Consider the following 144,179-nt stretch of genomic DNA (forward strand, 5'->3'; position numbering starts at 1 on the left):
ATCATCGCAATCTTCAATTCGTGAGTTCTGCCAGACTTTTGACCCCTCGGCAATTACGCTGGATGCTTTCTTTTGCCGAATTTGATTTTGTAGTAACCTTCCGGCCTGGTAAAGATAATCGCAAGGCTAACGCCTTGTCCTGTCAAGAGTCTACCACGTTGCCTGCATTTCAAGACTCCAGAGCTATCATTGCTCCTGACAAGGTTCTATGTATCATAAAAACTGAAGATTTCTTAAAGAAATTTGCAACTCTTTCACTGTTGAAAAATGGCCCAAGCAGATCCCAAAAGGTCAATCAAGCAAGGTTTACCCTTTCATGACGCTTGTTTGTTCGTACCCACTACCAAACTTCGCAAGATAGTGTTTCATTGGTTGCATGTTATACCTACGGCAGGTCACCCAGGTACTCCTAAAACTCTTGAACTGATTCAACGCTATTTTTGGTGGCCTACCCTAACAAAAGATGTAAAAGCAATGGTAAACAACTGTGAAGTTTGTGCTCGCATTAAAACAAGTCATTCAAAACCAAAAGGGTTGTTACATCCACTTCCAACCCTGAGTCGTCCATGGAGCATATTTCTTTAGACTTTATTACCGGTCTGCCAGTGGTTCAACAGCATTCAGTAATTCTGGTGGTAGTAGATAGTCTCATGAAATATGGACATTTCATCGCCTGTAAAAAATTGCCCACTTCTAGTGAATTGGCAACTATTTTACTGAACAGAGTGGTTCGTTATCATGGACTGCCAAAAGTTATCCTCTCCGATAGGGGGTCACAATTTTCCTCCAATTTCTGGAAGACATGGTGTTAAACACTCCAAGTGACATCTACGCTATCTACTAGTCACCATCCTCAAACAGATGGTCAAACGGAGAGACTAAATCAGACTTTGAAACAATACCTATGTGCCTACGCTGAAAAGGCACTTCATTCTTGGACATCTATGCTCTGGTTAGCTGAGTTAGCTTACAATAACTCATTCCACACTTCTATTGGCGTTACACCCTTTTTTGGTTTATTTGGCTATCATCCTGACACCTTGCCCATCACAATTCCTCAAGAAAGTTCTCTTACTCCAGCTGTGTCAGAAACCATTCAGCATTTACATCAAACCCAGAAACTGATTCAACAGCATTTAGAGAAAACCAAACAAAAATATAAAAGGCATTATGACAAGAAACATTGTGAGGGACCGCAATATCAACCAGGTGACAAAGTGTGGCTTTCCACAAAACATATAGACTTCAAGAAGAAGCACATGTTTAACCCTAAATTTATAGGTCCTTATACTGTCCTTCAGCAAATCAATCCAGTGACCTATAAACTACAATTGCCCAGATCCTTACGGATTCATCCAGTGTTCCACACTTCCCTCTTGAAAAAGCAGTCCAAAAGGTCCACCCTCATCCAGCTCCTGTTCTAGTACAAGGGGAAGAAGAATACGAAGTCAAGAAAGTGTTGGATTCTAAACTGAGAGGGCGTAATCTATGGTACTTAATCTCATGGAAAGGTTATGGTCCTGAAAGTAACTCATGGGTTACCGCATCTGATGTTCATGCTCCAGTACTTGTGAGACACTTTCATTGTCTTAATCCAAGCAAACCAGGCCCTAGAGTGCGTCTGGGAGAGGGGAGTACTGTCAACACCAGAGCAATACGCGCTCTATTAGCGACACAAATACAAAAACCCATCACTCTCAAAACAAAGTAATTTATGCATTGTGCTGATATGTTGTGGTTTAACCTTTTGCATTGCAGAGTTCAATCCTAAAAACGTATTTTTAATATGCTTACAAATACTGTTCCTTTGCAATGTATTGCTGCAGGTTTTCAGAGTGTGTTAGGGTGTGGCCCCTTTCCAGGGCCTTCCAGACACTTTCCCTGCAACATGCCTGGGCGTGGTTCTGGGCTGGGCCAAGTCTCTATAAAAGAGACCCAGCCCAACTCCCAGTGCTCACTATTCAGAGGTCCTGGTGCAGAGCAACAGCTTCTTCCTGAGCTCCTGTCCAGGCGGCCTATTTGGATATTCCAGTCTTCTGCCCTAATCCTTCATTGGTGATCATTGTTCCAGGCGGTAAGACGGTGGTTGGACTGTCCCGACACCGTTATTTAGAATTTTCATATTCTTGGTTTAATTCTTAAATGAGTAACAGATTACTTGCGCGCTACCATTTCTTGACATTTATATGGTAGTTTACAAATAGGCAAGACGCGCGATTTATTTCATAAAGGTTTGACTTTGTTATTCATTGTGCGCTACCATTTCTTGATATTTACATGGTGGCTTAAGAATCGGCAAGACACGCGATTCGTTCTATGGTGTTTAAACATTGTTGTCCATTGCGCGCTACTATTTCTTAACATTTACATGATGTTTTACGAATTGGCAAGATGCACAACTCGTTTCATGAGCATTTAACTTTGTTGTTCATTGCACGCTACAATTTTTGGACATTTTACATGGTGGCTTAAGAATCGGCAAAAGAAGCGCGATTCGTTTCATTGTACTTTGATCTTGTTATTTATTGTGAGCTGTTATTCCTTGACATTTACATCGTGTTTTACGAATCGGCAAGACGCGCGATTCGATTAATGATGATTTGACTTTGATATTCATTGCGTGCTACCATTTCTTGGTATTTTTCATGGTAACACTCAAATTGGCAAGACGCACGATTCTCTCCTCGAGTTTAATTCATGTTGTTTATTGTATGCTACTATTCTAAGATATTTATTATGTAATATTCGAGTTGACAAGATTTGTGATTTGTTTCCTGAATCCATATTGTGTTATTCATGGTGCACAATCCTTTTACGGTGTTTACTATATATATATATCTGCAATATGCGCAATTTGTGTTGAAACATTTTAAGAGTACACAGAAGGCCAGAGTTTCAAGATGCAATATTGTATGGTCCTAGTATACATTCTCAAAACAGGATTTATATGACTGGTTTAAAATTTAGTCAGAATGTTTTTTTCTGATTCTCATATAAAGGAAAGTACTTGAATAAGAAAGTTTTCATTTAATTCATCTTGATTCCCCTTCAGCTATCCGGCCATCTTGAAACTTAGTCATTTTAAACTTAACTCTTAGATTGTTCATGTTTTCAGTGGACTAGGCTTAGAATCATAGTCTAGTATTGATTTCAGGAGATATAATTTTCATATTGTGTGTTCTAACCTTTTTCTTACTACAGGTCTCCTTCCCAGCTGTTCCCTTCCTAATCCCCTTTTCCCCTCTTGGACTCTCTCAGTCTCTGTGATTTATCTATCAGAGTCTTGGAGCTGTTCAGTGGTGGACGTGTTGGGAACGTGCACAGACCCCGAGGATCTGGTGACTCTGACAAGCCGTCAGCGCAGGCGGACATTCTGTACACCTGCGTCCATGGGCTGTTGTGCGGCCTCCCCCCTGCAAATCCAGTGGGTATGACACCCACCTGAGAGTCTGTGACCTTGCACTCCCCAAGATCTGCATCACAGGGCACGATGCCCCCTCCAGAAACAGTGGAGATGCAATGCACTCACCCCATCTTCCCCAGGATGAAGCTCACTGGGCACAATGGCCCCTCCAGAGCCAGTGGAGATGCCATCCACTCACTGCATCCTCCCCAGGATGAAGATCACAGGGCACGATGCCCCATCCAGAATCAGTGAGATGACATCCACTCCCCCCAACCGCCCCAGGATGAAGCTCACTGGGCACGATGCCCCCTCCAGAGCCAGTGGGCAAGTCACCCACTTGAGAGACTGTGGCCTTGCACTCCCAGGACCACGCCCAGGGCATGTTGCCATCCAGAGCATGTGGGCAAGTCACCCACTTGAGAGACTGTGGTCCTGCACTCCCCAGGACCAAGCACAGGGCATCTTGCCCCCTCCAGAGCATGTGGGCAAGTCACCCACTTGAGAGACTGTGGCCTTGTACTCCCCAGGACAGAGTAATGGGCATGTTGCCCCCTTCAGTGTTCTCTCCGTGTTGTTGCAGGAGCGAAGTGGGGCCTTGGACTTTGTAATGTGGCCCTGTGGCCCACGAACATTGAGGACTGGGCAGTGTCCCTACATTTGTAAATATGTATATACTTTTTTATTTGGATACATGTATTGCTACTATTTTATCTTATTACACTCACTTTGACCTATTGGAGTTGTCCTTGCATTATTCCTGAGGGGTACGGGATAAATATGTTATGTTACTGCATCTGCTTGTGTGTATGGTGTTGGGGGTGGGGGTGTTGCGTGTTGCGTGTGTGTGTCACTCTCTTTTTCCTCCCCTCCTCCCCTGTGTGCTAGGTGGCTGTCCTCACCATTGTCGTCTTCGCCGTTGTTGGTGTTCGTAGTGGAGCAGCACGTAGAAGATTATGGGGAAGACATGCAGCTCGGACTGCATGGCGGCGTGGTTCTTCCCTGAGTCTCCACAGGTGAGTCCTTTAACTTTTGAGATTTGTTTCCACCAGGCTTTTGATGTTGTTGGTACCGCCCCGGAAAAGGTGGCGGATTGGACTGTCTTAAACAGTTGGTGGAACATTGCCTTCCGCCTGGCTATAGACGGTTACCGCTGTGGTGCCTGTTGATTCCGCCCTGGCGGTCGATGTGTTAAAGTGGCTGTCAGTCTGAGCTGTTTCTGCTATGGTCATATTTTGGTGGTATTTACCGCCAGCCTGTTGGCGGTATTACCGCCACTTTATCACCAACCACCAGGGTTGTAATGGCCCCCATACTAGTTTGAGTTCCAAAATGTTGCCACCTCCTGAATCAGTGCTTTAACTGCTACTCTATAAGCATGCTGAATAATCCGCAACTGCTTCAGGCTTTAAAAGAATGTCTGAAATTAGTGCAGATCCATCTGCAGGGAGTGAGTAAGTTGATGATTATGTCTTGAATAACCAGATTGGTGCAGTGCACTAAACACAGGACCCTGAAATAGCCACCACCTGATGTGGCCTTTTCTATGTTACTGCCATTGTCTGTGGCAACAAATCAATTTCAGAGACCTCTGAGTCAAAGCCATTCAGACACCTTGGCATTAAATTTGTCCAAGATGTTTGAAACTATATGTGATTTCTCCATGGCGTACATGGCTACTGTTGCATGCCGCTGAACGCTCTTAAAAAATGTCTTCAGGGTCAACACCTGTAGATAGCTTTGCTTTACCCCCACAAAAGAGATCCAGAGTGCAGTGATGCACACGTAATCAGACGCCTGACAACCTATTCACATGTTGGTTGTCAGGTAAATAGTAGGAACAGCACTTTGCTGCAAAGCTTGTCCAACCAATTGCAGCACATCCTGATGCAGCACTGGAACAGCAAAATACGTCCGACTTGGAGCCTTACACCCTCTTCCTCCTCACCGTTCAACATGATTTGTCCAGTTGTAGCTGATGTTTCCCAGCTCTCCTCACCTTCAGCACTGCAACTACATTCAGCAATGTTTTTAAAGTGTTGCTCCCACCGGATTGCATGATATTTTTTCATATGGCTCATCTTGCCTCCAGTACCATAATGTGATTGAAAACATGTGTGGCAAATGGAGCATACTGCAATGTTCTGCTCCTGTTTGCTAATCGTAAAAAAGTCCCAAACTGGGGAGAAGTACTTTCCTACTGGACCAATGTCTGAAGAAGAACTGGAGGTAGATGGGTGTGTTGATTGCCTCTCAGCAGTACATTCTTCTACTTAGGTAGGGGTTGGTGCAGGTCTAAACTGGGACATTACAAATGTGGGAGCTGGAAGTGCTACCTGTGGCACATCCATCAGAGCAGGTTGAATAGTAATGCCAGACTCCTCTGTGCCAGCTTCCACAATGGCTCGCTCATCATTGTCATTCTCCTTATCATCCTCTTCCATGATTCTAAGGCATTCTGGAACTTTTCTTTTCCCTTGCCTCTAATGACGTCTCCTGGACTCTGCTGGGGTCCACTCCATACATCTATCATGGTCATCAGAAGTGGTGCTTGGAGAAGATGGTGGAGTAGTACCCTTCCTTTTTCTTGCTGGAGATCTGGACACCATTGATTCTAAAGGAGGTTCTTTGTCAGCAGGAAGCTCGACCTCCATTTCTGTTCCAACTTCAAACTGTTTCCTGAAATGATTGAGTACTACTTTGTGAAAAGGATAAATCAAATTCAGCGTCACTGCTCGTCGGCGTTGCCATGTTTGCAATGGCTGCCTCACTGACATGACCTTGGGCTTAGACTGGGGTGGTGCTGTTGTTAGTGAGGGAGTGATGCTCCCAGGTTCCTCCCCGGGGGCCAGTGTGGCAGGCACATGTCTCAAGGAAAAGGTTGCAGTAAGCACACCACTGGTGGAAAGCTGCTTCTTCTCACTGACCACTTTCTTGGAAGTAACTTTCTTTGGGACCCTTTAAATTTCTCAATTTGCAGTGGCACTGAGCTGCACAAGCAGAAGAGATTGGGGAGCTGAAAGCACTTTACAAGCCCTCTCTTTGGCAGTGCTGCACACTTGATGTGACGTCTCTTCTCTTGTGTACCTAGAAGCAACCAAGCACAAAAACATGTAGTTAGTGAAATGTGGCATGGAGCCACAAATGGCCACCAGTGACCTGGTCAAACAACAAGGAGCAAGGAGGTATGGGGAACAAAGAATACATGCAAGCCTACGGCAAAGGTACACTGGCTGGATGCGCAGAATGGGCACCAGCCACATGGTCAAACCACAACAACAACAAGGAGCAAAGAGGCATGGGGAACAAAGAACACATGCAAGCCTATGGCAAAATGACACTGGCTCGGTGCACAAAATGGCAGCCAGACACATGGTCAAACAACATCAGCAAGGCAAAATGAGGTGTGGGGAACAAAGAACACATGCAAGCCCATGGCAAAGGCACACTGCCTGGATGCAGAAAATGGCAACCAGCCACATGGTCAAACAACAACAACAAGGAGCAAGGTGCATGAGGAACAAAGAATGCATGCAAGTCTATGGCAAAATGACACTGGCTGGATGCTAAAAATGGCAGCTAGCCACATGGTCAAACAACATCAACAAGGAGCAATGAGGCATGGGAAACAAAGAACACATGCAAGCCTACAGCAAAGGCACACGGACTGCATGCACAAAAGGGCTGCGAGCCACATGGCCAAACAACAACAGCAAGGATAACAAAGAACACAAGCAAGCCTATGGCAAAGGCACACTATCTGGATGCACAAATGGCCACCAGCCACATGATTAACCAACAACTGTGAACATGGAGGCATTGTGAACAAAGAACACATGCAACCCTATGGACATAGACTACACAAAATGTCCCCTGGCCACACGGCATGGAGAACAATGACAAATGGTGGACGATGACAAACACACATACTGGCCTTAAGGAGGCATTGTGGTAACAATGAACAAAACACTAACAATAATTCAGCAGTGCAAAAAACACAAATTTACTGAGCTTTACAAATTTCACAGCAACACACATCCTCCCATGCCATCAAATATTACCACACAACTTATACACTTTTTGCAACAAAAAAAATGAAAAGCAAGTAGTAGCCAACATTTTCTATTTAATGCAATGCCATCCCTGCCCTAAATTAAGTTTTAAAAACATATACCTCTGAAACATTTATTTCATGCACTGATTACCGCCAGCACTGGACCTACTGGCTAGATGACCATTTGGAAATCTAGGCCACATAGTAAAATAATATTGCAAATGTTACAAACATGTAGAAAAGGTACTAAGCTGTCAACAATTTTCCTTTACAAAAGATTAAGGGCCAGATGTATCATCTGATTTTGCACTCGCAAACAGCGAAATCGGCTGTTTGCGAGTGCAAAATCGGGGTCTGCAATGCATCAAATGCATTCGCAGACCAAATACTGAAAATCGCAAAAATTGCGATTTTCTGCGTTGTGACCTGGATTTTGCGAATCGCAATTTGCGATTCACAAAATCCAGGTCGCAAAGCAATTCTGCAAAAAATCACAAATTGCGATTTTTCGCAGAATGGTATTTTGCAAGTGCAAAATACCATGTCCAGCAACCAGGTGGTAACCTGGTGCAAAATAAAAAAATGCAGTAAAACTGCATTTTTAAATTTGAAACGTAAAGCACACATGCCCTTTTGGCATGTGTGTCCTTTACATGTGTAAAAAAAAAGGGGTGCAGGAGAGGGGGCCTTAGGCCCCCAGCACCCTGCCCCTTTGATTTTCTCAAATTGCGATTTCTGTTTCAGAAATCGCAATTTGCGAAAATGCAAAAAATTTGCAGCTATGGGCCACCAGGCCCATAGCTGCGAATGGGGCCATGTATCACAATTTGCGATTCGGTAATTGCATTTGCGATTTTTAAGAAATCGCAATTACCGAATCTCAAATGTGATACATGGCCCTTTGCGATTCGGTAATTGCGATTTCTTAAAAATCGCAATTACCGAATCGCACTGGGCCAGATTCATACATCTGACCCTAAAAATCAATGAAATGCAAAATAAATAATAACGAGGCCCATACTTAGGGCCATATTTATACTTTTTGACGCAAAACTGCACCAACGCAGTTTTGCGCCCAAAAAATTAGCGCCGGCTAACGCCATTCTGAAGCGCCATGCGGGCGCGTATTTATTGAATGACGTTAGCCGGCGTTAGCCGCCGGCGCTGTCTGGTGTGCGTTAAAAAAAACGACGTACACCAGGCAGCACCGGCGTAGGGGTAAAATGGCGTATGGGCGTCCACAAATGGTGCAAGTCAGGCTGAGGCAAAAAAATCGCCTCAACCCGATTTGCGCCATTTTTTTTACGACGCCAAACCCCCATTGAAATGACTCCTGTCTTAGCAAAGACAGGAGTCATGCCCCCTTGCCCAATGGCCATGCCCAGGGGACTTCTGTCCCCTGGGCATGGTCATTGGGCATAATGGCATGTAGGGGGGCACAAATCAGGCCCCCCTATGCCACAAAAATTTTTTAACAAAATTACTTACCTGAACTTACCTTAATGTCCCTGGGGTGGGTCCCTCCATCCTTGGGTGTCCTCCTGGGGTGGGCAAGGGTGGCAGGGGGTGTCCCTGGGGGCAGGGGAGGGCACCTCTGGGCTCATTCTGAGCCCACAGGTCCCTTAACGCCTGCCCTGACCCAGGCGCTAAAATCCGGCGCTAATGCGGGTGTTTTAGACACGCCGACTCCCGGGCGTCATTTTTGCCCGGGAGTATAAATACGACGCATATGCATCGGAGTCATTTTTTAAGACGGGAACGCCTACCTTGCATATCATTAACGCAAGGAAGGTGTTCACGCAAAAAAATGACGCTAACTCCATGGACTTTGGCGCTAGACGCGTCTAACGCCAAAGTATAAATATGGAGTTAGTTTTGCGGCGAAAAAAACGACGCAAATTCGGCGCAAACGGAGTATAAATATGCCCCTTAAACTCCAGGCCAACCACCAATATGAAATGTAAAAATCAAATTAAAGTACAAAGAAACACTGGGCCATGCCAAAGCAAACAAACAACACCCTTATACAATAGTTTTTTAACTTACTTGTGTGATTTCACAAAAACAGAGTCCTTAAATCGAAAGGTATATCCAGGAGACAACGAGAATGATGTTTCCACCTCGAAATCTAAGAAAAAAGTAGCCAGGAGGTGAACAAGGCATTGGGAGGAGCCTGCTGGACAAGAATAGGAAGTTGGAGTCTGCGGGGCACATCCTTCTTGTTTGAAAAAAAAAAGGTTTCTTACAGTATAAAACTACTTGAAGGATCTATTTGAAAAGAAAATCCACTCAAAAACCTCTTTTTGACTAGATTTAAATGAATCTTGAGAAGAAAATCTACTCCGTGTTGATGTGCGCTCACTCACGGCACAGTTTTGGCCACTGTCACACCCAGAAGCAGCAGGGAGAACATAAATTCTTGCAGCCGTGGCCAGAAGCAGCACAATTGAACATGAAGTCTTGAATGCACGGCCAGAGAGTATTGTGGCATTTGCGAGTGAGCACCTAAACCAAATCTTGCGCATTTGAACGAACTACGCTCCATACCAGAAGGGTTAATTTGTTAACTCTGTGCTACTCGGTGTAGCGCTAAGTGCCCGAATTCTGAAAACTCTTTTGGTGAAGTGGAGTTCTGTGCCCAGGCCTAGTTGTTATTAAAACCATTTGTATTTAGTATCTTCTAGGATCTTCAAGGCTTTCTCGGTTTTCAGATAATGATTTGGGCTACTAGGTAGACTAAAAGTTCAAATGTAAAATAAAACTGCAACAAACAGCTCTAGGCTTTTAACTGACATGAACTGCCAAATCAATGTTTAATTATTTATTTAACAGATTTATATAACACATCTTTACCACATGGAATATTTTGGTGCTTTTCAAAGAATTTATTTGAAGAACGATATAGCAAACAGAAATAGCAAAGAGCAGGAGGTTGAGAGTATATTTTGTAAATGACATATACCATGCTGAAAAACAGTGACACAAACAGGTTTTTAGATGTTTTGTGAATGTGAGAATGCTGAGTTTAATTCTAATCTCAATGGGCAGAGTCCTCAGATTGAAGTGGCTGCTCAAGAGAAGGAATATTTCTGGGTATGAGAGGTTTTGAACCAAGGAACTTTCAGCTGTAGAAAGTGTCAGCTTCTAAGGTCCATACTGACCATAGGAGGTGAAACCTTTCTTCTTCATCCTCCTCATCAAATTACGGAGAGGTCAAGACCTGTCCTTCTCCTGACCATTCTGCATGCAATCATGATATCCAAGGGGAAAGCTGGCACCATCACTTCATTTCCCAGTGACTAGAACTGGTTGTGAAGGCTTGACCCTGCCCACAACTTCACCTGTGGTCATGACAGCCTGTCCCTCTTCTCTTAAACCTTTTAAAATGCTTGTACTGAAGGTACATCTGTGCTTTCTCCTTATAGGCTCCTATTGTCTTACACTAATGGTGAAGGCTTTTCTTTTCTCACCTCAGCTTCTTAATAAATTTTTCACTTGAGGTAAAGATTTGTCCCGCTCCTCATCATCTTCCTCCAATGCATGACAATGGAGGGATGCCCTATCCATTCCCCTTGTGAGCGTGGGAGATCCCTAAAATCTTACACCCCAAAAGACAGCCCAACAGCTCACTCATGGGTGGATAGCTAGGAGGACTGTGTTAAACCTCAATTTCATGATGCTATGTGTTCCTAGGTAAGGTACAACACAGCATATCCAAAATACAGTCAATTAATGAAGTTCAGACTCAGAAAGTGAGTTCTAGATCAGAATTTGAAAATTAAGTAAGATATATTACAAACATTCAAAAGATATGATGCAGAAATTGTAATGTAAAGGTGCATAGTTTCCATGAAGACACTCAGCAATAGGGCAATACAGAACTGCAGGCAAAATAAAAAATATTCTAAGCCCCAAGTGAGCAGCAAAATCGGGAAGAAATTAGACAGCATTTCTAGTAGCATTGGAAAAGTCACATGGCTCACTTCCAAATTCAAGAGTTTATATAGGAAATCTTCCCATGGATGTAATAGAAGTTAAAGATTTATCATGTTGTGAGAAAAATAATATTTTTTCAGCAAATCAGAACTGTTAGAAATTGGGTTTCTGGTTGGCACATGTATGCACACTGTCCAAGCGGGAACCACAAAACTAATCAGGGTAAGTAAGATACAAACCATAAATAAACCTGTGCCTACCCTCTGGTAGTTTGGCACGGAGCAGGCAGGTTTAACTTAAGAGGCAATGTGTAAATTATTTGTGCAATAATAAAACAGTGAAAACACCACTCAAAATAGGTTAAAAAAATAAAGCTTAAATTAATGAATACAACCAGAACAAAACTACAAAAACCCAATAAGTAGGGGTTGAGATATGAATTTTTTAAAGAATATCTGCAAATATAGGCCCTCATTATGACATTGGTGGTAAATCCTACTTACCACCACACTGAAAGCCACCAACTTACCGCCATAATATGACACACACACATCAATCTGTCAAAATTCAGCCACATACAAAAATCCGCCAGACAAAAAGGTCAGTGATAAACTGGTGGTATCAAAACCCACACCGTTACACCAACAGAAAAACGCCCACCACATTATGACTCACGAATCACCATGGCGGACATTTAACAGCGGTAAACCATTGGCGGTACATACCGCCACACTCACAATGACACCCATACACACACCACACCACTATAAAACACACACCCACATTACCCACAACCCCTTACGATTACAATACATTGGCACAAGACTGACACCAAGGCCACTTAGCCAACTAGAGCCATACACCACTCACACCCATACTCCACTCACGCACTCCACATCACACACCCCAAAGCATTACCCAACACACCCTCCCCAATACACCTCCCATAACACCCATGGCACCACAAAGACACCACCGTTTCACAGAGGAGGAGTTAAGGGTCATGGTGGAGGAAATTGTCAGGGTAGAGCCACAGCTATTTGGAGCACAGGAGCAGCAGATTTCCATTGCAAGGAAGATGGAGCTATGGCAGAGAATTGTGGACATGGTCAACGACATGGGACAGCACTGAGGAACAAGGGACGACATCAGGAAGAGGTGGAAGGACCTACAGGGGAAGGTACGTTCCATTGCAGCAAGGCACTAGCTCGCTATCCAGAGGACTGGCGGAGGATCCCCACCCCCTCCCCACAACTCACAGCATGGGAGGAGCAAGTCTTGGCAATACTGCATCCTGAGGGCCTGTTTAGAGTCGGAGGAGGACTGGACTCTGGTAAGTCAACTTTCAACAATGATCACCCCCCATACCTGCATGCCATCACATACCCTCACCCTCACTCCTATCACTCCACTCCATCCCACACACTCCATCATCACATCTCTTCAATCCCAATGCCAAGCCCTGCATACTATACCAGTGTATGGACACCCCTCACAGCTCTGCATGGACATTCTTCACTAAAAACAAACCCACCGTACACCAACATACACAAGTAAAAACTGTCAGGGCAACACCAACCATAGAGGGGAAACCAAAGATGTACAATATGTCATACACATAACCCATAACACATCATTTACATCCCCACAGGTACCCCAGCCAATGTCACCATAGAGGAGGTGCCAGCACTACCCAGTCCCCCAACAGAAGAGGCCCACAGTTATGACAGTAACTCTGGACTTCAGGATCTGGATGATCTACCTGGCCCATAAGGGACCACTGGACAGCCGGTTACCCAAGCCCAGTCACAGACCACCACAAAGCCTCCCCCATCAGAATCCAACACCACAGCACCCACCCAGCATGCCCACACCTCTGTCCCCAGGACACGTCAATCAGCAGTGTCCCCACCTGTACAGGGACCCCAAGCCACACCTCATACCTAAGACAATCAGGGACCTGGGGTTAGTGGCAGTGGGCACACTGTTCAGGGGTCAGAGGCAAAGGCCACAAGGGACACTGGTAGGCCTGCTGTGTGCCAGGGGGAGGACAGGTCCAGGGAACTGACTCTCCAGGAGGCACTCTCCGAGATCCTGGGAGCCTACCAACATTCCCAGGAAAATGATGGGCCAGATCCTGGACAACGTGCAGGAGAACAGGCGGCTGCCGGAGGGACAGTACCAGGGGATCAGGGAGGACTTGCAGGCCATCAACAACACCCTGATCTACATAGCAGGGGTGCTGGCAGACATGGCCAACATTAAAAGGGAGGCAGTCTCACACCAGCGGGCCCCTGCCACTACAGGACTCACAGGCCTCCAGCACCCCTCCCCCTGCAGAAGGTAAACCACCCTGCAAACATTCCCTGCGATCCAGACAGAAGCCAGAGACACTTGACAAGTCCACCACCAAGAAATGAGACTCTCCTGATTGTCCACCTTGTGTCCCACACAGTCACCCTGTCCACCTTGCTCTGTCATTGCTCCCCTTCCAATGTCCCCTTGGACACTGCACCTGTGCTACAAACAGACTGGAACAATACCCTGGACTTTCCTCCATCATCATCCCATCCTATTGCACTATTAACTTATGTTAGCACTTCAATAAACACCCTTTGCAAAAAATCGAATTTGAGTATGTCATGTATTCCAAATATGTATTGATTGAAACAGGTACAACCATTGCAAATGAACTGTACATAAAATGAGCATAGAATAATGACCTGTAGCTGGCTGTAGTAATCACACCAGGAGTATTTGTCATATCACCAACATCTGCAAAATGAACAGCCAGAGGGAACAGTAAGTGGGCATTGAATTGGGAAATACCAGCATGCCAATGCCACACAGAATACAACTAAAGTCATTGAAATGTAAAGATACACTGTCTCACCTGTGTGTCATTGGAAGTACTGATGGATTACAGTTGTTCTGTTGTCCTTATCCTCTGCCTCCTCATCCTCACTGTCCACAGGGTCAACTGCTGCCACAGGGGGATCTCCAGTTTCCTCCTCCTGCAGAAAAGGGACTTGGCATCTGTGGGCCAGGTTGTGCAACATGCAGCATGCGACTACTATCTGGCAGATCTTCTTGGGTGAGTAGCACAGGGATCCACCTGTTAGATGGAGGCACCGGAACGTGGCCTTCAGGAGGCCAAAGGTTCTCTCAATTATCCTTCTGGTTTTCCCATGCACCTCATTATGACATTCTTCTGCCCTTGTCCTGGCATTCCTCACAGAGGACAGCAGCCATGATAGGTTTGGGTAACCAGAGTCACCTGCAAATATTGAGGGACAACATTTAGCCACACACACTATCCTATGTGGCCCACACCATACCCACATGCCAACATATACTGAGTGGGAACCAGGGCTCACCTATTAGCCACACCCGGTGCCTCTGTAGTTGGCCCATCACATTTAGGATGCTGCTATTCCTCGGGACAAAGGCATCATGCACCGAGCCTGGATACTTAGCATTGACGTAGATGTACTGGTCCTCCAAGCACACCATCTGCACATTCATGGAGTGGAAACTCTTACGAATCCTGAACACATGTTCATTCTGGTGGGGGGTTCAAATGCAATTTGTGTTCCGTCAATCGCACCAATTATATTGGGGATATGTCCCATTGCATAAAACTGGGCCTTCACAGTGGCCAAAATCCTCAACCTGGGGCAATGCAATGGAGCTGCACATGTGTTTTATCAGGGCAGACAAGACTCTTGTCAGCACTATTGAGAACAGTGGCTGTGACATTCCTGCTGCCAAGCTCACTGTCACTTGGAAAGAACCAGTTGCAAGGAAATAGAGTACTGATAGCACTTGCACAAGAGGGGAGATCCCAGTGGGGTGACGGATAGCAGATATCAGGTCAGGCTCCAATTGGGCACACAGCTCTGTGATTGTGGCCCTGTTCAGTCTATAGGTGACTATTATGTGGCTGTCCTCCAGTGTAGCCAAGTCCACCAGGGGTCTGTACACAGGAGTATGTCTCCATCTCCTATTCATCCGCAGCCATAGCAATCTAAGGGACAAAAGAGTGAGGAGCCTGTCACAAACTGAACAATGGAGCCACAACAGTAGTTTGCAACCTGTAAACACTTAATGAGTCAGTGTGATTTGTTCAGTATGTGCCTATTTCTCCTGTGACACACCATTATTCCATAGGGCTGCCCCCCCTGAAATGGCGTCCCCCTGTCCTGTGTGGAGGGACAGGTGGAAATGAGGTAATTCCGCTGACGTGTGCCGTGGCGGGAGGCAGTCGTGAACCGCTGTGCAATTCCTCATTGGTTAATATTGGGCCCTTTGGAGTACAGTGGCCAATGGTGATCTATGCCGGTGGTGACAGTATGCACCGCCGTGGATGTGACTGCCATTTTCTATCATATTCCTCACTTGTTTCCTGACCTTCCATAGGAGAGGACCTACACTGCATGTGCTGCTGTGACCTGTTTCTGGAACCTACTATGGCCTGTGTGCCTGGGGAAAGGGCCCAATCCTTCACTTTAGAGGAGTTGGAGAGAACGGTGGATGGGGTCCTACCCCAATACGGACTGCTGTATGGGCCTCCAGACCAACAGGAGAGTATACTGTGGGCACAATGCATGTGGCATGCATGTATGGAGGTGTGTATGACAGCACCGTGTAAAGGGTGAGGGATGTCCTCCTGGCTGGGTACACATTGAGTGCTGGGCTATGCGTGTGCCAATAGTGCTGTAAACAGGTATGGTGGGCCATATGTGTAACTGGCTGGACTATTTGTCTAATGGTGTTCTCCTGTCTGTATTGCCTCTGAAGGTCAGCGCCCATCAAAAGAAGGGAAAATGGCGTGCCATCACCAAGGAGGGGCGGACCCTGGGGGTCGCAAACAGTGGGAGAACCTGAGACGCTGGGCACGGAAGTCCGCAAAGGCCCAGCTGAGGATGGCCTCCAAACAAGGAAGGGGTGCCCGTCGAACTCTGACCCCCCTGATGGCCCGCATACTGGTGGTGTCCTATCCAGAGCTGGATGGGCACTTGAGGGCAACACAGCACCCACAAGGGAGTGAGAACAGTGGCTATCATTACAACTTACGCCTGGTGGAGTGGTATTCGGGTAGTGGTTGAGTGTCAGTGGGTGCCCCTAGGCCAGGTCTGACTTAGCAGAGTAGGTCCTCTGGGGGATAAGGGTTTAAAGAGAAAATACTGCCTACCTGGCTTGTTAGCATTCACTACTAGCCAGGGCTGCGTAGGTCCCAGGTGTGCTGCAGTTGGCGGTGTGTGCTCCTCCTCATGCATTGGTGGCTAGCAATATCACTGATAGTGCAAGGCATAGTGCGTAGGCCTTTTCCCTGTGCGTGAGGGTGCTGTGTACGCCAAGGGTGGTGTTGGTGCAGTCACTGACCCAGTGTATCCTTTGTCTCTCTCTCTCCCTTTCTTGTTTTATCATCTTGTCCTTATGTGTATTAGCATCATCTGGCGGAGGAGCAGAGGCACCGGCGATGGAGGGAGCTGCATCCCACAGGACCCTGGAGGCAGAGTCCTCCGACGCTGAGGGCACCAGTGGGATGGAGGGCGAGGGGAGCACCATGGCAGAGACTGGAGGGGACAATACAGACTCTGATACCTCCTCCGATGGGAGCTCCCTGGTGGTGGTGGCACCTCTGTGACCACCCCAGCTATGGATACAGCCGCCACCCCCGTACCAGCACTGCCCTCTCAGCAGCCCCTCGGCGAGTTGTCTTTGCCCGCTCATCCAGGAGGGTGGGCATCTCCTTCGCCCCAGGCACCTCAGGCCCTGCCCCAGTGAGCCCTGCTGCCCTGAGTGAGGAGGCTATTGACCTCCTGAGATCCATCTCTGTAGGGCAATCAACCATTGTGAATGCCATCCAGGGGCTGGCAGCCCAGATGCAACAATCTAATGCATTCCTGGAGGGCATTCACACTGGAATGGTGGCCAACAGAGATCGATTCAGGCTCTGGCCTCCTCTCTGATGGCAGCCATTGTCCCTGTTTCTACCGTACCCCGCCAACTTCCACTTCCCAGTTCCAATTCTCCTCAACCCCAACCCATCCCAAGCACACAGCCAGATGAACATGCACACAGGACAACACCCAAGAATGGCACAGGCAAACACAAGCACCACACTTCATCTCACAGGCACTCACACAAATACCACCCAGTTGCAGATACAACAACACCCACTATTTCAACTGTCTCCCCCTCCTCCTCCACCTCCCACTCAGTTACGTCCACACTCACACCTTTATGCACTACATCATCATCCACTACCTGCATCATCACCACACCAAGCAGAACATACACCTCACTGGCAGACACGTCCACAACATCCATGCACACGTCCCCTGTGTCCTCACCCACTGTGCCTGTCCTCCCCTCCTAAGGTACACAAACGCAAGCACTCAGACACCCAACAACCATCCACCTCACAACAGCATACAACCGATGCACCTGTACCCAAATCCAGCAGACAAACACCTCCAAAAACCACTCCCTCATCCTCCACTCCCATTACTTCTCCCTCTTCCTGCCCCAATGTTTCTAAAATGCTTTACCTTTCCACAATTGATCCCTCCCCCCCCACCCCCCATCCCGCACGTATGGCCAGGGTATCAAGAACCCAGCCAAGCCCCTTAGCCAAACAGTCCATGGGCCCAGTTCCATTCATACCCACTCATGGCGGAAAGGATTCCAGGCCACAAATACTGAAGGGGAAGGAGCCTGCACCAGCCATTAAAAAAGGGAAGGAGTCTGAACCAGCCATCAAAAAGGGGAAGGAGTCTGCACCAGCCAGCAGAAAGGGGAAGGAGCCTGCACCAGCAAGCAAGAAGGGGAAGGAGCCTGCACCAGCCAGCAGAAAGGTGAAGGAGCCTACACTAGCAAGCAAGAAGGGGAAGGATACTGCACCAGCCAGCACAAAGGGGAAGGAGCCTGCACCAGCCAGCAGAAAGGGGAAGGAGCCTGCACCAGCTTCTGTCACAGAGCCCCCACCACCAACCGTGGTTGTGCAGCCATCAGTGAGTGCAGGGGCAGAGCAGGAGCCTCCCACCACCACCACCACCACAGTGCACCCATCGTAGGGTGCAGGGGCAGAGCAGGAGCCTCCCACTGCCACCACCACCCCACAGTGCAGCCATCGCAGGGTGCAGGAGCAGAGCAGGAGCCTCCCACTCCTACCACCACCACAGTGCAGCCACTGCAGGGTGCAGGGGCAGAGCAGGAGCCTCACACTACCACCACCACCACAGTGCAGCCATTGCAGGGTGCAAGGGCAGAGCAGGAGCCTCCCACTAGCATCACTACCACCACAGTGCAGCCATCGCAGGGTGCAGAGCAGGAGCCTCCCACTACCACAGTGCAGCCATTGCAGGGTGCAGGGGCAGAGCAGAAGCCTTCCACTACCACCACCACTACAGTGCAGCAATCGCAGGGGGAAGAGCAGGAGCTTCCCACTACCACCAGCACCACAGCACAGCCATCACTGGGTGCAGGGGCTGAGCAGGAGCCTCCCACTACCACCACCACCACCACAGTGCAGCCATCACCACCGCAGACGCCATGTGATCCAGCCTCCATGGGCTGCTGTGCGGCCTGTCCCCTCCAGAACCAGTGGGCAAGTCACCTACTCGAGAGACTGTGGCCTTGCACTCCCCAGGACAAAGCACAGGGCATGTTGCCCCCTCCAGAACCAGTGGGCAAGTCACCCACCTGAGAGACTGTGGCCTTGCACTCCCCAGGACAAAGAGCAATGGGCATGTTGCCCCCTCCAGAACCAGTAGGCAAGGCACCCACTTGAGAGAGTGTGGCCTTGCACTCCCCAGCACTGACAAATGGGCATGTTGCCCCCTCCAGAACCAGTGGGGAGGTCACCCACCTGAGAGACTGTTGCCTTGCACTCCCCAGGACCAAGCACAGGGCTTGTTGTCCCCTCCAGAAACAGTGGGCAAGGCGCCCACCTGAGAGACTTTGGCCGTGCACTCCCCAGGGCCAATCACAGGGCTTGTTGCCCCCTCCAGAACCAGAAGTCTTGTTCCCGCTTTCGGCTGAGGTGCGTGCCTATTTGCCAACTGATGCCCCTGCAGTGTTCTCTCCGTATTGGTGTAGGTAACGAGTGGGGCCTTGGACTTTGCCTTGTGGCCATGTAGCCCCTGTGAACCAAGAACTGGGCAGTGTCCCTTTTTTGTTCATTTGTACATAGCTGTTGCATTGGCAAATTTATTATTACTTTTGATGTTGATCTTATTACAATCATTTTAGTCAATTCCTGTTGTCCTTGCATTATTCAGCTGATTTACAGGGATAAATTGTTTTCTTGTGCAGCTGGTTGTGTGTATGTTGTGTGTGTTTGGGGTGTGTTTGGTGTGTGTGTGTGTCACTCACCGTCGCCGTCTTCACCGGCGTTGATGTTCGTGATGCAGCATAACGTAGAAGATCATTGGAAATACTTGCAGTTCTGATTCCATGGCGGCATGGATCTTCCCTGTGTCTCCAATGGTGAATCCGTTCACTTCTGTAATGTGTTTCCACCAGGCTTTTGATGGCGTTGGTAGTGTCATAATACGGTGGGCTGAACTTTGACTTCTGCCTGGCTGTAGGCGGCTACCGTTGTGGTGACTGTTGTTTCCACCCTGGCAGTCGGTGTGGTACATTGGCTGTCTTTCAGAGATATTATGCCATGGTCATAATTTGCCAGTAGTTACCGCCAGCCACTTTATCACCGATCGTAATGAGGGCCAGGGTCGTAATGAGGGCCATGGTGCTTAGAAGCATAACACGCCAACAGGAGCTATCTGTTTACGCTAGACCATATGCATTCTGAAGAGTCAGGCTGACCGCGATGGATAAAGGGACCAACCTTGTCCAGCTGAAAAAGTATCTTGTTGCAGTGCTACCGGGCCCTTTGTGAGGAGCAGAAGAGGCAATGCGTTGGTGTTGATGCTGCTGGATGTAGGCGAAGCATTGGTTCAGAGCCGCACAATCCGAGATGTGCTGTGGGTGGTTTCTTAGTGATATAGGCAGTGTCGTCAAAGAGGCACGCAGCTGGGGTCTTTGTCCTCAGTGACGATGCATCTGCATCGAGGGTAGATGCATTGGCTCCGACTGGTGCATTGACGGCGATGTGTGAATTTTGCAATTGCAACACTTTACACCCACTTCCAAAGGCCCAATACTGAATTGGCACTACTTGGCAGGGTAAGACTTGCAGGAAGCAAAGTCAAGGTGCTGTTGCAGGATGAAGTGAAGTCCTTGATGTCCCTTAGATTTCAGAACAGGAGACAATCCAGCAAGCCCTTGGAGTCACTTGGCTTCTGTGGGTATAGAGATGCAGGTCCAGTCCTTCTCACTCCAAGACAAGAACGGTAGAAGGCAGCAGGGCAGGAACAGCAGAGCAGTTGTCCAGCAAAGTCTAGCAGAGCCAAGCAGAGTGGTAGTACCTTCTGCAGCACAGCAGTCCTTCTTCCTGGCAGAATGTCTTCAGGTCCAGATGTGTACTGATTTGATGGGGTCAGAAGTCCAGTTCTTACACCCAGTGGTGCGTTTGAAGTGGGGAAGACTTCAAAGAGAAGCCTTTGCAGTGCAGAGTCCCTGCCCTTCCTGCCCTAGTACCTGACTCACTACAAGGGGTTATACAGCCCTTTGTGTGTGATCAGCACACAGCCCATTCAGATGTCACCTCCTCCCTACCATCCTGCCCAGGATGGGCCATCAGGATGTTGATAGTTCATCAGTCACACCCACGCTCCCTTTATGTGTGGCTGTCTAGAGGGAAAGCTCAAGAGCCCAGTTGCCACCCACAAACGTGTGTATTCAGAGACAGGTAGAAGGCACTAGATGATTTAAAGTAAGAAAATTCCAACTTTCTAGAAGTGGCAGTTTCAGAATTACAACTTAAGATCTGACTTCACCATGAGTTGTGATTTTACATTGTGATTCCAGAGACACCACACTTCCCAATTGGAAATTACACTTATAAAATGTAATAAGGTAACCCCAATGTTAACCTATGGAAGAGATAGGCCTTGCAGGAATGAAAAGCAAAATGAAGAGATTTCCACTACCTGGCCATGTAAAGCTTAAAAGTACATATCTACCTTTCTAAATACACTGCACCTTGCCCTTGAGTCCGTCAAGGGCCTACCTTATGGGTGACCTATATATATTAAAAAGGAAGGTTTGCACCTGGCAAAAGAGTTTACATGCCAGGCTGACATGGCAGTTTAAACCTGCACACACAGGCTCTGCAATGGCAGGCCTGAGTCATGTTTAAAGGGCTACTGAAGTGGGTGGCACAATCAGTCCCTCAGGCCCACCAGTAGCATGTAATTTGCAGGCCCTGGGCACAGGTAGTGCACTTTACTAAGGACTGAGAAGTAAATTAAAAGTGCCAATTGTGGATAAGCAAATGTTACCATGTTTTAATTAGAGAGCAGATGCACTTTAGCACTGGTAAGCTGTGGTTAAGTGATCCTAAAGCCAGTAAAAACGAGGTCAGCCAAACAGGTCATCAGAAGGCAAACAAGTAAGGGGAAACCATGCCAAGGGTGCCAGGTCTAACAAGAATATTGAAAATTGGGCTGTCATACTGCCTTACCACCTAAGCACTATCCCTTCACCTGAATATTGATTCAGCCCCCTCCATGCTAATGTCATTGAGAAGTGGTAGAATAAGCTAGTTACAAAACAATAGTGAACTTTTATTAATGAATGCAATGCAGTGAGCAGGCAGAAGAAACCTTGTAGGTGAAACTTTACTGCACCCATGTTGGAGAGTCTTCTTTGAGAACCACATAATTCAGAAATATACAAACATGACGTATGAATAGATGCAGCAAAAATATTAACAGTGAACAAGCACGGTGAGACATCTATTAGGAGCAAGATGATGTGAAGGCCTAGCTGATGCCTAGTTAGCTGAAGCCAATAAAAGTCACTTTAACAGGTCATAGCAAAATCATTTCAAAGGATATAACATCAGATAAATGGGCACATATACATTTGAGTGAAGAACCATGTTATGCTCATTGTCAATAATGCATAATTTTTTTAATGCACAAAAACCAGTACATCCTTATCATCTCTGTTCTTTTCCACTGGCTTTGCCATCACATTCTCAGCCTTACTTTACGTCTTTCACTTGAGGTAAAGGTCTGTCACTCTCTTCACCTTTCAATGCCTATCACCTGAGGGGGTGCCTGTCCCTTCTCCTCGTCCTCTCCCATTCGCTTACACTGGTGAAGGCTTTTCTTTCTTCTCCTTAGCCTATCTCGATGTTTTCCACTGGAGGTGAAAGCTCGTCCTTGTCCTTCTCTTCTTCATCCTCTTCCAATCCCTGTTCCTGGAAGGACGGCCTCTCCCTTCTCCTCGCCTTCCATCATTCCCTTGCTGTGGTGGTTAGGGCAAATCAACTCCTCATCCTCATTCAACGTCTTTGACTGGAGGTGATGTTCTGCTTCAAAAATTCAAGTACCTGATATACATTCTGGCCCCAATTAACCCTCTTGGATCTGAGGGAAAATGAAGTGTACTCATTCACTGCCACGGAAATGTTGAGAGGCTCGTGAATCTCTAGTTGTGTCTGCCAGGTATTGCCCTTGGACCTTTAACAAAACTTCCAAAAACCAAACTGGGAATAGAGTACAACCTACGGAAGTCAGGCTAAAAGGTGGCCTATTCATGCCTTCCTCCCTCCGACTCCCCTCCCTGTTCCTGCTCTTGTTGGCCTGTTACTTAGCAACCCTGAATCCATCGTGCAGTTGTTTGAGGTGAGATCCTCATTTGTCATAATTTGTTCTAATCAGAACTGAGCATAAATAAAACAGGAGTGGGAGAAACGCACTCTGTGTCTTAATGAGTGGTTGGCGCTGTATTGGAGTTATTAGCTCTGCTTGCATTTGGTACAGGGTCCTGCCCCTTTCATCAGCATATGTCTGATGAACTCAGACTACTGTTTCACTAACCCTTACTCTCTGCCTCACATAAGGGCAGATGTACCAACGTTAGGAATAGCGATTTCCTAACTGGGATTATCTTCGAATCGCAGTTATGAAATCGGAATTCCTATTTATTTGACCTTTTTATTTCCAAATCGCGATTCCTAGTAGGTCGCACTTTGAAACTCATTAGGAATCGCAACCATCAAAGGGACGATGGCATGTAGATTTCAGCAGACCATAATGACTATGATTGAATTTTTTTTTTTTTATGCAGCCCGTTTTCCTTAGAGTAAAACAGGATGCATTTCAATAACGAAAATGAAACGCTTATATTTAATTGTTTAAGCGCTGGCTGTGAGAGGTCTGTTGGACCAATGCCTGCTCTTAAAAAAATATTTTTTTACTTTCTCGAAGGGGATGGGGTCCCATGGTGACCCCTTCCCAATTGCAAATTAATTGTCAACAATTTGGAATTGGTGGTAAAGTATTCATGTTTTGCAACTGGAGTTTGGTCGATAAATAATAATACATACCATTCCAATTCAGTATTTGGAGGGTGTGCCCTAAACAGCCTCCTTTTAAATACTGAATTGCAAATGCAAATTACGATTCGTTAACAAGTTACTGAACTGCATTTTGCCTTTTTTACATTTGAAAAGCATTTTTGCGGGTGCAAAAATTCTTTGTACATCTGGCCCCTAGTTGCTACCCTGTAATACGCGGGCCAAAGAGACACAATACAATCGACATGAAGGTGGTAGGATATTGATTATAACTAGTCTGATAAGGCGTGGTAGTGAAAATGGATAAAGGAAAGACGACTGTCTAGTCAATGTTTTACAAGGGACGTGGCTTCTCTGGAGTTACGTCACTCCTTGGTTCGCTTATTTTTTTCTTGCGTTTTGTCCTCTGGGTGTCAGTCCCTCTCATGGTAGTGTAGTCCCTTGGGAAACAAAAGAGACCTTTAGCAAATTGAACTATCAGGTCTTACCCAACCACCAAGCACCAGTGAAAACAGAGTCCTTGTAACTGGGTAATAATCACTGTCTGACATTCCAGTGCCCAGTGAGACACCCCTTGCAATATTGGTGCCCTCACCTGCCTCTCTTAATAAACCATAAGGAGACCCACTACTGTGGTTCCCTTTACCATTTGACATGCAAAACCAAGACACCCACCTTGCGCTATGACTCGTCTCCTGAGCCATAGCGGTGTTGACCTCAGCGTCCTCTCCCTGAGGCCACTGGCTGAAAGTAAAATTGTAGGCAGTGTCGTCCACTCGCCCTCCACACAGACTCCCGACCAGGTCTTCTCCTCGCCGTTGGATGTTGTCCGCAGTCCTTGGTCCTTTGACTCTCCACGTTGTTCCTTGTCACTTGTTTCACTTTACTCCTCCTCAGCGTTCAATCCTGATTCTTCGTTCCCTTTTGAAACACCGCACTGAAGTTTCCGTTCCCATATAACGGCACCCGGGGATGCGGCTGCCAGAGTGCATGCAAGTGAGAGCAGGCGGACGACTAGACCCCCACCTGTTTCCTCCTTGTGGCAATTAGCGGCAGCCATTTTGGATTTCTTGTGATCTCATTCAGCAGCCCTTCCAAATACCCATCATGGATTAATTACTTTTGGGTCAGTGCCTTAGTAATCAATACAATAAAATTGCTTACGCTGATGTCTGTACGGATTCAGTAGAGGTAGTCATGGAGGGCACCTGAGCAGGCAAGTGCCTGTTTCAGATATCTGTGCAGTTTCCAATTTCAGCAGTGTAGACTTAACCATTCATCTTCTGTGAGCGATAAACTGAATCTCACTCAGTTTGCTAATAGCACCAGTTAATTGACCAAAGACAGTGCGAGTCTATCTCTCATCCCCACCTAAAAAATATTTCTCTATAGTGGGTTAGAGATTGCCTTCTTAGAGGAGGTACTGAAGGAAGGCACCTAAGGATTATTATCAGTACTGAAATGTAATACCGTGACCAGATGTGTTGGACCATTTTCAGTCCTTGGAGCCAAATTATGGAATGATCTGTTGTTAGAAATGGGGTCTTTGGTTGGCTTTCAGGTTACCCCCTGTCCATGCAAGCACCCTCACTCTAGTCAGGGTAAGTCACACACAATCCAAATTATCCTGTGCCCACCCTCTGGTAGCTTGGCACTGAGCTGTCAGGCTTAACTTGGAAGACAATGTGTAAAGTATTTGTGCAATAAATCATGCAATAACACAGTAGAACACCACAAAAATACCCCACACAGTGTTTAGAAAAATATAGAATATTTATCTGATAAGATGCAGGTCAAAATGATTAAGATGCAATAAGTATATGTTGAAATATCGCTGTAAAAATGATATAAAGTGTATCTAGTCTCTTAAAAGCAACAAATGTCTCATGCAAGCACAAACTACCTGGTTTGCATTCAAGTTCTCCACAAGGGACCGCAGAGGAGGAGATGCGTGGAGAATGGGGTGGTGTGCGTCGATTTTTCTGGCGCACACAGGTGATACGTTGTCGAATTTTCACACAGGGCAGGCTTTGCATCGATTTCCAGCACCTAGACTGGAATCCTCTTCGGGTTGCGGGGTTTTCGGAGGCCCTGGGGACGATGCGTCTAAATCTGGCACTTGTAGGACAAAGTCACAGGCGCTGCGTCGATCCGGTGGGCGTTGCGTGGAAATTTCGACCACACGGCAGGTGCTGTGTCGATTCCTCTCAGGAAGTTGGGCTGCGTCGTTCCGGCTCGGCTTTGCGTCGATTTAGTGGGCTGTGCATGGAATTTCCGGCTGCTACGCTTGTGCTGCGTCGATCTTCTCCTTGCGAAATTGGGCTGCGTCTTTCCGGTTCGGCGTGTGGTGATTTTCTCACTGTGATGCAGGCTGTGCGTTGTTTCTTGCAGGTTGTGCGTCGATTTTCATCGCAAAAGGAGTTCTTCTTGCAGGAATGAAGTCTTTTTGGTCCTGAGACTTCAGATAACAGGAGGCAAGCTCTATCCAGACCCTTGGAGAGCACTTCTCAGCACAGCCAGACAGCAGTAAGGCAGCAGGGCTACAGCAAGGCAGCAGTCCTTCTCAGAAAGCAGTCCGGTGAGTCCTTTGGGCAGCCAGGCATTTCTTCTTGGCAGATTGCAGGTTCTGGTTCAGGGTTCCTTCTCCAGGAAGTATCTTGATGTAGTAGAGTGTCCACCTCAGAAGTGTCTAAGTTGGTAGAGTCAGAGACCCTGCTTGAATACCCAAATGCACCTTTGAAGTGGGGGAGACTTCAAAGAGTGGCTTAGAAGTGCACAAGGTCCCCTTTCAGTTCCATCCTGTCTGCCAAGTTCCCAGTAGGGGGTGTGGCAGTCCTTTGTCTGAGGGCAGGTTACTGTCCTTTGACATGTAAGTGTCAAGCCCTCCACCCTCCCAGCTCAGGAAGACCCATTCAATATGCAGATGTGTGCAAGTGTGACTGAGCATCCTGTGTTTGGGGTTTGTCTGAGTGAATGCACAAGGGAGCTGTCAACTAAACCTAGCCAGACGTGGATTGGAAGGCACAGAAGGATTTACGTGTGGAGCAATGATCACTTTCTAAAAGTACCATTTCTAAAATATTAATATATAATCCAACTTCACCATTAAGCAGTATTTTGTATCAACATTCTGGCCATACTAAATATGACCTGGCTACTCCTTTTAGATCAGGATCTGCCACTCAAACAGTATATTAGGGTAGCCCTAATGCTATCCTATGAAAGGAGCAGGCCTCACAGCAGTGTAAAAACAAATTTAGGAGTTTTACACTACCAGGACATATAGAACACACATGTTCATGTCCTGCCTTTTACCTACATAGACCCCTGCCCTCTGGGCTACCTAGGGCCTACCTTAGGGGTGACTTATATGTAGAAAAGGGGGAGTTTAAGGCTTGGCAAGTACTGTTAAATGCCAAGTCGAAGTGGCAGTGAAACTGCACACACAGGCACTGCAGATGCAGGCCTGAGACATGGTTAGGTGGCTACTTACGTGGGTGGCACAACCAGTGCTGCAGCCCATTAGTAGCATTTAGTTTACAGGCCCTGGGCACATGTAGTGCACTTGACTAGGGACTTACAAGTAAATTAAATAAGCCAATTGGCTATGAACCAATGTCACCATGTTTTAAGGAGAGAGTATATGCACTTTAGCACTGATTAGCAGTGGTAAAGTGTACAGAGTTCTAAACCCAGTAAAAATGAGGTCAGAAAAAGAGAAGGAGGAAGGCAAAATGTTTCGGGGTGACCCTGCAGAAAGACCATTTCCAACATCTGCCAATTGATGTAAACAAGGAGTCTTGGTAGTGAAGGTATAACCATTTAATTTAAATGGGGATTAAGTGCATGGAATATTCTTTCAGCACATGGGGGCCACTGTTTATTTTCCCTTCCCTGGTCCATCGTATTCTCAATTTTGGGTAGGGAGGATGGTTTGAAATTGTGGACCACACATTGATGGTCAAGGAGGCGGGCCTGTGGTTGATGTGGTTGATGAAGCACCACCAATGAGTGTTAGCTGGTGAAACCAGCTGAGGCTTCACTGGCAGTCAAGCAATGGCTCCTTGATCTCTACATGAGGTGGCAGAGTTGGGGATTTAGAGGGGCAGGTCATCTGTTCCCCCAGTCCTAAATGAGAACCTAAGTTCTTGGCTACCAAATCCTGATTTAAACTCTAATTATACTGGTCAAATGAAAAAGAAACTTAACATATTTGGACTGGATATTGTTAGAAATGGGGTCTTTGGTTGACAGTCAGGTTACCCCCTGTTCAAGCAAGGACCCTCACTCTAGTCAGGGTAAAAGAGAATCACCCTCTGCTAACCCCTGCTTACCCCCTTGGTAGCTTGGCAGAACAGTAGGCTTAACTGCATCAGAGTGCTAGGTGTGAAATATTTGTACCAACATACACAGTAACTGAATGAAAACACTACAAAATGACACAACACCAGTTTAGAAAAATAGGAAATATTTATCTAAACAAAATAAGACCTAAATGACAAAAATCCGACATACACAAGTCAAGTTATGAATTTTTAAAGATTAAACTCAAAAACAATGCTTAGAAACACAAAATGCTTCGATGAGGTGTTAACACGGCGTTGTGACCGAGTCGTTCCCATCAAGCTGACACCAGTGGCACCGGACAGTTGGTGAAGAGTGAAAACAAGTCGATGTGCGAAGTCGGGGATCGCGGTGTCTGTGCGAAACGTTGAATCGGCGCACTTCGAGCGGCATCGGTCACAACATGGTGCAGTGACTTCCACGGAGTCATGGACTCAGCGGGGCTGCAGCGGCGTCGGACCTGCGAAGGTTGTCGCTTTCCATCCAAGATCACGGAGTCGGTTGCAGGCGGCGTCACCGGATTCAGCAGAGGTGCCGGTCCAAAGTCGTCTGAAGTCGATTTCCTTGGATTTCCACCAGCTTTCCTTTCAAGGGCCCAGGGACTGGATAGGGCACCACTTGTCCGAGCAGGGGTCTCTCCAGAGACTCCAGGTGCTGGCAGAGAGAAGTCTTTGCTGTCCCTGAGACTTCAAACAACAGGAGGCAAGCTCTAAATCAAGCAATTTCTTCACAAGATGGAAGGCACACAAAGTCCAGTCTTTGTCCTCTTACTCTGGCAGAAGCAGCAACTGCAGGATAGCTCCACAAAGCACAGTCACAGGCATGGCAGCACTTCTCTTCAGCTCTTCAGCTCTTCTCCAGGCAGAGGCTCCTCTTGTTTCCAGAAGTGTTCTAAAGTCGGTTTTGGGTGCCCTTCTTATACCCAATTTCTCCTTTGAAGTAGGCCTACTTCAAAGTAAAGTCTCTTTTGAATGTGAAATCCTGCCTTGCCCAGGCCAGGCCCCAGACACTCACTAGGAGGTCAGAGACTGTATTGTGTGAGGACAGGCACAGCCCTTCCAGGTGTAAATGACTACTCCTCCCCTCCCTCCTAGCACAGATGGCTCATCAGGAAATGCAGACTACACCCCAGCTCCCTTTGTGTCACTGTCTAGTGTGAGGTGCAACCAGCCCAACTGTCAAACTGACCCAGACAGGGAATCCACAAACAGGCAGAGTCACAGAAATGGTATAAGCAAGACAATGCTCACTTTCCAAAAGTGGCATTTTTAAACACACAATCTCAAAATCAACTTTACTAAAATATGTATTTGTAAATTGTGAGCTCAGAGACCCCAAATTCCACATGTCCATCTGCTCCCAAAGGGAATCTACACTTTAATCAGATTTAAAGGTAGCCCCCACGAGAGGGACAGGCCTTGCAACAGTGAAAAACAAATTTGGCACAACCTTTCACTGTCAGGACATATAAAACACATTACTATATGTCCTACCTTAACCATACACTGAACCCTGCCCTTGGGGCTACCTAGGGCTTACCTTCGGAGTGCCTTAAATGTAAGAAAAGGGAAGGTTTAGGCCTGGTAAGTGGGTACACTTGCCAAGTCGAATTTACAGTTAAAACTCCACACACAGACACTGCAGTGACAGGTGATTACAGAGCTACTTATGTGGGTGGCACAACCAGTACTGCTGGCCCACTAGTAGCATTTGAATTAAAGGCCCTGGCACCTCTAGTGCACTTTACTAGGGACTTACTAGTAAATCAAATATGCCAATCATGGATAAACCAATTACATACAATTTATACAGAGAGCATATGCACTTTAGCACTGGTTAGCAGTGGTAAAGTGCTCAGAGTTCAAAAGCCAACAGCAACAGGTCAATACCCTCGTACGTCCCTTGTTACGTTTTTAATCTTGGCCATCACCCTACACAGACAAATAAATTCAGTATTCAGAGGGTCTTGAGATAATTTTAGTTTTTCTGTTGTTCTCTCCGCTCTTTTTCCTTACTCACATTTGGGGTTTGTGGCATCATCGAGAAAAGATCTCCAACAAAGAGCCCCCATACAGGGGGTGCCCGTCAGACATTGCAGCGCCGGTCTGACGAGGAGCACGTCCAATGATGAAGCATGACACCCAATAGGGTGTGTGAGGACTCTTGCTCCTAACAATTAGGACTCCATAGTATTCACCCTGTCTGTCTTTCTTTTTGGAACAGTGCATTACATTATATAATAGTTTCCACAGGAGGGCATACACTGGACCAGCAATCTTCCGAATCCCCCTTCTATCTTTAAGCAATAAAAATAGGAGACAGGAGGCAAAAAGATTCGGGATGACCCTGCATAAGCAAAAAAGTCCAACAGACATCTTATGAGGATGCAATATTTGGACACCCTTTTGACTTCTGGTTGCTAAGCTGTGTAGAAATTGTAGAATACAAAAAAAAAAATCAGGACACTTTAGCTTCCAAAGGCACCCAAATATAGGCACCTTCTCTAATTACTGAATCAATACTCCTCCTTAAGAAACTCGTATTAATCTGTGGGAACAACAGACATGGGCTTTAAAAGTACACATTACATCAACCAGTGGCCCACACTTCCAGTTAGCAACGTATTGATCTACAAATTACCCAGACTGTTCACTCATCAATCCAAGCATCTGCGTACCGACAAAACATCAATGTATCCACTTATCCACACATACAATATGCATTTTTAAAACATTATTTTGATTATGGTCAAAATCTTTAAGGATATGTATAACAAGAAGCATCAAGGTACCTTTCAAATGGGTGAAAAATAAGCAGAAAATAAAAGAGCAAGAAAATGCATGTCTTAATAGCTAAGTTTTCAAAACTGTGAAGAAGAGACGCAGTTGAATGTCCGGCAGGTGCTAAGAGAGCAGGATTTAGTATCTATCAGCTGCCTTTGGCCAAAACTCCACTCCTGATTGGTGGTGAACATTTAGTCAAATTATATTTAACGAATGTAAGTCTCTACATGGAGTGCCAAAGAAAAGGTCTTCTAGACGCTTTGCAAACTTTTGTGTAGTGCTTGGTGAATGTGAGTGTGTTGAAATGGCAAGACATTAAGGGTTTTTATTGACCCGTTTCACGTAGTCGCATTTTCTACAGCAGTTCAATATTGGAGCCTTTGGTGTTCCTTAATTAGAGTGTAGCTTAGGTGCTCTGAAATATTCCAGTATTGTACGGTGCAGTGTTTGCGTAATTATTCTGAGTTAGGTTCTGGAAAGAAAATCTTTCACGTTGCGAACTTCTTTCAGCATGATTTTGCCTAGTGAAATTTGGGTGTTACTGGAGATGTATAGTAACTCAAAGCTTTTAATTTTTAGGTCTTGATATTGACAGTACAGCTTTTCGACAGATCTACTATCTGTAATACACTTTTAATAGGCTTTGGGTCTATCCCTTTTAGCCAGTGATTGCGTTTTGCCAGGTTCGTGCAACCATTGGTTGAGATTTGCATGCCAAATCTTGTCTCAGTACGAAACAGTGTTTCTCTTTCACCCGATGCTGTGAAAGTTCTCTCCTCAATGGAGTGCTTGGATTAAAGCTCATAAGGGAGCATGGACCAGTTGTACAAAGATTAGGAATAAGGATTTTCCTAATTGTGATTTCCAGCTCATCACAATTAGGAAATCACTGTTCCTAATATATGAAACTCTTCTGAGTTTCATTAGCAATTCCTAATATGTCACAAAAAGACCTACCTCATGCATGTTAATGAGGTAGATCGTGATTTGGGTATGGTGGCCTGCTGGTGTCAGCAAGACACCATGTATGTGATTGCTTTTAGGTAATGCATTTTTTTTTTTAATGCAGCCTGTTTTCCTTAAAGAAACAGGTGAAATGCTTAAAAAGGAAAAAAATGAAATGACTATGTTTAAGAGCAGGCAGTGGTCCGTGCGACCGGTGCCTGCTCTTAAAAATATGTTTTCAACATTCTTAAAGGGGAAATGGGTCCAAAGAGAACTCCTCCCATTTGCCAATGGGCTACCACCACTTTTAAAATCGTGGTAAAGCATGTGGAAAATTTGGTCACAAAACAGTAATACGTACCGTACTGATTGGGTATTTAGAAGGGACACCTAAACATGCCCCTGTTAAATATCGAATTGCAAATACAAATTGCGATTCAGTAACAAGTTACAAAATCACATTTTGCATTTTGTACATCAAGAAAAGCATTTTTCCAGATTATGAATCGGGCCATTTGCGATGGGAAAAATGCTTTGTAGACCTGGCCCTATTATACTACAGGTTTCTATGGCGAGCTCTTTAAACTAGGTCCAACCCCTTCCACTTTCTCCTCTTGTGTCTGCTCAATGTTTCTCCCTCTTACCCTTCGGTACTGGCCCACCCTGGTTCCCCCTGTGCGCTGCACCTGTTTCTCGCACTGCTGTTTTAGTTATGCTCAGTTCTGATTAGAACAAATTATGACAAATGAGGATCTCACCTCCAATTTATTCCTACCCCCTCCAGTCTCTCTGTTCACTCTCTCTCGTTTCCCTATGTGTCACTCATTATTTCACCCACACACCACTTACCCCTCATTCCTGCCCCTCCCACTTTTCCGTCCTCATTTTCCCTGTCGCTCACTTTTGTTCCCATTTTATCACACTTCATTCTCCTGCGCCTTCTCTCATCCCATTCCTCCCTCCGTCTTTATTTTGGTTTTGTCTCCTAAGAATTATTTTTCTCAAGACATATTTAAATAGCATCCTCTCCTAGTTGTACCTGCAATATGCAGATGTCAATGTTGTTCACCTTTGGAAACAAAACCAAAACAAAAGACTTAACAAAGATGATAGCCCCCATTATATCAGATCTCAACAGGACAATTTGTAATTTTGAACTTTCAGCTTTGAAGGTGGGACTCAAAAATCTGATAACTTGATTACATAGCCTACCGCTGATGTGAGCAGGATGTAAAATCCAGAAATCTAAGTCTGTGACATCGATGTGCGACTGTAGGAATGAGATTGTAGAAGGCCAAGGATGCAGGTAGCATCCAAAGTAGATTATCGTTGTAAGATCAAGAGTCTATTTACTCCCTCAAGCCTCAGTTTATACTTCATACCATCTTTCCATCGATCGAACCCCTCCTATCAAATCAATTTTCCAAGTTCTTGGTGACAAGAGGACTGAGCGTGGTGAGGTGTGCTTGATTCATTAAGGGAAATTAATACTCACTCCCCTACACGCATTTCAAGGATAAAATGTTGGCTTCTATTATCCAACATAAAGATCACCCCTGCATCCTAAAGACATGTATGCACGAAACCAAGGGTAGCTACCTTCAGAAGGAGCAAGAAGCATGCCAGTGAAGAAGGGCTGTGTGCAGAGTAAAGCAGAATCTAACATTTGACAAGAGGAGCTAAGCTATACTTGGAGAATTTTTACATACAGAAATTGTTGCTCTAGGTGTGTGGGCAGAACACTCAGAACGCAAAGCTGTTGGTCAGATATCTTCCCAGCTTCTTAGCAGGGACTGGAGGTAAGCAGACCTCTCTCATCTATTTCCTCGCTATATAAGGATCACTTTTACTGATTTCCGCTTGTGATTTATACACTGTAATTATACCTGTCGCCAGTTGCAACAAGAGCTGATATAAATAGAGCTGTGCTTTTTTCTCATTCTAAATTTGTTGTGTGGTTTCTTTGAACAAACAGGAAAGCATTGTGAAAAAGCTTTAACTTGCATGCATTACATCACTGGTCTTGAGAGATCCCAGCATGAGTCATGCATCATGCTAAATTACATTCCTCTGAAGGGTTGGATCAGCCTATGAGTCTATCTGGCAGTGACAGATGGGCTTGTCTGACAGGTCAGTATGTGGGCTGGTTTTGAGCCTATGTGTGGACCTGTTTTGTGGGGTGGTGAATTGCATTTGTGGCTGTGTCCAGGCTGGTGTTGTGAACATTTTTATATAATGATTAGTAGGCAATAACAAACAACACTGTGCTAGTGATGGTAGGTTGCTCTAGGCATACAGAGCAAAGCAGGGTGAATGGCAGATATAGTATCAGGGTTGGCTCCTCTGTAATAGTAGAGGAGCATCGCCCCGCCAGCAGCAGCAGCTGCAAAACCTTTACACTGAGGCCATGGGGCTGTGACAAGCACGAAGGCAGCCAAACACACATGTGCACTAGGCTCTCTCCAACCCAACAACACAGGCACTGCATTGCTGGGTTGGAGACAGCAGGCAGAGTTTTTCACTCTGCCTCGGAGGACCCTGGCTGGGTGTTCAGTCCAGTCCTAACACTGCTTTCATGCTGTGAGCAGAATAAAAGCAGTGTTAGGATTGGACACAGGGCAGGCAGGAAACCTGTTCCTGCAGTCGAGGATGCAGGAGCAGATCAGTGCAGCGCGGCGCGCATCTGCAATAAAGGTACGTTTTTAAAAATTATATTTTATTCTTTTCACCTTCCTGCCACATGCAGTGCCACCCTGTCTCTTTTCCCTCCCACGAGCTGCCATTGCATAGTATGCAAGAAGCTGCATCATTTCATATCTGGTGCGCCACAGAAGGTGTTGCAGTTCTAATTTGAAAATAAATCATCTGCCACCCAATCTACCCATTCAGCAGGACACATCCTCGACCCCGTCTTCTCCACCGGCAACATTTCTGTCTCGCACACCTCCAAACTCCACTGGACCGACCACCACTGCGTCCATTTCTTCTTTACGAAGACCACCGAACACCACTCTACCCATTGCCACCCCTGCAGAAACTGGAGCAAGTTATCCAAAGACCAACTCACCGCCGGAAACCACTAATGCCAATGCTTCAGCACTCTGGTCCCCCTCGGGAAACCCTTCAACAAACAACACCACAAGAAAACTGGCTGGCTCTCCTCTGACCTCCAAGAATACAAGTGCACTTGCTGATGACTCAAGAGAAAATGGAGAAGTAGCAGGAACACAGCAGACACCAAAGCCTTCAAAACTGCTGTCACCATGTACCACCACCTCATCAGAACACCGTCTCATCCTCGTGCTCCCAAACACTCCGCCTGCTCTGAAACATCTTCAAATGGATGCCCATTGAGGCAAGAAGAACAGTCACCCAGGCACTCTTCAGCAGCTAGATTGACTACAGCAATACACCCTATACCGGCACCACCAAGAAACTCCAAACAAGACTCCAGAAAATCCAAAACGCCAAGGCCAGACTCATCTTGGACAGTCCCCGACACAACCACGTCACCGCCCACCTGAGAGACCTCCACTGGCTCCCGGTCAACAAAAGAATCACATTCAAACTCCTCACTCATGCATACAAGGCCCTACACAACATTGAATCTGCCTACCTCAACCACTGCCTCTCCTCCTACACACCCTCTAGACTACTCTACTCTGCCCAGCTGGCCCTCACCTCCAACCCAATGATCCGCAAGAACTCGGCTGGAGGAAGATCCTTCTCACACCTTGCTGCACAGACCTGGAACACCCTTCCTCTCCATCTCAGGCAATCCCACTCGCTGATCCAGTTCAGGAAGGACCTCAAGACCTGGCTCTTCTACTGATCCACTACATCCTCACCCCCGGTGTCTTGAGACCCTCTGGGTGATCACCCGTGCTCTGTAATTACCCTGATTGATTTATTCTACCAAGAATACTGCATGCACACCTTCCCCACAGTCTCCACTTTCCAACACTAGCCTGCCCCTACTTGAGCAGGTACTGAATGAACCTTGTCTGGGCATCCCCTTGACCATGTAGGATGCTAGATCAAAATCCCATACAAAAGGTGATGACTGGAATGTTTGCAGTAAGTCTAACCATTGACAAACTCTTGGGGCAGCATTCTAACCCATCAATATTTTGCCCATTATCCCACCACAGTTTGGACGCAGCCATGTGCATATCAGTTGTGACCCTGCTCCAATAGGAACAGTCTATCTCAAACTGCAAGGTGGGGTTCTCCCTCAACACAAGCAGCCCAAGGCCAGTTCAGCCTGATTGGGGCTCTTATGTCGGATGTGGTTTGGTTCCAGTGGCACAATGAGCAAGGGACCCATATCTGGACATCGACTTGGACACTTAGGGCATTAAATCAAACACCCAAAAAGTGATGGGATGAATGCTTGCAGTAAATTTAACTACTCGCAAACACTCGGCTAGCATTCCAACGCATTATTCTTTTGTCTACAATGACACCTCAGCTTGGGCCCAGCCATATGCAAATCAATGTTGTCTCTGCTCTAGTAGGAACAATACAGCCTAGACTGACAGGTCAGGTCATCCCTGAACAAAAACACAAGCTTCCCAAGACCAGTTTCGTCTTGATTGGGATTCTTCAGTCAGGTATAGCATGGTTCCAGTGGCACACTGAGCAAGTGGCCCATGGCAGGGCATACCCTTAACCAAAAGGTGAACTGAGGAATGGCTGCAAAAAGTCTAAATAATGGCAAACGCTCAGAGTAGAATCCCAACACATCGTTCTTTTGGCCACTATGCCCCCTCAGTTTGGACCCAGCCATATGCAAATCAGTCTTGACCCTTCTCCAACAGGAAGAGTCAAGCCTCAGCTGCTAGACTCAGTCCTCCCTGAACATGAACACAAGCAACTAAAGACCAGTTTTGCTCTGATTGAGGTTCTTCAGTTGGGTGTAGCTTGGTTCCAGTGGGTAAGGGACCTATGTCTGGGCATCCCCTTGACCATGTAGGATGCTAGATCAAACACATAAAAGGTGATGGGAGGAGTACTCACAAATGCCAACAGTTTCCCAATCATCAAGGACCACACAGACAAACGTTCTGACATGAAGGAGTAGGTGATGTGGGAGCAGGGGCATTAGACCGCCCACCCTATTTAGAGCACAAGGACTGATGTACTTTTTGGGAAGCGTCCCGAACAATGAGTCCTAAACCACGAAGTCGTGGAAAATGAAAGCGGAACAACGCTTTCGTTTTCCACTACTTCCTTGTTCAGGGCCTTAACCATACCTGTGCTGAACCACGTACATGCATGGTTAAGGCACAGAAAAAAGAAGAAGGGAGTCGGCTGAGGAGGACGACGCGATCAAGGAGGAGGTAAGTTGGGCTGGGACTGGGGCTGTTTTAAGGGCAGGGGAGTCGGGGTATTTTTAGTTTTTGGGGCGGGGTGGGGAGTCAGGTTATTTTTAGTTTTTGGGGGTGGGGGCTCAGGGGGATTAAGGTTTGGGGCAGGGGGTCAGGGTTTAGGTTTTAGGGGTGGGGTGGGGTTTGGGCTGCTTTAGGTTTTAGGGGTGGGGTGGGGTGTTGGGGTATTTTTAGTTTTTGGGGGTGGGGTAGGGGGCTCGGGTGATTAAGGTTTAGGGGCGGGGAGGGGGGTCAGGGTTTAGGCTTTAAGGGTGGGGTGGGGTTTGGGGTGCTTTAGGTTTTAGGGGAGGGGGCTGGGGCTGGGGTGGTTTTAGGTTTTAGGGGCGGGGTGAGGGGTTGCAGTAATTTTGGGGGTGGGGGTTGGCGCAGGGGTGGAAAGTCGGGGTATTTTTAGTATTTGGGGTGGGGTGGGGTGGGGGCTTGGGGAGATTAAGGTTTAGGTGTGGGGGAGGGGGCGGTCAGGGTTTAGATTTTAGGGGTGGGGTGGGGTGGGGTGCTTTAGGTTTTAGGGGAGGTGGTTGGGGTTGCAGTAATTTTGGGGGTGGGAGGTTGGCTTGTTTGAGGGGGTGGGGGGCCACGGTAATTTTTAGGGGTGGGGTGGGGGTGGGAGGCCAGGGGGGACACATGCTGGAACCATGCATGCTGTTCACTAATGCCTTTACCAGGAATGCCTTTACACAAAAAAAAATCGTTGTTTAGGCATTCGTGGTAAAGGCATTAGTGGTAACAACGAGGTCGATGTTCCGACCTTGTTGTTCAGGCAGGGGTGGTTCGAGCATGCGTTGTTCCGACATATAACCGTCCTTTTTTGTCTGTCAAAAACAGAAAACAAAAATATTGACATTTACCCCCCAAAATACACACCCTGGGAAAAATGCAAAAAACCTAATGGCTCCTTACCATCGGGTTTTCTCACAGACTGTAGGGGACATTCGTTTTCATGTCATTCAGTACACAAACCTTTGCTTTTGTATTTATTTCTGAAAAACAAAAACTTTTGTGTGTGGCCATCAGAAATATGGCAGACCTGCACTAAATATTTTGTGGCTTCACTTGAGCTATCGCAGTGGCCACTCCAGTAAATGCACAGACATCACCACAGCGCTGGGGGTAATCTCTGTATATGATAAATGGGTATCTGGCCGGCTTCATCTCGCTGATTGATGGTATTCCACCTTCCATATCTTAAATCAGGACCTTAGCAGATATCACTGAACACCATCTAAGTGAATCCCACACAAATTAGCACTCCAAGACATGAGATTCCATATCCACTGAGACAGACTATGCACCAAGAAGTAAACCACACACTCATATAAGGAGACTGTACTTCAAGGTGTGAGAATAACATCAAATGAGTGAAATTTGCGCTAATATGTAAAACTCATATTTGAATTATGACATCATGCAAGAAGAGTACATCGCACACTCTATGATTACTTAAACACTTGCAAGGTATGAGATTTCACCCCAACTGTAAATGGCTTCTCTCCTGTGCATAAAGAGAATCGAATAGACAATTTTAGGCCACATTGTCCACATAAATTGTTTGAAAATCTAGGGGTGTGCCAGGCATGTCTCGCCCTTCCCAGGTGTGTTGAGGCTCAACGCAGTCAGGGAAACATTAACAAAAATGCAGGGAAACCTTCTGTGGATTATCCAGCATAATGTCCCATCACATGTTTCGCATGAGCTACTAGAGGTAGTTAAAAATATCCTCCTATCAGGTCACATGGCCTGTCATTTTCATATTTCATAATGTTTTCAGCATCTTCCTTTGCTTTGTTTTTCAATCCAGCCGCTTCATAGGAGATTCCCCGTCATGGAGACTAGATGAAATAGGTAGGATGAAGTAATAAATCGTTACAAATCGATATACAAACTTCATAATTACAACAGATCTATAAAAAAACATTCAGGATCACATAGCAATTACACCAAGTAAATATATATGACACGATCAGACAGGACACAGGTTAAATAATCTTATCTGCTCAAGGTGCAGACTGCATTATTGATAAAGTTATAATGGCCTCTACACAAGTCAAGCAGTAACCACCATAGACGTGCCCTCTGGCATCAAGTAACCAAAATTAGCAGTCTGCAAAACTCAAACATGAATTATCGTTCAAAACTCAGCTTTAAATATAATAAAGAAATACTGTGATTTTAAGTAAGACATAAGCTTGCCCGTTTCTGAAAATTCAGATATATTACTAAATATCATATTTTCACTTTGGCTAACCAGGCTTAATTTCCCAAAAACAGAAGCTTGACATTTTTGTGGAATAGTAGTATTCTTATCCTGAAATGCCAGATTCCTTTAGAAGCTATATTTAGGATATCCATATATCAGCATGGCATTTTTACCAGACATCAGATAGAACGCTTAGACCCGTGGACAGATTCTGCCTTTCATATTTATTTATCATCATCGTTACATATCAGTCTTGCTCAATAAAGGTCAATAATAGTAATCACTGGTATGCCAGGAATCATCAAACGTATGTTAAGAATACTAATAATATATCTTGGATAGGTCAGCATTACGCAGGGATAAGCAATTCTTTGCAAAAATGACGACAATTTGCCACAAATGAACCACACATATTTCACTGATGAGCCAGTATGATATATGGATATTCAGTAGCTCCCAAAGAAGCCATAAAGGCATGTCTCTGATCAGCCACTTTATTGGCATGGAAAGCCAGCATGTCCCCAAGAATGCCACAGTAGTTAATTGATGCCCCAGTATTATGCAGTGCTATGCAGAATACTTACATGGAAATCCACAAAATGATATAAAGTTGCCACTATAATTCATGGCCAGGCAGCAAATCACTAAGAATGCCCAGCTTTGATGGTCTCATAATGCAGGTGTTTGTTTTAAGACGTCAATAGACATGAATCCTTTGATTCAACACGGAATTTAATATTTTTGTGCAAATTTAATGTTACTACAGCTCTCCATTTATTCATTCTTTTTAATGATTTACGACCTCGTTAGAGGTCACTCAGCACTTTGGCACAAGGTATAAGGTATAAGAAAACTCAGGCTTTGTGCAATTGTTACCTCGAGGTACTCCAAATCATTGATTTAGGTTAAGAGCTTGTGTTTGTTTTTGAGAGGATGAGGAAAGGAAAGGCACAGACGCTCTTCACGATGTTCTGAAAGATTAACGTTTTAGCATATCATGGTTGGGTCACTCTAGTCATTTAACTCCTTTTACTTTCTCTAATTTCGCAAGATTTGTTGCTCCAGGTCAGACAGAAGACTGAGATTGTATACTCCAAGTAAGACACAAGTAGCTGTCCTTTTTCCATTCCTCTGTTTTACCCAAGTTCCTTGACCATGTGAATCCATGATTGGTAAAGAAAAAGACATTAGCAGAGCACCAGAACTCATGGAAAATGTCCATATAGAGCTGCTGGGTGTTGGGCATAAGATTTGAACAGTCTTTCTTATGTCCACAGAACATCCGTAATAACTTCAATTAGAGCTCTGTGGGAAATGAGAGGGCATTTTCTGTACCTCTCCACTTCAGCAGTCCTCTAGGATAAACGCTCGCCTACAGGTATGATCCTTGCTTAAAAAAAGAAATGTGTGCACTTTCTGGGCACATTCTCACCTAATGCAATGCTCTCTTAGATAAATGTATTTCTTACAATCATCACTGAAGCAAGTGTTTGTCCTTTCCCTGCGGTTCCTAGGACCCTGTGTTTGCTGAGTCACAGCATAGCAGAAATGTTTGTGAAAATCATTTTCATCCATCACGCATTGAACCCGGCCACACTTTCATCATTGTCCTTGGGTATCAGATAAAAAAATTGTGTGACTCCCAGTAGCTGAGTAGATCCTCACTTCCAATCAGGTTTTCTGATCAACCAAGAAAGTTTGGGATTGTTTTTTTTTTTCCTGATGCTTATGAACCCCCTATGCTAAACCCCACCAATACAAAACACATAGATTACAGTATCTGACGCCTGCTGTAAAGTGGTAGCTCAGTGAATGGAGAAGCCAACTGAATTATATGAAAAGGAGCATGTTTAGTTCACCACATCAGAGGAAGCCAAAGTGTTTTACTTTTACTTACTTAAAGCTCAGTTATCCAAACTTGTAGAGGACATCTGGCTTGGTGGGCATCACACAGATCAACTGCCCAACTGTACAATGCTGAGGCACCGAGGTTCTGACCCATGAGCTCTTAGCACATTACCATCTGTGAAACAAGGGCCCCAAAGACAAACCATTTAGTGAACGGTGAAAGGTGGTAAAGAATATGCACAAAGTAAAAAAGAGAGAGGAAAATCCACCCAAAGATTGGCACCTCCAGAATGTACTTCTCTGGTCTACCTATGTGTCGGACTGTGCCTGAATATCCAACCAGAGAAGGGTAAGGCTGGTGTCAATGGTTTGGGGCCACTGGAATTGGGAAGGTCCTGTTCTCTCTACTGCGGTAAACGTGGTTCCTAACCAGTGCCTAGAACCCATCCCAGGGTAGTCCACTTGCTGCTTATTCAGTGAATCAGAGAGTCTGGGGCCAGCATCTCCTCTAAGCAATCAACATCCTTGGTGTCTTGGTTGCCCTGCAGGTGTGAGCTGCTGATGCAGAGAGCTTTCGGGTACTCTGTGCTCAAGTGGCTTAGTGACGACTAGTGCCTGGCCATCGAACCCATACGTCATTGGGCCCAGCCCTTCACTGTAGGTAGAGGCTCTGAGTTGTCAGGCTCTGGCTTAGGATGACATTTATCCCTTGGCACCCATGGCAGGCTTGGTGGAGTGGGAGGGGAGGTTCGTACCTCCGCAGTACTGCTTTCATGCAGGATCCACAATTACAACTCCTCCCTTCTCAAAGACATCTCTCAGCCCTATCTTACTGATTTAAAAAATAGCATTCGTAGTAATCAACCATACATTCGAAGACAATCACAGGGAGCCAATTGCTCAACAGAAGCACTTTTCAATCATCCTCGACTCAGGTACATTCCACAGCTTAGATCATTCTTTCATTCTGAAGCGATACCAAGTCAGATTCCTGACTTTATTATTCCTCATTTCATTATTATTCATTGTTGATATATTAAAAAAAGGACAGAAAACAAAAAGGGCAGAGCCCTGGCACTCTTAAGGGCGAGCCACCGATGGACTTTTTTAATAGTGCACACTCTGCTTCGTTTGCCCAGACCCCCGAAGTTAGGGGCCACTTAGCAATATCGGAGTTAAGAGTGCATGTTCCCCTAGCTTACCTGTGTGTTAGTTACTTCTGAAAGGGAATGGTGGACCTCCGAAGCTCTCATCATTAGCAGTCGACGTATCTCATTGGAGGTCGTGTGCAGGTTGAGCCACTTACAGTTTAACATGGCCTTTTTCACATAAACATTACATCAAAATGATTGGTTACTGAAATTAATTAAAGATAAAATAATATCTTGCTGAACATATAAAATTACTTTACAGTAAAAGTTAGGGTGAGCATTGATCACCTTAGATATCTAAATTCATTGAAGGGGCATCGAGTAGCTTTAGGGTTAGGCCTTTGCTCCGCAGTTCAAAGAAAGGTTTAATTTCCTGATATATAGCTCATTTTGGCAAAAGGCCTCTTATTAGGGAAGAAGAAGTCAGTGTTATGATATAACAATTCAGTGACCATTGAGAGCTCAGGGGTTGTGCAAGGCATGGATTTTCTTTTTAACATGAAAGTCTATGGAGGAGTTCGGGTGGAGGAGGGTGCAGGGATGGATAGTTAGTCCGATAGTGTAAAGTCACAGGCAGCAAAGTCTGATCGTAACCATGGGAAATGCAAAACTGTATTATATTAGACTTCTAAACTCCTTATTAATATTTGTCTTGAAATAAAGAAATTCAGATCAACCATGTAAATAAAAGTTAATTGAGCCCACTTTCTACTGGTTATGTGCCATGGCTTAGTTTAGAGATCGATGGAGGCTACCAAGACAGATATGTTATATTCTACTACCATTTCTGATTGAAACACCCAGTGTCTCTAGTTTACAGAGGCATCAGACTAGCGACTCCAAAGATGTATGCCTTTATTTAGAGTTTGGTGGATGGAATGTACTCTGTCAAGGTAACGGAGTAAAATACTCCAGTTCCCTGATGGAGTATCAGCCAGCAGTGGCTCCTCTGCTATTGTTAAAGGGGCAGGGCACTGGGGGATGATGAGTGGGGGGGGGGGTGCACTGTGCACTCATCTCAGTGCGCATGTGTATTTGGTTGTCCATCTCGGGCTGGCTAAATACACATGCGCACTGTGCTGTCTCCAACTTGGCACTGTGTTGCCGGGCTGGAGAGAGCGGGCACAGGCTACCAGTTTCCCTGGAAGCACTCTGGCTAGGCACTCCAGCCTTTCTTAGCGCATCTCAGAACAGCGTCAGGATTGGCCGCAGGGCAGTCTAGCAGCCTGTGCCTGCCTGCAGTGACCAGGAAAGAGGAACGGCGGCAGACCAGTTCAGTTTCTATTTATTTATTTTTTTACTTAACTGTTTTTTGTACCCCACCACCCCTACCCGGCCATGCGCCGCCCACCCCTTTACCACGCAGCGAGCCGCAACTGGTATGCGCCTGTCAAATTTAGAGATCTTAGCCAGGCCAGCGGACATATCTTGCATTGCCAGGGACTGCCTTCACAACAATTCCTGTCAATGCACTGAAGTTTTGACAGATGGGTTTGTTAAAATGACAGAGCTGTAGCACAGATTTTGAATCTTTTTATTTTATTTTCAAAAACAAAATCCCAATCTCAATGCGGGATTTTTATTTTGAAAAGAAAAAAAACAATGATCCCCTCACTATAGGAATTTTCTACCATGGTGTGGCGGTCATTTTGCAGTTTTCATTGCCCCTTGCCACTAGGACTTATCTGGTAGTGACAGATAGTGAATGCTTGCCATTTGTTCACGCACTGTAAACAGGGCAGGTCAACAAGCGGCAAAATCTCCGACAGCCCTTACTCTGTCGGCCGTCAGAGGTGTATGTCGGGGGCAGAGACAGAGTAGTCTCAGCTGTCGACATACTGAAGGTCTGCCTGACTCTAAATGAGGTGTGTTGGACCTTCAGTTTGTCAGAGAGGGTACTCCTTCACCTTGAGATGGAGTACCCTCTCTGCCAAATCTAAATTGGGCCCTTAGTTAGACCATAACCAAAAACGTGATATTTTTAAATGGAGTTTGGAACGGGGACTGAATGTCTCAAAATTAGGGACTTTATCGACCTCAAGATTGTTGTAACTTCACCATATGCATTATTCACACACCAGTTTTCCTGGGTTCCTGGATCGTGATTGATCGTGAATCTTAGTAATATAAATAGTAAAATTTGCTTTTATTCTAAAACATGACATTTGTAATCTATATCTGAATGGAACACATTTTCAAACCTTGCTGCCCATTCTCTCCAGGAAGGGCGTTGCTTGATCTCAAAAGTAGCCGACTCCTTGGGCAAGGACAATAATCTCATTTTTATATTTGAATGGGTCCGTTGCAGAGTTTCTGAGGTCTCTGCTGTCAAACAGGTTAGCAGTGTGTTTGGAACTTACGTTCTGCTCTCACTGTGGGCAGATTCCTGCACTCCCAGAGCACCTTGCAGGCCAAATAATGTGTCACAGCTGCGCTCATTCCCTCGACTGCTTGATATAATTAGAGGGATTTGTATCGGCTGATTGCGTCCTCTCTGAGGCAGCACGATGTGCCCATCATTGCAATGTGCAGCCATTTTACCTCACCAGATGGCAACCGTAGAACAAGCACGGAAGGCACGCCTGCCCGTTTTTCATGTTTCTAAATCTCGGACTGTCGCTCTCCCTTCCTACAGCATCCTCTGGAGGATTTTCAATAGGTGTGCGCTTCCCAAATATAGTATGGTTTTGGGTAGAGACTTTAATATGTCAGATTCAACTTACATGCTACCTACTTGGCTCGAGGCCTACAGACTGCACAATTTTATTTCAACCCTCCCAAACAGTGTTATCTGAAGGATTTTTCAGGACACGAGCGATAAATATTTGGGGCACCCTTTTCGGAACAGTTTTGAATTATATTACCCATGTCATGCTAAATGCAGCTAACACAGTGTCCAATAAATATTAAACTATGTTAAACTTTCATGAAATAAATCATTATAAACAGCTGATAGACTTCTTGGTCGGGCCTCATCTTTAATATTACCCTACAGAGGCGGAGAGGTTCAGACAAATAGCCAGAGTTGATATACAGAGAGAGAGAAAGATCACGCTTTCACCAAGCCCCTTTAAAGCTATGGGCTCTGAGCAATTGCACACTTTTCCCATACCTCAAAATATCTCTGCTCCAATGAGAGATATTTCCCCAGTGCAGGCTTTGTGAGACATCAGCCTATGTCAGCATCTGGTGTCTCTGGTTCTGATACAAATATACACATCTTTTCTGTGAGGTGTTAAGAAACTTTGGAACTTGCAGAGTTTGATTAACTTCTACTATGAGGGGAGGGGACGGAGTTGGAAGGGGGGAAATAATAATTAAAAAAATGAATGAAATAAAATTAAGTTACCACACCACTGTCTTCGTCTCCTGCCGCATCACATTCCTGTTTCCTCCCTAGGGTGTCCCAACATTAACATTCACTGGGACACCAGCAGAGGCTCTCCAGCAATCCTGGTGCTGCTTTCGTGACAAACATAGAATGAAAGCAGCGTCAGGATTGGTCTGAGCGGCAGTCACTACAGCTTAGACAGTGCCCTGGGCTCTGTGCAGTTTCTCAGATGGTCGGTCAAACACACATGTGTGCTTAGGTGCACTCAGTACTCCTCCTTCCTCCCACCTCCTTTGTCCCAGCCCGCCCCTCCCTGTACTGCTGGCTGAGCCAGCAGATGAAAAATAAAACAATAGTGCAACTATTGTTTTATTTTTCATCTCCTGGCTCTTGGCCAGGGCGGTCATGCTCATTCGCGATAGTGAAGGAGCGGCCCCTGCCCTAAGGCTAACCACCAACTGCGCACAGCCTTTAGCCATGCACAGCAAAGGATTGGCTGCCTGCGGCCATCCCCCTACCATGGCCAAAGACTGTGCACAGCAAAAGGTTTGCTTTACGTACACTAATAAAACATTACTTTATGTTAAAAACAACCCTAGAAATTCGATGAAAAAACAAAGTTTAAAGTAACAATAAAGTTAGCTGAAATGTTCAGTAACAACATAATGTTTAAATTCTAAAAAAAATGCAAAAATTCACCAGTTACAGTTATAGTTATCTCAAGTAGTTGTAACTTGTGTTCTAGGGCACCTATAACTGGCACCCCCACCATGTTATATCAGTAATGACATCTTACCACATATTTTACATCAGTAATGACATATTGTATGACATGATTCATAATATCACTGCACTATTTGCAATACAATTAGTCATGGTAAAACTGTGCATGGCGGGGGCCCAGGTTATAGTTACCTTAGGGTATGAGTTATAGTTTCTTGAGATAACTATAACCATTGAACATCTATGGTTTTGTGCATGTAAAGTCTGAACCTAACTATAACGTATAATTAGTGAATTTCTAAAGTTGTGCAAAATATTCTATTTCCTAACTATAACATCCCTGTAGGCTCTAATTTTCAGTGAATTTCTATGTTTTTTTGATGTTAAGTAATATTTAACTACCTTATGTCAATCCAACCCCTGGCGCGCAAAGCCTATATAAATATATATATATATATATAGATGTATGTGTGTGTGTGTGTATTTACCCTAAAATATGTGGTAAAGGCATGCGTGGTAAAATATGTGTGGTAAAGAGAAGGCATGAATGTTTTTTTCCAAGTTGTAATGTCATACAACCGCTAGCCGGGGGCGCTGGGCACAGGGATTGCCTGTGGGGGAGTTGGCTGCAGACATAAGATGTTACTTATGTTAACAAAAAATAGAAATTCACTGAAAAATATTAAAGTGAAGCTATACATATGTAAGGTAATAAGATTTGACTGTATGTCAAAAACAATCTGTGAAATTCACTGAAAAAAATGACGGTTAAACACGTAGGTTTTCTTATAATAAAAAGGTTTTAAAACAAAACAATTGAAATTCACCAAATATACTAAATTACCTAGGTATAACTTGCACTGCTATGATGGGGGAAACAAGACACAAGGATTCCTACTTGGTGGCAACAGAGCTCACTTCTAGGGCATAGGATATTTAGGGAAGACATGAAAGATGCCAGGTAAGAATACAGTAACTGGAGTCCATAAAACACAATAATCCAAATTGAGCAATTGAAATCTATCAACATGCTCATTGGAAATGTTACTGGTATAGGATCTACTAGTTCACTATTAATTACAGTCTGACAAAATAAAATATGTCAAAATTCTTGAGACCTTTTGATGCCTATACTATAAGGAATATATTTCAAAACCATATGCTGAGAAGGGTGCGGCAGTGTGCTTGATTGCATAAATTACAAGAACTGAGCAGAGAGGTTCCCCAATTGCCCATATCAAAGCCCTAAGGGGGTGGGTGGTACTTACACCAACTGAAATTAAAAAATTCATTATGGAATGTTATGTCACACAAAACCAGTCCCTACTGAGACTTTTGAAGCTTATGTAGATGAAGCAGGGCATTCAACTGGGCCTACAAAGTACTTAGAGAACTTAAATCAACTAGTGACATTAATGGAAGTTAAAGTGGCAATTAAGAAAATGACTCTTGGGAAGACATGTCTCCCAACAGATTTCTATTTAATTTTTTTGACCTATTAACTCTGCTTTTGGCAGAGTTGTACACAATGACACTAGGTAGGGGGAAGTCTCAGTTTCATCGGGGAGGCGATATTGATCTCCCCACCTTGACCCATGTGAGTTCCCATAGATAAACCCCACATTTTAGTGCTAAACATGGACTAAAGTCCTAGGTAAACTCTTAGACGACTTTATGACTTGCTACTGATGCAGGTCCATCACTAACAAAATAGATTTATGTAGAACTTCTTTATATATCGGATGCCAGTGGGAAGTCCTGAGAGCAGACCCAGGGCATTGAATTCTCTGCTGATTGTGCCAAAAAGTCATTTGACGCTCTAAACTAGCAATACTTACTGGCGCTGCTGTATTGAATAGGCTTTAGAGGAAACATACTTGCTGGATTTCACTATTATTCTTCGGTCCTGTAGCAAGGGCCCAAACAACTACTGGGATCTCCACCCTATTTAGGATTTATTGGTAGACTCATAAAAGGTGTCGCCTCTCTCTAACGGTGTTCAAAATCTCAATAGAAGCCCTAGCTGGCTTTTTCAGAGTGTCAGTTGAGGATAGCGGTAAAGCAATAAAAGGTATCAAGCATAATATCTCGTTTTACGTGGTCAACCTCCTACTGTTCCTGCAAGTTGTCCCCACAGGACTTGGAGTCTCAGTGGAAGCCACTGAGGTCTTTGGTTGGCTATCGGGCCTTCAAGTAAAGTGGTCTAATACCTATGCGTTCCTAATTATACCTGAGGGCTAGAATGGATAACAGTAACTGTAACATCACTCGGGGCTAAATACATTCAGATATTCAGGAATTCAGATATGTCACTCAGGCTACAATTTGCTCGAGGAAAACTTAGGCAAGGTTATAACAGCTCTGAAATGATGTGTGGTTTTACAACACGTGGCCTCTTACTGTACCAGGACGTGCAGCCTTTCTAAATTAGTAATGCATCCATGATTATTGCGTCATTTTGTTAATCTGCCAATTCTGATACCAAGAAACCTTTTTGGATAGATGGACAAATTATTGACTGATGTGATATAGGGAAAAGATAAGCACAAAGTACCACCCAGCAAATGTATGCAGTAGAAGTAGTTGTTTTGGGGAACTTAGATTTAGAGCTATAGTTTTAAGCTGCAGTGTTTAAATTGGTGGTGAGGTAGATATACAGGACATAGATAACTGACGCCAGATTCTCTCCCCAAGAATTTAATAGAGGACACTTAGGGCCAGATGTATCATGTTATCCAATAGCGATTACCTAATTGCTATATTTTGCAAAACGCAATTAAGTAATCACTATTAAAATGCATGAAACTCCAGGAGTTTCATACTGCAATTCACAAGGGCTCGCAAACGGACCTACCTCATCAATATTCATGAGGTAGGTCACAATTTGCGAGCCATTGCTAATGGCTACAATCACAGGGATGGCGGCCTGCCGGGCTCAGCAGACCACCTGTGATTGCTTTTCAATAAAGCAATCTTTTTTTTTTTAAATGCAGCCCGTTTTCCTTGAAGGAAAACGGGATGCGTATAAAATTGAAAAATGAAAGGTTTTCTTTTCATTTTTTAGGAGTAGGCAGTGGTCCATGGGATCACTGCATGCTCTTAAAAATGGTTTTACATGCATTCACAAAGGGGAAAGGGTCCCTTGGGGACCCCTTTCCCTTTGCGAATGGGTTACCACCTACTTGTAATAGGTGGTAACTGTGATTGTTTTGCGACCGCATTCACGGTCACAAAACAATCATACATACCTCTGCGATTCGGTATTAGGAAAGGACGCCCTAGACACGCCTCTTCCTAATACCGAATCGGTATGCAGTCGCAAATCCAATTTGCGATTCGGTAACAAGTTACTGAATCGCAAAGTGGACTTGTTACATACCAAAATGCATTTTTGCCATCGCGAACTGCCCAAAATTGTTTGATACATCTGCCCATAATTTAATAATAAAAAAACTTGAAACGTCTGCAATGAAACCTACAGCTTTTCCACCGATTTGGGAAGGGAACTGAGGATAATGAACAGTACAAGATGTAAGTGTCATAGATTTTTGTATATATATATTTTAGTGTATCATTAACAAGTTGGACAATGTATTTTCACACTTGATTACAAATGTACTCTCTGATATAGTAATGTTGTCTTTGAAACAAATTCTCAATGATGTATAAAAGTGTGTTTTGCTGACCCTTGTCAACTAAACCTTAATTTGGTTCTAATCTCTATTTAGTTCAAGACGAATATCACTCCCCTCTTACACATCTCACATCATGCAAATTCTGCAGCACTTAGCCATGTAAAATGTTATTTTTTTATTTCAATTGTCATTGTTCATGCTGATTTTGATTAACTTTGTCCGGCTCAGTCATAAAGCTGCAACTTTTATCAAAGGTCATTTAGTTAGATCACTGTGCCCTGTTCTTTCATATGGCACACTGTTGTCTGTGTATCTAGATTTTTCTAACACCTCTGACAACATTAGCATAGAAGGGGCAGAATAATTATTTATATAGTGTGACCCTGCGTAGGTGCTAAGGTAATATGACATTTAATTTCACTGTTCTATCATTTGATGGTGAAATGATACATTTACTTACACTACAATGATGGTGCAGGTCTGCTAATTTAATATGCAAAAAATAATGTTTTAAAACCCTCAAATTTGAGGGGGAAACAAAACACTTTCCTGTTCTACTAGGGATTCTGTTTGTTACTCTCCTGATTTGTCTTCCCACTTGGAGCTAAGACTAGTTTTTTCTCTTTGCATTCCTCTTTCTTGCCCTTTTCACTCTGTATCGCATTACTTTTTATTTTTGTAATAAAAACCTTAACTATCCAACTGATTTAGAACTCAGTTATTGAGTGTGCTCTTTTACATAAATTACCGTATTTATTGATTTAGGTATGTTGGGAGGAGCCTTGGCCCTGGGACACATTTCTTAATGAAGTTGAGGTTTAACACCGTCTCTGATTCATCGAATTGTGAGCATTTTGATGGAGGTAAATTGTGTGGTGTCAAGATTGTAGCTCTCCCATGCCCACATATACACACATAACCAAAAACTCCAAAACTAAATTTACTCAATACAACAACACATGCCACACTTATTTAACCCACAGGAAAATTTGGACATTGGAAAATTTGGACATTTTTTGGGAGAGTAACTTCCTCTTGCCTTAGATCTTTCTTGAAAGATGGAGGATGTTATCATATGGTAGCGGAGTGTCCAAATTGTAGACTTTCTTGGAGAGTTTAATCAGTGCTTTATTTGTAAAATTATAACTGCTGGTGCCAAAAGTTCTTCTTATTAAGCACTGATGAATGTTGTGCTTGCCAAATAGCAAGGCTGCATAGTTAGAAGTCCACCTCATGCCTATTTCTTCCATCATCATCCACTCCCCATCCTTGTATTTCACTCTCAGGGTTCTTGTTCATCACTGCTTCCTACCTTTGTCACTGTTTTCCATCTTTCCTCCTCTTTTCTTCCTTTTATGTTTTTCTCTCCCTTTGCTCTGGGTCAATGTCTGATGAGGAGAAGTAAGTGCTGGTCCCTAAATGTTAGTGCCCTGTGGGTGCCACCTGCAACCACCAGCTCAAATTAAGCATTAGGGATCACAAGCAGCATGTCAACAAATAAGGGAAGACAGGGGCCAAATTGCCTTGCTGAAAGCTTCCTTTTCCTGATCCTATGTATGAAACCCAAAATTGTAGACACTATGGCCCTCATTCTGACCTTGGCGGTCGGCGGAGAGGCGGCGGTCGGACCGCGAACAGACCGTCGGTCCAAAAAATGGCATTCTGACCGCGGCGGTCACCGCCGCGATCGACCGCCACTTTCCCACTCCGCCCGCCACGGCGGTCATGACCGACGGGCTGGAGTTTGCGCACTCCGGCCCGGCGGTCGACCCAAGACCGCCAACCGTATCATGACGCTGCTTACCGCCGCGGTTTTTGGCGGTCGGGAACCGCCATGCGAACCATGGCGGTAGGCGCTATCGGGGCCAGGGAATTCCTTCCCTGGCACTGATAGGGGTCTCCCCCACCCTCCACTACCCCCCACGAGTCCTCCCCCCACACCCTCCACCCCCCCAGAGGTGGTACGAACCCCCTGCCCCCCCCACCCCGACATGCACATACACGCACCCCGACATGCACGCACCCCCAACATGCACATATGCACACCCCCTACACACACACATACACAACGGGGGCACATACCCGCACACATACATGCCAACATGCGCACCCGCCGAACTACACACATTGCCCATAGGCACAGCAGCACCCCCCGCCCGCATGCACGCACTCACACACCCCCTCTACACACCGCCATGCACGCACATCACACAACACCCCCCCACCCCCTCCCCTCACGGACGATCAACTTACCTTGTGCGTTGGTCCTCTGGGAGGCGACGGGAGCCATAGGGACGTGACCGCCAATAGAAGACCGCCAACAGAAGACCGCCACACAGAAATGTGGGTCGTAATTCTGTGGGCGGTGTTCTGCTGGCGTGGCGGTGGAGGTTGACCAGTCTCCACTTTCCCGCCGACCGCCAGTGTGGCTGCTGGTGGTTTTCCGGCGGAACGCTCCCAGCGGTCGGAATACGCGCAGCGGCATACCGCCGCGGTCGGCGGTCTTTACCGCGGCGGTAACTCGGCGGTCTTGCGAAAAGACCGCCAAGGTCAGAATGACCCCCTATGACTTTTCTTTGGTATTGCCTAAAAGGGCAACCCCAATGTCCTGGAAATCGGACAGTGCTCCCCTGCCTGAAAGATGGTCACAGTGGATCCAGAGATGAATGCACGTCGAAAGCATGGCATCACACGGAGAAAGGTGTAGGGGTGCACATAAAGGGGCTGATAGCTACTTAGTTGATCTGGTGGCCGAATATCAGTTACCCGTGTATATATAGCACGAGGTATATCCGAGTCTAATTCGGAATGAAATGGAAACGCAGATAGTAATGTTGCAAACTTACCTTAGTCTTGTCAAACGTTGAACGCCTTCCCCCAGCTCATTGTCAATTGACCAAAAAGTATATCTTAACCCACTGATAAATCTTCATAAATTGTAGTATAAATGTGATCTCATGGTTTAAAGTTGAGTTTGGTTTAGTTGTTATATACTTTGCTTAGCTTAAGGAATATTAAGCTAACACAGTCAATTTAATAGCGAAGCACTGACAACCGAGAAACTGTAGGCACTAAACAATGAATAAATGATATATGGAATTGGTGTACTGCCAAAAATATATAAACTGATAACGTTTCATTCAAATCATACGTTTAGAAGCAAAATAACCTCTTTGGCAACCCAATAGTCCTCTTCACATTTAAGGAGAAGCTGTCAAGGCCTGGATAAACATTGAATACAAACAACCTCATGATGCCGCACAATGTAGGATTATCCTAAAAAAAAAAAAATATTATAGTGAAAACACAGCCCTTCATCCCTAACACACAAGGAACAAAAAGACTCACTACACAGGAGTCAACTCTGCCAACGTTAGGCACAATCATAGATGTAAATCATAGATGTACTGGAGTTGTGTCTAGGACAAAGTGGCATACAGAGGAGAAACCAGCCACCATTATAAACACGCATCATTGCACTTGTTGCTCAAACACACTTCCAAACTGCATAAAGGATTTAAATCAATCCATTCAAAAAAACAACCAGCATCTACCTACCAATGCCATAGCTACAGTGTAGCGCGATACCCATAAAAGACATAACTACCACAGCCAGGAGAAGAAACTATCACAACAAGCATCTCTCCACCATCCACGTTATACACCACAATCTATTGCACATAGAAGAGGCCATATTTGAAACCAAACCCTGTATTATCATCAGGGGCCACATTTCATACACCGCCCCTCAGCCATAATGGACATGTGCAACCATTTTCTGAGCCCCCCCCCCGCCCCCCCCCCCCCCGGTATTGTAGCATTGCAACCGGAGAGCTTGTCAACTCATTTTGGAATATAGGCAGCATGGGCGCGATCTTTTTAAAGGGATGCTCCTTCATTTGCATTGGGGTGTGGCCCCATGCAAATGAGGGAAACGTTTTGCCTCTGTGCCAAAGTCGTATTACGGATGCAGGAGCAGAGGCAGAAAAGCCGTCAGAGATGGTGCATTGTCAGTGAGCTTCCGAAGACCATCCTCTGAAAGGGAGAAAAAAAGGTCTCATTGTATTCCTAAGACATCTCCCTGCAGGTAGATACAGGTATTCAATGCACTCGCCTGCAGGGTTATCTCTGTCCGTTGTTTGAAATGTAGAATGCATCAAACAGCCACTCTGTCTTTCACTAACAGGCTGCACTCAGGACAGTCGTGGGTTTGTGGCTGCCTTGAGAGCAGTTCATTATATGTCAAAAGAAACATTGTTCTTGTTTGTGCCTGGTGCACCTCATTAAAGGTGCGCTGTTGTGTAAACAGAGACAGTGTGCTCTTTACATCATGTGGCTCCTGGTCGCATTTATGCAGTTCTGGGTCTATACTAGGTTTTTTACTCCAGCGTGACCTTGCATAATTTCCACATTTTGCATCATGTTAAATGTGAGAAATGTTCACTTTTTTGCATATGTTAAATTGTGTGTGATTTTCCACTGCGGGGAACTATTTTCACTGGCAAATGTCTCGCTGTGATATATTTTGCCCTTGAATGAGACATTTTCTTATGGAACTGGTCTTTTGTTGTTAACTCAAGTGATATTTGAGCAATTGATACCCCAGCAGGTAAAAGTTCCTTGAGAGTACAGTGAAATGTATTTCTTGTAATTCAACTCTCATTTCATATAAAGAAAATCGCACACCCATAGTTTGCACACACTCATCACCCTAATCCATAAAACAATCGAAGGGCCCTTGACAAAAGTGGAATTACCTGTAGCCATGACAGATTTTCCTCAGGAAAAATGGATGCCCAATTGCGTTGCACCAGTCTTGTAGGCAACATCAAGAAATGTAGCATATCAGAAGCACCGCCCAACAAAGGACCCCAAGCCATAATGCAAGGATAGAATGGACATGCAAGGGAAGCACACAGACCATAGGAGAAAAATCCAGGTGCTGCAAACTTCCAGTACTGACTGGGAATTTTGCAGTGGCCACAAACATGCATGCACACTAGCATCCAGAGCACTGCCTCAACGTGACTTCTTATGCACTACAATGCAACTACCACCTACCTATCATTGTGCCTTTAACTCACAGGGAAATATGGCCAAGAATATCACAAACTACACCAGTGGTGACATCAGCTTCACTAACAATGATCATTGGGTGAGTCAACCATTCAGGGTTTGTAGAGCGAGACTTATCACCTGTGAGATTATCCAGGCGCTAGGATTTTGCTGAGATTAGTCAAAGAGGCAGGTCTTTGGGTACCTTTCTGAATTCCGTGAACGAGGATCCCGTTCAGGAGTGGAGGGGCAGGTCTTTCCAGGACTTGGCAGTGAGGTAGGAGAAGGAGCGTCCTCCATTGTGGCTGTGCCCAATGTGTTGAGAGTGACCAAGGGCGAGGGAGGGCAAGGAAGGCAGAGTACAGGTGTCAGCACTTTAGTCCTGTCTGTGTTGTGCTTTAGGCATTTGGTCTTCATACTTTCGGCAATGCTCATTGTTGGAAATGGGCCTTTTTGCAAGGTCATCCCTAAACCTTTTGCCTCCTTCCTCTTAGTTTTTCTGACCTGATTTTTTTGGCTTTAGGACTCTGGGCACTCTACCACTGCTAACCAGTGCTAAAGTGTATTTGCTCTTTGTGTAAATTGTTTTGTTGATTGGTTTATCCATGACTGATATACTTGATTTGCTAATAGGTCCCTAGTAAAGTGCACTAGAGGTGCCCTGGCCCTGTAAATCAAATGCTACTAGTGGGGCTGCAGCACTGGTTGTGCCACCCACATGGGTATCCCTGCAAACACTTCTCAGACCTGCAACTGCAGTGTCTGTGTGTGCAGTTTAAACTGCCAATTCATCTTGGCAAGTGTACCCACAGGTAGCCCCATGGGCAGGGTGCAGTGTATGTTAAAAGTGGGACATGTACTGATGTGTGTTACATGTCCTAACACTGAAATACTGCAAATTTCAGTCTTCACTGTTGCAAGACCTATCTCTCTCCTAGGTTAACATGGGGGCTGCCTTTAAATATTATTAAAGTGCATATTCACTTTGAGAGCAGATAGAAATAAGGAGTTTGGGGTCACTGAACTCACAATTTAAAAATACATCTTTTAGTAAATGTGGTTTTTAGATAGTTAGTTTGAAAAGGACACTTTTAGAAGGTAGGTGTTTTCTTGCTTAAACCATTTGGTGTCTCTGTCTTTTTGTGGATTGCCTGTCTGGGTCAGTTTGAGAGCTGAGCTGTTTGTGAATGCCCTATAGACAGTGAGACAAAAAGAGGTGGGGTGTAGCCTGCTTATCTCGATGAGCAATCTGTGCTAGAGTGGAGGGAGGAGTGGTGACTTACACCTGAATGGGCTGTGCCTGCCCTCTCACAATGCAGTCTCTAAACCCCTGGTGTGTGCCTGGGGCCTGGCCTGGGCAAGGCAGGATCTTGTGAACAACAGAAACTTTCCTTTAAAGTATGCCTTCTTCAAAGGCAAAAAGGTGTATAAGTATTGGACCCAAAATCCCTGAAAATTTGATTTCTTCAAGATCACTTCTGGATTCAAGAGGAACCTCTGCCAAGGAGAAGAGCTGAAGAGCTGAAGAGCTGAGGAGAAGTGCTGCCACTGCCTGTGACTGTGCTTTGTTGGGCTATCCTGCAGTTGCTGCTTCTACCTGTGAAAGGGAACAAATACTGGATGTTGGTGTATATTCCTGCTTGTGAAGAATCCCCAGAAGCTTGAATTGAGCTTGCCTCCTGTTTTGAAGTCTCAGGACCATCAAAGACTTGCTCTGCTTACATCTGGACTCTCTGCTAAGACTCCTGCCCTGCCAAGTGGTGTCCTATCCTGTACCTGGGCTCTTGAAAGGTGACGTTGGCAGACACGAGCTGAAAATCCATGCACAGAACGCTGTGCAAGGGAAATTTTCAACACATCATCTGCAACATGGCTGATAAATGACGCGCCGCTGGCTTCATGACTAAAATCGACACTCCACCTGTATCGCGGCTGGGAGTTCGATGCATCACGGCTGGAGAAACGACATGCAACTCCCGCTTCCGGCTCCTGATAATGATACAAACCCCATGCAGCGTGGTTTTCTAACACTGTCCGACAGGATTTTCCATGCATTTGTCCCTGAGAATGAAAGTCAACCCGACTCTGCACGGATCCGAGGTGCCCGTCTGGAATTGGATGCATCGCTCTCTTGTGAGGGAGAAAACGTATTGCTGACCCGACCGTAGAAGAAACAATGCACGGCATACCTTGTGCGGAAGGAATTGACGCATCGCTGCCTTTCCGATGCATGCTTGCCGGTGCAGCTTTATTTTTGATGCTTACCAGGTACTTTGTGCAAAATCATTGTTTCCATTGTTTTCTATTGAGTAAGACTCTTAGGCCCTCATTATGACATTGGTGGTCAGTCCAGCTTACCGCCATGCCGACTGCAGCCAACATACCACGACGGCGGCGGTATACTGCTACCCATATTATGACCGGCGGTGGTATACTGCTACCCATATTATGACCCACACATAGCAATCCAACACTATACAGCCACACAAACAAGTCTGCCAGCCCAAAAGTCAGTGATAAACTGGCGGTAGCAAAACCCACACCGTTACGCCAACAGAACTACGCCCACAGCATTATGACCCACTAATCACCGCGGCAGACATTCAGTGACGCTAAACCATTGGCTGTACATACCGCCGCGCTCAAAATACACACACACATACAAAACAACACTACATTGGACAATTCAGACTACACACACCTGACACTCATACACACACCACACCCACACACCCACACCACTATAAAACACACACACACATTACCCACATCCCTTTACGACTAACAAAAATTGCCACTAGAGAGAGAGATACAGCAAGTGCACCCACACAACCAGAGCCACAGAACCATCACCCAAACACCATTCACGCATCTCACAGCACACACTCCAACACATCACCCTACACACCCTCACACACACCACTCACACTACACCCATGGCACCACAAAGACACCCCAGGTTCTCAGAGGAGGAGCTAAGGGTCATGGTGGACGAAAGTATCCAGTTAGAGTCACAGCTATTCGGATCACAGGTGCAGCAGGCATCCATCGCTAGGAAGATGGAGCTATGGCAGAGAATCGTGGACAGGGTCAACGCTGTGGGACAGCACCCAAGAACAAGGGATGACATCAGGAAGAGGTGGAACGACCTACGGTGGAAGGTCTGTTCCGTGGTAGCAAGACACCAGATAGCAGTACAGAGGACTGGCAGTGGACCCCCACGTCCTCCCCCATAACTAACAACATGGGAGGAGCAAGTCTTGGCAATCATGCATCCTGAGGGCCTGGCAGGAGTAGGAGGAGGACTGGACTCTGGTAAGTCAAATCTCCATTACTATCGCCCCCCTACCTGCATGCTATCACATACCCCCACCCTTACCCTCTCCCCCACATCACCCCACCACCTCACATACCCCCTATCATCACACCCCACCCACCCCAATACCAAGCCCTGCATGCACCACCAATGCATAGACATCACTCACAGCCCTGCATGGACACCCATCACTAAAGCATGCACATTAGAGAGAATCACCTAGCCCACAAAATCACTACTCACACAAGGCAAAGCTAACAGGGCAATCACAACCATACAGGGCAACACACCCATGCACAACATGTCACACGCAGAAACAATAACACTGCATTTACATCCACACAGGTCCCACACCCAACGCCACCAGAGAGGGGATGCCAGCAACATCCAGGCCCCCCACAGAAGAGGCCCACAGTGATGACAGCAGCTCTGCTCGCCTGGATCAGGATGATCAACCTGGCCCATCAGGGACCTCCGGACAGTTGGTTACCCAGACACAGTCCTATACCACCACAGAGCCTTCCCCCTCAGGAAACACCACCACAGAACCCTCCCACCGGGCCCATACCACTGTCCCCAGGACACGTCAATCAGCAGTGTGTCCACCATGACAGGGACCCCAGGACACCCCACAAACACAGGACGATCAGGGACTTGGGGTCAGTGGCAGTGGACACACGGTTCAAGGGACAGAGGCACAGGACAACAGGGAAGCTGGGAGGACTTCTGTGCGACGTGGGAGGACAGGCCCAGGGAACTGACTCTTCAGGAGGCACTCACCAACATCCTGGGAGCATACCACCATTCCTAGGAGACGATGAGCCAGATACTGGCCAAGTAGCAGGAGACCCAGCAGCTGCAGGAGAGACAATACTTGGGAATCAGGGAGGACCTGAGGGACATCCACACCACCCTGGTCAACATTGCATGGGTGCTGGCAGACATGGCCAACACCATGAGGGAGGCAGTGGCACACCAATGGGCCCCTGACACTAGCCACACCGATGAACAGCCCTCCACCTCTCCTGACGCTAGTGGACAGGAGGCCCACCACAGGAACAACAGGCCACCAGCACCCCACCCCCTGCAGAAGGAGAACCAGCATACAAACAGTCCCTGCGATCCAGGCAGAAGCCAGAGAACATTGCCAAGACCCCAACAGGAAATAAGACTCTCCTGATTGTCCCCCTTGTGTCCCACTCTGTCACCCTGTCCACCTTGAACTGCCATTGCTCCACTTCCTATGCCCCCTTGGACAATGCACCTGTGATACAAATAGACTGGACTCTATCCTGGACTCTCCCCCACCACCCCCCAGCCTATAGCAATACCCCATCCACTTATTAGCACATTAATAAACATCCTTGTAACAAATACAAGTATTGAGTCTGTGATTGAACTATGTATTCGTTTCACAATCTGTAGACATTGCAATTTAACTGTACAGTCATGTATACTTAGGTAGGACCTGTAGTTTGCGACAGTCAATACACCAGGAGCCAGAGTGGAGCACAGATATCTGTGAATAGACATGTCAAAGGGTACAGTAAGTTACCATAGTAGTGGGAACATCATCCTGCCAGTGAAAACTTACAACACAAAACTGCAATGGTAAGTGAAGTTACAGTGTCTTACCTGTGTGTCACTTGAAGTACTGTCCAATGATTGCTGTTCTGTTGTTCACATCCTCATCCTCATCCTCTGCCTCATCTTTATCACTGTCTACAGGCTCCACCTCTGCCTCACGCCCATTTCTAGCCACATCCTCCTGCAGAAAAGGCACCTGGCGACATAAGGCTAGGTTGTGCAACAAGCAACATGCCACAATGAGCTGGAACACCTTCTTGGGTGAGTAGCACAGGAAACCACCTGTTAGATGGAGGCACTGAAACCTGGCCTTCAGGAGGCCAAAGGTTTGCTCTATAATTCTTCTTGTTCGCCCATGTGCCTCATTGTAATTTTCCTCTGCCCTTGTCCTGGTATTCCTCACTGGGGTCAGTAGCCATGAGAGGTTGGGGTAACCAGAGTCACCTGCAAATATCGAGGGATACCAGTTAGCCAGACACTCACCCTTAGGGCCAACCCCACACCCATATACCAACATCCATGGGTGGGGACCATGAGCTCACCTATTAGCTACACTCGGTGCCTCTGGAGTTGAGCCATCAGATATGGGATGCTGCTATTCCTCAGGATAAAGGCATCATGCACAGACCCAGGATACTTTGCATTTACATGGGAGATGTACTGGTCCGTAGAGTGAAAGCTCTTTCGATTTCTGAAAACCTGTCCATTTCTCTGGGGCAGGGACAAAGGCAATATGTGTACCATCTATTGCCCCAATGATGTTGGGGATATGTCCCATTGCATAGAAATCAGCTTTCACTGAAGCCAAATCCTCCACCTGGGGGAAAACGATGTAGCTGCATATGTGTTTCATCAGGGCAGACAACACTCTGGTCAGCACTTTTGAGAACATTGGCTGTGACATTTCTCCTACCAAGCCCACTGTCACTTGGAAGGAGCCAGTTGCCAAGAAATGGAGCACAGATAGAACTTGCACAAGAGGGGGGATCTCAGTGGGGTGACGGATAGCTGAGATCTGGTCTGGCTCCAATTGGGCACACAGCTCTTGGATTGTGGCCCTATCAAGTCTGCAGGTGAGGGGAATGTGCCTGCCCTCCATTGTTGCCAAGTCCACCAGGGGCCTGTACACGTGGGGATGCCTCCATCTCCTATTCATCCACAGAGGTTGTAATCTAGGGGGCAAAACGATGAGCATCTGGTCAGTTTTCAACATTTCCTAAATGTACAGTGCATTGCATGTTGTGACAGAAACAGTATGTTGATGTTTAGCCACAAAATGTGCCTATGTGTGCAGTGACTCAGTTAGGTGCCATGGCCTGCCCCCCCCCCGAAATGGGGGCTGCCTGTCCTGTGTGGAGGGACAGGTGGAAATGAGGTAATGCCACTGACGTTGTGTGCCGTTGCGGGAGGTGGTCAAGTACAGCCGTGCACTCCTCATTGCTTAACATTGGGCCCTATGGGGTACAGTAGCAAATGGTGATGTACACTGGCAGTTATGGTACGCACCACCGCGGATGTGACCGCCATTTTCTATCTGTTCACTCACTTGCAACCTGACCTTCAACAGGAGAGGACCTACATTGCAAGTGCTGCTGTTACCTGTGTCTGAACCCGACCATGGCTCGTGTCATTGGGGAAAGGGCTCCTGCCTTCACCGCTGCAGAGTTGGAGAGACTAGTGGATGGGGTCCTACCCCAGTACCGAATGCTGTATGGGCCTCCAGACCAACAGGTGAGTATACTGTGAGCACGATGCATGGGGCATGAATGAATGCAGTGTTGTATGTGAGGGCCTTGTGTAAGGGGGGTGGTTGAGGGGTCCTGGCCAGCGTGCTGCGGGTATGCTGGGCAATGTCTGTGCGTAAGGGGATGGGAGGGCTATGGTGGGCCATGAGTGTAGCAGGCCGGACGGTATGACTGATACCTTTTTCTATTTTTATTTGTCTGCAGGTCAGCGCCCATCAGAGAAAGGGTATATGGAGTGCCATTGCCAAGGACTTGCGGACCCTGGGGGTCTACGGCAGGTGGAGCACCCACTGTGGCAAATGGTGGGAGAACCTGAGACGCTGGGCAAGGAAGATGGCGGAGGCCCAGCTGGGGATGGCCTCCCAACGAGGAAGGGGTGCCCATCGAACCCTGACCCCACTGATGTTCTGCATACTGGTGGTGGCCTATCCGGAGCAGGATGGGCACTTGAGGGCATCACAGCAGCCACAAGGGGGTGAGTACAGTTCCCAATATACTACTTGCATGTGGTGGGGTGGTCTCTGGATGGGGGATGTGCGCCTATTGGTGCCCCCAGGCCAGGCCGGACATTGCAGGGTAGGTTCCATGTTGGGCAGGGGCTGATGAACTCCACCTCCAAACAAGCTAGTGGGCATCCACTACTGGGCAGGGCTCTGTGGGTCTCAGGTATGCTGCAACTTGCGGTAGGTATTACTATCAATGGCCTGGTGACTAGCATTGTGACTGGTAGTGCATTGCCTAGTGCGTGAGGCTGTCCCCTGTGTGCTGTGTACGCCAACGGTGGTGTTGTTGCTGCCATTGACCAAGTGTATCCTCTGTCTCTTCCCCTCCTTTTTGTTCTGTCATCCTGTCCTTATGTGCATTAGCATCACCTGGCGAAGAAGAGGCACCGGTGATGGAGGTAGCTGCATCGCCGAGGGCCCAGGAGGCCGAATCCACCGACGGTGAGGGCACCAGTGGGACGGAGGTCGACTGGTGCACCATGGCGGAGACAGGAGGGAACAGTTCTGAAAGTGATACCTTCTCCGATGGAAGCTCCCTAGTGGTGGCGTACGCCTCTGTGGCCACCCCATCTACAGGTAGACCTGCCGCCCCCGTACCAGCACCGCCCTCCCAGCAGCCCATCAGCTAGTTTCCTGTCCCCTCTTACTGAGGAGAGTGGGCATCTCCTTTACCCCAGGCACCTCAGGCCCTGTCCCAGTTAGCCCTGCTGCCCTAAGTGAGGAGGCTATTGACCTCCTGCGAACCATCTCTGTTGGGCAGTCAACCATAGTGAATGACATCCAGGGCCTGACAGGGCATTTGCAACATACAAATGCATTCCTGGAAGGCATTCACTCTGGCGGGGCGGGGCGGCCCAACATAGATAATTCCAGGCTCTGGCCTCCTCCCTGATGGCAGCCATTGTTACTGTATCTAGCCTCTCCCCTCCAACTTCCTCTGCCCAGTCCCATGCTCCTGAACCCCAACCTATCCCAAACACACATTCAGACCAGCATGCACCCAAGACAACACACAGGAGTGGCTCAGGCAAACACAAGCACCACACATCATCCCACAGGCACTCACACAAACACCATCCAGATGCTGAAATAACAACATCCACTGCCTCCACTGTGTCCCCCTCCTCCTTGTTGTCCACCTCCCTCCCAGTAGCGTCTCCACTCACACCTGCATGCACTACATCCACACCCACTGCCTTTATCACCATCACACCTATAACCATACTTCCCTCACCAGCAGTCACCACCCCCAAATCCATGCACACATCCCCGGTGTCCTCTCCCACTGTGTCTGTGCCCCCTCCTCCCAAAGTACACAAACACAAACAATCAGACACCCAACAGCCATCCACCTCACAACAGCATCCAGCTCATGCAGCTGCACCCAAACACAGCAGACAGACACCTCCTACAACCCACTCCCTCTTCCTCCACTCCAACACCTCCGTCCTCTTCCCGCCCCAGTGTCCTTAAGAAGCTTTTCCTCTCTGCCGTTGACCTCTTCCCTATCCCCAGTTCTTCACATCGGGCCAGGGTGGGCAAAACCCAGGCCACCACCACAGCCACCCAGTCCACCATCACTGTAGTTTCGCCAGCTACTGCAGGTGTGAGAGGCTCCAAGGAGACACCCATCAGCACTGGCAGTGTGCCTGCACCAGCTGCCAAGGGGAAGGGCAAGGATGTGCCACCAGCTAAAAAAGGGCAAGGAGGCACCACCAGCTTACAAGTGAAGGGGCAAGGTGGCACCACCAGACGGCAAGGAGGCACCACCAGACGGCAAAGGCAAGGAGGCACCACCACATGGCAAGCACAAGGAGGCACCACCAGACAGCAAGGACAAGGAGGCACCACCAGACGGCAAGGAGGCACCACCAGGCAGCAAGGGCAAGGAGGCACCACCACACGGCAAGGGCAAAGGCCCTGCCCCTGCAGGCAGGAGGGACAGGAGGCCTGGTGGTGTGACAGAATCTGAGCCCCCAAAACCAACCATGGCGCTAAAGTCATCGGAGGCTTCAGGGGAAGGGCTGGAGCCTCCCCCCACCACTGGCAGCACCAACACCAGCACCACTGCCAGCACCGCCACCTGCACCACCATCAGCACCTACACTTGCACTGCCATCTGCACCACCACCAGCACCACCACCAGCACCACTGCCAGCAGCAGCAGCCCCAGTGGGCAGCCGTCCGAGGCTTCAGGGGAAGGGCTGGAGCCTCCCCCCACCACTGGCAGCACAGCCAAAAGCACCCTCTGCCACCACTGTGCAGCCAGGTCTGTAGTCCTGCCTCCATGGAGTGTAATGCATCCTTCCCACTGCAAATCTTGTGGGTATGACACCCAGGTGAGAGACTGTGACCTTGCACTCCCAAAGATCTGCATCACAGGGCACAAGGCCCCCTCTAGTACCAGTGGAAGAAGGCATCCACTCACCCCATCCTTGCCATGATGAAGCACACTGGGCACAAGGCCCCCTCCAGAACCAGTGGAAGAAGCCATCCACTCACCCCATCCTTGCCTGGATGAAGCACACTGGGTTCAAGGCCCCCTCCAGAACCAGTGGAAGGAGGCATCCACTCACCCCATCCTTACCAGGATGAAGCACACTGGGCACAGGCCCCCTCCAGAACCAGTGGAAGAAGCCATCCACTAGAGAGACTGTGGCTTTGCACTCCCCAGGACCAAGCAGTGGGCAAACCACCCACTTGAGAGACTGTGGTCTTGCACTTCCAAGGACTGAGCAATGGCAAACCACCCACTTGAGAGACTGTGGCCTTGCACTCCCCAGGACCAAGCAGTGGGAAAACCACCCACTTGAGAGACTGTGGCCTTGCACTTCCCAGGACCAAGCAGTGGGCAAACCACCCACTAAAGAGACTGTGGCCTTGCACTCCCCAGGACTAAGCAGTGGGCAAACCACCCACTAAAGAGACTGTGGCTTTGCACTCCCCAGAATCAAGCAGTGGGAAAAACACCCACTTGAGAGACTGTGGCCTTGCACTCCTCAGGACCAAGCAGTGGGCATGTTGCCCCTCCAGGACAAGTGGCATTGTACCATCTTCCGGCTCATCTTATTACACTCACTTTAATCGCTTCCTTCTGTCCTTGCATTATTCCTGAGAGGTACGCAGTGAATATGTAATGTTACTGCTTCTGTTTGTGTGTGTGATGTTGGGGGTGGGAGTGGGGCTGTTGCGTGTTGCGTGTGTGTGTCACTCTCTTTTTCCTCCCCCCTCCCCTGTGTGCTAGGCGGCAGTACTCACCGTGGTCGTCATCGCCGGTGTTGGTATTCCTGGTGTAGGAGGAGGTAGACCAGCATGGGGAAGATCTGCAGTTCGCACTCCATGACATCGTGGTTGTTCCCTGAGTCTCCAGAGGTTAGTCCTTTGACTTCTGTGTGCTGTTTCCGCTGTTGTTTTGTTGTCATTCATACCGCCCCGGAAAAAGTGGCTGATAGGCCTCTTGTAATACAGTGGGAGGAAACTTGTCTTCAGCCTGGCTGTTGGCGGTTACCGCCACGGTGCTTGTTGCTACCGCCATGGCGGTCGGTGTGTTAAAGTGGCTGTCTGTGTTGGCGGTTTCCGCCGTGGTCATAATTCTATTTTTTTTTACTGCCGGCTTGTTGGCAGCATTACCGCTGCTTTATCACCGACTGCCAGGGTTGTAATGAGGGCTTATTCTTTTGAAAATTTATATTTTAACTTGTGTATGTTGGATTTTTGTAATTTTGGTATTGTTTGATTTCGATAAATGTACCTATTTTTCCAAACTGGTGTGGTGTCCATTTTGTATTGTTTTCACTGTATTACCATGTGTGTTGGTACAAATACTTAACACATTGCTTCTGAGATAGGCCTAACTACTTGTGCCAAGCTATCAAGGGGGTAAGCATGGGTTATCTAAGTGTGTTTCTCCATTACCCTGACCAGAGTGAGGGTCCCTGCTTGGACAGGGGGTAACCTGACTGCCAACCAAAGACCCCATTTCTAACACTCATCATGCAGTTTTGGAAGTTGATCCTGGTGGGGTGGGGGTCCTCTGAGAGCGAGAGGATAAGTTGGGTGTTGTCTGCGTAGGAAATTATGCTAAGGCCATGGGTTCTGATGATGTTGGCCAGGGGCATCATATAGGTGTTCAGCAGGTTTGGGCTGAGGGGTGAACCTTGCAGAACCTTGCATTCTGATGGGAAGGGTGGTAGGCGGATTCCCTGGGTTTATCCTTTAATGAAGGATGAGGGTGTCTCCCTGCATCCTGATGTGGTGGAGTATCTTAATGAGGGTGTCGTGTAAGACGGTGTTAAGATTGCTGAGAGGTCGAGGAAGATCAAGGCTGCTGTGCGAGGAGGGTTCTGATATCATCAGTGGGCGTGATCTGGGTGGTGGCGTGTTGTGGTTGGCCCAGAAGCTGGTCTGGAAGGTGTCCACCAGGTTTCTGTACTCCAGGTCTTCTGTGAGATGTTAGGTGATGGCCTTCTTGAGGACTTTGGTGGGGAAGGGGAGCAGAGAGATTGAGTGGTAGTTCTTGAGATCACTGGGTACGGTGCAGGGTTTCTTGATTAGGGGTCTGTCCTCTGTGCGTTTTCATTGATCGGGAAAGGTGGCCATGGCGATGAATGTGTTGAGAATGTAGGGGAGTTCGATACTGATTTCCTTTTTCCCAAGGTTGAAGAAGTGGTTGGGGCAGGGGTCCATGGGTGCTCCAAAGTGGATGGAGTTCATGATGACTGAGGTGCTCTGTGTGGTGAGCTGTTCCCATGTGGGGAGCACAAGTTTGTGAGTGGTGTCAGTTGGTGTGAGGAGGCTGTGGACGTCTGTGTTTGGGGTTCAAAAAATTGTTGTAGATGGTAGGGTGTTGCAGAGTTCCTGGGAAGGGAGGATCATTTTCTTGGTGGCTGATGGGCAGAATAACTCTCTGACAGTGTTGAAGAGTTCCTTGCTGTGGTTGAAGATGACTTCAATGTGGTCTGCTAGGGCCCTTTTTTTGTCTTTTAGGCGTTGATGGTATTTGTTGAGGGATGTTTTGAAGGTGGCACGGTCTGTGTAATATTTGCTGGTGCGCCATTGTCTCTATAGATGCTTGCAGTTACGTTTCCAGGTCCTGAGTTCTGGTGTGTTCCATCTGGCTTGTTTGGTGGATCTACTGGTTTTGGAGGGCTTTATAGGGGGACTCTGTCAGTGCATTGGTGATTTAGGTGGAGAGGTTCTCCATGACCTGATTGAGGTTGGTTGCGGGGTCGGGTTGGGTAGTGTTGAGGTCATCCATTCATTGGGCCTCTGTCACTTTGTTCCAGCTGCGGTGGTGGGAGCCTGGGGTCTTGGTGGTGGTGTAAGGTGTCCCTACAATGGTAAAGTAGACGATAGTCGGTCTAGGTGAATTAGCTGACATAGCTATACTTGACCCTGTCACTGGCAGCAAAGATTGCATCAAGCGTGTGTCCTGTGCGGTGTGTGGATTTGGTGACCAGTTAGGTGAAGCCGATATTGCTCATGCTTTTCAGGAGGTTGCCGATGTTAGTGTCTTTGTGGTCATCAAGGTGAAAGTTGGGGTCACTGAGGGTGATGTAGTGTTTAAAGTCGATGGTGAGTGGGGTGACGAATTCAGGAATGGTGTTGCAGAAACTGGGGTGTGGGCCAAGGGGTCTGTATGAGAGCGTGCTCCTGATGGTTGTTCTGCCATCTTTTTGGAGTTCGAGGTTGAGGTGCTCCATAGCTGGTGTAGTGTTGTCTTTGGTGGCGGTGCACTGTATGGTTTCCCTGTGGATGATGGTGATGCTGCCTCTGAGTTTGTTGGTGTGGTCCCGGTGTATCATTTTGTATTCGCTGGGAGTTGTGGTGGCGATGTTGGGGATGGCAGATGGGGTTGAACCAAGTCTCACACTCACATGAGCTATGAGACAAGTGGAGGCTGACAAGATCCCTGACTTCAACAAAGTCTAAATGTTCATCAATGCGCAGGATATATAGCCTCATGTGTAGCTGTTCTTCTATTCAGGTGAGAAGCAGGAAGTCCTCTAGAAAGCTACATCTCCAGCTCCATCTACATTCATCTCCATCTACATTTACAGAGGGTTATGTGCAAGCACAACACACATGCAAATTAGAACTGATAAAATATATTGTAACCAAGTGAAGCACACTGCCAAAAGGTGACTAGCACCGATAGGCTTGAATGAAGGCCAGAAGTACTGCATCACAAACCAAAAGTAACATGATAAAATGGAAAGAAATCATTGCTTCAAGACTCATTCAAGAAAAAAAATGAAAGAATCAGCAAGGTTTGCATGACCCAGCAGGGTGAATACGCGGTTTCGTTGTTAGCATATCAAAATGTAAACACTTTGGAAAGATGCTAAGTCAGAGGAGCAAAGGGCAGAGGTGTCAGTTCTATCATCTTCCTAGCACAGACCAATCCACAAACACACAAATAACCATTATATGATGATGAATTCCATGTCACAGTAGATGTAATATTAGCACCAACAATGGCATTGGCTTAGAGGGTGGCTTAGACAATGCCAATCTATGTTTGAAGCATGGGTCTTCCCAGATATGTGCAGCATACAATGTGTCCAGAAATGCTGGACCCTGTTCACATAGGTAAAGTTAGACCAAAATTTAACTTTAGACGTGAAGTCTACATTTAGACCTAAAGTCTAACTTTAGACCTGCAGCCTAACTTTAGACTTCAGGTCTAAAGTTAGGCTTCAGGTCTAAGCTTAGGACCCAATTCACAGAGTTAAAGTTAGAGCAAAAGTCTAACTTTACTACTTTTCGGTATTTACAAAGGTAAATTACTAATAGTAAGTTTACTGCTAGTAAAGTTACTAGCAGTAAATTCAAGAGTGGCTGGTAACCTTTGAAAGTGGTGGGGCAAGCGAAGTGCCCCACTGCATCCCAAAAGACAAAAATAAAACAAGCATGCAATAGAAACACACACTGAATTACTGGCATGCATTACACTAACATTTTAATTAAAATAAATGTTACTTACCCCAGCTGTGTCCTCTGTGTTCTTCTGCAGTCTGTGGCTCCAAGCATGACCTAAGGAGCTAACTTCCCTAAGCAATCCAGACTCTGCTGTCATGCTGTTGACCAGCATGAGAGAAGCACCAGGATTGGATGGAGCAGGCTGGGTGGTCGCTCCTTCAGGCCATGGAGGCCTGTGCTTGTTCTCCACCTAGCTGTTTAAGACTCCTGGGTTAGAGAGCTGCAAAGTGCACATGTCAGGCTAGCCTTCGTAAGACAGCCGGCCAAACTGACTTGCACACTTTGCAGTGTCTAGCCAGCCACTGCTCCAGTTCACCATGCTGTCAATTGGCAGCAGAGGACACGTCCTGCATTTCTCCTTGTTCATGGGCAGTCTGGCAGCAGCGGCATGCTTTGGTGAAAAATAAAACAGCAATGAAATCATTTTATTGTTCATATTTAGCGCGACTCACAGTGACTGGGGGGACCCTCTTCCACCCTCATGAAGAAACTGCTGCTGAGTAAAGTACTATTAGTATCTATTAGTAACTTACCTTTATGAATACTGAAAACTAGTAAAGTTAGTTTTTTGGTCTAAGTTACATTTTTGGTCTAACTTTACCTTTGTGAATTATGCCCTCTGTGTTTCTATATCTGTTTAATAATCTGTAAGACTTGAATGCAGACTGAGGTGTCAATAGACGGTCATATGAGTAACTTTCTTTGTGTACCATAATGTAACTATCATGAAAGAAGGAAATGTCCACCATAGTGATTTGCTCTTCAAACTCCAGGAGACGGTGGTCATTATGACCCCGGCAGTCGGTGTAAATCTGGCAGTAGTACCACCAACAGGCTGGCAGTGCATACCAACTCATTATGACATTGGCAGGTTGGATGAAGCCAACCGGTCAATATACCACACCGACCGCCGTGGGGGTAGCAGCTGCCGGGCTTGAGATAACAATCTCTAGCCCAGAGGCCACTATTGTACCGCTGGTGGCATTTTAACCCTGCCTACCGCCATGGTTTTCGTGGCGTTACGAACCATGGTGGTGGGCCCTACCATTGACAGGGAATTTCTTCCCTGTCACTGGTAGGAGGCCCATCCACCCCCTCAACACTCCCCAGATGACACCCCCTCCATCCACGCTCCCCCCTCCAATTTCCCATACACTTACACTCTAAGGCACACACCACGCATTCACATACTCACTCACACAGGCATACACGCATTCATACACACATGCATCCATCCATTTACGCACGCATCCGTACACACATTCATACTGACACACAGACACGCATTCCCATTTCCATTCATACATGCATTCTCACACATGCGCACACACACGCAAACAACACTTCACACACTTTTGCATTCATGCAAACACACACATTCACGCACACAGCCCCCACACACCCACACACAACACCCCCACTCCTCTTCCCTGTCAGAAACCTGACTTACCTGCATCCAGGGGGTCGTCCGGCAGGGGCGTGACGGGGCGCTGCTACCGCTAGCAGAACACTGCCAGGCTGTATTATTTGACATAATACAGCTGGAAGGGGTCTACTGGTGTGGTGCTGCTGCTGGTAGCAGCGCCACCTTACCACCATCCGCCAGTATGGCCACAGCCAGATTTCAACCCTTCTTGTGGTGGAAATCCAGCTGTGGTCATATTTTGGCTGTCAGATGTTATCCGCAGCGACGGCCAATGTTATAATGTGCCCCATAGTCTATAGCAATGTAAACCACTTACTAGAGCCTGGCACATCTAAACACTATGGGGATCATGTTATTCTTACAGTACACCCCTCAACCTGCTACTTATTAATGATTCTGTGGGTACAAATCTTCATGTATGCTGTGCACAACAGAGGTTTCGGCTTTGCTTACATCCAGTTTCATATTGCATCACCAAGAACATGTATGTCAAACCACATTCATGACAGGAAGCAGGAATTTACCTTTGCACTAATGACAGGCTCTACATGGCTTGATCCATTAGAACTTTCCCCCTCCCAAATGATATGATAACATTTGAGACATTTCCTTTTTTCTCCTCATGCTTACTATACGTGACTGGTCAAACCTACCAATCACTATCACATCAGTATAAGGCTTGATTGTACCGTGTACTGTGGAGTTTGACACATATCTTGTTATTACCTTCAATGATGGGTTAGGATGTAGGTGTGCAGAATTTTGTACATGTGATGGACAATTTCAATAGGACTTTAGTGATGACTAAGATTTAGGCCTGGGTGGAATTTCAATTAAGCTGGAGTAATGGGAGTCATTTTTATAATTCTGTGTTACTCTTTGACGCTGGATTAGAGATAATAACACAATTACTCCTATGCATGTAAATTAGAGTAATTTGGGGGGAGAAACTCTACCGCAAGAGCACATTTAATGAGCACGAGCAGCCGCTTGCTATTTATGTTTTGCTGCATTTCGCACTATTTTTTAGTGCAAAATGCTTCCTCACATACATTCTGGATACAAAGGGGCCTTTTTGCGCTAAGAAATAGCCCTAAATGTAGAATTACTCTTCTCTCGTATAATTCTGTGTTATCTCATGTATTTCTGAGGCACTTTTTTGTGATTACACTCCACAGAATAATACAGCTTACGCCCACTCATACGGAAATTGATAAATCATGGAGTCTCAGGTAGAGGCTAGTGATGTACAGAAAACAGGTATCTCCTCATCATATATCAGGGGTGTTTAGGAGCCAACGTGCACATGTGAAAACCTCAATTGTGTAGTACATGGATTAGAACACCAAGCATGATCGTGTTGGAGGAAATTAATGATACTGGGCATCAGTAGAATACTTATACACTAGTGGTGTGAGGCCCGTCTGCTGGTTTTTGGTGTTGGGAGCACAATTTCATGCAGCCTATTAATGGGTCTCTCTAATCCCCCTGTAACACAGCATCTCTAACACGTCTCCTGAATGCTATGATCAGAACAGATCAAAATGCAAACAATACCCTCATATTCACTGGTATGTGTTCTTATTGATCTGGGCAGTGTTGTGTCCACTGAATCCGCTCATAGGCTCCTTGTCATTCCTAAGCAGACTGCAGCGAAGTATGGCCCGGGAGTCCCCATAGGCGTCTGAGTACTTCCTGAGATCGTGTAAGACATTCTAAGGTGCAATTTAGTTATTATCTTTTTATATGTCATTTTTACACCCCCGTTACAGTGTGGCCCTCATTTGTTCAGTGGCAGTCTGAGGATACTGCTGCTGTGCAGGGTTTCAGACCGCTTTATGCCTGGTTATTTGCAGCACTGACTCTGGCATGCATAACCACTGACCATCTTGGGTTGACAGGCATCTATGTGATGGCCATGTTGTACACCGTAAAGCAATCCAGCAGCAGGTCTCCTATCTTTACGGATCGACATGATTCTGACATATGCTTTGATGGAAGCACCTGAATCACTATTTGTGCACCGCAATATTTTGCTTAAATGTTTATTGTATCCGATTCGTTCCAAGCTGTTTGCTATCTGCTCTCTGGTTGTGGGGTGTGGTAGGATGTCATCAACCGTGTCTTCTAAGGACCTTTGTAATGGAAAGCCCGAGGGCCTCTAAGTGAAAAGGCAAAGGGAGAATGTAGACATAGCAGAATCCTCTGGAGAGCGCTTTTTGAAATCGTGTTTAGCATGGTAGGAAACTGATTTACAGTATTCCAGCATGTAGATAGATGAAAATAATTTCTAATAAATGATCCTGAAACAAGTTTTGCATCAAGACAGAATAATGGAAAATAAATAACTGTAAGTACTGAAAAGGTTAGATAATACTTAATATTGATGTGGCGTACTTTCTTGCAACAGTTTCTGCAACAAGCAATTTCTGAACAAATATTCAAGGGTCAGGCATAGCCATCTGTGGGGGTAGGTGAGTAATCATGTGTGGTTTTACTCCTGTACCCAAGTGTGGTCTTGTGTGTGCTAGTGAGCAACTCACCACGCAGCACGCAGTTTTTGGCTATGAGTCCTTGTAATGTGGAATCCGTTTTATTGAAATGTAGTGTTTAATGTATTGGAAAACAAGTTTATGCTAACACAGATCAATGTTATGTTTCCCTCCATCTTGAAATCACGTCGTAATACATCAGGTGATCACTGCTATTTTCTCTACTGTAATAACAAAATTGTGAGGCTTGCACCAAGGGCCTGGGGCTTTCCCAGTCTTATTGAATGTGATGTACGTAATCAAAGACAACTTGGCTGTCCTAGCCCACATTACATATTTTGCATCAACTCGTTACCTGAATAGACTTTGAGAACGACTGTAAGTAATACAATTGTATTATGAGAGAATCTTCAAATGTATTCAGTAGAATGATGTTTCGCCTTGCCCGTTCCCCATAGGTGCACATCCTAGAAACCATGTTGTTATGCAGTGAATGTATGAAATCCTTGGTCCAAAGTCCAATAAAAGGACCTGCACTTTTCACACTTGAACCCCACTTTGCCCCACTTAAGAAGGCGAATCTATGCTGGATTTTCTATTGAACATTGACAAGTTCTTGTACTTATGATTTATTTGCTTGTATGCTAACCTGTTTGATAGTTCAGCTTCCGTATCCTTGTTTATATTCTTGAAGTAAAAGTTTAAAACGTTAGCCCATTTCTGACATTTCTATTGAGAATGTCACAGCTTCACACTAATGTGTACGACCTACAAAATAAAGAGATGGGTCCAGTCAGGGAGCACCAAAGGTCGCACAGAGAATATACTACTCTCGGTCCAAGTGGTTGGCACGCTTAGGGTAAGCAAATGAGAGATGGGTTAGCACGCTGACAGAATTCTTGCTGAGACTCTAGAGCCATCCAGGATCTCAGCATCATGTCAGGAACAATGAACTTGGGGAATGCAGTGAAAGGTAGGTGTACAATATATGCAGCTCAACAGTTGGTTGAAGGCAGTGTATCTTTGGAGACCACAGTTGATTGGGAGGCTTCTGAGGCCTCTTTCCTAGTCAGTTGTGTGCAATTACTCAACCTTGGGTCAAGGGAGAAGTTACATTAAAAATAAGTTTCTCAATGCTTGTTGCATTTGCATTGGTGCCAAAGGAATAGAGAATTTCTCTGAAATGCACCCTCAGCAGGTATCTCTAACCTGCAGTAGCACCTTGCTGGTGAACTGTTTTGATATGTAAATTAATTAAAATAACCATATTTCAAATGCTATGGCATGTGAAATGTTTTTTCTCAGAACGATATGAGGAGTGGGGCATATTTATGAGAGGCTTGCACCGCCGTTCCATCACCTTTAGTGATGCAGATGCAGCACAAACCTCTTAACCATTTCTACTTTGCGTGGCTTTCAGTGGCCTGCTGATATGGCAAGGCATTGCAATTACTCTGCGCCAGGGAGGTGTTCCATGGGCATTGTAGTGGGTTTTCTCATGCAACTCCCATGGGTTTTGATGCACTCACAGATTTATAAGGTCTTGTAAACCTGGGAATACATCAAAATCTTACACCTTCCCAAGTCAAGTGTAACTAGGAAAAGCATCTGTATTTTTCCTCATTTTTTCCTCTTTCTGTGTGTGCTGCATTGTGCAGCATGCATAGAAAGAAGAAAACACCTCTATGGATTGTTTCTGGGCAGGAAGGTGCAGGAACAATCCTGCGGTCAACACACCCACCCTAGCACCATGGTGCAAGGGTACCTGCGTTGGCGCTATGGACCCTTATGCCATGGTGCAAGGGTGCTTATGTTGGCACTAGGCTTCCGAAATGGTGCCAGTGCAGAGGGAAAGGACAGGAATTCACTGTATTACATAGATACGGTGTGTTACACTTGGCATCCTTGGTATGGTCTCCCTTAACTTTTTGACTCTGCTTCCCAGGTTGTTGATGTGTGCTGGACTCTGTTTTTGCTGTTTGTGATACTCTGGGCACTTTACCACTGCTAACCAGTGATAAAGTGCAAGTGCTCCTATGTAAAATCTTTGTGTAATTGGCTTATCCATGATGGGCATATTTGATTTATGAGTAAGTCCCTAGTAAAGTGCAATAGAGGTGTCTAGGGCCTGTAAATCAAATGCTACCAGTGGGCCTGCAGCACTGGTTGTGCCACCCACCTAAGTAGCCTTGTAAACATGACTCCGACCTGCCTCTGCAGTGTCTGTGTGCGCAATTTTAAACTGCCAATTCGACTTGGCAAGTGTACCCACTTGCCAGGCCTAAACCTTCCCTTTTCATACATGTAAGGCACCCCTAATGTAGGCCATATGTAGTCCCATGGGCAGGGTGCAGTGTATGTTAAAGGTGGGACATGTACTGATGTGGGTTACATGTTCTAACAGTGAAATACTGCTAAATTCAGTCTTCACTGTTGAAAGGCCTATCTCTCTCATAGGTTAACATGGGGGGCTGCCTTTGGTTTTTAGATTGTTAGTTTGAAAATGGCACTTTTAGAAAGTAGGCATTTTCTTGCTTAAACCATTCTGTGGCTCTGCCTGTTTGTGGATTGCCTCTCTGGGTCAGTTTGGTAGTTGGGCTGTTTGTGAATCCCCTCTAGACAGTGAGACAAAGGAAGCTAGGGTGTAGGCTACATATCCTGATGAGCCATCTGAACTAGAGCGGAGAGAAGAGTGGTTACTTACACCTGAATGGGCTGTGCCTGCCCTCTCCCGATGCAGTCTGGTGTGTGTCTGGGGCCTGGCCTGGGGAAGGCAGGATCTTGTAAACAACAGAGACTTTCCTTTGAAGTAGGTCTACTTCAAAGGCAGAAAGGGGTATAAGTATTGGACCCAACCCCTCTGAAAATTAGATCAATTCTGTAACCAAGAGGATCCCCTGCCAAGGAGAAGAGCTGAAGATCTGAGGGGAAGTGCTGCCCCTGCCTGTGACTGTGCTTTGTTGGGCTATGCTGCAGTTGCTGCTTCTGCCTGTGAAAGGGGACAAAGACTGGACTTTGTGGCATATTCCTGCTTGGGAAGAATCTCCAAGGGCTTGAACTGAGCTTGGCTCCTGTTTTGAAGTCTCAGGTTCCATCAAAGACTTCCTCTGCCATCACCTGGACTCTCTGCTGAGACTCCTGCCCTGCCAAGTGATGCCCTATCCAGTCCTTGGGCCCTTGAATGGTGAATTTGGCAGACAAGAGCTGAAAATCTGCACACAGAATGCTGTGCGGGACATTTTGGATGCACCATCTGCAACGCGGCTGATAAATGATGCACCGCTGGCTTCGCAACTAAAATCGACGCTCCACCTGCATCGTGGCTGGGAGATCGAAGCATCGCGGCTGGAGAAACCACACGCAGCACCTGCTTGCGGCTGCTGATAATGACGCAAACCCTACTCAGCGCAGTTTTCTAACAGGTTGTTTGACTGGATTTCGAACGCACCGTTCCTGGATTTCAAAGTCAACCCGATTCTGAGCGACTCTGAGGTACCTCGTTCGGAAATCAATGCAACACTCTCTTGCAAGGGAAAAAATGGGGCATCACTGACCTGACCGGAAAAGGAACTACGCACGGCCTCCCTTGCGAGCAAGGAATCGATGCATTGCCCACTTTTCGGACACACGCTCACCTGTGTGGCTTGATTTTTGACGCAAACCATGTACTTTGTGCAAAATCATCGTTTTTATTGCTTTCTATGGAGGAAGACTCGTTCTTTTGAAAAATCATATTTTAACTTGTGTATGTTGGATTTTCGTAATTTTGGTCTTGTTTGATGTAGATAAATATTGACTATTTTTCTAAACTGGTGTGGTGTCCATTTTATAGTGTTTCAATATATTACTGTGTGTGTTGGTACAAATACTTTACGCATTGCTTCTGAATTAAGCATGCCTGCTTGTGGCAAGCTAATAAGGGGGTAAGTGGGGGTTTACCAGGTGTGTTTCTCCTTTGCCTTGACTAGAATGCGGGTCCTTGCTTGGACAGGGGGTAACCTGACTGCCAACTAAAGACCCCATTTCTAACATTGGTGATCAGCATCAAGGATTGGACTTGTATTTGTACTTGACATACAGTGATTAAGTGTACACTACTGTTTTCATTGCAGACCATTACGTAACCACATACTACTTGTTTTTACTGTTGCTCTTTTTGGACTTTTCTCCTTTCCTTCCATATTTTTGATGATCTGTTATTTGATTCTTGACCTTTCCATTGGGAACTCTTTTTTCTGCCTTGAAACTTGGCACTTTTGATTTGCCATCATGTCACAGTCTGGAGATACACCAGCTGGAGCTGTTGTGAATTACGAAAACTGGAAAGTTACACAGTTCCTCAATTGAAAGAATTCTGTAAGGATCTTGCCTGTAAAATTAAGAGCTCCACCAGGAAGGAGGAGTGTCAGATACCTGGAGTTGATTTCCTCAGAAGCAGAAGATTGGTCCTCTGTCCCAACCCAGACTACTCGCAACGAAACTAATCTCCGTATTGAGTACCCTCGAAGGGGAAAGGGGAATGGGATTTAGAGAGACTGCCTCAGAGGTAATACTTCATCAAGGCGCATTCTGCCACCTCACTGTTGGTTTGCTTGTGAACAGCACCTGAAAAATTATTGTCACAATTAATAAGGACACACTATTATATACTAATCAACTTAACAGCTAATCGTTTCAACCCAGCAATACTATAATCACTCACCCTGAGCTCTCTGGGAAATTTGCCTCTCTCTCTGTCTTACTGTTGTTAGTGAAATGGAAATAAGTTTTTTTAGAAAATAAACGCAGTTCAATAGAAGAATTGTCTGCTTCTTAACTGAGAAATTTTTTAGACTTTTTTCCTCTGCATACTTTTCTTTTCCTTTGCTTAAGAATGTTGCTATATATATGTGTGTATATATATATATATATATATATATATATATATATATATATACATACATATATATATAGTTATTTATTATCTTGAATTCAGGTGAAGAGGAATTACCTTTTAGTTAACTGTCTCTTATTAGCTTCCTCATAAGGTAAATAAGCGTAAATATTATCTGTATAGCTTTTCTTGTGTTTAGTTGGTTATGTCAAGCATGCTATATTATTTGAGTTGTTAATATATTTATATTCTCTAAATGCTTTTTGAATTGTCGTATATTTTCTTACCACTGAATTTTCATAAACCTTCAATAAAGTTTGTTTTCAGAATTTGCTTCCTGGGTTTTCGTTCACTGCGATACTTGCAAAGACAAATTTTCCTCACAGAATGTTTCTTCACAGACGTGCTTTCTCTCCGAACACCTGACTCCTTTCAAAGCGCAGGTGAAGTGCGAAGCTCTCAGGCTTCATGCGCGTATACTAGCAACTGGACTAATGCAACACTAGAGCAGCAACTTCACTGTCTGCCTAAATGGCAGACATCTTGGATTCCTGTTCGTGACCTCCGTGCTGTAAATGGTGCAACACACTTGACAGATCTTCCTCCGGCCTGGACGACGCTGTCTCTACTGAGGATACTTCTTCATCTGCATTCTGATTACTTTCCTGGCACCTTTCGTAGTTATGGCAAGACAGGTTTGAAGGGTCTTGACAAGGAGCTGCAAAAGGCACTGTGGGCCTGAGTGACAGCCAAGGAGCCTGGGGGCACACAGCGGAGGAGGATGAGGATGAAGATAAGGAGGTGCAGAATATATACAGTGGTGTAGTTGGTGGACGTGTTATGCCTGGGGGAGGGTCTTCAGGGAAGGAGTGTGTCATCCAATGGTCTGACTCCTGAAGAGATACAGGACAGACAGGCAGAGAGTGCTCATCAGTTGGAATTAGAGAAGTTTAGGATACAAAGGGAGATGGAAGAGAGGAGACTGGCCGTTGAAGAGAAAAAGTTACTGTTGGCTCATGAGCTCAAATTGAAGGAGCTGGATCAGAGGAGCCGGTCCTGTAGGGATGGTGGCAGCTGTACCTCAGTGCAGCCTAAAAGAAGGGTCCACATTCCTAAAGACTTAGTGAAGGACTATGAGAGAGAGGATGACATACACTTGTGGTTCAAGAGGTACGAGTCTGCTCTCCATATGAACCAAGTCCCTTAAGCATATTGGGTAGCGGGTCTGTGGAATCACTTTGAGGTAGAGGGGAGGGACACTCTGACATCATTAGGGGATCCTCAGGGACTCACCTACACCATAATGAAGGACGCCTTACTCACAACATATGGTCTGACCGCTGAGCAGTATAAGGACAAGTTTAGGTCCTCCAAAAAGAAAGAGTCCCAAACTTGGTTGGAGTGTGTAGATTCCTTTTGCAAGTCCCTGGATAGTTGGGTAACGGGCAGTAAGGTAACAACGTATGAGGGGCTTTACAATTTAATTGCTTGGGAGCACCTTTCCAGTCTTTGTTTTCCAGAGCTGAGTCAGCACATGATTGACAGCAAGCTGGCTGATGCCAGGAAGCTTGCACAGGAAGCGGACCATTGGGAGAGCACCAGGATCCACAATAGGTGTGGGGAGACCATGCCAAGGGTGGGCAGGGTCCTTCTCAGAAGAAAGGGGGTAAGGGTAAACAGGAGGAGTTCTCTAAAGGGCCCCAACCTAGTTCCCAGGGCAAGGATTCCCAGCCCCCCAGTGAGAAAAAGCCATGGTTCTCCAAAGGAAAACCTGCAAAGGGGTATCCCTGCAAGTGTTATGCATGTGACCAGGTGGGTCATGTGAGAGAGGATTCCAAATTTCCCAAGGGGTCACCGGCACCCACTGGTGGTCAGTCACAGGATTTGGCCAGTGTAGCCCTCAGGGAGGAGTTGGTTCCAGGTGGGTGGAAGCCAACTAAGATGACCCTTGTCTCACTAGGGAACAGTGAGATGGTCCAGAGACCCCTGGTCCCTAAAAACACTAAGAAGTACAGGCAGTGGGTGACCATCAATGGACAGAGGGTGGATGCTCTGAGAGACACAGGAGCCAGTGTGACTACAGTGAGGAGTCACCTGCTGTCTGAAGAGCAGATAGATCCCTGGGAACTTCACCAAATAGTTGCAGTTGACAACTCAGAGTGCCTGTGCAGCTTGGCACAGGTTCCCTTTGAATGAGGGGGTCTCAGGTTCCTTGAAAGTAGCTGTGAGTCCAACCATGCTTGTAGATTGCTTGCTTGGCAATGACCTGGAGGATCCCCCTTGGAAGGAGGTAGAACACAGGTCACACTTGGAGATGTTGGGTATGCCTGGGCGGTTGTGTGTGTCTACCCGGTCAATGATAGCCCTTCAGGTTGGTCAGAAGCCAGTGGAGCCTGAAACAGTGGCCCAGGGGTCCACCAAAAGGAGGAATGGCAAGGGGCATGGGGAACCAGCCCCAGAAGTTCTCACGGTCCAGGAGGAGTCTAAACCTGAGAGTGATGCCCCGTATGCTACAGGGGAACAGGTGGCTGAGCTGGAGGAGGTCCCTGAGCTGTCACAGTGGCAGCAGAAAGGGGCCCCACAAGGGAGGCATTCTGTGAGGCACAGAGAGACATGCCCTACTCTGGAGGTTTTGTGGCAACAGGCTGCAGACCAGGTGGCTGGCAATGAGCCAGGATCATACCTGATCTACTTGGAGGACGGCCTTCTATATAGAGAGCCTAAGGTTGCTGAGCCTGGGTCAGCCAGTGTGCTGGTGGTACCCCAGTGCTTCAGAGCTTTCCTACTGTGTCTGGCTCATGGTGTGCCTTTAACTGGATGGTTGGGGCAAGACAAGACCTTTAACAGGCTTGTCACCCACTTTTACTGGCCCCTAATGTGGCGGCACTCAGATGCACATTGTAGACCTTGCCAAACTTGTCAGGCAAGTGGCAAGAGTGGGTGGACAGGAAAGGCTCCCTTCCAACCTTTTCCAGTGGTTAATACCCCCTTTGAAAGGGCTGGTATTGACATTGTGGGGCCTCTGGATCCCAAGACAGCCAAGAGGCACAGGTTTATCCTGGTCTTGGTGGACCATGCCACCCGGTAACCAGAAGCCATTCCGCTAAGGTCAATCACCTCCCCTGTGGTGGAACGTGCTTTGATAGGGGTTTTTCCTTGCATAGGGTTTCACAGGGAAGTGGTATCTGATAGGGGTACCAACTTCATATCTACTTATATGAAGTCTCTGTAGCAGGAGTGTGGGTAACAGATAAGTTCACCACTCCTTACTATCCCCAAAGCAATGGTCTGGTTGAAAGGTTCAACTGCACCTTGAAAGGCATGATCATGGGCCTGTCAGAGCCCTTGAGGCACAAATGGGACGTCTTCTTGCCATGCCTTCTGTTCGCCTACAGGTAGGTGCCTCAAAAAGGGCTTGAATTTAGTCCTTTTGCGTTACTGTATGGCCACCATGTCAGGGGACCTTTGAGTCTGGTAAAGGAGGGCTTGGAGAAAGCCTGCAGTAAATCCCCCTAGGAAGTATTCAGTTACATGCTGGGCTTTAGGAAACAGACTGTCCACTTCAGAGCTCTCGCACAAGAGAACCTAGAAGCAAGTCAGGAAGACATGAAACACTGATATGTCCAGAATGCCACTCTGGTTGAGCTACAGCCAGGCCAGAAAGTGTGGGTGATGGCACCAGTGGAGCTTAGGGCACTCCAGGACAAGTGGACTGGGCCTTTTGAGGTGGTGGAGTGCAAGAGCGAAGTCAGCTACCTGGTGAACTTGCGGACTCCCAGGAACCCCTTAAGGACCCTGCATGTGAACCACCTCAAGCCGCACTTTGAGCAGACTGAATTGTCTATGCTCCTAGCAAAAGATGATGGGGCGGAGGGAGAGAGTGAGCCTCTTCCTGATTTCCTGTCTGCGGGAGAGAAGGATGGGTCTGTGGAGGGTGTAAACCTCTCCCCCTCCCTGACCTGAGAACAACAGAGGGACTGTCGCCAGGTGTTGAGTCAGATTGCCTCCCTGTTCTCCTTGAACCCAGGGGTCACACACTTGTGTACACATGATATGGACACTGGGGACAATCCACCTGTTAAACAGAAGGGTTACAGAGTAACTGTTAAGGTCAGGGCTAGCATCAAAGATGAGGTTTCTAAGATGATAACCCTAGGGGTAATTGAGTTTTCTAGTAGTCCTTGGGCCACCCCAGTGGTCTTGGTCCCAAAGGCTGCTGCTCCTTGTGCCACGCCAGAACTCCGGTTCTGTGTGGATTACCGGGTATTTCAATACGGTCACTAAGACTGATGCGCACCCCATCCCCAGTACTGATGAGCTCGTTAATCGGTTGGGAGCTGCCAATTACCTTAGCAGCTTTGACTTGACGTCTGGGTATTAGCAGATTGCCCTAACTGAGGGGGGCAAGGAGAGGTCCGCGTTTTCTAACCCAGATGGGCACTACCAGTTTAAAGTGATGCCCTTTAGGATGGAAAATGCCTCTGCCAACTTTCAGAGGTTGGTCAATCAGGTGTTGGCTGGACTGGATGAGTTCAGTGCAGCCTACCTGGACGACATTGCTGTATTCAGTTCTACTTGGGAGGAACACTTACAGCACCTCTGCAAGAGGCTGGAGGCCCTGCAAAAGGCAGGTCTCACTTTTGAGGCAAGTATGTGCCAAATAGGGCAGGGTTACATGGTGTACTTGGGAAACCAGGTGGAGAGTGGCCAGGTGGCACTACTACAGCCAAGAATTGACACTATTCTTGCTTGGGAGCTTCCCAAGATCCAGACAGAGGTGAGGGTCTTTTTAGGCCTCACTGGCTATTATAGATTTGTCAAGTGGTATGGAACCATTGTTGTTCCATTGATTGAGTTAACTTCCAATAAGCAACCAAAGAAGGTGATCTGGATGGATTCTTGCCAGATGGCTATTGCTGGCCTGAAGGCTCCTGATTTCTCCAAGGAGTTTGTTGTGCAAACTGATGCTTCAGAGCATGGTATAGGAGCAATGTTATTGCAGCTAAACGAAAAGGGCCTAGATCAACCTGTAGCCTTAATTAGCAGGGGGTTACTCCCCAGGGAACGTAGGTGGACTGCAATTGCGCGTGAAGCTTTTGCTGTGCTGTGGGCGCTGAAGAAGCTAAGCCCCACTTGTCTGGGACTCACTTCTGGGTTCAGACAGACCACAGGCCCCTCAGATGGTTAATACAGATGAGGGGTGAGAACCCAAAACTGATGAGGTGGTCCATCTCCCTACAGGGAATGGACTTTCCGGTGGAACACCACCCTCGCACAGAACACGCCAATGCTGATGGTCTGTCCAGATTCTTCCGCCTTAGTGAGGTTGGGTAGTTTCTCCTCACTTTCAGCTGGGGGGGTCACATGTTAGACTTGGGATCCTTGGCGTGTCTTCCCTAACTTTTTGACTGTGCTTCCCAGGTTGTTGATGTGTGCTGGACTCTGTTTTTGCTGTTTTTTATATTCTGGGTCCTTTACCACTGCTAACCAGTGCTAACGTGCAAGTGCTCCTATGTAAAATGTATGTGTAATTGGCTTATCCATGATTGGCATATTTGATTTACTAGTAAGTCTCTAGTAAAGTGCATTAGAGGTGCCCAGGGCCTGTAAATCAAGTGCTACGAGTGGGCCTGAAGCACTGGTTGTGCCACTGACCTGAGTAGCCCTGTAAAAATGGCTCAGACCTGCCACTGCAGTGTCTATGTGGCAGTTTTAAACTGCCAATTTGACTTGGCAAGTGTACCCACTTGCAAGGCCTAAACCTTCCCTTTTTAAACATGTAAGGCATCCCTAAGGTAGGCCCTAGGTAGCCCTATGGGCAGGGTGCAGTGTATGTTAAAGGTGGGACATGTACTGATGTGGGTTAAATGTCTTCCTAGTGAAATAATGCTAAATTCACTCTTCACTGTTGCAAGGCCTATCTCTCTCATAGGTTAACATGTGGGGGGACTGCATTTGAATAACTTTAAGGTGCAGATTCCCTTTGAGAGCAGATTGAAATTTGGAGTTTGGGGTCTCTGAACTCACAATTTAAAAATACACCTTGCAGCAAAGTTGGTTTTTAGATTGTTAGTGTGAAAATGCCACGTTTAGAAAGTAGGCATTTCTTTGCTTAAACCATTCTGCGACTCTGCCTGTTTGTGGATTGCCTTTTTGGGTTCAGTTTGACAGTTGGGCTGTTCGTGAATCCCCTCTAGACAGTGAGACAAAGGGAGCTGGGGTGTGGACGGCATACCCTGATGAGCCATCTGAACTAGAGTAGAGAGAGGAGTGGTCATATATACCTGAATTGGCTGGGCCTGCCCTCTCACAATGCAGTCTCCAACCCCCTAGTGCATGTCTGGGGCCTGGCCTGGGCAAGGTAGGATCATGTGAGCAACAGAGACTTTCCTTTGAAGGTCTACTTCAAAGGCAGAAAGGGGTATAAGTATTGGACCCAAACCCCCTGAAAATGAGATCGCTTTGTTGGGCTATGCTGCAGTTGCTGCTTCTGCCTGTGAAAGGGGACAAAGACTGGACTTTGTGGTATATTCCTGCTTGGGAAGAATCTCCAAGGGCTTATACTGAGCTTGCCTCCTGTTTTGAAGTCTCAGGGCTATCAAAGACTTCCTCTGCAAGCACCTGGACTCTCTGCTGAGACTCCTGCCCTGCAAAGTGGTGCCCTATTCAGTCCCTGGGCCCTTGAAAGGTGAAACGCCGCGCAGCACCCACTTGCTGCTGCTGGGAATTACGCAAACCCCACACAGCGCGTGTAGGAGGCTGGACTGGCTTGTAGTGAGTACCAAGGGGTACTTGCACCTTGCACCAGGCCCAGTTATCCCTTATTAGTGTATAGGGTGTCTAGCAGCTTAGGCTGATAGATAATGGTAGCTTAGCAGAGCAGCTTAGGCTGAACTAGGAGACGTGTGAAGCTACTACAGTACCACTTAGTGTCATATGCACAATATCATAAGAAAACACAATACACAGTTATACTAAAAATAAAGGTACTTTATTTTTATGACAATATGCCAAAGTATCTTAGAGTGTACCCTCAGTGAGAGGATAGGAAATATACACAAGATATATATACACAATAGCAAAAATATGCAGTATAGTCTTAGAAAACAGTGCAAACAATGTATAGTTACAATAGGATGCAATGGGGAAACATAGGGATAGGGGCAACACAAACCATATACTCCAAAAGTGGAATGCGAACCACGAATGGACCCCAAAACTATGTGACCTTGTAGAGGGTCGCTGGGACTATTAGAAAATAGTGAGAGTTAGAAAAATAACCCTCCCCAAGACCCTGAAGAGTGAGTGCAAAGTGCACTAAAGTTCCCCTAAGGACAAAGAAGTCGTGTTAGAGGAATAATGCAGGAAAGACACAAACCAGCAATGCAACAACTGTGGATTTCCAATCTAGGGTACCTGTGGAACAAGGGGACCAAGTCCAAAAGTCACAAGCAAGTCGGAGATGGGCAGATGCCCAGGAAATGCCAGCTGCGGGTGCAAAGAAGCTTCTACTGGACAGAAGAAGCTGAGGTTTCTGCAGGAACAAAAAGGGCTAGAGACTTCCCCTTTGGTAGACGGATCCCTCTCGGCGTGGAGAGTCGTGCAGAAGTGTTTTCCCGCCGAAAGAACGCCAACAAGCCTTGCTAGCTGCAAATCGTGTGGTTAGTGTTTTTGGACGCTGCTGAGGCCCAGGAGGGACCAGGAGGTCGCAAATTGGACCAGCAGAGAGAGGGGACGTCGAGCAAGACAAGGAGCCCTCTCTGCAGCAGGTAAAACACAGAGAAGTGCCAGGAACAGGCACTACAAGGATGCGTGAAACGGTGCTCGCCGAAGTTGCACAAAGGAGTCCCACGTCGCCGGACACCAACTTAGAAAGTCGTGCAATGCAGGTTAGAGTGCCGTGGACCCAGGCTTGGCTGTGCACAAAGGATTTCCGCCGGAAGTGCACAGGGGCCGGAGTAGCTGCAAAGTCGCAGTTCCCAGCAATGCAGCCCAGCGAGGTGAGACAAGGACTTACCTCCACCAAACTTGAGCTGAAGAGTCACTGGACTGTGGGGGTCACTTGGACAGAGTCGCTGGATTCGAGGGACCTCGCTCGTCGTGCTGAGAGGAGACCCAAGGGACCGGTAATGCAGCTTTTTGGTGCCTGCGGTTGCAGGGGGAAGATTCCGTCGACCCACGGGAGATTTCTTCGGAGCTTCTGGTGCAGAGAGGAGGCAGACTACCCCCACAGCATGCACAAGCAGGAAAACAGTCGAGAAGGCGGCAGGATCAGCGTTACAGAGTTGCAGTAGTCGTCTTTGCCACTATGTTGCAGGTTTGCAGGCTTCCAGCGCGGTCAGCAGTCGATTCCTTATCAGAAGGTGAAGAGAGAGATGCAGAGGAACTCGGATGAGCTCTTGCATTCGTTATCTGAAGTTTCCCCAGAGACAGAGACCCTAAATAGCCAGAAAAGAGGGTTTGGCTACCTAGGAGAGAGGATAGGCTAGCAACACCTGAAGGAGCCTATCACAAGGAGTCTCTGACGTCACCTGGTGGCACTGGCCACTCAGAGCAGTCCAGTGTGCCAGCAGCACCTCTGTTTCCAAGATGGCAGAGGTCTGGAGCACACTGGAGGAGATCTGGACACCTCCCAGGGGAGGTGCAGTTCAGGGGAGTGGTCACTCCCCTTTCCTTTGTCCAGTTTCGCGCCAGAGCAGGGCTAAGGGGTCCCCTGAACCGGTGTAGACTGGCTTATGCAGAATTGGGCACATCTGTGCCCAACAAAGCATTTCCAGAGGCTTGGGGAGGCTACTCCTCCCCTGCCTTCACACCATTTTCAAAAGGGAGAGGGTGTAACACCCTCTCTCAGAGGAAGTTCTTTGTTATGCCATCCTGGGCCAGGCCTGGCTGGACCCCAGGAGGGCAGATGCCTGTCTGAGGGGTTGGCAGCAGCAGCAGCTGCAGTGAAACCCCAGGAAGGGCAGTTTGGCAGTACCAGGGTCTGTGCTACAGACCACTGGGATCATGGGATTGTGCCAACTATGCCAGGATGGCATAGAGGGGGCAATTCCATGATCATAGACATGTTACATGGCCATATTCGGAGTTACCATTGTGAAGCTACATATAGGTAGTGACCTATATGTAGTGCACGCGTGTAATGGTGTCCCCGCACTCACAAAGTTCAGGGAATTGGCTCTGAACAATGTGGGGGCACCTTGGCTAGTGCCAGGGTGCCCTCACACTAAGTAACTTTGCACCTAACCTTTACCAGGTAAAGGTTAGACATATAGGTGACTTATAAGTTACTTAAGTGCAGTGTAAAATGGCTGTGAAATAACGTGGACGTTATTTCACTCAGGCTGCAGTGGCAGGCCTGTGTAAGAATTGTCAGAGCTCCCTATGGGCGGCAAAAGAAATGCTTCAGCCCATAGGGATCTCCTGGAACCCCAATACCCTGGGTACCTCAGTACCATATACTAGGGAATTATAAGGGTGTTCCAGTAAGCCAATGTAAATTGGTAAAAATGGTCACTAGCCTGTTAGTGACAATTTGGAAAGAAATGAAAGAGCATAACCACTGAGGTTCTGATTAGCAGAGCCTCAGTGAGACAGTTAGTCACTACACAGGTAACACATTCAGGCACACTTATGAGCACTGGGGCCCTGGGTTACCAGGGTCCCAGTGACACATACAACTAAAACAACATATATACAGTGAAAAATGGGGGTAACATGCCAGGCAAGATGGTACTTTCCTACAGCGCGGTTTTCTAAAACCGTGCAACTGGATTTTCCACGCATCGTCCCTGAGAGTGAAAGTCAACCTGACCCTGGGCGGATCCTGGCGGATTATAACCGCCGGGACAAGGTTGGCGGGAAACCGCCGCGGTCATAATATGGCAAATTGTACCGCCAGCCTTGTAATGAGGGCCTTATTCTTTTGAAAATTCATTTTTTAACTTGTGTTTGTTGGATTTTTGTCATTTTCATCTTGTTTGATTTAAATAAATATTGCCTATTTTTCTATAATGGTGTGGTGTCCATTTTGTAGTGTTTCACTGTATTACTCTGTGTGTTAGTACAAATACTTTCCACATTGCTTCTGAGTTAAGCCTGCCTGCTCGTGCCAAGCTACCAAGATGGTTAGTGGGGGTTAACCAGGTGTGTTTCTCCTTTGCCCTGACTAGAGTGAGGGTCCGTGCTTGGACAGGGGGTAACCTGACTGCCAACCAAAGACCCCATTTCTAACACTGTGCATTCCTGCCCTTCCACTTTGGCGTAGGGCACCACAGTAAGTCACCTTGCTGCGCTGCCCTATGCCAAATCCCCGTAAATTTAAAATAGCCATTGCGGTCACAAAGTGTTTTCCTTTGCAGGAAGCTTCTGTCCCTGTGAATTTCCTTCAAGTCCTAAATTTCCAGATGGGTTTGTGTGTCAGTTGTGGATTACTTGCTGATGTAGGTGAGGTCTTCCTGCGGGTTGTCAGCATTGGCATAGTGCATTTTACTTCCACATTCATGCAAGCATTTGGGTGAAAGTTGTTTAAGAGGATGAGACATTCAACTGTTATTTTATTGGGTGTGCAGCTGTCTTCATGCAGGTGTGTATTAGCGCAGGACTCCAATGACAATGGCTGTTATTTTTCAGGCATTTTCTTTTCAGTATGCGTTTCGCTCTTGATTCACATTCTCAATTCCATACAGTGTTCTTTCATTCCTTTTATGGCATCAGTTGTTTCTTTGCTATGAATAAACACTTTAATTTGCACATATTTCTATGCATGTTCTCCCCTTTTACTGTAAATCCTTTTATGTGTTTTATTTTAAATATTCCTGTTGTGATTTTCAAATGATGTGAACTTTTCATGTGCGTCTGTGTAGGTGTGGTTATCCAATGCAGCTGTTAGTTGTTTTGAGGCTTCAACTGGATTGCAGTACTGTTTTGCTTTTGTGGTCTTAAACGGGCATTTGTGTGATTTTCGCTGGGCCAAACAGGCATATATGTGATTTTCGCTGGGCTTAGTTTCCCATCTAGATTTAAAGACTAAAATCATCATTGTCTGCCTTGTTTTGCTTTAAATTACAGAATCGTTTTGGGCAAGACAAGTCTTTCTTCACATTTTAGATTCGTTACGGCTTTGCTCAATCGGGCTCAGTGGGTTCTCCTGACGTCTCTTTTGATGACCCTAACTAAGAAGGCTATCACTGCCAGCTGTACTATGGCACCCACGGAAAGACTGCTCTAATTCAGTGTGCAAATCACTGGTGCCATCACCTACAACTACAGCATAATTTGCGCAAACATAGCTTTCCTATGTTCACCTGGAGTTCAAGGCAGCTCCAGCAATTTGTCCAGCCTTCCTAATGCCACAAACTAACTGCTCGCCCGCGAGCCAAGAGATGTATCAAACTGGTCATAATGGTGGTCATTACAACCCTGGCGGTCGGTGTTAAAGCAGCGGTAAAAACTCAAGTCTCTCCAGTGGGTGGTTTGCCCACTGCTTTATCCTGGGGAGTGCAAAGCCACAGTCTCTCAAGTCTCTCCAGTGGGTAGTTTGCCCACTGCTTTATCCTGGGGAGTGCAAAGCCACAGTCTCTCAAGTCTCTCCAGTGGGTGGTTTGCCCAATGCTGCATCCTGGGGAGTGCAAAGCCACAGTCTCTCAAGTGGATAACAGTCTCCATTGGTTCTGGAGGCGGCTTTGTGCCCAGAGTGCTTCATCCTGCCAAGGACTGAGGTAGTGGATGTGATACTCCACTGGTTCTGGAGGGGGATTTGAGCCCAGAGTGCTTCATCCTGCCTTTCTCCACTGGTTCTGGAGGGGGGCTTTGTGCCCAGAGTGCTTCATCCTGCTCGTGGCGGCCTTAGTAGCGTCAGAATCTTTGGCGCTCACTGGCCTGCGGTGCTTGTTGCGGCGGTGTCCTTGGCAGCGGTGCTTGTGGCGGCGGTGTCCTTAGCAGCGGTGCTTGTGGTGGTGGTGCCCTTGGCAGCGGTGCTGGTGGCGGCGGTGTCCTGTTCAGCGGTGCTGGTGGCGGCGGTGTCCTGTTCAGCGGTGCTGGTGGCGGCGGTGTCCTTGTCCGCCGTGTAGGTTTTTCCAGACTTGCCTGTTTTACTGTGCCCCTTCCCCCCTTGGATGGTGGCGCAGCTGGCTCAACACTCCCAACTGTACCCCTGGGAGCGGCTTTGGTGGAAGATTTTTTTCCTCTCTCCCGCTAGGCACTGGCCAACTTTTTGTGCTTTTGAGGTGGGGGACTGTCCGTGCTTTGGCTCCTTGGCACACTGGCTGCCCTGCTGCCTGGTGCACTCCAGAAGCCGGTTACTACTGGCACTGCTGTTCCTGCTGATGTTGTGGCTGAGGCGCTGGGTTGGGAGCTGGAGAGGCGGGCCCTAGGAGACTGGTGGGGGAGGTGAGGGGATTTGGACACACTGGGACGGGTAGATGGAGGGGGTTTGGGAGTGGAGGAAGAGGTAGTGGTTGTAGGAGGTGTACGTTTGCTGACTTTGGATGAAGGTGCATGGGCTGGAGCTGTCGTGAAGTGGATGGCTCTTGGGTGGGTGTGTGGCTGCGTTTGTGTACCTTGGGAGGTGGGCTCACAGACACACTGGGAGAGGACACAGGGGATCTGTGAATGGTAGTGGGGTGGTGAGTGCAAGTGAGCGGGGTGTGGTGGTGGGTGTGCTGGTGATGGAGGTAGTGGCTGACAATGTAGTGCATGCAGGTGTGAGTGGAGACGAGACTGGGAGGGAGGATGGAGACGAGGAGGAGGGGGACACAGTGGAGGCAGTGGCTGTTGGTATGTCTGCATGTGTATGATGCTTGCGTGAGTGCCTGTGGGATGTGTGGCGCTTATTTTTGCCTGAGCTTCCCTTGTGTGTTGACGTGTGTGCATGCTGGTCTGATGGTGTGCTTGGGATAGGCTGAGTTACAGGGGTTTGGGTCTGGGTGGAGGAAGTTGGAGGGGGGAGGCTAGAGACAGGGACAATGGCTGCCATTAGTGCTGAGGCCAGAGTCTGAAAAGCTCGCTGATGGGCTGCCTGACCAGAATGAATGCCCTCCAGGTATGCATTGGTCTGTTGCAACTGCCTCGCTACACCCTGGATGGCATTCAAAATGGTAGACTGCCCAACAGTGAGAGACCTGAGGAGGTCAATGGCCTCCTCACTGAGGGCAGCAGGGGTGACAGGGGCAGGGGCTGAGGTGCCTGGGGTGAAGGAGATGCCCACCCTCATGGGTGAGTGGTCACGGGGCAAACTCTGAGGGGCTGCTGGAAGGGCGGTGCTGGTAGGGGGGGTGGTGGCTGTACCTGTAGATGCGGGGGCACAGAGGGGCCCGCCACCGCAAGGGAGCTCCCATCAGAGGATGAGTCAGTTTAGCTGGTATCTGCTCCTGTCCCCGCCGTGGAGCTCCCCTCGCCCTCTGTCCCACTGGTGGCTTCAGACTCTGTTGTGTCACCCTCCAGGGCAATGTGGGATGCAGCTCCCTCCTGCTCCGGTGCCACTGCTCCTCCGCCTGATGATGCTAATGCACACAAGCACAGGGAGACCACAAAAAGGGGGGGAGAAGACAGAAGAAAGACATGTTGAGTGCATGCAATACCGCTACCGTTGGCGGACACTACAGACGCAGAAGCCCCCTGCACTACGCCATGCACTTGGAGTTCCCTAATCAATCACAGGGACATGGGTTACAAGGCTATGGCCGATTGCTGCACACATGGAAGTCACAGGAGCCTGACTAGGTGTAGTTGGCTCTGTACACAGGTGGGTTGGGGTGCCACAGGGCCTGCCTTAAGAAGGGACCTTGCCTACTAAACTCCCCCTGGCCTAGGGGAACCCACAGCCCACATCCCCCACCCAGACACCTACAATGCGTGCTGAATCAGCTGAATGAGAGTGCACTCACCCCCTTGTGGCTGCTGTGATGCCCTCAAGCACCCATCCAACTCCGGGTACGCTACCGCCAGGTTCCAGAACATCAGGGGGGTCATGGTGCGACGGGCACCCCTCCCACGTTGGGAGGCCATCCCCAGCTGGGCCTATGCCGTCTTCTTGCACCAGCGGCGAATGTCCTCCCATCTTTTACGGCAGTGTGTGCTCCGTCTGTGGTAGACCCCCAGGGTCCGATGGCACGCCAAATATCCTTCTTCTGGTGAGCGCTGACCTACAGGAATAGTACAGGAAAAAAGGAGAAGATATAACCGTCCGCACCGTCACAGTTATTGGCCCGCATCCCTACCCTTGCCATGACGCACATGCACTCACCGTCATTTCATGCAAGCCTCATTCTCCCCACATCTGTCATCCACACCACTCTAAGCAGCCATTGCCCATGCAGCATGCTCACAGTGTACTTACCTGTTTGTCTGGAGGACGGTACAATAGTGTGTACTGGGGGAGGACCCCATCCACTAGTTTCTCCAACTCCCCCGTGCTTAAGGCAGGGGCCCTTTCCCCCGACACACACGACCCATTGTCTCTTCCAGACTGAGTTCACAGCAGCACTTGCAGTGTAGGTCCTCTCCTGTCGAAAATCAGGTATCAAGTGAGTGAACAGAGAGAAAATGGCGGTGACGTCCGCGGCGGTGCGTACCGTCACTGCCGACGTACATCGTCATTGGCTCCTGGGACCCATAGGGTCCAATGTTAACCAATGCAGGATTGCGCCGCAGTATTCGACCGCCTACCGCAACGGTGTACAACGCCAGCGCAGTTACCTCATATACCCTTGTACCACATTACAGGTCAGGCAGACCCCATTTCAGGGGGCCACATGGCATTAATTTTGACTGCGTCACACATGTCTAGGCCTTGATTGAACACTAATCCAGCCATATGTCGATTTGAAAACATTTTACGATTAAGTTGTGTTTACGTACCTCAGAGTTGGTTGACTCTCTGCTCGCTGTTCTCCTCCATAGAGCACGTCCGTTGGGGCAGGTGAGGAGATGGCGGCATCCTCCGGTGTACAGACCGCTGGTGGACTTGTCGACAATGGAGGAGCGACATGTAATCATCACTTACAGACTTGATCGGACCAGAATCCTGGAACTGTGTGCCCAGTTGGAGCCAGACCTGATGTCAGCTATCCGCCATCCCACAGGAATCCCCTCTCAACTGCAGGTGCTGTCAGTACTCCATTTCCTAGTAAGTGGGTCTTTTCAAACAACAGTGGCCATAGCATCAGGGATGTCCCAGCCTATGTTTTCCAACGTGTTGTCCAGAGTGTTGTCTGCCCTGCTGAAACACATGTGGAGCTACATCCTTTTCCCTCAGGTGGAGGATTTGCCTACAGTGAAAGGTGACTTCTATGCCCTTAGACATATCCCCAACATCATAGGTGCCATTGATGGCACACATGTGGCCTTGGTCCCCCCCGCAGGAGTGAGCAGGTGTACAGAAACCGAAAGAGTTACCATTCGATGAATGTGCAGATGGTATGTTTGGCAGACCAGTACATCTCCCATGTGAATGCCAATTTCCTGGCTCAGTACATGACGCTTACATTCTGAGGAATGGCAGCATCCCTTATGTGATGGGGCAACTCCGGAGGCACCGTGTGTGGCTATTAGATGAGGATATGGACCCAATACAAGGTGACTAGGTGTCTGGGTCTGGGAATGTCACTAAGAGTTAGTGTGTGTCTAACAGTTGTCCCTCGCCATTTGCAGGTGACTCTGGTCACCCCAACCTGTCATGACTACTGACCCCAATGAGGAATCCCAGGACAAGGGCAGAGGAACGCTACAATGAGGCCCATGGGTGACCTAGGAGGGTTATAGAGAGGACCTTCGGCCTCCTGAAGGCCAGGTTCAGGTGCCTCCATATGACAGGTGGTTCCCTATTCTACTCATCAAAGAAGGTGTGCCAGATCATCGTGGTCTGCTGTATGCGTCACAACTTGGCTTTGCGACGACAGGTGCCTTTTCTGCAGGAGGATGGTCCAGATGGAGGTGTTGTGGCAGCTGTGGAGCCTGTGGACAGTGAAGACGAGGAAGCAGAAGAAGAGGACATAGACAACAGGAACACAGTGATCCAGCAATACTTCCAGTGAGACACAGGTAAGAAGACAACACTGCCTGCTACATCTGATCTAATTGTTCTAACTCTCATCTGTCTGTCACTTTCACCCAGTGTATGGACCCTGAGTTGTCACTTTCCCTTTCAATTTCACAGATGTGGGTCCCACTGTGTGACCTCTGCTATGTTACCTCATGGACTAGAGCTGTGTGACAGAGGTATGTTGACAATAGAATGGACATTGCTATTTTCCTCATTTATTGCAAAAACACATTTGTGGAAGCACAGACTGACTCCAGATTGTTTTGTGATTCAAGGGTGTTTATTTAAGTGCTAAATATTGGAGGGGGTTGTAAAATGGTCAGGGGTGATGGTGGAGGAATTTTCATGGCAGAGTCCAGTCTATTAGTCTCACAGGTGCATTGTCCAAAGGGGCATAGGAAGTGGAGCTGGGGCAGTTTAAGTGTGGGCAGGGTGACAAAGTGGGACAAAAGGATGACAATCAGGGTGGTCTCATTTCTTGGCGGGGGTCTTGGCATTGTTCTCTGTCTTTGTCCTGGATCTCAGGGACCGTTTGCCGGGTGGTTCTCCATCTGCAGGGGGTGGGGTGCTGGTGTCGTGGTCCAGTGGCGGTGCCTCCTGTCCTCTAGCACCGGTGGAGGTGGTGGGCAGTTCATCGTCCAGGCTAGTGTCAGGGGCCTCTTGTGGTGCCACAGTGTCCCTCCTGGTGTTGACGAGTTCCTTCCCCACCCCTACAATGGTGCCCAGTGTTGAATTGATGGATTTGAGTTCCTCCCTGAACCCCAAATACTGTTCCTCCTGCAGCCGATGGGTCTCCTGAAACTTGGCCAGTACCATTGCCATCGTCTCCTGGGAATGGTGGTATGCTCCCATGATGTTGGCGAGGGCCTCGTGAAGAGTGGGTTCCCTGGGCCTGTCCTCCCCCTGTCGCACACCAGCCCTCCCAGTTCCCCTGTTTCCCTGGGCCTCTGTCCCCTGAACCGTGTGCCCACTACCACTGCCCCCAGGTCCCTGGTGTTGTTGGGGTGGTGGGTTAGCCTGGGTTCCCTGTAGTGGTGGACAAACTGCTGCTTGACGTGTCCTGGGGACAGAGGTATGGGCCCGCTGTGTGGGTGCTGTGCTGGTTTTTCCAGAGGGGGGAAGCTCTGTAGTGGCCTGTGCCAGTGTGAGGGGAACAAACTGTCCTGAGGTCCCAGATGGGCCGGGCTGGTCATCTAGATCCAGCTGGACAGAGCTGCTGTCATCACTGTGCGCCTCTTCTGTGGGTGGAGTAGACATGTCTCGACCCTCCTGTCCGGTGACGTTGGGTAGGGGTCCTGCAGGGGTGTAAAAGCATGATTATTGCATCTGTGTGTGCCATGGTGTGCAATGGGTGGGTGACCCTGTAGCCCAGTGCTTGCATTCTTGAGTGGGACCTTGTGTGATAATGGTTTAGGGGGGTGTATGAATATGTGCAGTGGACATGCTTTGGTGATGGGTGTCCATGCTTTGGTGTTAAATGCAGGGCTTGGGATGTGTGGTTTGTGATATTGGAACATATGTGAGGAGTTGGAGTGACGGGGGTGAGGGCGGGGGTATGTGATAGCATGCAGGTAGGGTGGGGGATGTAATAGTTAAGAGTTGACTTACCAGAGTCCATACCTCCAGCTACTCCTGCGAGGCCCTCAGGATGCAGTATAGCCAAGACCTGCTCCTCCCATGTTGTGAGTTCTGGGGGAGGAGGTGGGGGTCCGCCGCCAGTCCTCTGAACCGCAATCTGGTGTCTTGAGACCACAGAACGCACCTTCCCCCGTAGGTCGTTCCACCTCTTCCTGATGTCATCCCTAGTTCTTGGGTGCTGTCCCACTGCGTTGACCCTGTCCACGATTCTCCGCCATAGCGCCATCTTCCTAGCTATGGTGGTGTGCTGCACCTGTGATCCGAATAGCTGTGGCTCTACCCGGATGATTTCCTCTACCATGACCCTGAACTCCTCCTCAGAAAACCTGGGGTTTCTTTGCGGTGACATGGGGTGGTGTGGGTGATGTGTGGGTTGGTGTGTGTTGTGATGTGTGGGGTGATATTTAGAAGTGTGTTGCGTGAGGTGCATGGATGTTGTGTGAGTGATGGTGTTGAGTGCGTGTGGATGCTATTGTTCTTTCTGATGGTGTCTCTCTCTGGCCTTCAGTCGCAATTTTTGTCGTAAGGGTTTGTGGGTGATGTGGGTGTGTGTTTTATATTGCATTGGATGTGTGGGTGTGGTGTGTGTATGTGTATTAGGTGTGTGTATTTGGAATTGTCCAATGTGGATGTGTTTTGTAAGAGTGTGTGTATTTTGAGCACGGCGGTGTGTACCGCCAATGGAAAACCGCGGTTGAAAGACCGCTGCGTGGATTCGTGGGTCGTGATAGTGTGGGCGTATTCCTGTTGGTGTGACGGTGGAGGTTTTGTTATCGCCAGTTTATCACTGACCTTTGGTGTGGAGGACTTGTGTGGGTGTCTGGATTTTGGCGGATTCCGAGCTGTGGGTCATAATGGTAGTGGCGGTATTCCGCGGCGGTGTGTTGGCGGTCTTCTGCACGGCGGTAAGCGTCTTTTACCGCCAATGTTGTAATGACCCCCAATGTGTACTTGTCAAAGCAGGAGGGGGGATTCCCAAGTCCCTGTACCTCAGGAGCTGTTGCTCTGTACGTTCTTTTAATGAATAAATCGTGCCTCAGTAACAGTGATTGAGGCACCTTAAACAAAACCTTTGCTACATGTGTGTCTATATCCAAGACTTACTGTTGTCGTTTCTGTTTTTTTCCCTTCATTCCGTGCTTGATGGCAAAAACAAAACTCCCTTTCGCCCACTCTGCTAAATTTCTAGTTCGGCTGATAGCCGCGATCACATTGAATGATAACTACACATGAGATTCCCTTCCAGTACAGCTGGTTAGATCAGTTAAGGAGTTTAGTGCTTTCTCCTCATCTCTGCTGCGTGCAGTTTTGAATCCCAGCAGAGATAACTCAGCCTTTCATCATTATTACATTAATACATTCTCTGGGTAATCTGCATTAAAAAGACAGTATGATCAGTATTGTGTTTACTACTACAACTATTACTACTTCTACTAATAGTAATAATAACCTACCCCTTGAAGTCCTGATTCACCTTCCACAGATTTTTGAGTCTGCCATGATGTCAGGCTGTGCCACTCTCTCAAATAGACTAACTGGTCCTCTGCTTAAATGGATCCCTTTGTCACTAGGCAGTACTCCCTAGGAATATATTGTGGGTTACAACCATCTTTGGCCTTGTTAAGCGCATCTGCCACAGACGCACATCTCTACAACATGTATTTCTGTGTTATGAAATGATCTCATCAGCAGAAGTGTTTTCTGCATAAAGGATGGCTTTCTTATAGTGTACTGCAGATAAAAATACAATTCTCAGAATTCACAGCAGCAGATTTACCTTGCATTTTCTGATATTCCGGGGTGCGGGAAGGCAAGATGTGCATGTGATCGGCTATTTTTCATATTTTAATTATTGACACTTGAACATGCCACAAAGGATTATGGGGGTGATTCTGAACGCGGCGGACGGCGGTCGCCGCCCGCCAAGCGGTTCCCGCCGAAAGACCGCTCCGCGGTCAAAAGACCGCAGCGGTCATTCTGGCTTTCCCACTGGGCTGGCGGGCGACCGCCGAAAGTCCGCCCGCCAGCCCAGCGGGAAACACCCTTCCCACGAGGAAGCCGGCTCAGAATGGAGCCGGCGGAGTGGGAAGGTGCGACGGGTGCAGTTGCACCCGTCGCGAATTTCAGTGTCTGCAAAGCAGACACTGAAATTCTTTGTGGGGCCCCCAGGGGCCCCACGACACCCCATACCGCCATCCTGTTCCTGGCGGGTGAACCGCCAGGAACAGGATGGAGGTATGGGCTGTCAGAATCCCCATGGCGGCGCAGCAAGCTGCGCCGCCATGGCGGATTCCCATGGGCAGCGGAAAGTCGGCGGTACACCGCCGGCTTTCCGCTTCTGGCCGCGGCTGTACCGCCGCGGTCAGAATGCCCGGCGGAGCACCGCCAGCCTGTTGGCGGTGCTACCGCCGACCTCCGCCATGGCGGTAATTACCGCCAGGGTCAGAATGACCCCCTATATGTCATTTGTGACACTTTTAGCCAGTTCGTCCTTTGTAGGCAGCATCTCTGCGCATGCTGGCATTTATAATAATGCAATGTGCGTTTTGAGTGGTGACCTGCTAGTCTCTGCATCAAAAGCCGTGTAAGGTTAAAAACCTGCCCTTACTAAAGGTGTCCTACATGACACAGGGCCTTCCAGGAGCTATGCTTTAGTGCCTTGGAAACAAGAGAATAAGCTGTAATGAATTGCGTAGTCATGTTCCTTTATTAGTGTTTATTGTCCTCATATACCATATTTTAAGACAAGGCTGGAGGTTTCTGTTGGTTACATAAAATTCATTTTGTTGCTCACATTGAGCAATCACTGATTGACACCATAAAAACAATCTAGAAAATAATCTTCAGATCAAAAGAGTACTAACATTGAATTCCAATGTCTCTGTTTTACTGCCCCTCAGTGAGTTCAGTCGTTTTTTATCTGCTTTTCAGATTCATTAGTATTCCAGTTTATTGTTAATTAGGGACGTTTGTATAACTCTTTTTCTACTCTTAGATTAGGTAGGAGTGCTGTTTATTTGTTAGTAATTGGATTGTTTAATGTTTTCTTATATGGTTTCCAGGTTTTCCATTATGGTTATTTTCTTCTTTATCAGCCAGTAATTGTTTGATTACCTGACTTGTGTTTCATCAGTGTTTATTTGTGTAAAGTGATTTCCTTTCTTAGAACTATCGATTTTACAGTGTTTTCTTTTATTGGTGCTAGTCATTCTCTCCGGCCTAGGGGGCAGCAACAGGTGCCATGTTCTTCTTCTGTGGTAGAGGCCATAGGGCCTTCGCTCAGGCAAGCACACCATAGAACAGATGATCACATTCCACTGCCCATGAAGCAGAATGCCCTTGATGGGCAACACCTGCCCTCACTGTGCCTGGCTTCGCATTCTGTGGTGCTTTGAGGCCTGTGAACACTGGAGTGCACTTGGGTTGAGCGCTCACACTTTGCAGTGCACACATAGAATCTTCTAGATATAGGGAGGTGCAGGGCTCACTGTTTTATAAATGAAGGCACATGTTAGGAATTGGGTTGTTGCAGCAACCGCAATCCTAGTCAGGGTAAGGTACAGGCAAACCATAAATTAAGATTTGCTCACACTCTGGTAGCTTGGCACAGAGCAGTCAGGCTTAACTTAGAGGCAGTGTGCTAAATATTTGTGCAACACTTCAAACACTGAAAACACCACACAAAAAGATGCCACACCAGGTTAGTGAAATAGATCAGAATGTTATAATTAAAATACACCAAAACATCAAAAATCCAATAAGTAGTACTGGAGATATTGAATTTTAAAGATTTTAGGTAATATAGAGTTAAGAAACGAAAAGTGCTAACTCTGAATAATTGGTCGCTCCAGACCAGGTACAAAGTCAAAAGTTCAGGCCAACCACAATGGAGAAAGAGCCGGCCACAGGGACTTAGTTAGGTCCTCTGCACCAGAGTACCTTAAATCTTCGACTGTGGAGCGTTAAGTGGACCAGTGTCAAAGATGCATCACCCAGCAGAGGCAATGTGTTGATTCTGTGATGTGGCAAGGCTGAGGTGTGAGGTCATCCTGCGTCAACGTTGAGGATCCTGTCAAAGGGGTTTGTGGTGCAAAGGCCAGTGTCAAGGATGCGTTGTGTAGTTGAGGTAATGTGTTGGATCTGAAGAGCGGTGAAGTTGAGATGTGGAGTTTGGGCATCGTCATTGAGGCTGCTGTAGACGGGAGATGCGAATAGCTTGCCCAGGGAAAATCGTTGCACATTGGCCGTTTTGAAGGCGATGCATTGGTCCCTAGATGTGAGTTGCAGCTGCAATAGAAGTCTTTCATGACTGGTCCAATCCACATAGTAGCTGTGATGCATCATTTTGCTCGAAGATGTGCCACTGAGCCAAGGAGATGTGTAGATTTGGCTCGGGGATGAGTTGCTCAGCAGAATAGGCATCAGTTCTGCTGGTGAAACATCTTAGGCCCACATCCAACGGTCCAGAACAGGGGTGGCATCACTTAGCAGGGCATATCCACAGATGGCAGAGTCCAGGTGAAGGAGCAGGTAGGTTAGAAGTCTTTTATGTCACTGAGACTTCTGATCAAGGTGGCCAGCTGCTAGCCCTTGGAGTCACTCTGGGTTCAAGTGATGCAGGTCCAGTCCTTCTCATCCAGGCAAGGGAGTAGCAGGCAGCAGGGCACACAGCAAAGCAGGAGTCCAGTAAAGCAGCAGTCCAGCAGAGTGGTAGCCCTTCAGCAATACAGCAGTCCTTCTTCCTGGCAGGGTATTTGCAGGTCCAGAAGCATACTGAAGTGGTGCTGCAGTACTCAGCGGTCTAGTATTCATACCCAGTTGGGCCTTTGAAGTGGGGGGACTTCAAAGAGAATCCTTTGAAGTTCACAGAGATCCTGCCCTTCATGCCCAAGCTCCAGACTCAGTACAGGGGGTTATGTAGCACTTTGTGTGTGGACAGTGCATAGTCTATTCAGGTGTAAGTGAGGCTGTGCCCAGCTCCTCCTTCCCATCCTACACATGATGGCCCATCAAGACACACCTACGCTCCTATTGTGTGTGACTATCTAGGAGGAATACACAAAGCCCAGCTGTTGCCCACCCCAGACATATGTTCAAAGACGGGCAGCATACATCAAATGGTTAAAGTAAGAGAATGACAACTTTCTAAAAGTGGCATTTTCAGAATTTCAATTTAAAATCTGACTTGACCATAAATTGCAATTCCAGAAACACCAAACTCAAAAAGCTTATCTCTTCCAAATTGGAATTGCACTTATAAGTTGAAATAAGGAAATCACAATGTTATCCTAAGGGAGAGATATGCTTGTGGAAGTGACAAATGAGTCTGGGAGTTTTTTTAGCTACCAGGACATATACAAACCTAAAAGTACATGCCCTGCCTTTTAAACATCTGGGTTGTACAGGGCTTACCTTAGGGGTTACTTTTGTGTAATAAAAGGGCCTGGCAAAGGGTTAGTTTTCCGGGTCGACATGGCAGTGTAAAACTGCACACACAGGTTCTACAGTAGCTGGCCTGAGACATGACTAAAGGACTACTTACGTGAGTGGCACAATCAGTGCTACAGGTCCACTAGTAACATTCAATTTACAGGCCCTTGTTACATGTAGTACCACTTCACTAAAGAGTTCTATGCAAATTAAATATGCCAACTGGGGATAAACCCCAAAAAATATGATTGGGGAGAGAGAATAAGCACTTTAGCACTTGTTAACTGTGGTAAAATGCACAGAGTCCTAATATCAGCAAAAACAAGGTCAGAGAAGTGGAGGAGGCTAGCAAAAGTTGGGGTATGACCACTCTAGGGCTGTCAGATCTAACAGTAAAGTTCACATGAATCTGTAACTGTGAGCAATCATAATTGGTGAGCATTTCCGTAGAGTGACATGAGGTGTACTTAGTCTGGAGACTCAGCCATTTAAGGAGTGTTAGAAATGGGGTGCCTCGTTGGCTGTCAGTTTGCACTCTGTCCAAGCAGAGACCCTCACTCTAGTCAGGGCAATGCAGATACACACTCAGGATAACCCCTGCTCGCCCCCTTGGTAACTTGGCACAAGCAGTCAGGCTTATCTCAAAGGCAATGTGTAAAGTATATGTAGCAACACATACAGTAATACAGTGAAAACACTACAAAATGGACACCATACCAGTTTAGAAAAATAGGTAATATTTATCTAAATCAAACAAGACCAAAACAACAAAAATCCAACATACACAGGTCTAGATGAGAATTTTCAAAAGAATAAGAGTCTTATTCCATAGAAAACAATGGAAATGTTGTTGTTACACAAAGTACCTGGTTTGCGTCACAAATAAAGCCGCACGGGTGAGCATGCATCAGAAAAGTCAACTATACGTCGATTCCTTACTCGCAAGTGAGGCATTGCATTGTTTCTTCTCTGGTCTGGTAGGCGATGTGTCTTTTTCTCCCTCGCAAGAGAGCAAGGCATCGATTTCCAGACAGGGCACCTTGGATCCACACAGGTTCACAATGACTTTGATGCCCAGGGATGATGCATGAGAAATCTGGTCGCACTGTGGTAGAAAACTGCATTGTTATGAGCAGCCGAAAGCTGGTGTTGCATCGTTTCTCCAGCCGCAATGCGTCGAACTCCCAGCTGCAATGCAGGTGTAGTGTCGATGCTAGCCACAAAGCGGGTGGCGTGTTGTTTTTCAGCTGCATTGCAGGTGGTGCATCGAAAAGTTACCCGCACTGGGTTCTGTGCATGGATTTCAGTCCTTGTTCTGCCAACTTCACCTTTCAAGGGCCCAGGGACTGGTTGGGGTACCACGTGGCAGGGCATGAGTCTCAACAGAGAGTCCAGGGGCTGGCAGAGGAAGTCTTTGATGTGGCTGAGACTTCACAACAGGAGGCGAGCTGAGTCCAAGCCCTTGGAGATTCTTCAAAAGCAGGAATGCACAACAAAGTCCACCTATTGCCCCCTTTCACAGGCAGAAGCAGCAACTGCAGGATATCCCAACAAAGCACAGTCACAGGCAGGGGTAGCACTTCCCCTCAGCTCTTCAGCTCTTCTTGGCAAATGATCCTCTTCAATCCAGAGGTGATCTTGAAGAGATCTAAAGTCTGGGGTTTGGGGTTCACTACTTATACCCCTTTCTTCCTTTGAAGTAGGCAAACCTCAAAGGAAAGTCTCTGTTGTTTACAGGATCCTGCCTTGCCCTGGCCAGGCCCTGAAACACACCCGGGGGTTGGAGACTGCATTGTGTGAGGGCAGGCACAGCCCATTCAGGTGGAAGTGACCACTCCTCCCTGCACTCTAGCCCAGATGGCTCATCAGGATATACAGACTACACCCCAGCTTCCTTTGTGTGACTGTCTAGAGGACATTCACAAACAGCCCAACTTTCAGTTTGACCCAGACAAGGAATCCACAAAGCGACAGAGTCACAGAATGGTTTAAATAAGAAAATGCCTACTTTCCAAAAGTGGCATTTTAAAAATAACAATCTAAAAACCAACTTCTCTAACAGATGTATTTTTAAATTGTGAGTTCAGAGACCCCCAAACTCCAGATTTCTATCTGCTCTTAAAGGGAAACTGCACTTTAAGGATATTAAAAGGCAGTCTTTATGTTAACCTATGAGAGAGATAGGCCTTGCAACAGTGAAAACTGAATTTGGCAGTATTTCACTGTTAGGACATGTAAAACCACACAAGTACATGTCCTACCTTTAACACACATTGCACACTGTCCATGGGGCTACCTAAGGCCTAACTTAGGGGTGACTTACATGTACAAGAAGGGAAGGTTTGGGCCTGGCAGCTGGGTACACTTGCCAGGTCACATTGCCAGTTTAAAACTATACACACAGACTCTGCCGTGGCAGGTCTGGGCCATGTTTCATGTGGATGGCAAAATCAGTGCTGCAGGCCCATTAGTAGAATTTGATTTATAGGCCCTAGGCACTTCTAGTGCACTTTACTAGGGACTTACTAGAAAATCAAATGTGCCAATTGTAAAAAAGCCAATTACACATACAATTTCACATAGGGAACATTTGCACTTTAGCACTGGTCAGCAGTGGCAAAGTGCCCAGAGTAACAAAAACAGCAAAAACAGAGTCCAGCACAGAGCAAAACTTGGGAAGCAGCAGCAAAATGTTAGGGGAGACCACGCCAAGGATGCCAGATTTAACACAGAGCACTTTCTCCACACCATTATTTATCTGTGATAATGCAGCTTCAACCCTCTGAGGTTGATGATGCTTTGCATACTTTAAAAACTACTAACTTGATTTGCTTCTGAAGGCAAAGTTCACTTTGGATCTCCTCAAGGTATTACATTATTACCAAAACTGGAATTTCAGTTTTCAAAAATTATCTATGAGCATAAACATGTTCAAGGAAAGAAAACTGTCCAGGCTATGGCAGCAAAATAATGATAAAAACTGTTTGTAAAAAGACTATGTTTATGACGATGTCGCTTAAGGGGATCATGATATTTATTTCCTTTCAGACTGAAATTTGTTCTCAGGTCAAGGGGATCTTGACAAAACCTTTCGACAAGAGAGAAGAAAGTGCAGTGGCAAAAAAAGGTTACATTTTCTAATTTTCTCATTTATAGAGAGGTGTATCTGTAGGAGTCCAGGAACCCAGAGTGTGCAACTCACATGGAACAGAGTAAATTTGCTCTGTGCCTGATGCCATAATCTTGATTTATATGTACACATAACATGGATATATAATGTTGTTTTAACTGAGTAATGTAACTTGTTGCACACATTTTCATTAATAAAGTGCTCCCACTATATTGTTAGGACATTTTGTATATGGTGTGCCTTAACCTTATTGATTGAAATGTAATCGTTGAAATATGATCCATAACCATTATCATATTAATGGAATGTATTGGTTTAAGAAACAAGAAGAATCTCTGTAGATGTGTACTAATGTTCATAATTAATGCTGAAAATGTAGTGCTGAGTTATATTGATGTTTATGCATTTATAAGTATTGCATTTGTGTTGTTTATAACCTGAAGTAATTGAGATTATAAAATCAACATTTACATGAATGCTACATTTAATATGTGCACAGTATAATGTGAAATTAAATGTGAATTACTGAATAATGTTTAAGGTTGACTCAACTAGGCCTGTATTTCTTTTAAGGTGAGCGCTGTTTTCCATTTCTGCTAACGTGCTACTTCATTTCAGGTGCATTCACACAAATTATTAGTTTAGAAATAAATGTGTTATTATTTTAGTAATAGAGAGTCTGAGAAAGAAACCTTGATGGAAGAACATGAGAAAGAGGGAGTGAGATGACGGTCCTCTTCAAGCATGTTGTAAATGATATCCAGAAGACCAAGGACAGGAACATTCTCAGGACTGCTCTGCGATTGAATGTGAATTTTGCAAGTTTACAGAGTGAGACAGAAGAATACAATGGAACCCATGAAGGTGTAATGAGGGTGTTAAGTAACAGAATTGTGTGTTGTTAACTAGCGATCTCATGGATTTTAGACAATTTTTCTGTGGCCTTTGAGAAGTTCAGACCTCTGACTTATCCTTTTTGTCTCTGTGCTTTTTAAGGGTGACTTAGGCTAACACTTTTTTCCTGACTCTAAGAAGACTCTTGACCAAGCTTCTGAAATGCTGACACCTTTCCTCTTTGCACTTCCATATTATTTCCTTTTTCTAGTATTTTGTAGTACTTTTGAAATTTTTCCAAAGACCTAGAAGTTTCATTGATTTACTTCCCAAGCTTGACGACTTTAGATATTTCTCATGCTAAGGAGAAAAAAGCAGAGACTGTTCTCTGAACACCAAACTTTATTATTGATCTTTCATATTGTTGAGACTGCATTTCTTGAATGCCTCATGCTGACGCACCTAAACCTCTTCAGGAGATGTGGCAATCCTATTGTGATCTTATCTCTTTATAGCATATTTTTGAGATTCATATACATTAACATACCTGCTGACCTGTAGTAAATTCCTTAACTTTAGTTTTGATTTCTGGTCATTCTTTCATCACCCAATGTGTCACACTGTTAACTGGAAATTGTTTAAATTAATTCTAACTTCCACTATCTTCCACTTCGAGATAGAAAGGGCTGTTGCATGATTGACCAAAGCAAAGTGGCCCAGAACATGTCATCCAAACTGGTAGTATTGTTACATGGTTTATTCACCAGAGTAGAGGAGTGAGGGTATCCAAGTTAGAAATTGACCAAATTCAGCCCTAATGAAGTTTGAGCATCATCATAATTTAGCGGGTGTGTGAGAATTAATAGGGTTGAGTGTTGCAATTGCTTATGCTTAGCTTGCGGGTGTTGCAGTGACTGTGTGATGTTTTGCAATGATATTTGGAGTTGTGAGTGAATGTGGTGCTTATTGCAAAGGAGCTGAAGTGGTTATCGGGTCCATTGTAGCCTAAGTTCTCAAGACATGACATATGTTACATAAGAAAAGTGTAGAAGACATTTGTAGTTTTTGTCTGCTGTGTTGTGGTGATGGTCACGAGACATTGTTGATAGTACTATTGGATAGGGAAATTATCTTTGCGTGATAAGGAGGGGTGGGTATAGTGAATCTCAGTGCACAGGGAGGGACTGTATCAATCCAAGGGAGATCCCGCTGATCAAGGATTTCATTTGAGAGTATATCAGGGTAGGTTGGTAAGTGTTACTCTGAACAATTTCTTGAAGTGAATGAAAACGTTAGTTTCTTTAGAGGAGCAGACAAAGCTGTTGTTGAAAACTGCTTGCATTTATTTTTGCATAAATTGTTGAGTGAGAGTGTGTTGTGAGAGAAATTGAAAAGAAGGGTGAGCCGCTGTAAGAAGTGAGGTTGACATTATAGAGTGCCACTCTGGTTTTCAACGGTTAATGTGAAGCCGCGCTGGTATTGGTTTGTATACATCATAGAGAGTCACGCTAGTATTGGTTGTGAATGGTGAACAGAGGATTGTAGGTGAAAATTCAGTCCCGGGTTTGAACAAAAAGTTATTTACGAAATCTGCATATTATTATATAAAAAAAAAATTCTTCAACCCGTTCAGTGCTGAGTACATAAGCTGAGTTACGGCAGAGGTTCCTAACCTACCCCTCTCAGGAAAAAGAATCCAAGTTGTTGGATATGCAAATAAACAATTGACTTGCCCTGTCATGAAGTTGTACCTGTAAAAATAGGGTCATTTGAAGAGAATCACCAATTTTTGGTATGTGATTCGAGTCTTTTGCGTCTGCTTAGAAATAAACTCTTATGGAAATTAAACAGCTCCATCTACTACACTTCAAGAAGCATAAAATTACAGACTCATGAAGAGGATGTTGCATTCAAAATTGTGAACCAAGCCCCAGATATTAGATTGCATCCCATGCTTACAAGTGATTATCTACCAGCGGAAATGAGGGACACAATATTGCCTGAAGTCTGGGGCTTTTCAGGAAAATACATAGGTCTTATTAAAGGTATTAAACCTGTATGGATAACTGTGAAGCCAAATGCCGAGTTTCTGAGAATCCCACAATACAATCTGACCCCTGAAACTATTGCTGGGATTACTCCAGTGACTGACTCAATGATTTAGTAAGGGATACCTAAGGAGATTATGGGGAGTCCACGTACCTCTCCAATCATTGAACTATGGAAGCCCAATGGCAAGTATTGCATAGTTGTAGTTCCTTGTTGTCCCATGGTACAGAATCCAGCTCTGATTTTGTTCCAGATTCCATCTGAGGCAGAGAGGTTCACTGTGATGGACCTTCGCAAAACCTTTTATGTATACTGTTGCGCAAGGATAGCCAATTCCTCTTCGCATTTTGGCTTGGCAGTCGTATTTTGGCATGGTGCACTGGTCCCGGAGATGTTGTGTCTGAGGTGCTAGGTTGGGACCTGGAGAGTCTCACAAGGGTGCACAGAGAGTCTGTCCATTTTTTTCATTTCAACCAATTTGATTTAGATTTAAGAGCAAAACAGATGAACCAAACAAATATGAAAATCAAATATAAGCAGCTTGGTACAAAACTTCCTGGGAACAAGACCAAGATAAGCCACAGTAATTATGAGTGATAGGCTCATAAAAGAGAACAAATCAGCTCCAACAGTAACAAAAATAGAGTGAAGTGCATCCGAGGTGTGGCTGAAATATACACGAGTCTGGGAAAAGGGCATGAGGCAGTCCATATCTCCTAGTCTTGTGTTTATGGTAGGTCAACTTCCTGAATATATTTGTCTAATGAGTTACAAAGACTACATGTGTTGCATGTGTTATGTATTTTCCTGTACACTATGGTGGTCATTCTGACCTCGGCGGTAAAAGGCGCCTACCGCCGGTCAGAAATCCTCCATAATCCCGCCGCGGTCGCGGAAACCCGCCACGGTCATTCTGACCCGCAGAAGGCAAACCTCCGAAAATCCGACAGCCACAACAGACCGCCAGACCAGCGGTCGGCGGAAAAGTGGAGGTGACAAAACCTCCACCGTCACGCCAACAGAAATACGCCCATGCCATTACGACCCACGAATCCACGCGGCGGTCATTCAAACGCGGTATTCCATTGGCGGGACACACCGCCGCGGTCAGAATACACACAAACGAACAAAACTCAGCCACATTGGACGATTTGAATCCCACACACCTGATACACATACACACACCACTCCCACACACACAATACAATATAAAACACACACCCACATCACCCACAAACCCCTACGCCAAAAAATTCTGAAAGAAGGCCAGAGCGAGACACCACCATCCACAAACTAGCAGCCACAGCCACTCCACACCATCACCCACACACTATCCACACACAAAACAACACACACCACCACACTCAACACACTTAACTACACATACTCCACCCCACACATCATACACACCACCCCATGGCACCCCAAAGACACCCCCGCTTCTCAGACGAAGAACTCAGGGTCATGGTGGAGGAAATCGTTCGGGTAGAGCCCCAGCTGTTCGGCACACAGATACAATACACCAGCATTGCCCGGAGGACGGAGCTATGGCAGAGGATTGTCGACAGGGTCAACGCTGTGGGACAGCACCCCAGAAATCGGGAAGACATCAGGAAGCGATGGAACGACCTACGGGGGAAGGTGCGTTCCATGGTATCCAGGCACAACATCGCCGTGCAGAAGACTGGCGGAGGACCCCCACCTCAACCCCCACAATTTACATCATGGGAGGAGGAAGTCTTGAACATCCTGCATCCTGACGGCCTCGCAGGAGTCGGCGGAGGAATGGATACTGGTAAGTTGAAGCTTCACTACTGCTTCCCCCCCACCTGCATGCCAAATCATACCCCAACCCTCACCCCCATCCTCGAACCCCACCCTCACCCCCACCCCCATCCTCACCCCCACCCTCACCCCCACCACCATCCTCACCCCCACCACCATCCTCACCCCCACCCTCACCCCCACCACCATCCTCACCCCCACCACCATCCTCACCCCCACCCCCAGCACACCTATTCCCTGCCAATGTCTCACCATCACAACCCACACATCCCAAAACCTAGGCCTGCATGCGTCCACTAAGCATGGACACCCATCACCAAAGCATGCCCAATGCATATACACATCCCCCCCACAAGCCACCCTCACCAAAGCCCCCACACACAAATGCCAGCACTTGGGGACACGGGAACCCACAGATACACCCATATGCCACACATTGAAACTATAACCATACCTCTATACCCCTGCAGGACCCGACCGTCAACACACCGCCGCGGAGGGCCCAGAATTCTCCACACCCCCCACCCAAGAGGCCGTCAGCGATGACAGCAGCTCTGTCGACCTGGACACCGATGACCAGCCCGGACCATCGGGGACCTCTGGACAGTCGGTTCCCCTCACACAGGCCCAGGCTACTACAGACCCCAACCCCTCTGGGAACACCAGCACAGCTCCCACCCAGCGGGCCCATGCCTCTGTCTCCAGGGCGCGTCAATCTGCGGTGTGTCTACCACTACAGGGCACCCAGGATAACCCACCACCCCAACAACAACAGGGACCTGGGGGCAGTGGTAGTGGGCACACCGGCCAGGGGGCAGAGGCCCAGGGAAACAGGGCAACTCGGAGGGCAGCTGTGCGACAGGGGGGGGACGGGCCCAGGGAACCCACTCTCCACGAGGCCCTCACCACCATCAATGGAGCATACAACCGCTCCCAGGAGACGATGGCGACGGTACTGGCCCGGTTCCAGGAGATCCAGGTACTGCAGGAGGAACACTATCGGGGGTACAGGGAGGACATCAGAGCCCTCACCTCCACCCTGGTTACCATGGTAGGGCTGCTGCAGGACCTCGTCAACACCAGGACGGACACTCAACAACACCCAAGGGCCCCTGCCACTAGCCTGGACCAAGAACAGCCAACCACCTACGCCGGCGCTAGTGGACAGGAGGCCCCCGCACAGCAGCAGCCCACCAGACCCCCACCTCCTGCAGGAGAAGAACCACCCCGCAAGAGGGCCCTGAGATCTCGCAAGAAGACAGAGTAGGATGTCAAGACCCCCGCCAGCAATGGATACCACCTGATGTCATCCCACTGTCCCACATTGTCACCCTGTCCATCCTTGAACTGCCCATGCTCCATCTCTCCACAGGCCTCTGGACAATGCACCTGTGTGACTGTTACTCTGGACTCTGCCATGGACATTCCTTCACCATAGCCCCCACCCACTTGAAACCACCCATCCCATTTTGAGCACTTAAATAAACACCTATTTTGCACAAAACTATCTGGAGTCTGGCTGTGATTTCAATATATTGTAATTGACATGACAGTGCAAATATGTCCTTGTACATGGTGAAGTCAACAAACAGCTGCCACAAAGCTGTAGTCCATGGGGAAACGAAGCACAGGACTCGTATTGGGGACCCCAGATCTGAAATAGGGAGGGAAAAGCCACAACTCAGTCATCATACACTGGGGCAAATAGACAGGCAGCAGAGATGCAAGAGAGTAGTTCACATTTACTAAATTATCTTTGAATTGTTACCTGTGTCCTATTGGAAGTACTGTTCAATGATTCTGTCCCTGTTGTCTGTTTCAGCCCCGTCGTCTTCCTCCTCGTCACTCTCCTCAGGTTCCACCGCTGCCACAACACCACCGTCTCGACCATCCTCCTGCAGGAAAGGCACCTGGCGGCGCAAAGCCAGGTTGTGAAGCATGCAGCAGGCCACGATGATGTGACACACCTTCTTAGGTGAGTACATTAGGGATCCACCTGTCATATGCAGGCACCGAAACCTGGCCTTTAGGAGGCCAAAGGTGCGTTTGATCACCCTCCTAGTACGCCCATGGGCCTCATTGTACTGTTCCTCTGCCCTGGTCCGGGGATTCCTTACTGGGGTCAGTAGCCACGACAGGTTGGGGTACCCAGAGTCCCCCACTAGCCATACACAGTGTCTCTCTAGCTGTTCCATCACGTAAGGGATGCTGCTATTCCTCAGGATGTAGGCGTCATGCACTGACCCAGGGAATTTGGCATTTACATGCGAGATGTACTGGTCAGCCAAACACACCACCTGGATGTTCATTGAATGGTAACTTTTTCTGTTCCTGTACACCTGCTCCCTGTCTCTTGGGGGAACCAAAGCCACATGGGTCCCATCAATGGCACCAATGACGTTGGGAATATGTCCAAGGGCATAGAAATCACCCTTCACTGTAGCCAATTCGCCCACCTCAGGGAAAATGATGTAGCTCCTCACGTATTTCATCAGGGCAGACAACACTCTGGATAACACCTTCGAAAACATGGGCTGAGACATCCCAGAAGCAATTCCCACTGTTGTCTGAAATGAACCACTTGCCAAGAAATGGAGTACTGACATGACCTGCACCAGAGGGGGAATCCCTGTGGGTTGGCGGATGGGGGACATCAGGTCGGGCTCCAGCTGGGCACACAGTTCATGTATAGTGGCACGGTTAAGACGGTAGGTCAGGATAATGTGGCGTTCTTCCATTGTCGACAGGTCCACCAGCGGTCGGTACACGGGAGGATTCATCCGTCTCCTCGCCAAACCCAGCGGACGGTGCCTAGGAAGGACAACATGGAGCACACAGTCAAGCAACCCACAGGTACGTACTCACAGCTAGCACAGTAAACGATTCTCTATGCAGTTAATGGCGTGTCTGAGTGGCTATGCAAGGCCTAGGCCTGTGTGACGCAGTTGAAATTGAGCCATGTGGGCCCTGGAAATGGCGGCTGCCTGACCTGTGAAGTGTGACAATGGGATGTGAGGTCAATGCGCTGGCGTGGCACACCGCGGCGGGCGGCGGGCGAAGACCGCGGCGCGAAGCCGCATTGGTTAACATTGAAGCCTATGGGTTTCAGGAGCCAATGGCGAAGGGCGCCGGCGGTGGCGGGACGCACCGCCGCGGTACGCACCGCCGCGGACGTGACCGCCATTTTCTATCTACTTATCCACTTGCGACTTGAACTTTCACAGGAGAGGACCTATACTGCAAGTGTTGCTGTGACCTCGGTCTGGAAGGGACAATGGCTGCTGCGACTGGGGAAAGGGCCCCTGCCTTCACTGGAGAGGAGTTGGAGAAACTTGTGGATGGGGTCCTCCCCCAGTATGCGCTACTCTACGGTCCTCCAGACCAACAAGTGAGTTTAATTCAATATGGATTTGGGGCCACTGGCTGGCTTGGGGGCCTGGCGGGGGGCCTGGCGGGGATGGGGGGCATGTTGGGCCTGGCGGGGGGCATGGCGGGGGGCCTGGCGGGGATGGGGGGGCATGTTGGGGCTGGCAGGGGGCCTGGCGGGGGGCCTGGCGGGGATGGGGGGCATGTTGGGCCTGGCGGGGGGCCTGGCGGGGATGGGGGGCATGTTGGGCCTGGCGGGGGCATGGCGGGGGGCATGGCGGGGGGCCTGGCGGGGATGGGGGGCATGTTGGGCCTGGCGGGGGGCCTGGCGGGGATGGGGGGCATGTTGGGCCTGGCGGGGGGCATGGCGGGGGGCATGGCGGGGATGGGGGGGCATGTTGGGGGTGGCGGGGGGCCTGGCGGGGATGGGGGGGCATGTTGGGGCTGGCGGGGGGCCTGGCGGGGATGGGGGGGCATGTTGGGGCTGGCGGGGGGCATGGCGGGGGGCATGGCGGGGGGCCTGGCGGGGATGGGGGGCATGTTGGGCCTGGCGGGGGGCATGGTGGGGATGGGGGGGCATGTTGGGGCTGGCGGGGGGCCTGGCGGGGATGGGGGGGCATGTTGGGGCTGGCGGGGGGCCTGGCGGGGATGAGGGGCATGTTGGGCCTGGCGGGGGGCATGGCGGGGGGCCTGGCGGGGATGGGGGGCATGTTGGGCATGGCGGGGGGCATGGCGGGGATGGGGGGGCATGTTGGGGCTGGCGGGGGGCCTGGCGGGGATGGGGGGGCATGTTGGGGCTGGCGGGGGGCCTGGCGGGGATGGGGGGCATGTTGGGCCTGGCGGGGGGCATGGCGGGGGGCATGGCGGGGGGCCTGGCGGGGATGGGGGGCATGTTGGGCCTGGCGGGGGGCATGGCGGGGGGCATGGCGGGGGGCCTGGCGGGGATGGGGGGCATGTTGGGCCTGGCGGGGGCATGGCGGGGGGCATGGCGGGGGGCCTGGCGGGGATGGGGGGCGTTGGGCCACTGGCAAGGAAAATGCAGACAAACTTGAACGTGGTGTTTCTCCCTCCCTGTACGTGTCACATAGGTCCGCGCCCATGAGAAGATCGGGATTTGGCGTGCCATCGCCAAGGAAGTCCGGACCCTGGGGGTCCACCATCGACGGGGCACCCACTGCCGCAAGAGGTGGGAGGACATCCGCCGCGGGACCAAGAAGACCGCCGAGTCTCTGCTGGGGATGGCCTCCCAACGTAGGCGGGGTGCCTGCCGTCAACTGACCCCCCTGATGTTCCGGATCCTGGCGGTGGCCTACCCTGATTTGGATGGGCGCGTGAGGGCAGCACAGCAGACACAAGGGGGTGAGTACAAGCATTATCTACTCTGTTGTCGCGCAGTGGAGGTGTCTGGGTGGGGGAGGAGGGCTGTGGGTCCCCCTAGGCCAGGGCGATATCTGTAGGCTGGGCACCCCCGTAAGCCCCTGTGTCCCCAGCCACCACCCTCAGTAGTTTGTCAGTACAGCCATCCCTGGGCCGTGTCATCCATGGGTGCAGTTGTCAACTCTAGGCGTGTAGGGCATGTTCCACGGAATGCGTAGCGGACCCCAAGTGCGCAACTTAGTGCAGGGGGCATCTGTGTCTGTCATGTCCGCTAACTGTACCGGAGATCCATGTACTCAATATCCCTTTATTTCTCTCTCCCCCCCCCCCTTTTTGTTTGTCTTTCTGTGCTTGTGTGCATCAGCATCATCAGGCGGAGGAGAAGTGGCATCGGGGCAGGAGGGAGCTGCATCTCACATGGTCCAGGAGGGCCATGCCACAGAGTCAGACTGGACCAGTGAGACGGAGGGCGAGGGGAGCTCCACGACGGGGACGACTGGAGCCTGCAGCGACACAGACACGTCCTCGGAAGGGAGCTCCCTTGCGGGGGTGGCACCATCCGTGCCCCCCGCCATTACAGGTACAGCCGCCACCCAGCGCACCATCTCCGCCCTCCCAGCAGCCCCTCAGCGTTCGCCCCGTGCCTGCTCTGCCAGGAAGCCGGGCATCTCCTTCGCCCCAGGCACCTCAGGCCCTGCCCCTGTTACCCCCGCTGCCCTCAGTGAGGAGGTCATTGACCTCCTCCGAACGCTCATTGTTGGGCAGACTACCCTTTTGAATGCCATCCAGGGGGTGGAGAGGGAGGTTCATCGCAGCAATGCGTACCTGGAGGGCATTCATTCGGGTCAGGCTGCCCATCAGCGATCGTTCCAGGCTCTGGCCTCAGCACTGACGGCAGCCATTGTCCCTGTCTCCTGCCTCCCTCTACTAACTCCCTCCTCCCAGTCTCCTGTTCCTCTGCCTGTCCCACCCACACCATCAGACCAGCCTGCACACACCTCAACACCCAAGAGAAGCTCATCCAAACATAAGCACCACAGATCACGCAGACATTCACACACGCAACATTCCGATGCAGACATGCCAACAGTCACTACCACCTCTGTGACCCCCACCTCCTCGTCTCCCTCCTCCCTCCCTGTGACGTCTACACTCACACCTCCATTCACCTCACCATCAGCCAGTGTTTCCATCACCAGCACACCCTCCACTCCAGTCCGCACACGTGCAGTCACCACCCCCACTGCCATTTACACGTCCCCTGTGTCCTCTCCCACTGTGTCTGTCACCCCCTCTTCCACACCACACAAACGCAGCCACCCACCCACCCAACAGCCATCCACCTCACGACAGCCTATCCCTCCTGCACCTGCACCCAAAGACAGCAAACGTGACTCACCTACAACCACATCCTCTCCCTCCACTCCCATTCCCACTGTACCTACCACTCTCCATTGTCCCAAGAAACTCTTCCTCGCCACTGCTAACTTCTTTCCTGACCCTGAGCCCCCCCTCCTTCTCGTCGGGGTAAGAAGAGCACCTCAGCCACCACCAGCCCTGCAGCCCCCTTGACAAGGGTGCAGGGGTATTGGAGCCCACCAGCCCGCATGTCTGGATCTTCGCCCAGCAGCAAGGGGACAGCCAGCCCACCCCCTGGGAAGAGGAGCAGAAGGCGGAAGGGGCGCCGCAGGAGCCCGGCTTCTACATCCCCCCCGGACACCACCCAGAGACAGTCACCAGCCACAGCTCCAAAGGGAGGAAAGGGCCACAGACTCCCGACTAAGGAGGGCAAGGGCAGCAAGTCGGAGAGGTCAGGCAGCAGGCCTGCTGCCCAGGAGGAGCCCACCACCCCCATAGCCGCTGCCCAGGGAGGACCCAGCCCAGCTGGCCAGGAGGGCCCCACCACCCACAGCCCAGGTGGGCATTGAAGGAGCACCATCCCCGCTGCCCAGGAGGGCACCACCAGGCAATGAGCAGTTGGCCATAGACCGGCCGCCGTCTGAAGAACCGCTGAACTGGGCCCCGCCGTCTCAAGCACCGCTCCGCTGGGCCCCGCCGTCTCAAGAACCGCTGAACTGGGCCCCGCCGTCTCAAGAACCGCTGAACTGGGCCCCGCCATCTCAAGAACCGCTGAACTGGGCCCCGCCGTCTCAAGCACCGCTCCGCTGGGCCCCGCCGTCTCAAGAACCGCTGAACTGGGCCCCGCCATCTCAAGAACCGCTGAACTGGGCCCCGCCGTCTCAAGAACCGCTGAACTGGGCCCCGCCGTCTCAAGAACCGCTGAACTGGGCCCCGCCATCTCAAGCACCGCTCCGCTGGGCCCTGCCGTCTCAAGCACCGCTCCGCTGGGCCCCGCCGTCTCAAGAACCGCTGAACTGGGCCCCGCCGTCTCAAGCACCGCTCCGCTGGGCCCCGCCGTCTCAAGAACCGCTGAACTGGGCCCGCCGTCTCAAGCACCGCTCCGCTGGGCCCCGCCGTCTCAAGAACCGCTCCGCTGGGCCCCGCCGTCTCAAGAACCGCTGAACTGGGCCCTTCAAGGCAAGACCCGCTGAACTGGGCCCTTCAAGGCAAGAGGCGCTGAACTGGGCCCTTCCAGGCAAGAACCGCTGGCCCTTTGGCAGACGTGGCAGGGCAGGATCTATCTCGGGCAGGGCTGCAGGATGTCCTCTGGCCAACATGCCTCCTCCAGTGGCAGTGGGGTCTGTTATGGACTGTTTGGACTGTGGCTTTGCACTCCCCAGGATGGCCCAGTGGGCAGGCCACCCACTGTGTGGACTGTATGGACTGTGGCTTTGCACTCCCCAGGATGGCCCAGTGGGCAGGCCACCCACTGTGTGGACTGTATGGACTGTGGCTTTGCACTCCCCAGGATGGCCCAGTGGGCAGGCCACCCACTGTGTGGACTGTATGGACTGTGGCTTTGCACTCCCCAGGATGGCCCAGTGGGCAGGCCACCCACTGTATGGACTGTATGGACTGTGGCTTTGCACTCCCCAGGATGGCCCAGTGGTCATGGAGTCCCCTCGTGGATCTGGCGTCGTGTACTCAAGTGGCTGAGGTGCCCCCCCTTCCCTTCCCCCTGAGGTGCCTGTCCTATTTTCTTTCTGATGCCCCTGCAGTGTTCTCTCCGTGGAGTTCTTGTCGTGGGACTGGGCCTTGCCCCTTTGCACAGGACCCCTGTGGTCCACGGACAGTGGTTGGACTACATTTAGTAGCTGTATATATTTTGTACATAGTTTATTTATTTATTGGGATTACTGGTGTCCATATTTCAATATATCTGCCCGTTTATGATCTCTTCTTTTGGTCTTTGCATTATTTCGGGGGGGGGGTTTGTGGGTTGTGACAGTGATCTGTGGGAAGGCATTGATGTGTGTGTTGTAGTGGGTGTGGGTGGGTGGGTGTGTGCCGGTAATCTTTTCCCTCCCCTGTGTCGTAGGTGCAGTACTCACCGATGTCTTCCGCGCCGCCGGGCGTGCTCCTGGTATATGAGCAGGTATAGGAGTGCGGGGATGACCTGCAGCTCGGGTTCCATACTGCCGGAATCTCGCGTGGAGTGCGTAGAGGTGAGCGTTTTCCCGTTCGTAGTCTGTTTCCGCCGTGTTTTTATCGGCGGTGCTCCCGCCCCGGAAAAGGTGGCGGATTGGTGGGTCGTGATAGGGTGGGCGGTACATTGTCTGCCGCCTGGCTGTTGGCGGGGACCGCCGCGCTGTTTGTTTGTTCCGCCGTGGCGGGCGGAGTGTTAATGCGGCGGGCTGTGTTGGCGGTTCCCGCCAGGGTCAGAATTGCATATTTTGGACCGCCGGCCTGTTGGCGGCTTGGCCGCCGCATTATCACCGACCGCCAGGGTCAAAATGAGGGCCTATGTTGTCTGCACTTTTGGTGAAGCATACCAAATTCCACCATTTGTTGAAGGGTGTCTCTGTGGGGGATTTCCAGTCTGATAAGATTGTTTTAACTTTAACACCTAGGGACATATTTATACTTGTTTTGTGTCGAATTTGCATAATTGTTTTTTACGCACATTCGGTGCAAAACTAACTCCATATTTATACGTTGGCGCTAGACCTGTCTAGAGCCAAAGTTTTGGAGTTAAAGTCATTTTTTGGACGTGGAAACCTACCTTGCATCAATGAGATGCAAGGTATGCGTTCCCATGCAAAAAATGACTCTATGGCCTTAGCGTAATATTTATCCCCCCATGCAAAAATCAAGTACGAGGGGACGAGGGGTAAAAAAATGGTGCAAAGCTTGCTTTGCACCATTATTTAACGCCTGGGTCAGGGCAGGCATTAAGGGACCTGTGAGCATGTTTCCATGGTCAGAGACCATGGAAAGAGCCCACAGGTGCCCTTCCCTGGCCCCAAAGACACCCCCACCCACACCAGAGGGACACCACAGGATGGGGGACCCATCCAAGGCAAGTCCCGGTAAGTATTTTATATATATATATTTTTTTCCTTTTGGGGCCCTAACTTGGGCCCCCTGCATGGCAGTGTGCCCAATGGCCATACCCAGGGGACCTAAGTCCTTTGAACATGGCCATTGGGCTGGGGAGCATGACTCCTGTCTTTACTTAGACAGGAGTCATGTCCATGGGGGTTGTGCATCTAACAATGGTGCTAGTCAGGTCAGAGTCATTATTTTGACTAGCGCCATTCTTTTATGCACAACGTCCAGTTTTCCCTATGGCTCTGCCATCCATTTAGCGTCATGTATTTTGACGGTAACCGGGCCTTAGCGCTGGCTTGTACCATTCCTTAAATATGGCACCCGGCTGGCGCTCTGGAATGGTGCTAGCCGGCGCTATACGCAGGTTTGCGTCAAAAAGTATAAATAACTGCCCCAGTGTCATCATCAGATCTATCAGTAGTAAGTCATTTATTGTGAGAACAATGGTATGTGGGTGTGCTGTTAATCCCAGCATCATAGTTGGAAAGGATTATGTAAAAGAGGTCTTGAAGGTAGCTTCAATCGTCTGCACTATTTTGGAGCAGGGGATTGCACTGTTTTACAGGTAAGAAACATATGTTCAAGAAACACAACATTCTTATTGCAGTGCAAACAGTTGTCTTATGAGATGAGCCCCATTTTGTACGGTGTGCAGGAGGTCCAGTAAGTTTTGTGTATCATCCACAGCCTACATTGGGCAAGTGTCGGAGTGATTTTCGCTATAAAAGGGGAGTGCCAGATTCTATTCTATTTTGCATCCATGACGTGAAAAACGTGCTCCTCTGCAACATATGTAAGTGATTTCTTTTTCAGGTTTTTGAGTATGAACAAGCTAGAGAGTTCAAGTAATTTATTTAAGAGCAATGCAGTGTGGCTAACCTCTTCAGATTACTGAGTAGGCCCTAGTGTTAAAGGGAGTGGGGTCTCAGCAATTTCCTACTAGGGCTTTTGAGTTTCAGAAAATTGTAGAATTCAATGAGAGGCAGAACATACTGTATACTCCCATTAGCAAAATAAATGGGGTTTAAAAAGGTGCCCAAGACCCCCATGGTGTTGATATCTTTGTTGGCCCACAGTGCCCAGAACACGGTCCTCCCATCTTATTCAATCTTGTGGTTGTGCCACAAGGAGGCCAGAATGGAATCAGTTAAACATTTACTCAAAAGCTTATTGATGTTTGATAGCGCAGTAATGGTATCTAATAATGTGGGTTGTGAGTGGGCTATGCGTAGTTTCGCCGAGTCTCAAATGGAGACGGTGGAGCTGAGATGGAGAGGATGTACTAGCAAAGTCTCAATCTGGACCCACGGTAGGAAGTAGTTGTCCACTTCTCTGAATCACCAAGTGATCTGAGCCGCTAGAAAGTCTTGTTGGTATCTTGGGAAGTCAGGTAGATTAAGTCCACCCCTGGTTTTATTCAGTTTTAGAATAAGACCAGAGATCTTAGTCCTTTTCCCTTTCTAAAAAAATTCATAGATTTGTTTGTCCTCAGATGTAAAGAAGGTGGTGGAGAGTTTTATAGGGAGAATATTTGTGAGGAAGTTAACCAAAGGGGCAATCATCATTTTGAATGTATTGAATCTACTCCACGATCTGATATGTTTGGGCAACCATGTGTTTAAGATATATTTGATTTTGGTTAGTGTTTTGTTTTGATTAATCATGGGAGAGGTGTTCAGATCTTTGCCAAACCAGATGCCAAGATATTTAGGTGCTTCTGGTTGCCATTTCAGTCCTGAATTACTCAATATTGATGAAGTACAGTCAATGTTCAGTTGAAGTACAGTCAATGTTCAGAAGAGATACCTCGGTTTTGGTCCTGTTGAGTGAATAACCTGATACTCAAGAGAATTTCTCGTTCTCGATTTCAGACATGATTTGAGGAATTGATTTGTCTGCTTCCTCTGTGAATATTAATACATCATCAACGTAAGCCGTGGCCAACTGTCTGCTTGATTGGAAGTGCACACCTCTGATGTCATAGTTGTGTTTCAGAGAAGAGGTTCAATGACTAACAAGAACAGGAGTGGAGTGGGGGTGGGGGCAGTGGGAATATTGGGAAGCCTTGTCTACTGCCCTGGGACAATGAAAAAGATATGGAGACCAGCATTATCATGTGGATGAACTCCTCGCTCACACTGAAACTTGTGTAAGGCTGCACTTAGAAACGTCCATGAGATCTTATCTAAGGTTTTTTCTTTTTTGAGAGCCAGCCGGGGACTCAGCAGAGCCTGCTATGTCAAGAGCATGGCAAAATACCCTGATGTTATTGGCAGCAAGTGTGCCTTTCACAAAGCCAGTTTGGAAGGCAGTAATGAGCTTTATTATTACCTTCTCCTGTCTCCACACAAGGATTTTAGCATATAACTTACAGTCGATTTTGATGAGGGAGATTGGCCTGAAGTTCTTGACATCCAGGGGATCCTACCCCTCTTTGTGGATGACTACTATTGTGGCTTCAGAAGCTGAGCCTGTGATGTGACCTGAAGAGGAGCATGTCTGAAATACTGATTGTAGAGGATCTGTTAGAAAGTCAGAGAAAGTTTTGCAAAACTTTGCAGAGTAGAAATCGGACCCTGTAGCTTTACCGGCTTTGATGGATTTGACAACACCAACAACCTCTTCTTTCTCTATTGGTGCATTAAGAAAGGCTCTATCCTCCTGTGATGCCTGAGGGAGGGTACATGAGCTCAGATAGGAGTTGTAGTCATCAGGATTTATCATAGTGCTAGGTGTGTATAGATTAGCGAGTGAAATACTTCCAGGATATCATGAGGTGATGTAAGTGTTTCACCAGCATTGACCTTAATGCCAGAGGAGATGGTCCTATTTTTGCTAGTGATTTCCAGCATTTGTTCCTTGAGATAGTTTTTTCAACAATAAGGATATCTACCCATTTCTGCGGTCTCTTACTAAGTATTTGGTTATATTCATACTGTAAGTTGCCTAATTTTGAAAGTGCCTGTAAACCAGGGGAGTGTCTAATAAACACTCACGTTTTTTATCTCCTTTTTAATGGCCGTAAGGCGTGTATTCAAAGCCTTGTTTTTGGAAGTAGTCAAGGTAATCAGAGTACCTCTAAGACAGGCTTTTAAGGCATCCGATCTATTAGTATTGGCGGTATACCCTGGGGGACTTTCTTTTAAAAATAGTGAAATCGCGGTCTCCTTGTCATTAAGGCACCTGTTTACATCTGTGACTATCACTCTCTTAGTTGCACTCAGTTCTGTTCATTTGGTCCAATTTGTCAACGCATATAGGACTTCGAGCCTCGTCGCAGCTGCCTTGGGGTATTCAGATTGTTAGGATGCCCACTGGGAACTGTTGATTCAGTCCATGGGGCCACACCTGAGAGCTGATATCAGGTCAGGCTCTGAAAGGGCTGCTGCTAGTTTTGCTGGCCCGGCACTGGATAGATGTTGTGGGATGCACGCTGATAGAGGTGCCGCAGGGAGAGCGGAATGTGGAGTGTAGATCACTACTGGAGTGTCCCGGGCAAGCGCAGGATCTCAAGCGGGTGACAGGTAGAAGGCATGCGACTTAACTGGTAGTACATCTTGACTCACGGCATATGCCTAGGCTGTTGCCTGCTCCAAATGAGCTATGAAGTTGCTTCTGTTGCGATGGCAGTCACCGTTTACCATCCTCGAGGTGTAGGAAGTTGCAGGAGAAAAACAGGTCCGGCGATGATAGCTGTTTTTGTGGTTGCTGAGATGTTGAGGGGTCACAGTGATAATCCACAATCAGCAGGGCTCTGTAAAGGGTGTGGGAGGCATATTGGGTGCTTGGTGTTCGAGGTGGGGCGTACAGCTGACGTGCTAGTTGGCCATTACTCTTACCATTTTCAACCAGATGCTCGAAAAGAATCAGGAGTCCTTGGAATTGCCTTTTCATTCAGTCTTGATTTAATACCTTGATGACCTTGTGATGGAGTCAAACACACAAGGAGCTTGCAGAAGTGATACAATTGCTCTGTTGAACCACTTAGCTGTGAATGGACATAAGGTATCCCCAACCAAATTGCAGTACTGTAAGAGAGAAGTCTTGTATCATGGACATCATCTTGAGAAAGGTGCAAGGAAGGTGTCACAAGAGAGAATTTCAGCAGTTTTGAATATTAATCTGCCAGCTACACTGAAAGAAATCAGGATGTTCTTGGGGATAATGAGCTGCTGTCATGAGTAGACTCACACCTTTTCCCTACTAGCCAAGCCTTTACAGAGGCTGACACACAAGGATGTTTCAGATCTGGTACCATTCGATGACATCTGCATGCATGCCTTTTCAGAGCTGAGAGAAAGTCTCTATTGTGCCCCGTCATTGGGAATGCTTGATTACAACTAATGTTTTGCCCTGTTTTGTAGTGAGAGGAAGGGCTGTGCTCTCTTAGTGCTAACTCAGATACATGGGAATACACAAAGACCTATTGTATACTTTTCAGCTACACTTGACCCAGTAGCTGCTGTATTGCCCAGATGTCTTAAAGCTGTTGCTTCAACTGCTGTCAGCATTGAGTAGTACTAATGCATTGTCATAGGTCATCTTTTGAATGTTTTTGTTACCCATTTTGCAGAGATATTGTTAACATGCACAAAAACTCAAAAAACTCACTAATAGTCGACTGAAATGGTATGAGCAAGTAATTCTTTCTGCGTCTAACGTAACACTTAAAAAATTTACAACATTGAGCCCTGTAAATATATTGCCTGTATCTGTAAATGATGGAAATGTTGAAGATGTAGTTGAGCATGACTTTCTAGACACCATTGAACTATGCACCAAGCCAAGATCTGACATATAAGATGTATCAGTTTCTGAATCAGATTATGTGATGGCAGTTGATTGCTCCTGTCTGACAGACCACTGAGGAAACCTGAGAGCTGTCTGTGCAGTTTGTACTGTCTCGGGTGTGGTTGAAGTTTCCTGAATTCAAGGAGTGTTTTCTGCACAAGTGGCTGAATTGATTGCCTTTACAAGAGCATGCTGCGTTTCAGACTAGCTGCAAATGTACATTTTCAATAGTCAGTATGGCTTTGGTGTTGTTCATTGGCAATTATGGTCACAGCAGGGGTTTATGACCTCCTCTTGCTCATTGATTCATAATGGAGAAAAAGTGTACAACCTATTGAAGGTATTACAGCTGCCTGCCCAGATTGCAGTTGTAAAGTGCTCTGCACACCGCAAAGGAAATTACTATGGCCCTCATTACGACCCTGGTGGTGGGTGATAAAGTAGTGGTAATACCGCCAACAGGCTGGCAGTAAGTACCGCCAAATTATGACCATGGCAGTGATAACTCCCATAGACAGCCAATGTACCACACCAACCGCCAGGGTGGAAACAACAGCCACCACGCCGGTAGCCGCCAACAGCCAGGCAGAAGTCAAAGTTCCGCCCACCATATTTTGACCCTGCAAACCGCCACCTTTTCCGGGGCGGTATCAATAGCAACAAAAGCCTGGTGGAAACACATTACAGAAGTGAAAGAACTCACCATTGGAGACACAGGGAAGAACCACACCGCCATGGAATCCGAACTGCAAGTTTTCCCGATGATCTTCTACATCACCACTAACACCAATGCCGACGAAGACAGCGACGGTAAGTACAGCCGCCTAGCACACAAGGGAGGGTGGGAGGAAAACGAGAGTGACACACACACGCATCACACACACCATTCACACACACACTATACACACAACTAGCTGCACTGCAAAAACAATTTGACCCCGAAAATCGGCAGAATAATGCAAGGACAAAAGGATTTGACGAAAGTGATTGTAATCAGTTCAACACCGAAATTAATATTTCGATTTGGCAATGAAACAGATATGAACACATTCAAAAAAGGGACACTGCCCAGTCCAAAGTTCAAAGGGCCCACATGGCTACAGGGCACAGTCGAAGGGCCAACTCGAATCCTGAGCACATCCGGAGAGAACACTTGAGGAGCATCAGATTGAAAATAGGCAGGCACCTCGGGGGGGCACCTCAGCCAGATGCGGGAACAAGCCCACTGGTTCTGGAGGGGGCGTCATGCCCTGTGCTTTGTCCTGGAGAGTGCAAGGCCACAGTCTCTCAGGTGGGTGACTTGCCCACTGGTTCTGGTGGGGGCAGGCCGCACAGCAGCCCACGGAGGCTGGATCATATGGCGTCCGCCGGCGGTGACTGCAGCACTGTGGTGGTGGTTATGGGATGCTCCTGCTCAGCCCTTGCACTCACAGATGGCTGCACAACCACGGCTGGTGGGAGGGGGCTCCGTGACAGCTGTTGGTGCAGGCTCCTTACCCTTCTTGCTGGCTGGTGCAGGCTCCTTCTCCTTTTTGCTGGCTGGTGCAGGCTCCTTACCCTTTTTGCTGGCTGGTGCAGGCTCCTTCCCCTTTTTGCTGGCTGGTGCAGGCTCCTTCCCCTTTTTGCTGGCTGGTGCAGGCTCCTTCCCCTTCTTGCTGACTGGTGCAGGCTCCTTCCCCTTCAGTATTTGTGGCCTGGGATCATTTCCACCATGAGTAGGTGCTGATAAAACTGGGCCCGTGGACTGTTTGGCTGAGGTGTGGCTGGGTTCTTGATACCCTGGCCATATATTCAGGATGGGGGAGGAGGCAAGGTAGGGAAGAGGTCAATGGTGGAAAGGAAAAACATTTTAGGGACATTGGGGTGGGAAGAGGGAGAGGTAATGGGAGTGGAGGATGAGGGAGTGGCTGTTGGAGGTGTTTGTCTGCTGGATTTAGGTGCAGGTGCGTGGGTTGTATGCTGTTGTGAGGTGGAAGGCTGTTGGGTGTCTGAGTGCTTGCGTTTGTGTACTTAAGGAGGGGGAACAGAAAACGGTGGGAGAGGACACAGGGGACGTGTGCATGGAAGTTGTGGAGGTGTCTGTCCGTGAGGTGTGTGTTTTGCTTGGTGTGGTGATGATGCAGGTAGTGGATGATGATGTAGTGTTTGGAGGTGTGAGTGTGGACATTACTGGTGGGAGGTGGAGGATGACGAAGAGGCAGTGGAAATAGTGGATGTTGTTGTGTCTGCAACTGAATGGTGTTTGGGAGAGTGCCTGTGAGATGAATTGTGGTGCTTATGTTTGGCTGTGACACTCTTGGGTGTTGTCCTGTGTGCATGCTCGTCTGGCTGTGTGCTTGGGATAGTTCAGGGTTGAGGAGAATGGGACTGGGAAGTGGACGTTGGAGGGGGGACGGTTGAAACAGGGACAATGGCTGCCATCAGAGAGGAGGCCAGAGCATGGATCGATCTCTGTTGGGCCGCCAATCCACTGTGAAGGCCCTCCAGGTATGCATTAGATTGCTGCATTTGGGCATTTGGGCATTTGGGCATTCACAATGGGCATTCACAATGGTTGATTGCCCTACAGAGATGGATCTCAGGAGGTCAATAGCCTCCTCACTCAGGGCGGCAGGGCTCAATGGGCAGGGCCTGAGGTGCCTGGAGCAAATGAGATGCCCACCCTCCTAGGTGGGTGGGCACAGGCAACTCGCTGAGGGGCTACTGGGAGGGCGGTGCTGATACGGGGATGGTGGCTGTACCTGCAGTTGGGGTGGTCACAGAGGTGTCCGCCACCATCAGGGAGCTCCCATCGGAGGAGGTATCAGAGTCTGTGTTGTCCCCTCCAGTCTCCGCCGTGGTGCTCCCCTCACCCTCCATCTCACTGGTTCCCTCAGCATCGGTGGACTCTGCCTCCAGGGTCCTGTGGGATGCAGCTCCCTCTGTCACTGGTGCCTCTGCTCCTCTGCCAGATGATGCTAATGCACATAAGGACAGGATGACAAAACAAGAAAGGGGGGAGAGAGACAAAGGATACACTGGGTCAATGACTGCACCACCACCACAGTTGGCATACACAGCACCCTCAGACACAGGGAACAGGCCTATGCGCTATGCATTGCACTACCAGTGAAATGGCTAGTCACCAAGGCATGAGGAGGGGCACACACTGCCAACTGCAGCACACCTGGGACGTTCGCAGCCCTGCCTAGAAGTGAATGCTAACAAGCTAGGTAACCAGTATTTTCCATTCAACCCTTAGCCTCTAGAGGACCTACGCTGCTATGTCTGGCCTGGCCTTAGGGGCACCCACTAACATACAACCAACACCCGGATACCACCCTACCAGTCATAAGTTGTAATGATACCCACTGTACTCACCCCCTTGTGGCTGCTGTGTTGCCCTCAAGCGCCCATTCAGCTCAAGGTAGGCCATCAGGGGGGTGAGGGTCTGACGGGAACCCCTTCCTCATTTGCAGGCCATCCCCAGCTGGGCCTCCGCTGTCTTTTGTGCCCAGCTTCTCATGTCATCCCACCGTTTCGGACAGTGGGTGCCCCATCTGCCATAGACCCCCAGGGTTCACACGTCCTTGGCGATTGCACACCATATTCCCTTCTTTTGATGGGTGCTGACCTGCAGAGGCAATACAGACAGGAGAACACCATTAGACAAACAGTCCAGCCTGTCAGACGAATGGCCCACCATACCCGTTTCCATCCCAATTGGCACATTTATAGCCCAGCGCACACCATGTACACCGCCAAGAGGAAATCCCCCCCCATGCAGCATGCCATATGCATCGTGCCCACAGTGTACTCACCTGGAGGCCAATACAGCTGTCCCTACTGGGGTAGGACCCCATCCACCAGTCGCTCCAACTCCTCCGAAGTGAAGGCTGGAGCCCTTTCCTCGGTCACATGGGCCATGGTTCCAGACACAGGTCACAGCAGCACATGCAGTGTAGGTTCTCTCCTATGGAAGGTCAGGAAACAAGTGAGGAATGTGAAATAAAATGGCAGTCCCATCCATGGCGGTGTGTACCGTCACCGGCGGCGTAGATCCAGATTGGCCACTGTACCCCATAGGACCCAATATAATCCAATGAGCAATTGCACGGTGGTTCTTGACCACCTACCTCCACGACGCACAACGTCGGCGGCATTACCTCACTTCCACCTGTCCCTCCACACAGGACAGGCGGTCGCCATTTCAGGGGGGTTGAACAGGCCTATCGATAATTTCTGTGTCAAAGGATATATAGGCACATACTTTAATATTACACTGTCTCAAAACATGATTGCACGATGTGGACTGCTGCTGTGGTATAGTTGTTCAAATTGTGACAGCCTACTCACTCTTGTGTTCCTTAGATACCAACTGCTGTGGATGAATCGGAGATGGAGACATACCCCTGTGTATAGACCCCTGGTGGACTTGGCTACACTGGTTAACAGCCACATAATACTCACCTATAGACTGGGAAGGGCCACAATCACAGAGCTGTGTGCCCAGTTGGAACCTGACCTGATCACAGCTATCCGTCATCCGACTGGGATCCCCCCTCTTATGCAAGTTCTATCAGTGCTCTATTTCCTGGCAACTGGTTCTTTCCAATTGACAGTGGGCTTGGCAGCAGGAATGTTACAGCCAATGCTCTCAATAGGGCTGGCAAGATTCTTGTCTGCCCTGATAAAACACATCTGTAGCTACATTGCTTTCCCACAGGTGGAGGATTTGGCCACTGTGAAGGCCGGGTTTTATGCAATGGGACATATCCCCAATATAATTGGGGTGATTGACGAACACATATTGCATTTGTCCCCCCCCCCCCCGGCAAAATGAACAGGTGTACAGGAATCATAAGAGTTTCCACTCCATGAATGTGCAGATGGTGTGCCTTGCGGACCAGTACATCTCTCATGTCAATGCTAAGTATCCTAGGTCGGTGCATGATGCATTTGTCCTAAGGAATAGCAGCATCCCAAATGTGATAGCCCAATTACAGAGGCACAGGGTGTGGCTAATAGGTGAGCCTTGTTCCCCACCAAGTGTATGTTGGTGTATGCCTATACTGTTGGCCAAATAGGATAGTGTGTGGCTAAATGTTGTTCCTCAATATTTGCAGGTGACTTTGGTTACCCAAACCTATCGTGGCTGCTGCCCCTTGTGAGGAATGCCAGGACAGGGACAGAAGAACGGTATAATGAGGCACATGGGCAGGCAAACCAGAAGGATAATTGAGAGAACCTTCTGCCACCTGGAGGACAGGTTCAGGTGCTTCCATCTGACAGGTGGATCCCTGTGCTACTCACCCAAGAAGGTCTGCTAGATAGTACTGGCATGCTGCATGTTGCACAATCTGGCCCTCAGTCGCCATGTACCTTTTCTGCAGGAGGAGGAGACTGGAGATGCTCCTGTGGCAGCAGTGGACCCTGAGGACAGCGAGGATGAGGATGTGGACAACAGAACATTAGTGATTCGTCAGTGCTTCCAATGACACACAGGTGAGACAGTGTAACTTCACATTTCTATGACTATTGGTGTATGTTGTGTGGCATTGGCATGCGGGCATTACCCACTTCTTTCCCCTACTTACTGTTACCTATGGAAATTAATTTTACAGATGTTGGTGATATGACAACAATGTCCTGATGTGATCACAACAGCCAGCAACAGGTCATTCATTCTATGCTCACACTATGTACAGTTCATTTGCAATGGTTGTAGCTGTTTCACACAAAACAAATTTGAAATACATGAAATACTAGTAGTTGAATTTTATCCAAGGGTGTTTATTGTTGTGCTAAAATATAGAGGGGAATGTGTAATGGAATGGGGTGATGATGGAGGAAAGTCCAGGGTATTGTTCCAGCCTGTTTGTAGCACAGGTGCAGTGTCCATGGGGACATAGGAAGGGGGGCAATGGCAGTTCAAGGTAGACAAGGTGACTGATTAGGACACAAGGGGGACAATCAGGAGAGTCTCATTTCCTGGAGGTGGTCTTGGCAAGTGTCTCTGGCTTCTATCTGGGTCGCAGGGAACGTTTGCGGGGTGGGTCACCTTCTGCAGCTGGAGGGATTCTGGTGGCCTGTGGGTCCTGTGGTGGGGGCTACTGGCTCCTAGCGGCCGCAGAAGAGGAGGACTGTTCAGATGAGTGGCTAGTGGTAGGGGCCCGCTGGTGTGCTGTTGCCACCCTCATTATGTTGGCCATTTCTGCCAGCACCCCTGCTATAGATATCAGGTGGTGATGATGGCCTGCAAGTCCTCCCTGATCCCCTGATACTGTCCCTCCTGCAGATACAGCCGCCTGTTCTCCTGCACATTGTCTAGGATCTGGCCCATCGTGTCCTGGGAATGTTCGTAGGTTCCCAGGATCTCGGTGAGTGCCTCCTTGAGAGTTTGTTCCCTGGTCCTGTCCTCCCCCTGGTGCACAGCAGTCCTCCCAGTGTCCCTGTTGGTCTGTGCCTCAGTCCCCTGAACGGTGTGCCCACTGCCACTGACCCCAGGTCCCTGATTGTCTTGGGGGGAGGTGTGGCCTGGGGTCCCTGTACAGGTGGGCACACTGCTGATTGACATGTCCTGGGGACAGAAGCCTGGGTACGCTGGGTGGGTGGTGTTGGTTCGTGATGGAAGAGACTCTGTGGTGGTCTGTGAGTGGGCTTGGGTCACTGGCTGTCCAGTAGTCCCTAATGAGCCAGGTAGGTCCTCCAGATCCAGAAGTCCAGAGTTACTGTCATCACTGGGGGCCTCTTCTGTTGGGGGACTGGATTGTGGTGGCACCTACTCTCCACTGACATTGGCTGGGGTACCTGTGGGGATGTAAATGATGTATTATGCTTCATGTGTATAACGTTCGTACTTCCTTGGCTTCCCCTCTATGGTTGGTGTTAGTTTCCCTATGCTGTGTATGCTTTAGTGATGGGTGTCTATGCAGGGCTGGGAGGGGTATCAATCCATTGGTACAGCATGTAGGGGCTGGCATTGGGATTAGTCAGATGTGTAGGTGCAGTGTGTGGGATGTGGAGGAGTTATGGGAGTGAGGGTGAGGGTGTGTGATGGCATGCAGGTATGGGGGTGATAATTGTTAAATGTTGACTTACCAGTGTCCAGTCCTCTGGAAACTCCAGCGAGTCCCTCAGGATGCAGTAATGCCAAGACTTGCTCACCCCGTGCTGTAAGCTGTGGGGGAGGAGGTAAGGATCCACCGCCAATCCTCTGTATGGCGAGCTGGTTTCTTGCTGCTATGGAACGTACCTTCCCCTGTAGGTTGTTCCACCTCTTCCTGATGTCATCCCTTGTTCTTGGGTGCTGTCCCACGGTGTTGACCCTGTCCACGATTCTCCACCATAGCTCCATCTTCCTTGCTATGGATATTTGCTGTACCTGTGTTGCAAAGAGCTGTGGCTCTACCGTGACGATTTCCTCCACCGTGACCCTTAACTCCTCCTCAGTGAAACAGGGGTGCCTTTGTGGTGCCATGGGTGTTATGTGAAGTGTGTTGGTGAGGGTGTTTTGGGTAATGTGGTGGTGTGTTTGATGTGGAGTGCGTGAAGGGTGTGTGGGTGTAAGTGGTGTGTGGGTCTAGTTGTCTCTGTGCTCTTCTTCTCAGTCTCCTGGTGGCAAATGTTGGTCGTACGGGTTTGTGGGTAATGTGGGTGGGTGTTTTATAGTGGTGTGGGTGTGGTGTGTTTAAGAATGTGAGTTGTGTGTATTTTGTATTGGCCAATGTGGTGTTGTTTTGTATGTGGGTGTCCATTGTTGGCGCAGCAGTGTATACCGTCAATGGTTTAACACCGTTGAATGTCCGCCGTGGTGATTCATGGGTCATAATGTGATGGGCGTTGTTTTGTTGGTGTAACTGTATGGGTTTTGGGACTGCCACTTTTTCACTGACCTTTGGTCCGGTGGATTTGTGTATGTGGCTGTATTCTGTTGGATTAGTGTGTGTGTGTCATAATATGGTGAACGGATATTCTCCAGTGCAGCAGTAAGTTGGCGGCCCTCAGCGTGGAGGTAAGCAGCATTTACCGCCAATGCAATAAAGAGGACCTATGTGAGTGTTGGAAATAGAAATACTGATGAGGTTGCCAGTTATTGTGCCTTAAATGCTTGTGCTTTCAATGGGGAATATCAAATGAGGGAACAGATGAAGCCAATTCCAATCGCTTGGTAATTACAGAAGATACATGGGAAGAAGTCAAGAAATTTCAGGAAGAAGTGTCAGAAGCTGAACAACAAGGATGGATTACAGCAGGTTGTCAAAAGATATGATGATGACATTTGGATTTCAAATGATGGTAGTCTTGTGTTGCCAGACAGCTTGTTACCACCTATGGTGAGACATTACCATGGTCCAGGTCATGTAGGATGAGATGCAATGGTGAGGTTGTTTCGACAGACATGGTTCAATCTCAGGTTTAGACTGATGGCTGAAGCACTGTGTCATAGATGTGTTACATGTCAACAGATGAATGTAGGCAAACAAGCTCATATAGGGAGATCAGGTGGCCTCTTCAACAGAATGTAGTTAGATTTCAGTGAGATAATTGTGTGCAATGGATTGAGATACCTTCTAGTGATTGTTTGCATTTTCTCTCGTTTTGTTCAAGCATACCCAATTAGAAATGACAGTCTCACAATGGCTAAATTACACCTAAGAGAGCTCATTCCATGTTTCGGGTTCCTGACTTCTCTGGAGTCAGATCGAGGAGCTCATTTTAATAACGAGGTCCTGAAATTACTGGGAGCAGCATTGCAAGTGTAGCAGAGGCTACATTGCAGCTACCGACTTGAGGCTTCAGGCCTGGTGGAAAAGGTCAATGGAACACTGAAATCCAGACTGGCTACAGTGTGTGCTTCCACTTCTTTGGAAAGCCCTGATGCATTGCCTCTTGTATTGATGAGCCTACGCAGTACTCCAGATAGGTGAACAGGTCTGTTGTCCAGGAGATCATCATGGGCCAAGCAAGCAGATAGCTGTGCCTGCAATGTGATTGATGACATTACAGATGACACTGTCCTCGATTACTGCAAGGCACTAGCTGATGTAGTTTGTTCTGCGTTCCACCAGGTTGGAGAGGCTACAATTCAGCCACAACAAGAGCAGTGCCATGATCTCAGTCCCGGCCACTGGGTTATGGTGAAGAAACAAGTGTGCAAAATGTGCTTTGAATTTTCATGGAAAGGGTCTTTTCAGGTGATCTTGGTCACTACGACTGCTGTGAAGTGTGGAGGTCTTCCAAACTGGGTGCACGCCACACTTAGGTGGTCATTACAACCCTGGCGGATGGTGTTAAAGCGGCGGTAAGACCACCAACAGGCCAGCGGTAAAAAGTTTGGAATTACGACCGTGGCAGAAACCGCCAACAAAGACAGCCACTTTAACACTCCGACCGCCACGGCGGTACAAACAAACAGCACAGCGGTCACCACCAACAGACAGGCGGAGGACAATGTACCGCCCACACTATTATGACAGGCCAATCCGCCACCTTTTCCGGGGCGGATTCACCGCGGATCAAAACACGGCGGAAACAGGATTTCGAAGGGAAAACGTTCACCTCTACACACTCCACGAGGAAGGAGGACACCATGGACCCGGAACTCCAAATCCTACCTGCGATAGTCTTCCTGCTCCTGTACCAGGAGCACCAACGCCTGCGGCGAAGACCACGGTGAGTACTGCACCTACGACACAGGGGAGAGGGGAGGGAAAAAACAGGGACACACACACGCAACACCCCCACCCTCACCCACTACAACACACACACTAATACATATCTATACATTATAGTTACACCCCCCAACCCCCCTGGAAAAATGCAAAGACAAAAGGAAATGAGTGTAATCATTGTAATATATTAAAATGCAGTACGGAAAAATATACATATCTACACCATTAACAAAATATACACCAAGAATAGTAGTCCATGTATTGCACCATTCATAGTCCGTGGACCACTGGGCCCAAAATGCATGGGCGAGGCCCACACTCGATACCAGATCAAAACACAGAGAACACTGCAGGGGCATCAGATAGAAATACAACAGGCACCTCAGGGGGAAGGGAAAGGGGGGCACCTCAGCCGGATGAGTGCATGACGCCAGATCCACGAGGGGGCTCCATGCCCACTGCTGTATCCTGGGGAGTGCAAAGCCACAGTCTCTCAAGTCTCTACAGTGGGTGGTTTGCCCACTGCTGCATCCTGGGGAGTGCAAAGCCACAGTCTCTCAAGTCTCTACAGTGGGTGGGTTGCCCACTGCTGCATCCTGGGGAGTGCAAAGCCACAGTCTCTCAAGTCTCTACAGTGGGTGGGTGGCCCACTGCTGCATCCTGGGGAGTGCAAAGCCACAGTCTCTCAAGTCTCTACAGTGGGTGGTTTGCCCACTGCTGCATCCTGGGGAGTGCAAAGCCACAGTCTCTCAAGTGGATAACAGTCTCCACTGGTTCTGGAGGGGGACTGGTGCCCAGAGTGCTTCATCCTGTTAAGGACAGAGGTAGTGGATGCATGTCTCCACTGGTTCTGGAGGGGGACTGGTGCCCAGAGTGCTTCATCCTGTGAAGGACAGAGGTAGTGGATGCATGTCTCCACTGGTTCTGGAGGGGGACTGGTGCCCAGAGTGCTTCATCCTGTGAAGGACAGAGGTAGTGGATGCATGTCTCCACTGGTTCTGGAGGGGGACTGGTGCCCAGAGTGCTTCATCCTGTGAAGGACAGAGGTAGTGGATGCATGTCTCCACTGGTTCTGGAGGGGGACTGGTGCCCAGAGTGCATCACTCACCCCGTGACGGTCCCAGTTGCGTCAGTGCCCCAGCAGCTTATGGGCTAGCGGTGCTTGAGTTGGCGGTGCCCTGTTCAGCGGTGCTTGCCCTGTTCAGCGGAGCTTGAGTTGGCGGTGCCCTGTTCAGCGGTGCTTGAGTTGGCGGTTCCCTGTTCAGCAGTGCTTACCATGTTCAGCGGTGCTTGAGTTGGCGGTGCCCTGTTCAGCGGTGCTTGCCCTGTTCAACGGAGCTTGACATGGCGGTGCCCTGTTCAGCGGTACTTGCCCTGTTCAGCGGTGCTTGAGTTGGCGGTGCCCTGTTCAGCGGTGCTTGCCCTGTTCAGCAGAGCTTGAGTTGGCGGTGCCCTGTTCAGCGGTGCTTGAGTTGGCGGTGCCCTGTTCAGCGGTGCTTGAGTTGGCGGTGCCCTGTTCAGCGGTGCTTGCCATGTTCAGCAGTGCTTGAGTTGGCGGTCCTTCATGACCCAGCGGGTCTTGTGCTGGCGGTCCTTCATGGCCCAGCGGGTCTTGTGCTGGCGGTCCTTCATGGCCCAGCGGGTCTTGTGCTGGCGGTTCTTCATGGCGCAGCTGGGCTGTGGCTGGCGTGGCCCTCCTGGTCAGCTGGGATGTGGCTGGCATTGGCCTCCTGGCCAGCTTGGCTGTGGCTGGCAGGGCCCTCCTGGGCAGCTGGGCAGCTGGGCTGGGGCTGGTGGTGGCCTCCTGGGCAGCGGTGATGGGGCTGGCTGTGGCCTCCTGGACAGCGGGGATGGGACTGGCGGGGCCCTCCTGGGCAGCGGGGATGATGGCAGTATTCTCCGCCGTGCTGCTCTTCCCAGACTTGCCAGGTTTCTTGTGGCCCTTTCCCACCTTGGGAGGTGTCAAGGCTGAGTCCACACTCCCACCGGGATCCCTGGGAGCAGCTTGGGTGGCTGGAGTCTTCCCCCTCTCCTGCCGGGCACTGGCCAACTTCTGGTGCTTCACAGGGGGGGGACTGCTGTGGCTCCGTAACACACTGGCTGTCCTGGTGGCCGGTGCACTCCACATACCTGTGACTACAGGCACCACTGGTCCCGGAGATGTTGTGGCTGAGGTGCTAGTACGGGACCTGTGAGATGGACGGGGTGGGGGAGGTGTGGGAAAAAGGTCAAGGCTGGATAGGAAAATTCTTTTGGACACACTGGGACAGGTAGCTGGAGGGGGTTTGGGAGTGGAGGAAGGGGTGGTGGTAGTAGGAGGTGTACGTTTGGTGACTTTGGGTGCAAGTGCATGCGCTGGAGGCTGTCGTGAGGTGGATGGCTCTTGGGTGGGTGTGTGCCTGCGTTTGTGTATCTTCGGAGGGGGCATCACAGACACACTGGGAGAAGACACAGGGGACGTATGAATGGTAGTGGGGGTGGTGACTGCACGTGAGCGGGGTGTGGTGGTGGGTGTGCTAGAGAGGGACATAGTGGCTGTAGAGGTATTGCATGCAGGTGTGTGTTTAGACGAGACTGGGAGGGAGGAGGGAGACGAGGAGGAGGGGGACACAGTGGAGGCAGTAGATGTTGGTGTGTCTGCATGTGTGTGATGCTTGTGTGAGTGCCTGTGTGATGTGTGGTGCTTATGTTTGCCTGAGCTTCCCTTGTGTGGTGAGGTGTGTGCAGGCTGGTCTGATGGTGTGCTTGGGATAGGCAGAGGTACAGGGGATTGGGTCTGGGTGGAGGAAGTTGGAGGGGGGAGGCTAGACACAGTGACAATGGCTGCCATCAGTGCTGAAGCCAGAGTTTGAAAGGCTCGGTGAAGGGCCACCTGACCAGAATGAATGCCCCCCAGGAATGCATTGGTTTGTTGCAACTGCCTTTCTACACCCTGGATGGCATTCAAAATGGTAGAGTGCCCAACAGTGAGTGACCTGAGGAGGTCAATGGCCTCCTCACTGACGGCAGCAGGGGTGACTGGGGCAGGGCCTGAGGTGCCTGGGGTGAAGGTGATGCCCACCCTCCTGGGTGAGCGGGCACGGGGCACACGCTGAGGGGCTGCTGGGAGGGCGGTGCTGGTAGGGGGGGTGGCGGCTGTACCTGTAGATGCGGGGGGCACAGATGTTGCCGCCACCACAAGGGAGCTCCCATCAGAGGACGAGTCCGTGTCGATGGTGTCAGCTCCTGTCCCCGCCATGGAGCTCCCGTCGCCCTCCGTCCCACTGGTGAATTCTGAGTCCGTAGTGTGGCCCTCCATGGTCATGTGGGATGCAGCTCCCTCGTGCTCCGGTGCCACTGCTCCTCCGCCTGATGATGCTAATGCACACAAGAACAGGGAGGCTACAAAAAGGGGGGGGGAACAGAAGAAAGACATGTTGAGTGCATGCATTACCGCTACCGTTGGCGGACAAGACAGACACAGAAGCCCCCTGCACTACGCCGCGCTCTTGGGCTCTACAGTGCAATTCCTGGGAAATGGCCTACAAGGCTATGGACGACATCTGCACACATAGATGACACATGGGCATGAATAGCTGTACTTGGCACTCTACAGAGGTGTGGTGGGGGGCCAAAGGGCCATGCCTTACGGAGGGGCCTAGCCTACGGAACTCGCTCTGGCCTAGGGAAACCCACAGCCCTCCTCCCCCACCCAGACAACTCCACTGCGTGCAAAGTCAGCAGAATGATAGTGTACTCAACCCCTTGTGTCTGCTGTGATGCCCTCAAGCGCCCATCCAACTCCGGGTAGGCCACAGCCAGGATCCTGAACATCAGGGGGGTCATGGTTCGACGGGCACCCCTCCCACGTTGGGAGGCCATCCCCAGCTGAGCATCCGCCGTCTTCTTGCTCCAGCGACGAATGTCCTCCCATCTTTTCCGGCAGTGGGTGCTCCGTCTGTGGTAGACACCCAGGGTCCGGACGTCCTTGGCGATGGCACGCCAAATATCTTTCTTCTGGTGGGCGCTGACCTACATGAAATGTACAGGGGAAGAAGAGAAGTCATTACCAACTGCACCGTCAAAGTGAGTGGCCCCCATCCCTACCATTGCCATGTGGTACATGCACCCATCGTCTTTCATGCACGCAGAACTCTGCCCCCTTCCTTCTTACATTCAGCCCTCTCCACACAGGCATAGCCCATACAACATGCTCCCTGTGTACTTACCTGTTTGTCTGGAGGACCGTAGAGTAGCGTGTACTGGGGGAGGACCCCATCGACAAGCTTCTCCAACTCCTCCGATGTGAAGGCAGGGGTCCTTTCCCCAGATGCACGAGCCATTGTCTCTTCCAGACCGAGGTCACAGCAGCACTTGCAGTGTAGGTCCTCTCCTGTCGAAGATCAGGTATCGAGTGATTAAACAGATAGAAAATAGCGGTCATGTCCGCGGCGGTCACGTCCGCGTCGGTGCGTACCATCACCGCCGGCGTACATCGTCATTGGCTCCTGGCACCCATAGGGTCCAATGTTAACCAATGCAGCATTGCGCCGCAGTCTCCGACCGCCTACAGAGACGGTGTACAACGCCAGCGCAGTTACCTCACATCCCATTGTCCCACTTTAGAGGTCAGGCAGCCGCCATTTCAGGGGCCCACATGGCCTAATTTCCAACTGCGTCACACATACCTAGGCCTAGTCTCAACACACATACAGGCCACATTTTGTGTAAGATTGGTGTTCTGTGTAAACTGTGGGTACGTACCTCTGAGTTGTTTGACTCTGTGGTCGCTGTTGTCCTTCATAGGCACCGTCCGCTGGGACATGTGAGGAGATGGCAGAATCCTCTGGTGTACCAACCGCTGGTGGACCTGTCGACAATGGAGGAGCGACATTTGATAATCACCTACAGGTTTGACCGTGCCACAATCCAGGAACTGTGTACCCAGTTGGAGCCAGACCTGATGTCAGCAATCTGCCATCCCACAGGAATCCCCCCTCAAGTGCAGGTGCTATCAGTGCTCCATTTCCTTGCAGGTGGGTCTTTTCAAACAACTGTGGCCATGGCATCAGGGATGTCCCAGCCTCTGTTTTCAAACGTATTGTCCAGAGTGTTGTCTACCCTGCTGAAACACATGCGGAGCTAGATCATTTTCCCTCAGGTGGAGAATTTGCCTACAGTGAAAGGTGACTTCTATGCCCTTGGACATATCCCCAACATCATAGGTGCCATTGATGGGACACATGTGGCTTTGGTCCCCGCGCACAGGAGTGAACAGGTGTACAGAAACCGGAAGAGTTATCATTCCATGAATGTACAGATGGTATGTTTGGCAGACCAGTACATCTCCCATGTGAATGCCATGTTCCCTGGCTCAGTGCATGACGCCTACATCCTGCGGAATAGAAGCATCCCTTATGTAATGGGTCAACTCCAGAGGCACTGTGTGTGGCTATTAGGTGAGCCCCTGGAAGCAAGACAGTGGGAATGGTTGTCTGGGGTTATCCCTACAGGTTAGTGTGTGTCTAACAGTTGTCCCTCGCCATTTGCAGGTGACTCTGGGTACCCCAACCTGTCATGGCTACTGAACCCAATGAGGAATCCCAGGACCAGGGCAGAGGAACGCTACAATGAGGCCCATGGGTGAACTAGGAGGGTGATCGAGCGGACCTTCGGCCTCCTGAAGGCCAGGTTCAGGTGCCTGCATATGACAGGTGGATCCCTATTCTACTCACCAAAGAAGGTGTGCCAGATCATCATGGCCTGCTGTATGCATCACAACTTGGCTTTGCGATGACAGGTGCCTTTTCTGCAGGAGGATGGTCCAGATGGCGGTGTTGTGGCAGCTGTGGAGCCTGTGGACAGTGATGAGGATGAAGCAGAGGAAGAAGACATGCAGAACAGGGACTCAGTGATCCAGCAATATTTCCAGTGAAACACAGGTGATAATACATTTCTGCCTACTACATGTACTTTTACACTACTACCTCTATCCTGTCTGTCGTTTTCACCCAGTGTATGGTCACTGAGTTGTCACTTTCCCTTACGGTTTCACAGGTGTGGGTCCCAACGTGTGTCTGCTTAGATTCCTCATGGACTAGAGCTGTGTGACATAGGTATGTTGACATTACTATTTCAAGAACATTTTGTCACTGTAATTGCAAATACACTATTTCGAAATCACAGACAGACTCCAGATCTTTTTGTGCTTTAGGTGTGTTTATTTAAATGCAAAATATTGGAGAGAGAAGTTAAATGGTCAGGGGTGATGGCGGAGGATGTCCATGGCAGAGTCCAGTCTATTAGTCTCACAGGTGCATTGCCCATATGGGCATAGGAAGTGGAGCTGGGGCAGTTTAAATATGGACAGGGTGACAAAGTGGGACAGTGGGATGACAATCAGGGTGGTCTCATTTCTTGGCGGGGGTCTTGGCATCGTGCTCTGTCTTGTTTCTGGATCTCAGGGACCGTTTGCGGGGTGGTTCTCCATCTGCAGGGGGTGGGGTGCTGGTGTGATGGTCCTGTGGCGGGGCATCCTGTCCACTAGCGCCGGCGGAGGTGGTGGGCAGTTCATCGTCCATGCTAGTGTCAGGGGCCCCTTGGAGTGCGACAGTGTCCCTCCTGATGTTGAGTACTTCCTTCAGCACCCCTACGATGGTGCCCAGGGTGGAGCTGATGGTTCTGAGTTCCTCCCTGAAGCCCAAATACTGTTCCTCCTGCATGCACTGGGTCTCCTGAAACTTGGCCAGGACCGTTGCCATCGTCTCCTGGGAGTGGTGTTATGCTCCCATGATGGAGGAGAGGGCCTCATGGAGAGTGGGTTCCCTTGGCCTGTCCGCCCCCTGTCGCACGGCAGCCCTCCCAGTTCCCCTGTGTTCCTGGGCCTCCGTCCCCTGGACCGTGTGCCCACTGCCACTGCCCCCAGGTCCCTGTTGTTGTTGGGGTGGTGGGTTATCCTGGGTTCCCTGTAGTGGTGGACACACAGCTGATTGACGTTTCCTGGGGACGGAGGTATGGGCCCGCTGGGTGGGTGCTGAGCTAGTGTTTCCAGAGGAGGGAAGGTCTGTGGTGGCCTGTGCCTGTGTGAGGGGAACCGACTGTCCGAGGCCCACGATGGTCCGGGCTGGTCATCTAGATCCAGTTGGACAGAGGTGCTGTCATCACTGTGGGCCTCTTCTGTGGGTGGAGTGGACATGTATGGACCCTCCTGTCTGGTGATGTTGGGTAGTGGTCCTGCAGGGGTGGAAAGGCATGATTATTGCATCTGTGTGTGTCATGGTGTGCAATGGGTGGCTGACCGTGTACCCCAGTGCTGGCATTCCTGTGTGGGAGCTTGTGTGATGATGGTTTAGGGGGGTGTATGGGTATGTGCAGTGGGCATGCTTTAGTGATGGGTGTCCATGCGTTGTTGTTGCATGCAGGGCTTAGTGTTGGGATGTGTGGTTTGTGATATTGGTACATTTGTGAGGAGTTGGAGTGATAGGGGTGAGGGTGAGGGTGGGGGTATGTGATAGCATGCAGGTAGGGTGGGGGATGTAATAGTTAAGATTTGACTTACCAGAGTCCATTCCTCCACCAACTCCTGCGAGGCCCTCAGGATGCAGAATCGCCAAGACCTGCTCCTCCCATGTTGTTAGTTGTGGGTGAGGAGGTGGGGGTCTGCCGCCAGTCCCCTGAACCGCCTGGTGGTGTCTTGAGACCACGGAACGCACCTTCCCCCGTAGGTCATTCCACCTTTTCCTGATGTCCTCCCAATTTCTTGGGTGTTGTCCCACTGCGTTGACCCTGTCGACTATTCTTTGCCATAGCTCCATCTTCCTTGCAATTGAGGTGTGCTGCACCTGGGATCCAAATAGCTGTGGCTCTACCCGGACGATTTCCTCCACCATGACCCTGAGCTCCTCCTCCAAGAACCTGGGCTGTCTTTGCTGTGCCATGGGGTGGTGTAGGTGATGTGTGGGGTGGTGTTTGTGGTGATAAGTGTGGTGATATGTAGTGGTGTGTTGTGTTAGGTGCGTGGAAGTTGTGTGGGTGATGGTGTTGTGTGCCTGTGGATGCTAGTTTGTTGATGGTGGTGTCTCTCTCTGGCCTTCGGTCGTGAATTTTGGACGTTGGGGTTTGTGGGTGATGTGGGTGTATGTTTTATATTGTATTGGGTGTGTGGGAGTGGTGTGTGTATGTGTATCAGGTATGTGTATTTCAAATTGTCCAATGTGGTTGCGTTTTGGAAAAGTGTGTGTATTTTGAGCGCGGCGGTGTGTACCGCCAATGGAATACCGCGGTTGAAAGACCGCCGCATGGATTCGTGTGTCGTGATAGTGTGGGAGTATTTCTGTTGGCGTGATGGTGGAGGTTTAGTTTTCGCCAGTTTATCACTGACCTTTGGTGTGGCGGACTTGTGTGGGTGTCTGAATTTTGGAGGATTCCGGGCAGTGGGTCATAATGACCGTGGCGGAATTCCGCAGCCGCGGCGGTGTGTTGGCGGTCTTCTGCACAGCGGTAAGTGCCTTTTACCGACAATGTTGTAATGACCCCCTTAGTCCTGTGTCCCCTTGATGATACAACAGCAACTGTCCCAGGAAGGCCTATTACAGTGAGACGAAGGAAGTAGGTCAGTCAAAGTATTGGGAATTAGCATGCATCTGTTGAGTCTGACAGGAGTCCATGTAGGTCCACAGGTGAAGTCAGTACAGAAGGGTCAAATTCAGAGAAGTTGACTGCATCAAACTCAGATCCTGATGAAGGACCTAGGGCCAGATGTAGCAAAACGCCAATTTGCGACTTGCAAATTGCGAGTCCCTGCGACTCGCAATTTGCAACTCGCAAATTGGTATGCAGTACGGTGTCTCAGACACCGACTGCGACTCGCTATGGGGTCGCAATGACCCACCTCATTAATATTCATGAGGTGGGTCGCTAATTGCGGCCCTAGAGCGAGTCTAGGCACTCGCAAACATGGAGGCCTGCTGTCATCAGCAGACCTCCATGTTCGTGACTGCTTTAAATAAAGCAGTTTTTTTTTTTTTAAGTGTAGCCCGTTTTCCTTAAAGGAAAACGAGCTGCACTTAAAAATAAAACCGAAACCTTTAGTTTCGGTATTTTTTCAGGGCAGGGAGTGGTCCCTTGGACCACTCCCTGCCCTGAAAAAATATTTGTGGGTCCATTCACAAAGTGGAAGGGGTCCCATGGGGACCCCTTCCAATTTGCGAGTGGGTTACCATCCACTTCAAGTGGATGGTAACTGCGACTCCATTTACGACCGCATATGCGGTCGCAAATGGAATTGCATTCCACTCCGAATCGCAAATAGGAAGGGAACACCCCTTCCTATTTGCGATTCTGAAATGCATATTGTGAGTCGGTCACGACTCGCAATATGCATTTCTGAATAGCAAAGAGGCTTTTGCGCATCGCAAACGGCGATTTTCGCCGTTTGCGAGGCGCAAACCCTTTGCTACATCTGGCCCTTAGTGTTATGCCAAAGCAAATTGTACCCAGGGACAAGTGGCCAAGAGGACAGAAATTACCTCATACACAAATTGCACAATATTTTCCAGAAAAGACAAGTAATCTGGTCAAGACTGGAGATCGAAGAGAGCAAGGGTACCTGTTGGACACATTTTACTACCAATGACTGGGAAAGATAATTTTTGTCTTTAGTTATAACAATTCAAATCCAGCTGAGCCTCCTTGAATTGAACTTTATGGTTGAACTGAACTTCGAAATATTATTCCCACAAGATAGACAGAGACATTTCATCCTGAATGTATATAGTAGTGAATTTGAACTGCACATTTATTAGAGACATTTTAAATAGACTTTGTAAAGAATTAAAAAAAGCACCAAGTCTTTAGATACATGGTAAAGTTGTCCTGTAGAAGTACACAGAGTAGGGTTAAGGTAGACTAACGAAGAATACAAGAACATTTGAACTTCATTACATGAACATTGTTTTCCACTATTGCACAGGAAAGAAGTATTTTGCAATTGCCGCACTTATTAAATGGTCTGAAATCAGAGAAACCATAAAGCCTATTAATAACAGTAATGGTAGACATAGATATATAATTGCGTGAGTATGATATGTGACAATTATAGTAATGATTTCTTTGCTTAAAGGACTGAGTTGACCTGCACTTTCTAGCCTAGAAAACACTAGATCTAAAGTGCCCCTAAAACCCATTTCCTATTGATGGTACATTCACTCAGTGAGAAGGATTTGCACAAAGATGCTTCTAGAGGAGATCTTTTATTAAATGTGTATTATAAATTGACACTATGGATGTTACATGTGTACACAATTACCTGCATCAGCTACAGGAGGAATAAAGTATCACCATATTGCTTTGACTTACAGTGTTATTTGTAGCTTGTTAATGAGCCTCCTCTATGAACAAGAACATGTTCAATGTTATTATTCAAATTATGATTCAAATTATAAATTCGTAATCTTAAACATTTAAAGAAAAACCCCAAAACAAAGAACATAGATACAGTTAAAGGATTCTTTAAACCTACCATGGCATTAGACACAGTTTGTACAACCTGACATGTGCTTTGACAATAGTTGAGAAAGCCGTTCTAAATTTAGTGGAAAATAGAAGAGAAGGAATGAAATCTAGAGCAGCAAAAGTTAAAATTGAAAATAAATAGGAACAAGATGAAGTTGAACATTTAACTGCAGGGATTTAAGCTACCTTGACACTAGATTAGAGACATAACGAGAAACTATGCATGTTTAGGGAATTTAATATGTGCACAGTATAATGTGAAATTGAATGTGCATTCATAAATAATGTTTAAGGTTGACTCGACTAGGCCTGTATTTCTTTTAACGTGAGAATTGTTTTCCATTTCTGCTAACGTGTTATTTCATTTCAGGCCCATTTACATGAGTTGTCAGTTTAGAAACAGATGTGCTATACTCTTAGTAATAGAGAGCCTAAGAAGGAAATCATGATGGAAGATTGTGGAGAAATGGAGAGTGAGATGACTGTCCCATTACAGTATGTTAAAAATGATGTCCATAAGGCCAAGGACAGGAGCATCCTCAGGACTGCTCTGGGGTTTTATGTGAACGTTGGAAATTTACAAACATAGACAGAAGAATACAATGGAACCTGTGAAGTCGTGATTGAGGGAGTTTCCTAACAGAATTTTGTGGTGTTAACTAGCATTGTCATAGATGGATTTAAGAACATTTTTCCCTGAACTTTGAGAGGCACAGACCTCTGACTTATCCTTTTTGTCCCTATGCTTTTCTAAGTGTGGCTTAGGCTAACACTAATTTCCTGACTCTAAGAAGACTCTTGACGAAGCTTCTGAAATGCTGACACCGTTCCTCTTTTTGCACTTCCATATTATTTCTAGGCCTGGGCAGAGTGTGCGAAGTCAGGCTACACGGAACTCCGCAAAGTGGCCAAAAAACATTGGCGTGCTACGCGGAGTACCACTTGCGGGCGGAGTTCTCTGTTGAGCCCTTTCGCATTGCGTTT

Source organism: Pleurodeles waltl, chromosome 7, assembly GCF_031143425.1.
Source record: "Pleurodeles waltl isolate 20211129_DDA chromosome 7, aPleWal1.hap1.20221129, whole genome shotgun sequence".
NCBI lineage: Eukaryota > Metazoa > Chordata > Amphibia > Caudata > Salamandridae > Pleurodeles > Pleurodeles waltl.